This window comes from Tauraco erythrolophus, chromosome 13, assembly GCF_009769465.1.
Source record: "Tauraco erythrolophus isolate bTauEry1 chromosome 13, bTauEry1.pri, whole genome shotgun sequence".
Classification (NCBI taxonomy): Eukaryota; Metazoa; Chordata; class Aves; order Musophagiformes; family Musophagidae; genus Tauraco; species Tauraco erythrolophus.
In genome coordinates, this window is record NC_141477.1 from 20,748,059 (window position 1) to 20,890,425 (window position 142,367).

The 142,367-nt window shown below is 43.4% G+C and overlaps 2 protein-coding genes across 3 annotated transcripts; one reads left to right on the top strand and one right to left on the bottom strand.

The window, feature by feature from the left end:
* Positions 1-14,857: 14,857 nt before the first annotated feature.
* DCX (doublecortin) lies at positions 14,858-87,712 on the bottom strand. Of its 2 annotated transcripts, none has more exons than XM_086619609.1 (6): positions 87,346-87,712; positions 75,666-76,006; positions 31,918-32,020; positions 27,813-27,935; positions 17,545-17,639; positions 14,858-14,914 (listed from the first exon to the last, which is right to left on the bottom strand). In XM_086619609.1, exons 1-6 carry the CDS (start codon positions 87,707-87,709, stop codon positions 14,858-14,860), a joined length of 1,083 nt encoding a protein of 360 aa, XP_086475735.1. In that variant the 5' UTR covers positions 87,710-87,712. The 2 variants fall into 2 exon arrangements, with proteins under 2 accessions (XP_086475735.1, XP_086475734.1); XM_086619608.1 differs by having other exon boundaries at positions 27,798-27,935; positions 87,346-87,709.
* A 36,718-nt stretch (positions 87,713-124,430) lies between these two features.
* On the top strand, positions 124,431-124,709 carry SERTM2 (serine rich and transmembrane domain containing 2). The gene has a single exon (XM_086619837.1). The coding sequence runs from the start codon at positions 124,431-124,433 to the stop codon at positions 124,707-124,709; it is 279 nt and encodes a 92-aa protein (XP_086475963.1).
* The last annotated feature ends 17,658 nt before the right edge of the window (positions 124,710-142,367 follow it).

The window sequence follows — 142,367 nt, forward strand, 5'->3', positions numbered from 1 at the left end:
GCTGGTGGCCCAGGCACTGGAGTTTGGAGAGGAGCGGGGAGGAGATGTCACCTTTAGGCCAGCACTGTGTCTCCTTCGCTGAGATGCACTTCCCTGAAGGCTTTGCAGGCTCCGATTGTCCCACTGGTTTCAGGCTGTGAGCATGTCACTGGGACCGTGTTCCTGATCGCTGCTTGGACAGTCCAAGGATAAGCATGTTTTGCAAAATCTTTCCTGCTTTTCACCCCCAGACACATCAGTGGAGTCTGGGGCGCTCAGTGCCGTGCTGCCCTGCAGCATCACCCCAGAAAAGCAAGAGAAACTGAACCGAACTGTGCGTCGTTTCGTACACGCAGATTAGGGAGAAGCAGAGTCAGAGTCATTGTGAAGTGAAGTGTTTCTGGGATCTGGGGGCCAACAGATTTAAGCAAAACATGGATGGGAGTTTTTCAGTTCGGTAGACGTACTTGTGAATAAAAAGTAGAGATTAACAGGGAACGATGATTGTTGTTTGCAGTGGCAAAGGTGTGTATGTGGGAACTGAAGTCATAGTCCATAAAACACAAGTCCTGCTCCCTTGCATGCGCACAAACAGTTGATAATCCTATGGAGACTTCACACAAGGAGTCCAGTCGCTTGATGCACCATACAGAGCCCCCGGGAGCATTACTCATATTAACAAGACTGCAAATACGAGGCTGAGTGCCTACAACTTCAAGTCATTGGAGTTTTCGTTTGCTTTGGGGGCTGTAAAATTAAACCTTTTAGATTTAGTGCTTTATTTAAAAAAACCCAACCCAAACCACAAAACCAAACCATCTGTACTATGACTCTTTTTCCAGTGGACATCTGGGCAGTCACATCTGTTCGCAGGTGTGCAAGACCTGCATTGTGGTAAAGGTGATACTTGCACGGAAAACTATACCTTTGAAGTTCAGGTATGTTTGAGAGAGGCTGGGGAGGGGAAGCAGATGGCTGCAGTGGAGGACAAGGTACAGAGCTCAGACTGCAGGAGAAACCGTGTAAATGAGCTCGATTTGTTGACTTTTAAAGGTGTTTTATTTACAGGAAAGATTAGATTAAACCTCACTACGTAAACCCAGAGCCATAGAGTTGGTGCCACATCCGCGCTCAGCGTTTCACAGAGCTACGCTGCCAGAGCCCAGTAAACGTCCTGTTACACACGGATCTGGCTGCCACATTTTGGGCTGCAATTCAGCAGCAGCAACCACAGAAAACTTGGCTCATTTGCAGCTGACAAGCCTGACAGGCAAAAAGTACGTTTTCCTTGACTGGAACCAGATTGTACAGCGAGCAATGGCTGAGCATCAAGTAATGGTGTTCAGGTCAAGAGACCAGACAAAGGTTTTCCAACCGGGCCAAAACATTTATTTCAGTGCAAACAACTGACACAGCATGTGAACCAAGACCTTGAACGAAGACCTTTTGGAAGCAAATACTGTTTTGCTGCTCTAATGAAACAACATATTCAGAGATACCTGATGTACATTTCTGTATAGATCTGGGCTGATGCAGCAGGAAAACTGGACTTTGGAAACTTAATTTTGCTCTCATTTACATGACTTTCAATCTGGAGTAATTCCCAGTATCATCTCCACTGGTTTGCAGTGCTGGTTGTTGGTGCTGCGATATCACCATCTCGGTTTCCTCCTAACACTCTCGAGAGTCCCTGGAATAGCTGTGCTCCGTGTACACAGCGGGCTGAGGGTCTGACATCTGCCATTTCCAGAACATTTTGCATGGGCAGAAGCATCACCTCTTATGGTTTTTATTGACCTCATCTAATATGTAGCCCCTCGAAAAGGCACCAGTGTGCTTCGTTTGCTCTTGGGGTGCACAAAGACACAAGCGGCGTACTTTCTAAAGTACTTGTCCTGCTTTTCTGACAACACTTGCTGCAGTTTCTGTCCATGCACATTCAGACAAAGGCTGTTCTGAGGGTGTTTGTCTTCCACTGGTTTTATTCTGAGAACTGCAGTGGTTTTAGTGTGGTCTTTCACTGCAAACAGAACCGTCCTGTATGTGCTGCTCCTGGCCGGTCCAAGCATGGCATGATGGTCACAAGCGGGTGCCAGTAATGGACCAAGTGGGATGATGTGTTGGTAGCCCCGATGCTCTTTGCCAGTTGGTGTAATATCTCCTCTGGATCTAGAGGGCAAGGAGCACAGCCCTCTCTGACCACGGGGAAAAAAAGGATAAAGGACTCCATCCGGGCATGAAACATTGGGAAGAATCTGAGCTCTTTCACGGCAGCCCGGTCTACAGCAGGGATGGCCAGAGCTGACCCACCACGTTCACTTTTAATTCTGCAGATGTGAAGTAGAAACAAAGAGCAAAGTGGCTTGTACTGAATAATTAAATGAGGCGGTCTAAGCCTTATTAACATTTTTCAGGGCTTACAAGGAAGAATGTTATTGTCTTCACTGTGGTTCTGACAGGGTAGATGTGAAAGAAGAACTTGGACCTTTTTCAGGCCTGTGTGGGAAGGCAGGACAAACACAGCATGTCTCTCAAATCCCACCAAACTTCCCAAAGCTAATGTGAGACCAAGCAGCCTTGCCCAGGCCCTTCATGCCAAGGCAGGGTTCAGATGGGGGCCAGATCTTGCTGTTTCGAATCCACATTTTTGGCTGACGTGCTGCACGTGGGGAAAGAGCTGCCCTTACCTGCACCGTATCTCCTGTGGTGGGACCCACACCGAGCTCGTCTCTTTAGTCAAAAGGATGGGTCTTGTACAAGTTGGGTGGTTTTGATCAGGCAGATGTGGGTCTTAATTAATTCAGGGCCGTCAGATTTCCTCCCCGGTCTTTTTTCTGCCTTTGTGTCAGTGGGACTGATTTGGGACAGTTGATGAATCAAAACGACCGAGTACCGCTGTAATTCACAAGTCACAGCCAACAGGCACTTGCCAAATAAAAGCATCGGAAAGGTTTTGATCGGCCTAAATATTGAAACCAAATTTTATTTTTTGAAAATGACATTACACACATCTTGCAAATGTACATTTAGATGAGAAAACAATGAGTAACAAATATTGAGAGCAAAGCTATAAAGTGGACAGGTTCTCTGCTGCATGGCATTGCATTACAAGAATACTCAGACCTGGGATGGTTATTACAAGTAGTAAAAACAGTTCACAACACCTCACGAAAATGAAATTTTTTTCTAGAAAGTCAAATCTTCTAACAAAAGGAAATTCTGCTAAGGGAGAAGAGGCATGGGGGATAGATGTGTGGATCTAGGTACATTTTGTGGTTTTGTGGCGGGGTTTTGTGGGGTTTTTTTTAAGTCCATTTCTTACAAAAATCCATGTTTGTGAGTGACCCCCTCTTTTCCAAGACTTTGACAGTTTTCTGTCCTCCATTGCCAACAGAACCACAGCTATTAAACAACAAGCCCTGTGTACTCAACTCAGAGGTTGGGAGCGTGGAAAAGGAGTTGTCTACAGAACCCCTAGTGATACAATTCCTATATACCATCCCCCACCCCCTTCCGCTGTATATCCAGGAAAATCAAAAAAGTGTGTGCAAACTCCGCAAATCAGGGGCCGCGGGACTGGTCCCATGTAGAACCACCAGGTGTGGAAGCCACGGCCAATACACCACGTGCCACATGCCCCAGCTTCAATGGATCAGCAAGATCTCATCATTTACCGGCGACGCAAACTTCCAAACATTTAACTTGTCCCCCAGTTCAAGCAGAGGCAACAGGTGACTAATCTCCATCTGGTTTACCTTGGAAGTTAGAGTCTAATCGAAGGGCCAAGGCAAGGCGCTGTGAGAAATAAGTTCCCCAAGAGAACCTGTTGAGAACTGCTTTTCAAACCTCGTTGTATATCGTTTCATTTATGCCCAAATCTGTACTTTACAACCACGAGAGAGACAAAGACAGAATAAGAGAGAGGGAGAGAATCTTTCCAGGAGGAAAGGAAGAGCTAATTAAGAGAAGAGAGGTACAGGACCATGCATTTACTCTCAAAAGCTTGTTCACGAGCAAGCTAACATTTCTAACACTACGACCACTCATCTACATCTGTTTGCTAAGTAACTGAGTTCTACCTACAACTAGGGAGCAGAAGGGGTTTTTCTCCTTTTCTTCCCCCTCCCTTTAAAACGTCAATAAAAATGTTTTCTGTACAAGTTGAATGGCACAAAAGGTGGTTTAAATGCTAAATAACTCGCCACAAATGGAGAATGCAAAATTAGTTCAAAACATGCATGGACTGTGTACAGGTAAGCAAGGAATCATTGGCATAAAGCTGCAATATATTACAAGATGATACAGTTGAGATCTTTTGGAATAACCTCTGCTTGTTGTGTCCCTTTCAGAGAACTCCACATAAAAATTCGGCGTAAAGGGAACTCAAGGTATATAGCCAAGCAGAAAGTTAACTATGGGCAACGTTATCTGTCTGAAGAGAAAAGCATTTCCCCTCCCCTTCCACGCACTCCCCCAAGGTACAAGAGTCAACACGATGAGCATTGCTGCAGGCTTGCCAAAAAGAAAGGTGAGACAGATCTGGTCTAGGAGAACAAAAGCACCATTTAAATTAATAGCTCTTTGTACAGTGTCATTAATTAAATACCTTACTATTTAAACAAAAACAAACCGAAATTTACTGATCCCGACAAAATAACAACTGAACCCTTACCACCCACGTGTCCTCCAAGGTTATGTACACAGGGTTTAAAGTATACCAGCTAAACTTTAAACCCAGCTGCCCCTCCAGCCCCCACCCGCCCAACGGCAATAGAAAATACATCGTGGCCTCTCAGTTATATTATATTGCAGCTTTGTTATTAATGACGAAATCATACAAACTCAATGAATGACCTAAGACAGTAATCCATGATCAGGTTCCAGTTCAGCTGCACATCTCCCTCCCTCAACACGACTCGTCGGCAGAGCTGCAGCCGACGGAGAAGAGCGGCGTGAAGAACTCGGGCTTACGCGACGAGAGCCGCTCACCCTGGCTTGGGATTGTGTTTGTGATTAAAAAACCAGGCAAAGGCTGTAACAGCAAAGTCAGCAAGCTGACACTCCTTTCCCGTGCTCCTAGACTAGAAGGCGACATAAAATACAGAGTATCATGGAGGGGAACGTGTCGTCGTTTCAGAGACTAGAAGGAGATCTGGCTAGACAGGTTTCCTCTTTCTAAAAGACCCTGGGTGTCTTCTCAGTTGATAATCGCAGCTGTACTAGTACTGCCACGGTGAGAAAGCTGCTTGGATCACACGTCATTTAAATAAGAAGCAAACTGACAACAATTTTACATGTCAAAATTCAGCATGTAATTATAACTCACAGGCTTTCTTGTTCTTACATTCAATACTTCTGCTTCACCTTATCTATAAACACCAATTAGCAGTGCAATTAATTCCCTAGACATTCTTCTTTTTAAGGAGACGCATCATTAGACATCACACTAACTCTGGAAAATCTCTTCTGTTGTAAAGAGAGGCGGAAAAAAAAAAGGAAAAAAAGCTGTGTGTTCTGCAACCCCTCAGTGACTGAGTGGTCAGCATGAGAGGGGGCCGGAACATCGCTACATTTCAACTGCCACCTGCAAAGGGAAGCGAGTTAAAAACCCGTCCATATCTGCTGTGCAATGGTTGGAAGCAGATGGAGAAAAGCAGCCATGCTGGAATTTAAAGAAAAAACAAAAAAGAACCCAAACACAAACCTAAAAAACAAACAACAAAAAACCCCACTAAATGTTTCACAGGGATTCTCTAAAGGTAAAATTCTTAATTTCAAGAGCTGGGCCTGGACCCCAGTTCGGGGTCCGCTCGGTCCATTACAGTCATTTCCTAAGTTTGACTCTGCACACAGGTTTCTCGGAAACTCGGAGGTTCAGAACCAGGGATTGGTTCAGGTCCACCCTGACCAAGTGCTGCCAACGTGTTTTGTTCTGACTGCACGTGCCAGATGAATCACTTTGCTCCACAACAACCCCGCTGTTCAAACGTGACTCAAATTAATCTCGATTTCCTATAAATAACTGTTGCAAATAAAGATGGAAGAACCAGCTTGGACAAAAATCAAAAGCAGCCTTGAGTTTAGATGAGTCACCTAAAATGAACCGAACCTTCCTTTTTATGTTCAGAGACATTTGGTAATATTTTTCTCTAAAAACCAAGCCAACCATAAATCTCTATTCTGCTTGGTACTGGCTGGGACTAGAGTAGCAAAATACTGGAAGAAACAGAAATGCTATTTCTAGTTCCATAAACCTGCCAGGCTCAGGGCATATCTACTGGTAGACTGAAGTGAGAATGAAGTGAGATAAAGCCAACGCTCTTCAGAACCAGAGAATACAGAGGAGCCCCTGATTTGCTAAGGTTCCTTGTTTAATTTTCAATTCTGAACTTTTTAAGGTATTTCAACAAAGAAAACTATTTCAGCTTTATCATTAACTATGATAAAACTATACAAAATATCTCCCACACATCACTTGCTAACAGAGGTTCATACAAGAGATCACCTTATGACTGAGGTCAATGAGGTTTTCTCTGCAAAGTCCGCAGCTGTCACCCAGGAAACTGAATCTGCACTGAAGTAATCAATCACACAGGAATCACTGACAGCAATCAATCTTTGAAACAGGAGACCAACCTTGGACCAAATGGATTCAGTTCCCTTAATTACAGGGGAGCTTCTGCCTGTTTGAAGCAGCAGAGAATTAGGTGTATTGGGTTTCGCTTGTGCTCTATTGAGCGTCTGAGAATCTACAGAAACAAAGAGGTGCAATCTTTATGCAATTTAAAAAAAAATTGACACTAAACAACAAAATTGTGTTCAGATGACTTGTTTTGCCTTTTAGAATTAAATTCACAAGCATTGTAACTCAACTGAATTTAAAAAAAAAGATCTAATGAGAAAACCGGTGTTAAGCACGGATCCCCGTGTCCAGCACGGACTTGCCATCCATTTATTGAGTGCACGGCTCTCACGTACGTGGCTTTGCGTTTCATGGACAAGGTCATCACCAGCCCTTCTGCCTGCCCAGCAAATCGAGGCAGCCTCCTCCAGGAGCCCGTCTTGGCTTTTCACCCCGGTGCAAGCGGGTTGCTACTTTTCCCAGAGTTTGCCGAGCTCTGTGGGAAGGGACAGGAGGTTCAGAGGTGCCCTCGTTATTCTCTTGCACGTGCCTTGCAATTCCCCAGTGTGCCAGGCCTGGCCTTCTCCGAGCCAGGGCACGCTGATGAGTTTCTATTTCTGATCTGATAGGGAGGAATAAAAATAAAACCAAGCCACAGGTTGGTGCTGTCATTCAGCAAAGGGTTGGATCTTCCCTTCCCCCTTTCAGGGATGACACATGCTGGCAGGGGAGTAAAAGAGGAGCAGGGGAGGAACTTCAAACCAAGTTCTCCTGCCTGCGGCCAAGCGTGACCTCATTCCTGCCATGGGGAGTGGGACGCTCACTGCCGTGGCAGATAGCCTGCATCCTGGTTTTTAGATACCTCCAGGGGAGATAACTCTCTCAACACGCCGCGGCCAGGAACCCCTGCTGCTTTCCTGTCCAGACCCAAGCTGTAGATCGTCAGCTAGCCCCAGCCTCCTCTTTTGTTTGTCCCTGGAATTTTTTGGCTTTTGTCTTTTCTTATTCCCACATATCAATGGCACTGGCATTTCCAGTGCTCTGCCTCATGCTCTCCCTTCCATGTGATTTTCTGTGAAGATGAAGCTCATTTCATCGCTCAGTAAATATCTCCTAACAAATACCCCCTACCATTCCTCTTAGAAACAAGTCTTTTTTCTTTGTTTCCTGTGACACTGGCCATCATGGCATCTTTCCCTAATGATGCCAACTTTCCTTTTTTCTGCTGACAGACTCTAATTACTGCAAAGATTTGTTAATTCCCTTTGGGCATCTTCCTTCTTCAGTTGTTTGAAGGATAAACTCTCAGACCTAGGGAAGCCCTAGACTGGCTCAAGAGTCCTGAGTTACAGTTCATTGAGATATAAAGCAAAGAATAGGGTAGTTCAACTAAGTGCATTAAGCAATGAAACCAAAAGACAACTCTTTCCCATGAAGTCATCTGGCCACAAAGGCTTTCTAAACAAGAAAGCTTTCAACAACAGACCCGCTCTTTTCTTGGTAGAAGGCCACCAAAATCATTAGACGCATTCATCGGCATTTTGAACAGTAACACGAATTGCCCCCGATCTGTACACGTACACGTACCAAGAACTGGGAGCAGGGGTCTACTCAGGCCAGAGGTGGCAACTCCAGATGAGAGAATTGGATTGCTGGATGTGGGTACGGCATTGCTCTCAGAGGTGTTGCTGGCTCCTCCATGGGTTTTGGGGGAACTAAAAATGCTGTGTCTGTCTTTCATCATTAGTAAAAGAATCAATTTTTTTTTACAGCATAGTTTTAAGAGAGCCAGAGTTCCTGAAAAGATTTGCCAAAGACAATGGACCATAGGTTGCTTCTATAAGGTTTTCAGACTTTGCTAAATAATGAATAAATCTTGAGAGCAAGCTCTTCCATCGCTCTTTTATCAGCTTATCTCAGACCACTTCACAGATGGAAGTAAGTATCATGATCAGCCCTTTATGCATTGGGACACCATGGCACAAGGAGAACTGATCTGTCCACAGTTATGCCAAAGACTGCTGGCTATGAAATCCCACTGGCTCTGAAATCCCACTGGCTCTGAAATCCCACTGCTGAATCCACTAGGTTTGATTCTCATTTGCTCAGAAGCTCATCTATTGGCCGAAAATTGGTGTCAGTGTTTTTAACCTTCTCTGAACAGTCTCCTGGGGGACAGATAATGGTCTGTGACCCCAAAGCTCCACATTTTCACCTGCAGATGTAGCACTCATACCCTACCCTGCAACTGGGATTCTGCCAGAGAAACTATGAGATGGCATTGCTGAAAAAAAACCTTTCCATCCACACACTTACCATCTCTGAGCATCTCCCCTCTCCCTATTAACACACTATTTTTTTTTCCAGCTTGGCCCCAGACCTTCAGACAAACATCAAATGGCTAGATCTGTTCCAAAGAAACCAAAACAAAACCAAACCAGGGGTCTATACGCATTTCTGGCTCGAGCCTTTCACCTGGAGACACCCAGAATGAGAGACACCAGATCTCAAGCCAGGAGCAAAGAAGAAGGGTGAAGAATATCTGAACAACAGAATCGATAACCAATGCAGCAGAACCCAGCCCAGCTCACTCCACAATCAGTGCGGAGTGGCGGCACTGTGAGACACAAGACTCAGCTTTAACATTTCCTGAGATACCATGGAGAGCCCTGCTCAGATTCATATGGATGGGACAAAGGCATCAGCCAGAAGAAATCTGTGATTCTGGAGACAGTAATTTTCAAGAGCTGGTTGAATAAATGCGAGATGGGCTAAATATCTCAAGAATCAAAGTCTGTTCTGTCCCCTTCTGTCAAGGCCATTTTTACCTAGGCCTTGTTGGGCACATGCATAGTCCTGCTTCTGAAGCCCAAAGCATGTTGAAAGGCACTTAAAGTCTTAACTGTCTTGGTTTCATTACACCAAGGTGATGTTTCAGCTGGGTCTCTTCTAAGTATCTTGTGTAAAGCACTAATCCTGTTGCATGAACTGACCTCGCTCTTTATCTAGATAGACAGAAAAAGATCTTCATCTTGTGCCATCCGTTTGTTTCTACAGAGAACCTCACCAGTCCCAAATACTGTTCCAGCCTGCTTCCATCAGCAACCAGAAAAATAACTTTGAGCCTAAACCACCACTAGAAAAAAAGAAGCTGCTTTGTTCTGTCTTGGTCAAGATCAGCACCTCGTGCGTGGTAAACACACCTGTATATAGCTTTTCTCTGGTTGTGGATTGTCATAGCTTGAGGAGACACTTTCTGGACTAATTTCATGCATATTTTACTTGGCTATTTTTTCTTCCTTTCTCTAAAAATGATTCTGCCTCTACTATAGTAGAATAAAACTCTCCAATTGCCTTGGATGGATGTGGGGTACCACCGAAGTCAATGACAAAACACACCCATGTGCTCTCACTCCAACAAAGAAGTCCCACACTGTGAAGTCCATACCATGCCCCTGCAGAGAGGGTGCAACTTCCAGGGATGGCTGTCACTGGAACAGCATCTGTGTAGGGATTTGGCATGGCGTTACAGAGCAGTTTCACCAGGTGTTCTGTGAAGCAGCGAGAACACCAGCACTGACCTCAAAAGCATGAAAAAGCAGACGCAAGGCATCCTAGAAAATGTCATCAGTATCCATATCGATAAGGAGAAATGAACATTTTTATGCAATTATTGCCTATTAAAAATGCCTGGGTGTAACACTGTTTTGCAGTTTGCCACAATTTTTGGTCCTACCTCCCTTCTCTTCCCTTCGAAAGTACTGTTCAAGCAAGCGAGAGAGAAATAACAGCTGGACTGCGTGTGATTTTTTGCATGCGTGCGTGTCAGCTAAATACGAGAGAGAGATGTGGAAGCTGTTTTCTAAGCAGAATTCTTTTTCTGTTGTCTATGAAAAGAACACAATTAGTGTTTCTAGCTCCTGAGAAGATTGTAAATAATGCGCAGATATAGGAAACACAGGCAATGGTAGGCAGAAGCTACTTCCATCTCCCACTGCAGAGTGGACCAAGGTAAAATCCCATGACCAAACTCTTTCAACATGACTTCAAGGGGTAGAGTCTTGGCTGGCTGTTTTGCTGGTGGAACTGAACTAGCTCCAAGTCTTATAACAGCTGAGGCTTTAACCCTGAAACTTTGGGATTATAAACGCTTTACAAGTGATAAAAATCCTAAGGCTGAAGATTTTGCTGCATTGCCCTGGTCTTCTACAGTCAAGACCATCACTGGAATGTATGAATACTAAATACATCGGTCTGTGCTTGGACGATTGCTCCAATCCCTTCCTAATGATTGTGTGTCTGAAACAGGTATCTTTATATTCAAATCTGCTAAAATACACTGGATAAAGGCAGGTTTCAAAGAAACAAAGCCCCACTACTTTAAGAGTCTCTCCAATTTGTTTTTAAATACTGTATTGTTTTAAAACAATATCGTCTTAGTGATTCAATTAGTCTCTGAAAACACTAAAGCCAGCCTCATGAGGGAAATTAGACAGGGTTTTTATAGCAGAATTAATATGGCAAATCCTCATATCCTGTGGAGTTTTATGTGATTGTAAAAGTAGGAAAAAAATATAAAAGGTAAACTCTGGAGTATATAGTTGAATTACTATGATCTGCTCCAGGGTCTCATAGGGTCTGGAATTATTATTGTATATTGAAAGTAATTACTAATTCATTCCAGTTCAGGAAAGCTTTCTGACCAAACCCAAGCTTATATCTTGTGAAAAATCAACAGGAGTAAAGCACATGCTAAAATGTAAGCATGTTTTTGAGTTCTCTCCTGAGTCAGGGCTGTCCCTATATTCAAATGACTAAGGTACAATGCCTGTGCATCGTTTCTCGTTGTATTCCAATCTATGTTAGGGATCCTACAAAGCCAAAGATAACTAGTTTTGAATGTAGGTAACATTCCACATGCACTTCTGTACAAGAATTCATGCAATATTGGCATTAATACAGACTTAACTATATGTTACAGCTGAAATGCTCACTGACTTCTCCTACTGCCCAGGCATTTCTACCTAAAAAATTGCTTTTTTGGGGAGTTTGACCTCATACCCTGTTTTCTTTGTGGCTTCTACTGGTTTGAATGGCTATTTTTCCCACTGAACAATTTTTTTTTTCTTCTTCTTCTTTTAGGCCTTTTCAGGGTCCCCCTAATTCCCTGAAGGAATTGTTGGGCTCAGCCCCACCCCAGGATGATCCTCATGCAAACAAAACTCTGCTCCCAAGGGAGCACTTGCAGGATCAGGTTTCAGATGTGGCACTAGGTGCAGCTCAGGAAGAAGGCCTCAGTGATTCCTTAGCATGCTCCACCATTTGAAGATGCTCTTCAAATAACCAAACACTACTTGTGGCAGGACAGAAAAGATCAACAGCTACCTCGACAGCCATCCATCCATCCAAATATTCATTCAACCCTTGGGATCCTGTTTCATCTTTTACAAACTGAACTCACAGATACTGGATGAAAGCACATCTCGGACTCCTTTCCTACCACCATCGGCTCTAGAAGTTCAGTTTCCTTACGGATATCAAAGACTTAGGTTTTCCTGGTGGATCTGTGGCGAGTGTCCTGTACTAAACAGCAAGAGAACTTGCATGTGATTTCATGGCTGGTCTCTTGGTTTAGCAGAGACTCAGAGGAAAGGTGGCAGGACATGCTAACCCTGACTATGACAGGAACTGCGTCACTGAAGTGACAACGCCTTTAACTGGAGTCCAAGTCCATCATCTCCAACAGGCAGGGTCATGACTACTAGTCAGGGTCCCTGGAAAGGCAGAGACTTGGGGAGGGACTCTGAGGTTTCCACCAACAGAACAGACGAGATGGTAAAAGCATGTCAAACTATCTGTCCTGCTAAAGCTTTTACTAAGACAATAGCTCTGATGAATACTATTGTTAGCGTAACCGTGGCCTTGGACATCCTTATGCTTAAAAAGTCACATTTTCTCATGACCAGTGTCTACTGTAGCACCCACAGGATTAAACAGCCAAAAATTAGCACCCATAACCAAATCTGCACCCAGAATATGTCAGCACCTTCTGTTAGAGGATCTGAAAGCCCTTTACCAACGTTAACCAACATTTGGCCTCACAACTGCCAGTGAGGTAGAACAGTATTGTCCCTGCAGGGACAGACAGACAGATTGAGGCACAGGGTTACTAAGAGACCTGCTCCCGTTCAGACACTAAATTTAGCAATGCCAAGGGCTGAATGAAGGTGTCCTGACTACTGCATCTATGCTTTGTCCACACTGCCACCCTTTCCCCCACAAAGCTTCAACATGAGCCCTTAGCCTTTGAACTAAACCCAGGATTCTATACACAACAGGCGAAACGATCATTTAGCCGTCGCGTAGTCAGAGAGTTATTCAATTAAATGAAGTTATTTGTGGGAACAAATGATTTCTTGTGCAAAACTCTGGGTGTAAACGATCAAGCACTAAGACTACTGGGTGCAAATTTGGTGCATGATAACTCTGACCCCTTGATAATTCCCAATCCTGGCCCCTCTCAGATAAATCTCTTTTTTCAGTTGCATTATACGTATCATCACATGAACCTCTGAAGATGCAGCCTGCACAGATGGTTTCATACCAGCAACGCAAGCAAACAAAACACGGAGTGGCTTTGGGAACAACCCAGCATTCACGTAGCATCAGACATCACAACGTTGTAGTTCATTCTAATCACAAGGGGTTGCAAAGGAATAGGTGTACATGTTGACACAAAGGCAAACGGAGCAACAAAGGAAGATTTGATTGCATGGATTTCATTTAGGTAAAGTTCTGTAATAATCAGTTTCATGGAAAGCTTATTCCATGAGAAAGGGAGGCAATGCCAGCTAGCCTGTGACAAAGCTTCGGCGTAGTAAAAACCACCAGCCCTGCGTGAATAGATGAACTTTGCATTCTGTAGGAGTCGTTACTGATTAACAAAAGCAAAAGCTTTCTCTAAATACAGTAAGTTTGTTTTTGTCAGATAGAAGAGTTTCTTAAAATATGGGGTTTTTGAACACCACAACATTCCATTTGTTATATAAGTAGAGAATCTGGCCATAGTTAGGAATACTGACGTGTAAAAAACCAAATATGTAATCTTAAACATTACAAAAACTATCAAAACATTCAATATTTTGAATTGATTTTTTTTTTCCCTACATGTCTCTGTTTTGGCAGTGATGACAAGATTTCTAAACTGAGTTGTTATTACTGTTTTGCAGTTGTTGGTTGGTTTTTTTTTGTACATTTTTCTAAATGTGTTTTTTAAACAAAAGAAAATTACCAGCTTTTATAAAAAAGAAGGAGTTTGAATCCTTACTCCCAAAACACAGATACAAGGTTTTCCTTTATAAAAAGTGTATTGATTTTTTTGCTATAAAAAGTGACCTATAGGGTGTCAAACCTGAAAACAAATTTTCACAGTGTTTTCAGTGTTGGCTGTTCACAAGGCATTACTGTTACAAACAGAGATAGAGAGATACCATGGGGTAGGTATAAAAATTTCTTACCAGCTAGCAGCAGCTTTGGATCACATGTGAAAGGTGTTCCACTCCAGATAACTCAGCTGACTTACATTTTTTTGCTTAATCATTAAAAAAAAAAAAAAAAAAAATCCCAATATTTGAATCACTATTGTACTAACCTTACTTAGCATCTTACACAATCATTCCTAATCTCATCTAAGTTTCTGCTGGCATATTAAGCATCAAACTAGCAAGTCATTTCCCTTCCTGCCCTCCAACAATAAAACCAGTATTAGTTAGTGTGCAGGTGCTAAAATCAGGGCTGCAAATGAGGAGCAGGTGAGCTGGCAACCGTTGGCAGTTTGGACAGGTGGAGAATATCATTTGCTCTACTTGAGCTTGCAAACTGGTCAGCAAGTGATCCATTTGCACACTTTTCGGGGGAGCTACTTTTCTATCACTAGGCAAATTACGTAGTCGCAGCAGAAGAAGTAATAATAGAAGAAAATGGGAAACGCGCAGGATCATTGGCATATTGGCCCCAAATTGCTCGCAATGTCCATTTTGCATCCCTGTAACTTAGAAGAATGGTATCCCTCTATCTCTATAGACTGGTAGGTGTTGATTTGTGGCACAGAGGATAAATCACAGAAAAAAAAAAAGACATATAACTGTGTGTCCTTTGTCTGATTTGAAAGCACCAGTCACCTATCTGCTTATTTTGGCAGTACTCTACTGTATCTTAAACATAACTTGCAATATGGACATTTAGCTTCGTGTCGCTTTACATGGAATCTCCAAGGGAATCCGAGTCATCCAAAGACAGAGGCAGATACAAGTCCTGTAGGAAGAAAGAAGAAAATGTTAACTCACACAGTCAGTTTCCTGACCTTTGGTCATGCCTAAGGAAGCAGTTGAATGGTTTGGTTCCGTGCACTTCACAGGGACAGGGTGGAAGACTCGTGCACTGGTTACTGGATGGGCTGACCAGTTCCCAGGTAGTTCAAGGCTAATATCAAGGCAAGTTACCTTCACAGTGGAGCAAGAGAGTCTTGGTACCAGAAGAAAGATGACTGTTCAGTGATAAGTTTGAGAAGTACTTTTTATTGCTTCTGAATCAATGTGTCCATTATAGCACATGCATGAAAGAGCAGGACCTTTTCTTAAACAGGTCTCTTTGAAACTAAGTCCGTGATAAAGAGTCTTACCTTGATTTGACAGCTACCCTTAGGACAAATCTCTAGGAAAATCACGTGTTCCATGACTTATTCTTTATTTTAAGTCATTTCTGATTGATTAGAAGGGTTAAGAAAATAATCCCAGATTTATTATTTGGATTAAATGCTGAATGTAAAGCTTTTCCAAGGTCCCTTTCTTACCCTTTCCAGGGTATAACCATCTTATTCCCCTTCCTTAAAGTTCTGCATGGAATTAGGTACACAAACCTGCTCAAGGGCTAAAGCTCTCCTTGGACCTTTTTGAATCCTGATTCACACAGAGGTAATTACTGTGAGCAAAAGGAAGAAAAGCCCAAACATACAGAAGGGAAAATCACAACAATCTTGATATAAGAAGAGGTAAAATATGACTTTGTGGTGAACTCAACCTAAGCATTTATCATTTGAGCTTTAGGGTGGAAAAAAAAAAGATTTCATCATAAGCAGAAAATTGCTCCTGGGAGGAAGACAATGATCCATGAATATTCTGGTAACCTAAAATACTACGTTTGTGTCTGCTGATTGGCTTAAGTTAGTGGAGAAGATCGTAGATGGATTGGCTTTGCCCTCAGCTGTCACCATCTATTACAAGTCTTTTAGGAGCTTTGCTGGAAAGGTCATAAATCAGCCAGCTGAAAACACACTTAAAACATAAAAGAACATTGAGTTTTACTTGTTTTTACCAGGAAGCAAATACTCCTCTCCAAAGTCCTAACTGAGATAGTGTTTGGAAAGTATTTTAGGTCCAAAGGATGCAGTTTACAGCATTACTTTGGCTGAAATACACACAAGCAATTGTTGAATTCAGACTATGGGCTAGATCCTGTTCTCAATTATAAATCAATAATAAATGTGGACCTGTTGTGTTAAAATTGGTGTATTTCCTCAGACTTAGACTGAGCAGCTGAGATCAGAGTGAAGTCCTGAGGAAAACACAGATTTCATTTGGATTCAGCTATGCCTTTGTTAAAGAAAGTCAAATAAAGTCAAATAAAGCTGAGTAACTACAGCCTCTCCATGTGGTGGGAATATTTTAAAGATCTGATTTTTGAGAAGCCAAAATTCCACCACAGACTCCCTCAGTACCATTTAACCCCATGTTCAAAGGTCTGTGATCCAAGATCTTACATGGTAGAGGTGTACTCCAAAGGCCATTGGACTTTTGGGGATTCTTCCCATTGACTTCTCTGTGCTTTGTTCCACCATCGTAACAACTGTAGTCCTGCTGCTGCTACCACTCCTCACTTGGAGGAAAAACATAATCCTCAAACAGAATGAGTTTAACCCATGCAATCCAGCCCGCAGTGGATTACACGTAGCTGGCTGACTGCAAACCCTCACCACTATCAGAATTTTTTAATCACTCTTCCAGAATTTCAAGTTAATATTATCAAAGTCATACACGGGCTGAGAGGTACACTGTGATTACTGAAGTGAAATGTCACTGACCTCCTCTCACACATACATTTATGTCCAATTTCCAATTTCTGTATCAAGTAAAGACTGTTGGAAGCAACACTGTGGCTATCCCAGAAATGAGAAAGCCCATGGAAATGACAATCTGGACTCAGCACAGAATGGCACTGAAGGACAGAAACAGAAAAAGCTGTGACTGCTGCTATACCTCTTAAATAAATGAATTTATTATGAGCCAGCACAGGTTTACTGATCTCTACCAGGATGCCACGTTACCAGTTAGACACTCTGTTTGTTACCAGGAAAAGCAGCTACTATACCAGAACACAATGACTACACTAGCTGTAAAAAAAATCACTTATTTCCTGCAAAACAGAGCATGGCCGTAAATAATTAAAGAAAAAATCCTTGAGAAGCATCATTAAAGTGATGTCTGAGACCTTCAGTAACATTTGCATTTCTTCTGCTGTTTAATGGACCAGATTTGCCAACACTTAAGGCTTTTCAAGAGAGGAGGATTTAGATGAAGATCACATCCATCAATATCTTGTGAAATTTCTCAAACAGTGCTACAAGCTTAGGGTTAAGTCATCTCTGCTGATCCATATGGATGATGTTCAGCACACATCAATAACTCCAGCGGAAGAAACAGGCCAATGATTCGTCGTTCACCGTCTTGCTAGAGCCCAAAGTGACAACCCTTTTAGGTAACGGGCCAAATCCTCCACTGTTTCAACATAAGGAGTTGTGCTTCCAGACAATATGGCCATGACTTAAATGCCATACAAATCTGAGTAGACTGAGAAACAGATGTAGTAAGGTATAAGAAACGTAATACCTTGTGCTTACGGAGGCTCCCTGGGCTGGTGGGTGTGGAGATCGGGGACTGCTTTGATTTGGGTGTAGACAGCTGACTGCTTGAGGTCCCATTTGCTGTCAGAAAACAAGACAGAAGCTAGCAGTCAGGCAAGCAAGAGGAAGATCTTCTTTCTCCTTCGGGGAGATGGAAGGTGTCCAAACATTGAACACAGAAACACTATAGTTTATTCATGTTAGACAGGAGAAAAAAAAAAACAAGTGAACAGCATGGCTATTCACCCAACTTAAGGCTTTCAGCTGTTCAGGATAACAGACTGCAAAATACAGTGAAATACAAAATATACCGAAGGAGCAATATTTTACACTACAAATATTCACCAAATTGATCCAAGATATACATCGCCAGAAAAACAGAGAGACAGTTTCTACGTTCAGCACAATTGAAACCACCTGGCGTTAAGGGCAGGAGTGGAAACCAGAGGCTGCAGATATCCTGGATCCTACGCCAAAAATGTTAGATGTTAAATGTACACATTGCAAATTAGACAAACAGCTGCCTGGAATGCCCTGGATGTGCTTAGCCATGGCTGGGATTAAATGACCAGAAGAGCCCTTCTGAAGGCCTGGGGTAAGCGCAGGGTGGCACGTCCCTGTGCACCTCGCTGGGGAGAGGCCAGAGCTGCCTCTGCTGTTGCCCCACTGCCTGCCCCAGAGAAGTGAACACGGTCCATCACAGGCAGGAACAGCAGAGTCACGTCAAGCGACGATCCTCTTGCAAAGATCAAAATCTGGCCTTTTGGGTTGCTTTGTTTGTTCATATTGCTTTGAGGAAAACATAGTTATTCTCCATTTTTAAAAAATATTATTAACTTAAACCAAATGGCTTTTGGAAGGGTTGTTCTTTGAGGCCTTCCCAGACCTGGCTTTTACTTAAAGTGAAGGGCCACAGGCCTATGTCAGGGCAAGCTATTATGCGTTTATCGGACTACAAAGGAATTAAAGTAAATAGCATATCACGCAGAAAAATGAAGGGAAACAAAATAGAACGAGGATAAATTATTTTTTTCCTGCCACTGATGTTCTTTGAAGTGGCTAATGTCTTTGATAATTGCCAGGTGTCACAATATGTATTTCACAAGGACATACTTACATATAGTGAACTTGGGCACTCATAGGTTGTGCATCAACTCCAGGGATACAGACCCTCTTGTTACCAGGAGTTGTAAACACAGAGCTCCATCAGCACCAGCAGCATTACTCGAGGGAAGGAAATTCAAACTCATGCTGGCTGTGTCCAAGTAGATTATCTTTTCTGGCCTTTTCTTTTTGCAATCCAAGCTGCAGCAAGCTGGAGGCCTTATAAGCATTAAACTACATACCACAGTCAAGTCTACAGAAAGTGACATTTCCAAAACCTACTCCAGATGTTAACATATTCAGCACAAGCCACAAAACTAAACCCCAAATATTTTGATTGTCATTTCCTTAAATGGCAATAGTTTTGCCAGCCCTCCAGAAAACTATACAAACCCCTTTTAAAGAAAGCATTTTAAATTGTGTTGATGTTTCCCACAGAGAGAGAAAGACAAGCATACAATGATCCAGACTTCTTGTCTTGCTCCCTAAGAGCCCAATACCTCTGCATGCCATTACTGTAACTGTAAAGGCATGTGCACAGGGGGATGGACGACTTCAGCATACGAGACGCGTGCTTCCAACTGTAATAGCTGAATATGCTAATCAGTTACTTAAAATTAAGCAAGCAGTTGAGTGTCTGGAGGAGACCTAAGAAGTGTATAAAGTATCATACGGTAAGAAGAAGGTGTGCCAGTGAGGATTTTTAAGAGCAAAACCAGAGGAACTATTGTTTTAATGCCTAAGCCAGCCTCATTCCTCTTCTCTGTTATCTTCTTGTGAGAAAGAGGGGTGTCACTCACCAGCCTGGGCTGCGGCACCAAGGATGCTGTTGCATCCTCCGCAGCCAGGAGGAAATGGCCTGCCTCTTGTAGGCAGGATAGGTACCTTGAGTTGAGTAGAGTAATTAGTTCATTATCTTCAACTCAGTCCAGCTGGGTAAGAATGATTGGTGCCATAATTCCCCCTTTTTGTTTTACCATTTTTTGTTTTCACAAAGGCTTTATGGGTGAGCAGAGACCCGGCCCATTCATCCAACTCCAGCACGCTTCCCTCCCGCGAATACCACATCGGGGCTTGCGGCTTTACCTTCTTCTCCGAAGGACTCTCGCTCAAGCTCCCGGCTCCGGCTCTTTTGGCTCGGGCTCTCGGCTTGGCGAGGGAGTCGGGGCTTCCCAGGGTCTCATGGATGTATCACGTCGGGGTCACCAGCCTGGGCTGCGGCACCAAGGATGCTGTTGCATCCTCCACAGCCAGGAGGAAATGGCCTGCCTCTTGTGGGCAGGATAGGTACCTTGAGTTGAGTAGAGTAATTAGTTCATTATCTTCAACTCAGTCCAGCTGAGTAAGAATGATTGGTGCCAGAGAGGGGGACAGTGAAGGTTCGTAGTATCGCTGGCCCAAATGTAGAGGTCGTACATGTGAATCCCACCATAAGTGTGAGTGTAAAGAAACGTGTGCTCTAAGCCACGGGACAAAGGGGGCACTGCCAGCATGTTAAAGCAGCTCAAGCTCAACAGACTCACGGGGATGCAGGCCCTCTGTCTTCACATCCAACACTTCTGTGCAGAAGGCGCTGTTGGGAAGAGGAGGCGATTCATCACAGATGGCTTTTTTCCCATTACAAATGCACCTCACTGAGGAAATAGATATCTCTTAAAAGGTGGTAGAAATAATGATTTCTGTATAATTGGGGAACAGAGCGACCTTTCACCTCCCCATTCCACTCAGGCCATTCGTTATTGGTGGGGGGAAAAACCTAGTTATGGAAACCCAGAAACTGTTACACCCTGGTCCCCGCACTGCGACGTGCCGCTTTTCACTTTGCTCCAGTTCTACAAAGTGAGCTGCCCTCAAGGCTGGTGGGAAAAAAAGTAGAGTTCACTAACTACATGCCATATAATGAAGGCAAATCTTAAAAAAAAGAACTTGGGTCTCTTTTTTTTTCTTTCCCAGTGACTTTGGGTTTTCTATTAAAGAAAATGTGGGGTACAATAGTACTAGTATAATCTATATTAGCTAGAATTCATCTCTGATTTCTAAAATGCCTCTTTCTTTATTTATTTCCAATTGTCACTGATCCTAAGGCAGCAAGTAATCCTTCCTAAGATGAAAGATGCCTCTTAACAACTCTACAAAGAACCCAAATTTCCCTTCTACAAACAGGAAGAGTGAAAGAACGGCTGATAGTCGGTTGTGCAGCAAAGAGATGTAATTGCTGCAGGGAAGGACATAAATTCCCTAATACAATGAGACTTTTAAGTGCTACAGCAGGGATATTAATATTTTATGAGCACCAGTGAAACAACAGATGTGACATCCAAATCAGAAATCCAATGAGACGGATGTATATCGTTACAAATACTCACAAAGAGTTCTGCAGCAGGAGCAACAATTAAGAAGCCCAGTTTAATTTTCTTAGTGTCTGATAATGAAGAATAGTGTTCATAATCAAACTTGCACGCGTTTCTTTTGAACTCAAATGCAAGAAAATAACAAGAGGCAAAGAGCAGATCCCAGGTGGTACATAACGCTGCTGCTCCACTAAAATCTGCTGATGACTTATGGTAGCTAAGGATCTCACATAAGCTCAGCTATTGGAAACCATTCTTTACAACCAACTTTCATTTTAATTCATTTGTGTGGGTTTTTTTCCCCACTGCGTTATTGTTTGTGTATTAAGTCTTATTTATGTCACAGTATTTGCTTTGCAACCTCAATTTACCTTAAAGCCCCTCTGTGCGTATGACACATCCTTTAATTGCATGAACGTGTGCACTACTTGTTTTATAGGATCCGTACCCCCTCCAGTGCACAAGGCAATCTGTACTCAGGAGATAAATCAGCAAATGAGGGGGAGGATGGCGAATAAAGCATCATGTCATGCTTGAGATGGCTATGAGAGATCCAGGTAAACTGAATTCTCTGCCTGCTTCTCCCAGATATTTTAGCCAAACTTCTCATATGTGATTGTTCCTTGAGTGTTGCTCAGGTTTGCTTGGATGACTGGGGCTCTGGATCCGAATTCCCAGCAATGATAAGCACCGAGACTTGTAAATGAGGTTAGTGAGGTCCATCTTTTGAATTCACGTTTCTATCAATGAACAGAACTAGAAAAAGCAGAGCCCAAGGAGTACAGCAAGTGCTCAAAATGGAGATAATCTCTTTTTCTATCCATTTGTAAAATAAGGATAATACTCCTTGCTCCATTGTGGTTGCCAGGGTTCTGCAGATGAGTTCCTAGTTTGAGGAGTGCATGCTTGTACATCACAAGAGTGAGAGAAAAAAACATGAAACACATGGATAGTTTTGTCTCCAGGTCAGGGTTTGTAGTGTCACCAGGACAGTAAAGCGGGGCAACAACCAGAACAAGGACAGCATAAAGCAAATGTAGAAACAGCAGCTCATTCAGCGAGCACAAGCCATCCTGCCCTCCAGGGCAGAGGAGCCTGTGGGAAAAATAAAGGCTCTGTGGTCGTGTTAATTCAGGAGTGGAAGAATTCAGGCTGCACAGGCATCCTTTGCTCAGGCATCTCCTGACTTCCAAGCACTCAGCTCTGCAGCATTGGCACCCTTTTCTCCCCACGTTTGTGAGGGTGATCTCTGCGCTGGATGCGTACCGCCGATGGTCAGCTAGCAGAACGTAAGTGCAAGTGGGATAACGAGCTGCCCTGTCTTGTGTGCAATCCAAAGGACATCTGCTGCCTTTTAACACATTCATATATAATGACCCTGGGGAGCCAGATCTACAGGCAGGACAGACTGACGTTCTGTATCTGTTTTGCTAATTGCTGCTGCCTTGTGAGTGTGCTTTTGTCCCTCTATCCAAACCCTTCCATGAGAAGACAGAGAAATTCAAGTCCTGCAGCAGGGCCTGAGAGCCCTGCTCATGGGCTCCCTGAGCAAAATCGAGGCAAAGGTGGGGAAAGACGTTTTTGAATTTCAGCTCAGGTACCTGTGGCTCTGTACAGCAAAGTACTAAGATCATGCTGGTTTTAAAAATCATAAACTCTCCTGTTGCCACACACGTATTTATACAACTGAACCCTTGTTTGTTATGTGAGTTACTGTAAGATAAATTCATATTTTTATAACAAAGAAGTAATGGAAAATGACATCATTATTTTCTCTCCTGTATTTCTCCCTGGAGATTTAGCTCTGTCTTTTGTTTGGTTTGACTTCTCATTGGAGTGGTCTGTTAAAGACATTTTGCCAAACTTCATGCTGGCCCTACCCCATTAAAATTTCATGGACCACAGCAGCAGCACAGAGACTTCTGTCCTTACAATCAGTTTTCCTCTGTCATGTTAGGAGAAGGAATTTGATGGTATGCTGCAGGTGTAGTCTGTTTTTTATTGCTCCTAGCTATGTCATTTAGCAAAGCTGACTTCATAGAAAGAAAAACAGACACTAGAAAGAACCACAGAAGCTTTGTAACTCAAATTCTGTGCTCTGAATTGGGATTGGGTATATCTGGATCATCCCCAATAGAGATCTGTCTAATTTATTTTTTAAAATAATCAAACCTGACTGGGACTCACAAGCTCCCCAGTAGATGTGCTCCAGTGATTAAGATGCTTATAATTGAAAAGTGTTCCTAATATCTGATCCATACATCCCTTATTAAAGTTTAAACCGATGTCCTGTCCTATCCCCGATAGGCACACAGGAAAATTGATCCTTATCCTCTTTTTAATACTTCAAATGCATTTGAAGAGTGGCAAATTGTCCCCTTCTCAATCTTCCTTTTTCCTAAGCTGAATCAGTCCTTCAACATTCCCTTCAACCTTTCCTTCCAAAGCAGTTTCTTCTGTATTTTCTCTAGTTTGCCTGTGTATTTCTTAGCATGTTCAGTCCACACTAAAACACAACTCGAGCTCGACTGAGGCCAGATAGAGACACCAATCCCTTCCAGTCTCAATTCACACCTGATATATGAGACTCTAGTTCAGCTCTCCTAGCTAACATTTGGGAGACAGAATAGAGAAAGGCACTTGGATACATTCTTGTAGAGGGAGAAGTAAAATCCTGCTGTATTTTGCTAACCCCACCTTGCTGGAAGCAACATTTTGGAGGCATTAGGTGGAGGATATAGATGAAACACTGCATCTCAGCTCCAGCACCAAAAAGATGAGAAACTAAAGAATATGTTGGAAGCTCAGTGGAAACTGCTGGTAAAGTAGCCAGTGCCTTCTAGTCAAACTGAACCAAGAGGTGAAAACAGCTCCATGTTGGAATTATCAGCACAGAGTCTGGAGGAACAGCTGGATCAAAACAGAAATACACTGGCATTGCTGAGAAGGTGTATATATGGGTTGGGGGTTAATGAGAGAAGGAAGAAAGGATTCCCCTTGGGAATATAAGGACTGCAGTCTGTTACCATCTGCTTATAGCAAGACACTTCTTCATTCTTCATTCATTCATTTCATTTTCATTCATTCATTTAAACGACTGTATGGTAAATAAAGAGATAAAACTACCATGCCAAATAAACAGTGTTTAACATGTTCCTATGGATTAGCTACCTTTTAATTAAGCAATTAAATGGCTTAGAAGCTGCTTCCTTTTCAGTGCTAGATTCACAGACTTGCTCCATATATTTCCTTCTGTATTCTGCTTTTGTTTGGACTCAGAGGTGGCCCCAGAGACCACAGCCAGGAACCAAGCTTTGGGTGCCATCAGAGGAAACTGGACTCCAGCCGGCAGTATACTCTCTCTATGGCTCTCCCAGAAAGCTAGTTATACCTGGATCTATATTTCTCATTGAGAAGTAGATCACTAAATCCATAGCCAAAACCAGAAGGAGCAAAGGATATCAAAGATGAATGGAGATCACCTAGCACAGAAGGCAGATCTCTGCATAGAAAGCTTCCTGTCTGACAAATCAACTTAGACGGGGATCGACACGGTCTGTGACGATGGCTAACGCAGCACCAGGCCACACAGTTGTGTTCATTCACCTGCATAACCTGATGGTTTACTGCGGCAGGATTGAATGCGTGCAGGTTGCTGGAGCAGACTCTGACCCACTGGAGCGTAGACAGTGGCCTTACCAGAGGTGGCTTGCCTCTTTGGAAGGTCTGGAGCACATGCTGCAGCCACTCTGCTGCTGGAGATGTCTTTTGTCCCTTGCAATCTGTGAGACAATAGCTTTGTTTTTAGCAATGTTATTCTCCAAATGCTTTCAGAATACACAAAAAGTCCCAAATAAAGAGCCTCAAAGCTCTTTCCTGTGCGTGAGTCCATGGGTAGATTAGAGAGCTCTGTGTACAGAGTGGTTATCACTGTCTTGGATGATCCATTGGGAAAGAAGGCGTGAACAGCTTAAATGATGCACTCGAAGCCACAGAGTGAGGCAGTGGAGCAGACTGGAATAAAACACAAGTCCCCGAATACCCCAGCCTGCGTGGAGGATAGCTGCTGCTTGGGCTCAGAGCGTTTCCACAGCTTTGAATGAGAAGTGGTTTATTTATGTTGACACATAAAGATCAGAAGCATTCCCACAGGGAAAGGTAGAGAAAGTGGGTGCAACGTTTGCATGCTGCCAACGTGACATCCTCAGAATTAGCACGAGCAAGAGCTGCTGAAGCAGTTTTTTCTCTTCTCTCTGTGCTATAACAGTGACTTGTTACTTTTGTCCGCTGTCTGCTGGCAGCATGGAAGCTCTTGCCAAGGAGCGAGGCACAGCTGTGCATGCACAATCTGCTTTAAGCCTTAGCTGCCTCTGTGGGCAATGCACGCGGACCACCGTCCACGTGTAGCTCCACTGCATTCTCATTTTTGCTGCTGCTAAATAATGTACCATTTTCTTATCGGTTTTAACAGGGAAATGGAATAATTAGGATGGGAAATGGAAAAAAAAAGAACATCCTTTTCTGTAACTGCTGTGTGCTTGTAATGGGGAGGGTTCAGACTTCTTTCACTCAAGCAGCATGGAGATTTACTTCAGAATCTGCACTTACATCAGTGCTCAGATACGGCACAATGGCCTTAGAGACTACGCTGGAAAAAACAATACAGAAACCTACATGGAAAAGAACTGAAAAGATCAGAAACCAGTAACATAGAATCAAGGAAACTCCAAGTTCTGATATGACAACCACAGCAGAGTGAAAGACAGCACAGACAGAAGGTACAAATGGGTATGAAATCAAACACGTAGCAAAAAATACACAATATACTTGAAATAAAACTGCTTTTAAATCCTTTCACAAATGAAATAGGTGAGAATGCTGGAAAAAAAAAAATGGGTCAGATCATCTTTTATTAATCAGGCATCATTCAGCATTCCTTGCCTTTTTAATGTGATAACTTCAAAATCCAGCTACGCCTGTTGATATTTGATGTAAATATTGACTCTTAAGTAATGTGTAGACCTACTTTATTACAAATTCAAGGGACAAGAACACAAGATGGTATTCCTTTTTTCTCTCTGTCCTGAGGAAACAACTGTCTTTGATTACCTTTCCAGTGCTGAGAGAGTTCAGTCATTTTTTACTCTCATTAAGCAGGACAGGCTGCCATTTCTTTCTAAATTGAAATAACAGGAAAGTACGAAAGACCCTTGTCTAGATGGATTAAAGAAACCTGATTTGTCCTTCGTTACCGGCCTTAACTCCAGGAGCTGGCTATTGTTCAGCATTTCTGGTTATTTTAATCTCCTCCTGAAAGGCTTTACTAACTGTGTTCATTAAACTTCATCAGATGACTCACCATTTTGTTCCTGTGAGTCATTCACTCAGTTTTAAATCAGGAACACAATAGTTGCCATTTCACATTAGACTATATGTTCATGCAATAAAGCCTAGTTCTGATGGTAATTAGCACCTGATGCTTATGGAGAAGGTTTAAATGCTGTTTCACAACTCCTGCATGAATTGACTCCCAGAACACTGAATGGGAGTCGGGTTTTTTTAAATCAACAATGTATTTTCCATCATGCCTTCAATGTACCTACGCAACTTTACCATGCATGTGGGACTGTAAAAGCTTTTTAGATTATAGCAAGCCTGAGTTTAAGAACAGCCAACACTGGAATCTTGAAGGAAAACTCTATGAATGCAGAGTCACCTTACAGAGAAATAACTTTTTTAAAGTCACAGAGTCTTGGCATGTGCCAGGCAATTTCATGCTGTCTCTTTAAGTAGCTGAAGAACATCAAGAGACCCTAAACAAATTAACTGCTTCCTGGGGAAAATCTTTCTGAATACTGTAAGGAGAATTTGATATCCAGTAATCCAGTATCTACTGATGGTCAACTGTTGTGTGGTGTTCACATGCAATAGGCAATGTGTTACCATGAAGGTGAAAAGAAACTTCTGGTTCATATCACCTGTGTTACTACTGTGAGTCACTTGAACTATGAAGCTCTCCTGAAATCCTGGAGTGGTGATTTGGCTGTTTTAGTGAAAGGCCATGTCTGCTTCTCTGTTGGAAAAAAACAGGCAGACAGGTGGCACACCTAGAGATCCACCCTCTCCATCATGACTCTAAAAACTATCCATTACCAGAAGTGTGATATTCAGCCCAGCCTTTATAGGCTCTGCAGCTCTCCAGGTGTGCTGCCCCACCAATCCAGTTGCTCCTGAAGAGCGAGGGAGGCATTTCAAATGGTGCACACTGCTGCAGCAAATCAGCATTCCCATTTTCCTTCTCTTCTGTTACCGAATGAATGTCTCGGTATCACATCAATAAACCCATCACCAGTTCTCCAACTCTAAGGTCACTGGTCTTCTTTAAATAATGATCAGGAGGGGACACTTCTGACCTGTACCATAATTAACATTTGCATTGCACAGGAGATTATTCTAAATCAGTCGGTATCTATAGGGAACATATAGGAGCTCTGTGGGCCTTGATTTCCTGCTTGTGAAATGGAAATGTCTTAAAATTTGGTTAGGGCAGGAGGCTGTGAGACTGCGGGTGGTGTGACCTAAAGCCACAACTGCACTTCACCGATCAGAGAATTCCTCTCCAATATTTATTAAGTGCTCCTGCACACTGGCACCAGCTTCTTGTTATTAACAAATGCCAACGTTTCATGCGCAAACACTCGAGGTCAGTGTATCCAAAGACACAAAATATGTGGTTTTCTCTTAAGCACAGTTAATATTCAGACACCAGAAAACAATCACTCACCATCTTGATGGTTACCTGAATCGGCTGGAGACTTGCTCCGGCGCATGGGGGCAGGGCTCTTTGCTGAGCTCTTCTGAGGGGTGGGAGATGACTTACTGCCCGTGGCGGCTGCAGGGCTGCCCTTCATCACCCGGCACTCTAAGGGAACAGAGAGCAGCCGTGGTTATGTCCCTGCCTGCGCTGGCTGCCGATGGACACCAGGTATGAAACGCCCATGGGCAGCTTAGTGCTTTGTCTCCAAAGAGCTGTAGTAAACATCAACGACAAGGAAAAAGCTGGAGTCTCCACATTTTCTCCAGAGCAGAAAGGAGACTTTTTTTTTTGGGGGGGGTGGGCAAAGAACAGCTTTGCTCCTCTGGAGGAGGTGCTGAGAATGTATGTCAAGATCAGGATGGCTCCCTGAGCAGGGCCTGTCTCCATACCTGTGTCCTACCAAAGATTTTGTGCCCTTCCCCTTGCCTTGGTTCTCACCAACTAGTGAGCACAATGAAAATGGTCAACACTGACAGAGGGAAGAATCAGGCCAAAAAATCAGTTCATTTGCTCTAACTCTTCCGTGAAGACCTAGTAGTAGGAATGACGAGAGCAATTTATGCAGGTGCGGAGAGCCAGCTAACAGCTCCTGGCATGATATAAAGGTCTCTAAGTGGCAGATGGGACATCTGCCCCAGGAGGTTTTCACTCAGCCTCAATCAACCTTCTCTGTGGTTTCAACAAGCTGCAACTTTTCAGATGCAGAAAGCAAAGACGACAAAATGGTTTTACAAAACACGTCCTCTGTCCTGGCCCCTCATCCTTTTCAGAAAGGTTTGTATAAACAAGTCTAGTAGATTTATGTACTTAAAGACATGAGCAGATGAGAACCCCAACTATGTTTTCTTAAAAAATAAATAGGCCAGGAAGAGGGGAAAATGTAAACATGATCTACAGTGTCCTGCAGAAGAGAACCGAAATGCTAATAAACCTCTGTGTGTCCCAGGATTTCAGGCATGCCAGATCTTCAAACCCAGGGTTTATTTACATTGAGAGCTAACAGAAAAAGCACTTTCCACCCCTCGATTTATTAACTTAACCCAGTTAAGAAGGCGGCAATAAGAGGGGATTTCCTTTTTGTCAAACGCGAACTGGTCTCACCTCATCTCCTACAACAGATTGTCCTCACCATGATGTGAAAAACAGGTCTCTCTTACAGACGTGCATTAGGTGTTCCTCATAGAGACAGTTTTTTATGGAAAAGTTCAGCTTTTCATGCATGGGTTGGACTAAGGACTCCCTTGACTGAATTCTCTAATGGGAATCAACTAAGGCAGCACATAATGGGTAAATATTTGGTCAACCGAAAACAAGTTGTCTGACCTAAATATATGTGTTATTTATTTATATATCAGTATATCTATGAAAATGTAATTGCCTTAAATTTTTCCCCAGGCTTTCCTCATTCTCAGACAGTCAAGAGTCAGACTCTTCTCCTTCCAGACGGTTTGCGAGAGAGTTCGCTGTTGGGTCATGCAGTACAAGAACGTGAAGAGAGGATGCCCTGTGCTCCAGGGATCCTGCATGGCGATAATTAAACCTACAGTGAGTTTATCCTCTCTTCTGCTAAATGGATTTTTGAAACTGTAAATCAGGGATAGAAAAAGTTGTGTGGCTTCTTTTCAAAGGTAGTAGACTTCTCACAGATGATGCCACAGAAAGGTTTGTAGGGCTCCAGCACTGATATAGCCCCAATTTTTTGTACATGAAGAGCAGTAATGAATTGAGGGGGGGAGGTGGGGAAGGTAGACTATCCCTCCTCAATACTGAAGAATATAGTGTTTGATAAGATGCTGTGAGATAGCCACTAGGAAGAGTGTGTAAATCACTGCTCCTGGTGTTAACCAGCCAAGCCAAAACATGGGGAAAGATCATCTTCAGTCACTGTGGAAGTAGTATTTTTCAAGGCTCTTACATATAGCTGTTGAACGAAAACAGTGCAACATTTCGATCTCAGAGTGCGATTCGTTTGCCCAGCCATAGGCACCAAATGCTACGTGAGATACACTAGAGTACAGCCTCCCCAGAGCAGAGGGGATCTTCTGGTGCCCCTGTGTGATATCTGTCAATCATATATCACGTGGGAATCTCAGAAACCAAGAAGGTCTCAAAGGGTGTCAGATACCTATGTTTAATCGCCTGGATTACTCCCTAAAATATAAACCTAAAAAGTGAAAATACTTTATGTTGCGTCTTTTCAAAAGCTTTCAAATTTATTTTCTTTCCAGAGGATTAATTCCTTGAAAAGAAACTCAGCTTTGCATTTTCCAGCACAGAAAGGCTGACTCTGAGGAATTCCTCCAGCTCAGCCGTTGGCAAGTGTCAGTACACCAAAGGCAATCGCTGAGCATTTGCACGTCTTGAAACAAAGTTCTAAAGGTGGAAACCTGACTGTGCTTAAATTAGTGTAAACGGACCTCTGGACATCACAGGGGGCGTGACGTTTCCAGGGGCTGATGCTGAGACCAGTGGGCACGAATGAGATAGAGCAACGTCATCTGGAAGGTGCTCAGCAACAGGGATTACAGGGCGGAAGCTGTGGTGGGCGGTCAGGAGGAAAAAGATGACATCATTCTCTCTTGTGCTATTTCTCATTTTGTTTCCTGATGTCCTGCCAGAGTGAACATAATAACCAGCAATCCGAGTGCGTGTCATCCAAACAGGCAAGAAAAAGTAGCCCACGACAGAGGAGATTTTAATAAGTGACGTTCACCTGCAAGACCTCAGGACTCACAGTTCTCCTTGCGGCATCTGACTCCTAACCAGGAAGGATGATGGGTGTATAATGGGAAAACACTGCTGGCTAATAGCTCCTCATCTGCTTCTCGAGAGGTACAGGGCACCCCTGCTCCCCAAAAAATACCCCTGAGAGCTGCAGTTCCTTGGTGCTTTCCCAACAGCAGGCTTGGCTTGTTTTTGTTAGAGAAATCCAAGCTGGAAAAATCAGTAGTAACCAAGGAGTGCAGGCAGAGAGCTGGGCTTCCCATCAAGTTGTTCTGCTAGGATTGCATCCAAACTGTTTTACAGTGTGGAACTCCCCATGGAGCTGATTCAACTGCTGAGTGTTAAAAAAAATATGAAGCTCAGGTTACAGATCGCTTCCCCAGCCTGACACAGGCTTTATTCTCTGCCTGCAAAGTTTCAGCTGAATCTTGGAAACTTTCTTTGAATTACCCAAGAGCATCAAATGGGTTCATCTGGAGTACACAGGTCAGAAGTACCAGCATCAAATAAAATCAGGCTTGCAAAGGAGTCATAAAAATACAGTGTTTGAAGATTAGAGGCTGCTTGACTTCCTGACATACAGCAAAAGTCCTCTTTGGTCTCCAATGCCAAGCCAGCTTGTAGCATATAAGTCAGCAAGGGGCTCCTGTTCCTTGTGCAGGATACCTAGAGCTTTGGGAAATGAGCCTGGATGTTTGGAGACCACATTTTCTTCTGGTTTAAATGGTCACAGTTACGTTAATTTACTCTTGCTGCACTCACTGCCCCCAGCAGACAGCCTGTGCTGTTGGGGTGTACAGTTGCCAAGTGGGGTAGGTGGTAACTCCTACAAGGAAGCTCTGCATACTCTGTGAAATCAAAGATTTCACGGCTTAATTGATCACAGAGACTCACATTATTACAAATCTGTGCTTGCAGCTGTAACAGAGACAAATAATAGTGCTGTCCCATCTCCCCCAAACAAAGAATTAATGCTCTGCTTTTTGAATCAGCAGAAGAAAGCAGTGGAGGGAGTGATTTTTCTTTTAACTATGCTTGTTCCCACTTTTTAATATTCATGTGTGTATTCAAGGACAAGAGTCCTTCTGTTTCATTCTGAAGAAAAATGTATCTATCTGACTGCAACTGGATAAAATGGAAAGATTTTGCAGTAAACGTCAAACGGTGTAGGAGCCCATCTATTCTGACTTGGACTACCTCAGTCAGTATTTGCCTGATCGTAATATCTGTACAAGTAGCACAAAAAGATGTTAAATTCCATGTACAAAGTCTTAAAAACAGAACAGAAGCATGCAGCATTATTATCTGATACAAGCAACCAAATGGAAACGAAATAAAAACACAGACTGGAGAGCAGTGTTACCGCTTTCATCCAGAGAAAAGTCATCCTGTGCGTAGCGGAATTTTTCTGGACCGCAGGCGATAAACACATCATCATCCCCAAAGAAATCGTGGAGACAGGTCACCTACAGAGAGAGCAAAGTCATTCATTTTATTTTTAATTGGCAACATTCTGATGTGGCTTAGTTTTAATTTAAACAGGAGGGAGCTGCCTCTCCCCTGTTCCCCCTTCCCATGCTGACTCAGTCCCACTTCCCGTAAGCCTGGTGCACAACACACAACTGCTCTGGGCAAGTCAAGCGTAAAAGTGTAATTAAAAAAAGAGGAAAAAAAAAAAAATCCCAACTACCTTGCAAATTCTATGAGATATGGCACTTCCAATCCACTTAGGAGCTGACAGAATACATTAGTCACCCTAAAGAACGACACAGGTGTTCCTGAGCGACTTCTAAAATAAGAAGCAGGGGTGCCCCCGTGCCACGTCGGCGGGCAAGGCTGTGACACCACCACCCATCCTGGTCAGTGTCTTCATACCAACAGAGCCTGAACTCAAAGAACCATGAAGGAGGCAAAGAGCTGCTTTGGGGCACAGCACAGGTGCAGAAACATGACTCTTCCTGAGCAGGCAATCTCAGTGGTAGATTTTAAAGCCAAAAAGTTTATCTGCGCCATTTGGGAGAAGCCCAAAGTATCATTGGATGCCCTTCCCACCCAAACGTCATTTAGAGCCACAGATTTACTCCAGATGTTGTGTCTCCTTCTCCCGGCTTTTGCCACCCAGAGGTGGGATGATAAAGCACTGCTCCTCACTGCAGAGCTGCCCATCCCACAGAAGGCTGAGTGGTGGGGAAGGAGGATACCCAGCGGGAAAGGCACAAGCCAGGGGAGGGGAGGTGTGTGGCAGCCGGGCGTGGGAGCTCTGCCCTAGGGCAGCTCTGCGGGCAAAAGAAAAGCAATAGCTTTCAGTCATCTAAAACTAAGACCCCTGTCAGGGGACACCACAAAAGCAGGATATAGAAAGCTGTTTGAGATAAACAGAAGACGGGGTCACGCTGGCTAATGGCTCGGAATACCTTGCGTCTCTTTTTTTGCCACCCTAAATAGGGGGAAACTGTGTCTTGCAGCACCTGAAGCTCCAGACCCATGCCTTGCCTTGCAGTATCAAACAGAAGCAATGCACAAGATGTGGGAGCTCCAGATCCACTGATTTCATCAGAGACCTGGTATGTGACAGTTTGGGAATCTGAAAACGCTTGGCAGGTCGCTAGAGGCATGCTAGCAGGAGAAAAGTCTAAAACGCCATCGCACTGGGAGCTAGTGCCCGTGTTCAACAGGCAGAGATCTGGAACTCTCCCTGCTACTCCACAGATGATGAACTTGTTCTTTTAACAATATTTTTAACAAAATCTAGAGGTTAACAGCCAAGATTTATCACAAAAGACAAGCAAAATACCTGATTAGGTACAGGAACAAGGAAAATGAAGGAAGTTATAAAGATTTTGAAAAGCACGTCCTAGCAATAAATCTTATTCAAAGGGTGGGCTGACGTTTGGGACACAAGCGTGTATCAGTCCTTGTCTTCCGTCCTCCTGCTTCTCCATAATTAGCTGGGAGATGAAGTATAGGATGAAATTACCATTTGCCACTGTCCTCCCAGCTGGCTGAGGAATGTCATCTCACTGACTGGTTGACACCTTAGCTCTCTATACAGCTAGAGGGCCCTGTGTAATCTTTTTCCCATAGTGTCAGGAATTACAAACTCACTAGGAATATCCAAGTGACCTGGGACAATACTGATGCCCATGATTGGCTCCTACTCTTTTTCTGCAATATAATATACATGAAGGCATTGTTCCTGGGTTATTATATTTTAGTTTGTTTGAAATAAGACTCAGATTTCTTATGTCATGTTAGGAAACATGACATATCATGGGGGTCGGTCTCTTCTCCCACGTTATGAATGACAGGACGAGAGGGAATGGCCTCAAGTTACGCCAGGGGAAATTTAGGTTAGCTATCAGGAAGAATTTCTTTACAGAGAGGGTTGTGAAGTATTGGAACAGGCTGCCCAGGGAGGTGGTGGAGTCCCCATCCCTGGAGGTGTTTAAAAACCGTGTGGATTTGGTGTTGAGCAACATGGTTTAGGGACCCTGACAGCGCAGGGTGAATGGTTGGACTCGATGATCTTGAAGGTCTCTTCCAACCAGATGATTCTATGATTCTATGAAACGTTCTTGTGGAGCGCGCAGGTACATGGAATGGATATTCTCTAGGCCTCTTGGCTACAGACTTACACAGTTACAGTTTTGGAAATTTCCACAGTTACCAGTGAAATAGTTGATGTGATTAAACAGCAACAGCAAGGTTAACTCTGCCAATGGTAACTCTGCTGGAACCAGGGGTGATCACACAGTAACTCATGATAATGCTACTGTGTTATCTTCATGTACCTAATGTTAATCTGAATCATCTTAGTGCAACAGCTCATGGAAAATGTGCACATCATTGCTCTTTGGAGAGACCCATAAACACCCAGACTTGTCATCAGTATCGTGTAGAAAATTGCCTTTTATTCATGCTCCTGGCAAGCTGATAGGAGCTCTTCTGAGGCAAAGGAAGATGATGCTCTTCCACCTTCAGAAAATGCTTTGAAAAGTTGTATGAATTGGAAAGTAGCACTTTTATTTTGAAGAGGAGAAAAACACTACTGAGAAAGGAAGTTGGAAGGCCCAACTTCAAAACCTTTTCGTTGCTATTCAAGAGGCAAGCATTCAGCCCAGCGCTTGCCTCCAAGGGCTGGAGGGACAACAAAGTACCTCTATTCAATTGACTTTGTCTAGAACTTCAGCCTGAGCTCCTGACATCCCAGCCATAGACCAAGTACTGTGTCATGAGGAGAAGAAACGCTCACCTGCAAACACACCAGAGAGGAATGTCTCCAGCATCAGCCAGCCTGGTGCAGCCCACCAGCCACACATCTGAGCTGCTGGGTGAGCCCAGGGTAAACATGGTGTTTTTAAAGTTCTGTTATTTTTCAGGAGACCATTCCAAGCAACCGCAAGACTGGCACTGACGTTTATAATGGAGGTATCGGGCTGACAGCTGGTGCCCAGTGTTTTGGTGTGTCGGGGCACTGGGGTCTTTACAGAGAGTAGATACATTGTGAGGGATTGGAGAGAGCACTGGAGATAACCGTGGGGAAACTTACTGTAGACAGAGCTGAATTTCCGTATCTACTGATCTCTTTGAGCCGGACTGTGAAAAGTTAATTTCAAGCTCTAATAAATCAACTATAAAGAAGGCTTTTGGCTATCTTAATAAGGCTCAGTATTTCACACTGGTTAATATAATGTATAATTAAAGCACTGCCTGAGAGTGCCAGCGCTGGTTAAGATGCCAAACATTAGTGAAAAGCTTGCTTTTCACATCAGCATGACTTTCAAAACGAAGCAAGCAGAAATCTGCTGTGGCTTTGATCAAAGGTAGAATTTTCTTTGCAAATTTCAGTGAATTCCACTTTCTCTTTGCCTAAAATTAGGTTGAAAAATAGTTAACATGTTACCCATAGAGAATCCTCCTACAGAAAAGATGACATTTGTAGCCAGCACTTGGTACTACAGTCTTGCCCCTGAGGATGCACAGCACTGATTCATTTGCAAATAATTGGGTTTGGCTCAACACAAGTTCCCATTTGAATGCCAAGTACTACACTTATGCCATGGAAAAGATTCATGGCTTGCTTAGCTCGCCCTTCCGTACAGAAACCACTGCCCAGTTAAACGTAGAGCAAAGCTAGATCACAACATAAGGGTTCAAAAATTACCCAGCCTTTTAGATGAAATCAGAAAGGGCCCACAAATGCTTTTATTGTTTCCAGGTCATAAGTCAGAGTGTATGTTTTGTCCTTGACCTTGAACTCCCCACAACACCACAAGCAAAAAGAAAGTCCAGGCAACCAAGAAAGCCTCCAGATCAACGTGACGGAAAGCTACCAACACGCACAAAGATGGAAACCTGATGACATGTCCAAGAAGAGGACTTGCAACTCACTTTGCTGCATTCTTGTCCCTTCGGATAGCAGGTTATTGTGTGTATTTCATAACTGTGAGCAGCCGGCTGCATGAGTACTGGAGGCTGGTAAAGAAATTAGATAATCGACTTGTTGAGCTCCTAATATTCAGGAAACAATAACTTCTGGTTTTGGTTCATTTGTTCCCTTTTGTTTCCTGCTGTAACTTCCACTATTAAAAACTCACCACGACATGGTAGAAAAGACAGCCAAAACCCAACCCCACTCTCATAAAATAGCGCAAAACATTGCTCAATTCAGAAAATAACAGGTGTCACATATTATGCAGTCGTAGCTACACTGCTTATGTTCACCACGTGTGTGGTATTATCAGTTTACTTCCTGTTTATTAAACTTTAATCCTAGATCATTACTGTACGTCCCTGAAACATGCCCCATATGTTTTGCTGTCTACACAAAGTCGCTGGAGCAAACTTCCTTTGGGAAAACATGCGACTGAAGTGCTGGGTCCCACAGCACCAGAGCCAGCTTGCCTAAGTGGTGCATAGGGAAAAAACCACCAGGAGAAAGTCCTAGATATGCTCATCCCTGAAGGACGTGAAGCTAAAGAGGACACAAGGTGGGAAGCGGGACCGTGGGCTGCTCCGCTGGGATAGCTGGTTTGAGCCCTTACTAGCCAGTATGGAACCTTTCAGGGTTGTTTTGACATGCAAGGCCAAATCTCTACCCTGCATTAATTGTTTTTAGTGACTCCAGAATAACCTTATTAGTCTCCTTGTCTCTGTCTTTCAAAAGTCTTTTTTTCTCATGTTTTCTCAATTAAAAAAAAAAAAAAATAGTACGAGTCTCCCCTCAGGCAGTCTGGACTGTTTTGAAAGTGTATCTTCTGCTTTAGCTTACTCTAATCTACTATTCTAATTATATCCAATAATTAGTCTGGAACACCATGAAAACCCTGAAAGAAAGTTCGCATTAACAAAAATTTACCCTGGCTGATAACGTGAAAATCACTGTTTTTAAATGCTGCATTTTGCTCCTAGCTATAATTTTATTAAAGCCCAAGACAGAAACCAATAGTAGCCTGTCGGTAGTAGTGCAAGGACCTGTGCTGCTACCTGAAAATGGTGATTTTACTGGTGGTTGTTATCATGCATCCTTAGCATTGACACTGGAAATGATTGAATTAGTAGGATTTTGTCTTTTTCCATTTCTAAGTCTACAAGCTTTTTTATTTATAACAAAAATTAATCTCGTGTATATAATTACAGTAGACAGGATAAACAGCATTGATTTCCAAGATATATGTGCATGCCTTTGTTTAAAGGAGGATAATATTTAATTTGAAATTCAGGATTAAAAGGACAATATTGATTTTAAAAGGATCATACTGCATGAAATGTTCTCTCTCCAATTCCTGTAGCTTAAGCAATTCCTATTGAAGGAACTTAAATCTTCACACTCCAGTCGATAAGGCACAAATTTATTTCTTACACAGTAATTATTTCTAATAGATTTGATGGTAACATTTTTCTTTGTGTCAAGGTTTGATTTTTTAGAAACTTTATGATATATATTGTGGAAGAAACAGAAGCTGGTAGAGATTAACAGAGATTTTAGGGAGTACAAAACTGTTTGCAATTCCTCAGGTTTTCATTAAGCGTGGTTTCTTTTCTCGTTAAATGAAATCCTTCTCTGCTTATATTAGAAAAACCTTCCCTGAGAGGACAATATAGCCAGGATTTCCGAGAGGGGATTTCTGCAGTGGCAGTCCATCAGTGTCTGGGGCAGCAAGTTTAATTGCAGAAAGGAAAGATACAGCCTTCTGCGAGATGCTGTGCCTTCTTGTTCATTTTAATTCAGTAGTTGTAGAACTAAGCATTTTTCAGGATTTTGACAAAATGGAGCTTGCCTCAAGCATCTCTCGCAGTTTGCTGAAATACCTGTGGTTCTACAGATGTTCTGAGTTCACCTGGCAGAGGAGCAGTAAACATGCAGGATATACACCTGCACGGCGGTGAGTAACTGGCTATTTCTACCATCCTCCAGGAGGCAGCAGCAGTATTTAAAAATTGCAAATCATTAACAAATAAAATAATGAAAAATAATTAGAAATCAAAAGCCTGAAGACTTAAGCCTTAGTGTGACTCACCTACCAGCAGAGAACCTCCTGTGCTTGAAAAAGGTGTTACGATTAACCAGCCCCTCTTGTTCCCTTCCATAACCTGCAGAACGGAGTTTGCTGTGTCTGTGTGGCTAATGGTTGCCCTCACTGTCGCTCTCTACAGCGACAAACATGAACGTCATCACACCAATTACGCAGCCTCCAGCCACATTTCGGCTGCTTTCACTGCTGGATCGAGCTCTGCAGCTCCGGTGGCTGCAGGAGGCCTCCGGTAGCCTGGATTGGCCATCCCTGTTTGCCAAGAAGATGACAGCACGTCTCTGAAGAGGAATACATCACCAGGAGGGTTAACTGAAGTGTCTTCTTCACCTTTCTGAGAAATGTCTTTATCAGAGGTTCCTATTTTTAGCTGATGGAGCCAGGCGAGGCCGAATGATAAATGATCAGACACTGTAGCTAGTCATTATTCAGAACAGTGCTTTATGTACGCAGTCCCAGTTCTAGACTTTCCATCTCGTCCTTATGTCATGGAACAAGGAAGGACCTCCATCTAAATGGCCAGCAGAGGTCTGGCAAAGGAGATTTGGAGTAACACCACCATAGGTTCGACCCAGGGGCTGAACATCTTCCATCTTGGGGACTGCCATCTTTAACCAACTGCTTGACTCCATGCAAGTCTTGGCATAAGTGAAGGCCAGTGCAAGGCTTCTTCCTCTGCTCCTCTCTCCCTCGCTGTGTTAACTGTTCTCTCTGTAATATCCCTCTTCTTTAAGAATTTAGAGAGCAGAACAGAAAGTGATACCAGTACATAGGCAGCTTCAAACTGTTCCCTAAGTTTCTGCAGATCTAACAGTGATGCTTAAATAAAAGAGATGTCCCTCTGCTTTCTTCACATCATCCTACTTGTAGGCTTCCAGAGTTCAGAACGGGAAAAATTGCCTTCAGAAACAGATTCCTTTAAGGCTCAGAAGAGCATAGAAGACAATCTGCGTGCCATACACACACGAAGCCTACCAAGAACAGAACGGAATTAAGGCATACTCTTCTCTTCCAAGTTGCTTTGATAAATGCTATAAAATTGAACGCAGCTGACCATCTGCTAGCTAAAGACAACGAACGTATTTTAGATGCACTAGATGCTAGATGGAGCTAAGTCAGACTAGATGGGCACAGAGAGTCAACTGAGCTGAGAACGTAACTAAAATCTGTTTAAACTCTGTTTTAGCTCAAACCAGAAATCCGATGGACTTCTTTATACTCCAACACCTGTACCCCGTGTCAAATTGGCAGTGGCATGTTTATTTCAGGTCTGAGAAGCCAAAGTCTTACCTCAGAAAGGCAACGGTGCTTTACATTGGATCAGTTAGGTGTTTGCAGTCGATAAAGCACGGTGCGGAAACCAAACACAAACAGACTTGTCCACAGGAAGATTCGGTAAGGTCACGCACCAGAGTGAATATCGGGAATTAATGAACATATGGAGTAGACACTCAATGAACTGCTTTCTCTTCTCTGACAAGCTCTTCACCACATGTCCAGAAAGAAAAAGATTTCAGAAGACTTAAGGGGTTAAGAGGATATGATGGAAAATAAAGATGTTGATATTGGAATGCACAGCACTTAATACATTATTTTTTTTAACAGTCTGAAGACTGCAAGCCCCAAGCAGACACTGAATTGATTTCCATTTTATTAGATTCTGGTTTCCTGCATTTAAAAGGAAGAGATGTTTGGATTCAATTATTTCTTTAAAGTATGCACACACCCACTCAATATATTCCACATTTGCATTCACAGAAAGAGAATGACTTATCCACTTTTATGAAAAAATACTGCTTAAAATGGATGAGCAATAGAAAGAAGAGCAGAAAAAGCATGCGTGCTGACGTTCAAAAAATGGACCAGGAGGACTCCTGCATGCCCAGCCCATGCCATGGAACTATGTGCAATTACACTTTGGAGAGCCCCTCACTGAGCTACCCACCAGTAAGGGAAACTCAGAGATCTCAACTTTCTCTTGTATTCATGGGGAGCCATTGCTTACTTTTAAGCAGTTTGATTGAAACAATCAAATCTCACTCTTCTGTAGAGATTTTTTCTTCTTTTCTTATCTCCAGAAGAGAAAATTCTGGGCAAGTCAGCATGAGCAAGTGTTATCTTTGACGCAAGAGGGAATTTTTATGGATGAAAAAAAGCAGATCCTCTTAATTAGGCTCTATAACTACAGTAGGTTGATTATGAGTGCTTTATGTCCACTTGAACTACTTTGCTGTAATGCAGCTAAACCAGAGTAGGGACACCAGCTTCCAACCAACACGTGTTATTTCTATAACAAGCATTTGTGATGCTTATTTAAGTGGAATAAGAAATACACACGCACGTATGTGCATAGCAGCTTGTAAGACTTCATGCATGGAGAAACGCTGCGCTCCAAAGGGCTGCAGCACAAGGTGCCCGTTTGTTTAACGGATAAGCTTGAAATAGAAAAAAATAAAAAGTGAGGGGGGGAGGTCAATAGCCAAGCTACCCAGTAGGAATGTTAAAGCTGAATTTAACGTATCTGGTAAATTAGTGGTGCTTCCAAACTGTGTGAAATCCAATTAGCCCCTGGAAGAAAGGTTAGTTTGTTATCCCCGCTCCCTATACATATGGAGGGGACTATGAAAGAGAGATTCAGGCTGTTGATTCTTTTTACCTAGAAGAAAGGCTTGCTCTTGCATTCATGAGGGTATTAGGCTGAGGATAAATGTGCTGTGCAGTTCAGAGGCATAAGCAGCACAGCCATCAACACCAATATATACAAGATGATCCTTTCTCCAGTCAGAAAACCATAAAACCAGAAATTCTAGGTGATAGATTAAGACTATGAAAGGAAAGATTTCCGACATAAATTGCCCCAAAACAGGTAGCACTTAAGAATTCAGAGAACTGTCCAACCATTCTTCTTAACTGTCCCCCCCTCATCACTCTTGAGAGGAAACAGTAGTTCTGGACAACAAAAGAGCCTCACAGACTTTGGAAGCAGCATGACTGCACGGCCAAGGTCAAGCAACACTACTTGAAACGGGAGTCTTGAAAATAGGGGCACAGGGAACCTACCAACCTGCTGAGGGTCAGGCTGAAGAACCAATGGGTAGAATTTCCAGTTAATGAGATTTCCAGCATCAAGCTCCTAAAACCTATAGCTGTTGCTGATCCTATTGTGCATATCTTCATAAAAGACAAAGGCTCTTGTTCAACTTTGTGCGAGTTTCTAGCTGCAGTAATGGTACTGATGCTGATGGAGGGGCTTGGTAAAGAGACCCTCACCCTGGTTAAAACACAAATGAACAAACTACCCTGTACCAGGACTGAAGGGTTTGGTGCGTGCCTGCAAGCAACCTCCTCCATCTTTGGGGAGCACAGAAAGAACATTAGCATTAGCTGACCGACAGGCCCAGAAGGGTGAGAAGCTACACCAAGCATTTACTGCTTGTAAGCAAGCCCTGGACGAGACCGATAGCCACACGCTGACTTTGTCTTGCAGCCAGTCCCTGCTTCCCCCCAGGAGCCCTTATCTCTGTACCCCAGGCCACCGCACCTACCTGGTGCACAAGGAGGTTAGAACCAGTGTCCCCACAGCCACCCCTGCCTGCTGACTTTCAGTTGGGGAGGATGGTGGGGAAGGGAGGAAGTAAAACTGTAGCTGTGAGAACTACCCTCATCCTCAAACACAGTGTGTGTTGTCTGCTTAAAAGCCTAAGACGACATCTCTGCTTTCCTTACCCACTAGAAAGGTGCCTTGGGAGAGTCTTTCCCTCCTCAATATCTCATAAGTGTTCCTGGCTCCTGCTCCTTCTTTTCTCTTATCAGTCAGCATTATGTAAAAATACTTCCTCCAGTTAATTATTTCATACCCAGATGCATCAAGAACTTTATTCTCAGCCCAAACATTTTGAAGGACAGTACACTGGCCAGCCACCAGAGAGAGATGCCTTTGTACTTTCACCCACCTGGGTACGGTTATGGACTTCAGCCCAGCACAGCCAAAGACAAACTCTCACTGGGGGACAAAACTGATTTATTCATGCATTTCCATTTGCCAAGGATAAGATCACTGTCTTGCAACCCACCCATTCTGCCTGACTATTGCCCGGCATGTAGCTGTGGAAGCGGAGGGCAGCACGCCTGCACAGTGCTTTGGGGCAGAATAAAGTTGTGGCAAAATGAAGAGGATTACACAGGTGTACAGAATAGCAAGGATTTGTTCCTACAGCCTCTTGGTGATGTGCTGTAAAGAGAGGTAAGAGAGCAAATTCTATCTTCGATAATCATAGAATCATAGAATGGTTAGGGTTGGAAGGGACCTCAAAGATCATCTAGTTCCAACCCCCCTGCCATGGGCAGGGACACCCTCCACTACACCAGGTTGCCCAAAGCCTCATCCAACCTGGCCTTGAACACTTCCAGGGATGGGGCAGCCACAACTTCTCTGGGCAACCTGTGCCAGTGCCTCACCACCCTCAGAGTGAAAAATTTCTTCCTTAGATCTAATCTAAATCTCCCCTCTTTCAGTTTAAAGCCATTGCCCCTTGTTCTGTCACTACACGCCCTTGTAAAAAGTCCCTCTCCAGCTTTCCTGTAGCCCCTTTAGGTACTGGAACTTTAAGTACTGGCCCCCCTTTAAGTAGTTCGATAATCACCCAGAGTGACAAAGGAAATGATATCAAATATGAACAGACTTGGTTTCCATGTAACAAGTGGACGTGTTTTACTCACTGAGGCAGCCTCTCTAAGAAATGTAGTTATTCAACACTGTCACGAGTCCTGCTGACAACTGAGTCCTGTCAGCAACTTCCTTCCAAAATAAGCGCTAGGAAAAAACCAGTGTCAGCCTTGCCGTTGTTATTAATGCATCAGGAGAGCTGGAGGACACCTCGGTTGAAGACGGGCGTCAGCGCTGACTTTGGAAGCAGCACGTTTGGAACTGGCTGTGTCTGCCCCAGCACATTAACGCCCTTCACAACGATAACCTCGTCTTCCTCGGCGCGTGTGGTCGACAGCATGTGTTAATTGGGATTATGGCAATGTATTACCACAATTTTTCCCGGGGAAGACGTGCTCTAACTCAGTTGTAACTAAAAACCTTTTCTGACCAGACCAGACTCTTCTGTCAATTCAGCTTACACATGTATTTGTATCTCAGCCTGCTCTGGTTTTATTCAGGGTCTAGGTCTCCAGCTACACAGTCTTTCAAACATCTCTGCTGTTTTTATCATATCTAAAGATACATCTTCTGTTAATTAATTCTTGGATGTGTCACTGAGCTCATATTTTGTACAGGTCCCCTTCTGTTTTGTTCAACATCTGCAAAATCCAATTTTACTTCACACTATCAGCTTTAATGGAAAAAAGACATGAGTATGAAGCATTCAACCTTCAAGTAATCCTTCCTAATACACATCTCCAAACCTGACAATGAACAAACCATCCTGTCCTCCAACAGTGCCTCTGGATCCAAGGCAGCCTCATTCCTGAAGAGGATCAGAAAATCCAACTGATTCTGGATCTAATTAACACTGGCTTTGCGTTTCGCCCCACTCATAGCATCAAAGCTGTTGCTCAGTTGCTCAAATACTCTGTAAAGGCTCCTAAAGGCATTTTGACTAGTTAAATTTCAACGTTTTCCAGGATGTTTATTACACTGTTAATTCTGGAGATTGATGGGAATTAAAAATGGTGTCCTTTAAAAATCAAATTGTAACAGATGCTACATTGAAATCTAAAGGAAAGTAACAATTGCCATCAAGCTGTTCTTTCAGGGAGGTACAATTTCTTCCTTAATTATAATTTTGAAAATGTTCTTTGTGTTTTGGGAGATTTCCTGAATTTAGAGCAGATGCCTATGCCCTCCCTATCGGAACAATTCTGTTTTCCCCCTAATTTCTGTTAATCTTTGAACAAAGCTATTAATTTTTTTCTAATTAACAGGTCTTTTCAATTCAGCTGACATCTAACGGAGTCACGGAAAATTCAACATTATGTCCTGAGCTCAACCATATTAGGGCAGAAATTAACAATGTTAAGCAGGCTGTGAAATAAAAATACTTTGTACAGAACATGCAGTGAAGCTGCTGAAATGAATGTCCCAAAGCCTCGCACATGAAAATGCCTTTTTTCTTTACTTTTTCTTTTTCTTTTTTTTTTAATTTGAAATCTATCCCATCCCTTCCATGTCTACGGGATCAATGACAAGTTCTAGCTTAGCATGCAGTAATGTTAATGGAATAATTGATGCAGGAATACTGACATAGATGATGTGTAAAATGGCAGGCTGCATAATTGTCTGGAGTGAGTTCAAGCATTTCTGCAGTGAAAAATAGTCCTGATTTATAATCCTGTCACATCTCCTTGCTGCTGTGTAGCAAGCAAATTTCATTTGGAGATGATCCCAAGATGCAGTTGATTTGCTAGGAGGATTCCGAAAGGCAGAAGGTTAAAGCCTTCTTGCCCCAACTAAATAGCACCTGGGAGAGGTATTAAAGGGTCCACACTAATTTGGGGAGTATCGTTCAAATTACAGCATTATAATAAATGTATAGCACATCAGGGTGAATCTTTGCCATTGAGCAGTGGCAGAAGAGTACCTGACACAGAAAAAAAAGAAAAAACCACAACAAAACATTCCTTTTTAATATTTTACCTTCTTTTAAAGTATTATGGGATGGAAGAAGGAGGAACGGGAAGAAGAGTTTTAAAAATTATGACGCAATTAATTTCTGCTTCTGTGAAACACGCAGGAACCATTACATTTGGATGGCATTTCTCATAAAACGAGCTGTAGACTACCGAAGCAATTAGAAACTAATTGCTATGAGATTCTCCCAAGAGATATACAATAAGAGAAACAGGAGTCAGCCAGAGACTTACAGGCAGAATTGTATCTGTTCCTTTCCCAATCCCTACGAAACAGCAAATTCCACTTCTACAGGTGCAGAGGTGACTATATGAGCTCACAGATCAGCCAGCTGCAGATGCCCGTACACGTTTGCATTCCCTTTATGCACTGTCTCCTGGATAAATGGGTACTGCTGTTCTTATTTGAACCACAGAAATAACACATCTGGATTTTTTCCTCCTTTCTCCATTGCTGCAATGAATTCTTCAGTCTCCAACTCCTCCCCAGCCCTCACCCCTCTGGATTGACTGTCATCTCCATGATAAACGGATCCTTTCTGCCGGTGTGAAGAACACGAGCCTGGCATCTGATCTACAGATATTGTAGATTCTTTCCTACCCTAGCCCTTCCTGCTGATCCTCACCTCTGCAGAAAAGAAAGTGGTTCTTGTTCCTTGCAGATTTTGAGTCAGCTTCTGATCTCACTTATGCACCCAACAGCCCTGGGTCAAAGCACCAGTTCTGAGTCCTCCCTGTGACTGTGGAGATCAGTCACTTTGCAGCTACAGTTAAAACAAAAGGATGTTAAATAACCCTTCGTTAGGTTCAGCAAAGCTGATGCTTTAATATCAGTTAAAAGACGCAGGTGGTTTGTTTCTTTCGTTGTTGTGGGTTTTTTTTCAAATTTTCTTGTGGATGCCAAGAAAGAAACATGACTTGCTGTCTGTTCAGGGTCGAAATGCTGCTCATACATAAACTCAACTGCATAAAGACTGAACATACAGTTATGAAATGCAAGCAAAAGGGCTAAATCTGTATTTAGACACATTAAATCTGTATTTAGAGGCATACAAGCCTCTTGGCACCAATCTACTGAAGTCAAAAGAATGATACAGAGCATCAATCTGACTTTACTCCCTGATTGTACTGACAGCACTTCCAAAACTTTGTGTTTTTATATTTTTTCCCCTCAAATGTTTTAGAGCTTCACTTTGCTCCCTTTCACTTGCATCTCAGATCATTTTTGACAGGTAATCCAGCGATACCAGCCTCTCCTGTGGAGATCTTCTCTGTACCCACAGTGCCACGCTTTCAGTTTGCTCCAGCACTCTAATAAACATCTAGTGCAAACAGTGCGGGCTGAGCTTTTTTAAGAAACATCCAATGTCTGCAGTCCCAGTTGGGTTCAATAAGAACTACAGAAACACACCATCTCTGAAGCATGGGATAGCAGGAGTAAATGGAGAGAGGTAATTGTAACAAGACCAGTGCTGTATTTTCATTGGTGTCTCTGAAGAAATACTGTTCAGCCCAGAGTATGCATTTCCATAGGGAACGTGGTGGTAGAGTTCACTAAAATGTCACTGTACTGAACCAACTGCCCTTTTTCTTTCCCATATTTTTTCCCTCCATACAACATCTGTGACCAAACAAGGCAACACATGTACATCCTTTAAAAAAAAAATAAAATAATCATATCTGACAATTAGCACGCTGGTGCAGTCAATTCTTGGAACGTCAAACCTACCGAGATACTTGCACGCTAGAATGGTGTAACACACATTTTGCTTTTGCTGTGCTGTCGGACTCAAACATGCCGAAGTAATTTTAAAAACTTGATGCTGTTTTCCGTTCCTAGTCCAGGCTAAATATTTTGTTTCTTTTCTCAAAAGAATACATAATCCACACCATTGTATTGGTTTTGTTCCAAGGTAGCTTTCTGGGATAAAAGAAAAAATTAGCTCTGGCTGCCTAGAAGAAAATTAGCCTTAGGTAATGAATAGTAGATTTTTCTCTGCAACTGCTTTTCACTTTTTTGTAACACCAAGGCAAGTAATAAATTCTCTTCTCCAAACTGACTTACATGTAAAAAGTTTTACTATGCTGTCCATTTTCCCTCGTTACCTGATCTGGTTCTGCAGATCCAGCCACTGTCCCTCTAGCGTGCTGCACTACGTCCCAGCTTTTCTTCGGCTGAGTTCTGACCCTGGAAACCACGGCTTTGGAACACGCGACGTGTCTTGCACGGGGCTCCTGCCGAGCACAGGACCGTGCTGCTCAGGAGCCACGCGTCACTGGGCGAGCAGTGGGCAGCTCTCCACTGCACAGCCTTCCTGGTAGTCGTATGCAAACCAAACTCTTGTTTAGTAAGATGCTATTTTGCACCCGAACTTCCTTCACTGGAAGCAAACTCAGACTGCATCAGTATACAATGACTGAAGGACCACCAGGTGGCCACATAACTAAGCTTTATATCACAATAAGACATTGACTTGTAAGAAAAACTGGATTTTTATGTTATTCTGGCTACTAGAAGTAAAACGTAGGCCAGTGGTTAGCAGATAAATTTTCCAGTCTTTTCCTGAACAGATTTTTCGTCTCTTCAGGATACAAATGGAAATCTAGGAAGTCTTGTCTTAAGGGCTGAGCCTTTGTTTTTGTGATCTTCTTTAAGGAGCCCAGCTTACCTATATTGAATTTCAAAAAAAGCATCAATATTGTGAGCCTTTGCACTGTGCTCCAGCGGTACACTCCAACTGCCTTAAACGGACGTCTGAAGAGACCCTGGAGGTGCTTGGTCAGTCCTTCGCATCTCCTCTAACACTGACGAGGGATGTCTCATCCACTGTAACGCCAGAATTTGGCCTTTGAAGCCTGTTAGTCCTACACCCAATGAGACACAGGGGCAAGTTTGCATCCTAGATATGCTATTAATGCTTGATAGCTGCTCTAATAACTGTACGTGGCACAGAATTTAAACCATGTGACGTATGTACTTTTAAATATGACAACGAGATACAAAGAGCAGTAGCATTACAGATTGTGGTGCTTGAGGTATAGTAGCAAGCCACGTGAAAAATAATGCCATTCAATACAGAAATTCCTTGTACTAGATCTAATTTTGCACGTGCTGATGAGAACCTGGCCCCTTTTTTTAGCAGATAGCATCATTCCAACACACAAGAAAAGGCATTCTATTTAAATTGCACATGTATTCATTTTATTGTCGTTTCCCACTCACGCTTATAGCCACTAATAAGATGACTGTTGTTCTCTTGTTTGTGTATACAGCCCAGATTGCCATTTGGGGGTTAATGAATGACAGCAAGTGGAAGCATGAAAAAAAAAAATTAGCAATGCCCAGAGCAACCCACTTTACCAAACTCCCCAGTTTATAGGATTAGCAATGGATTCAGTGCAAATCTCTGCTATGGGTATTATGAGCAAGATTTATGCCAATTAGCAGTAACAGTGCAGATTATTTGGGAAGAGCATTGACAACAGTTAAAAGCTCCTTCTACTTTTAAACTCTGTTGTTAGGACATCCATTTCAAGCATTCATGTCCACTTATAAGACTATTTTTACTCGTCTCCCAAGTGCTATTTAATTTCTTCTTTGCATTCATGGCATTGTTTCCTGAGGCAGTGGAGAAGACTAAATCTTTCCTTTTCTAAGCTAAGTCTTGCAGGAGCTACTCTCAAGCTCTCTGGATTCAGGTCAGGTTGCTCTCAGCAGAATCCAACATGTATTACATTCTTCCACTCCTTTATACCAGATATGATTCTGATGACACAGAGCTCAGCGGGAAAATTCCCTATTGACTTCGACATGCATTGGATCAGGCCCTAAATCCCCAAAACAATCAAGAGACCTGAAGGAAAGAATTACAGTAAACTGTTGGTAGCTAACACTTGACCAGTAGAAGACTTTGGCCTGTCTCCACCAGAGGAAAGCTGCTGATGCTCCTACAACGAGCAGTTCTCCAGTGGGCATCAGGACAGCAAAGTCCATGTATTTCATTGATAATCTGATTAGAAAATGACAACTTAATGGAAGGTAGACTTTTCCTATATACTCTCATGCCTACAAGACAGGGACAAGGCTGAAGCCAGTGCCAACTAAAACACTCTGTGGTAAACCAAGTTTGATCCGTTTTTTGGGACACACCCGCATCCCTTTTGTTCTGCTTCTCTACAACCAGGTTCTAATAAATTACTGAACTTCCAAGACGGTATCTTCTCATCTCTGCACAACAGGTCTTTTGGAGCCATGGGGGATGTGTGAGCTGGTGCCACTCTGCAGCACCTGCAGGGGCCAGGATGGTGAGGTGGACCTGATTCCGCACGTGCACGTGTCACAGGTACACTAATAGACACCCTCTGCTTTTCCTCTAAAACAGTGGATAATCTCTTAGCCAGTTCATCCTGAAGAAAAGCTGGTTAATATAACTAGCTATTTACAACTGTGACAATTACACTGAAGCAATTTGTGTGCAGACATAATTAGGTTCTAATGAAGATTAACAAAAATTAAATGTTTTTAATTACAATTTACATAGCCTTTGGCTATTGCGTAGAGAGTATTCTGACATTTATGCTTTACCAAAAATGAGATTTATTCTCTGCTGTGTCAAATCTGACCATAATTATTTGCTGGATATTTGATGTCAGATGCTGCTGACATCGCAAAAGGTTTCAGTGCTGCAAATCACAGGGCGGAAGGATCAGAGGTTGAAATTTTGTCAGGCACTTTCAAGAACCATTTGGTCAAACACCTCTGATAACACTCTGATAACACATCCGCCTTCATGATTGCAAGTACTCCTACCTGTCTGCTCCAGCTTTCTCCAAAAGCAGAGAGAATGTTGCTTTTTATTTCAGTAGGAGCACGTGGAAGCCTGCATAGCTGTACAATTTGCCAAAGTCCGTTCTTCTCAATGTTAAATCAGGAGAAAAAAAAACCTACGTGAACCCAGCTTACATATTAGATCCAAATTTGAAAAATTAATTCCAAAGGATCCTTAGAGGCAGCATCTTCATTATTCAGAAAAATCTTGGCATGTAAACTCCACCTACCAGCATTCAAAAGGAATGAGTGATCAAAGCCAGATTACAAATTCATTAGTGATTAATCTGTCTGGAAAATCTTCCCCGATGCTTTGCAGGAATACGATAGTAATATGATTAATAGTAGTAGTTACAATAGGATTATGGCCAAAACTATAAACAGCTAATAAGAAACATGACCACGGGAGCCTTGGAGTTCCATTCCCAAAGAGATCTTGTTTGGTGGAGATGTATTCAGAGCTTTGTGTCCTCTGAATCACTATGGCCACTGCGCTAGAGACCTTTGCAAGCCGTAACATCACGCTGAAGAGTTAGTAAAAAGAGGCCTTAGCACTGGAGTTGCATTGCACTCCCAGAATTGCAATGTCTTACAGGATCCTAAGTTACTGCCTGTTATGCCCCGTGCAAATCTAATGCCTTTAGTAAAACTGAAGATGATGTAAGTCAGGGTAAAACTGCACCCAGGGCTTTTCCTTTTGGGGTCTGCCACATTCTTTCTACAGTGTTGTCTCAACGTGTCGGAATGGGAATGAGTTACAGAAAATATTTCATCCCTCCTCCCTTCTTTCTGTTAGAGACTGTCATAGAAACAACTATCACTGTGTGCACCCATGCAACACACTTCACTGCCAGGCTGGACATCCCTGTGGCCTGAAGCCTGCATCAGCACTTTGTCCTTCCCCACGAGGCTGTGACAGCTCCCTGCCTGCCCTCCTTTTGAAGGGGAAATCAAAAGGTGCTAAATTCCCCTTTAAAGCATAGTCTTAACACAGAGAAGGAGTGTTTTGTGCAATACGACACGGCGTGGAAGCTCTCCAACATCTGCACTGGGCTGACATGCAATGGGGCTTCTCCATAAGCCAGTTACAGCCTGCCAGATTTGTTTCAGTCGAGAGTCGTGCTTATCCCACTCAGTATTCATTCCAATACATATTTCATCATGTTAATACATATTTTATTGCACTTTTTGTACCAATTCCTCTAGCATTTTGCTTTTGCAATGGTGCCTAATAACCTATGATTGCATATAGCCCTGTGTGCATGTTTGTGACCTGTGCGATTCCCTCCTGCCCCTAGAAGGGACTGGTATTTCCAGACTCCTGTTCTTGCTATGCACTGCTTCCAGTTTAGTTCCCTCTTCTTGGGTTTCTCAGCCCACATGTTCTCTATTATAACAAGAGTGACTCCATACCACGTCTTCCCAGCTCCACGCAAGCCATTCCTACAAACTTACACCACTCAGCTTTTCTAGAGAGAATCTACGGCCACTTTACTCATATAAACCAAGTCTTGGGACTTTTAATTTCACCCACGGTCCTCCTGGGTGGAATAAGTTTTATTCATAGAAATGCAGATTATTATTTGGTCAAATATTAAGAAAACCACGTATTTGCACAAAAGGTAAATGAAAACTCACAACCAATCTTTTTCTGAGCTGCTATTTGTGACATAAGTGACTGGCTGATGGGTTGGCTGCTGCTAGCAATATACCATACTGTGAAAAATCAGGCAATGGAAACCCTGAACGTTTGTGAGCTATGTTATTTCCAATATGTTATTTGACCCGCTAATGAAGTCTCCTAGATTTTCAGAGCTCTGCAAGAAGAATATATAATTTAATCTGATGATTCAGCTCTCTCATTCCACAGTCCAAGCTAATCCTATAAAGAGCTATCTGAAAATACATCAAAGTGCACGTCTGCAGAGCTGTACATGTGCATATATGTTTATACACTTATGTACATGCACACAGAGATAATTTCACATCTTGAAAGAACACACAATATAATATTTTACAATATTACAGAGGAAATGATGAAATGGTTTCACCACCAGATCTTCAAGGACAAGAGGTTAAAGAAGCTTTTTAAGCTGCTACGCTGTCAAACTAGTTCCTATAAGGAAGCGCTTCATGTCTACAGAAATCATCAGTTGTTTTAATGACTCGTGTTAGGATCTAAAGCATTTGAAAAAAGCTCCATGAATGTATCAAAATCATTAAAAACAGCATACTTGCAGAGTTAGGGGGCTTTTAATTAAATGCCATTTATCTTTTTGCACTCAAATTTAACACACGAATTTTCGCCTGTTTCCCTAAGAGGAATCTAATATACAAATTTCGTATGTATTTATTTATAGCAACACAAAATGCATCCTCTTCCCAACACACTTCAGGGCAGATTTACATAAACTAATTAAAAATCTGCACACATATGCACATCTATATATCTGCTTCTATGTAAGGGGAAACGTTACCATCTCTGTGGTCACCCAACCCTGCCCAGGGAAACACAAGAGAGAACAGCACTACTGACATTTCTTCAACGTTGAGTGATTCAGGCTTGACTGGGCCACTGGAGAAGGCAGATTCCAAATGGTGAGGGCCCTCCATGTAAAGTTATCACTGAGGTATTGGATCTAGGAAGCGTTTGGGCCCCTGGCTGATCCTAGCTGGTGCCTCAGCACTGGAGGTAAAAGGGGTCCCCTTAGGAACTCGTGCCCCAAACTATCTGCAGATTTACAAATCCAAGTTGATATCTGAGTTTGCACTCCAAATGTATCAGGAAGGAAAAAAAAACAAAAAAAAGAATAAGAAAGGAAGAAAGAGAGGGAAAAAAAAAGGTGTGCAATGTGCTGCTGCTCATACTAATGAGCGACAACAACCTTGCACTTTTTTTTTTTTTTCTCTTGATGTTCTCTAAGCAGAACACAAGACAACAAAGACCAGATTCACAGGTTACAAAGGGTTGGATTAGCATACTCAGACCCAGTTCGGCAGAAGCAGATGGCCACAGCAGTCCCTTGGGACTGCGTATCACAGACACTGGACCTCTTGGGCAAAGCAAGGAACAAAGCCCTTGCTGCTGTGACAAGCGCGCACCAAGAACAGGTTGAGATCCCTCCCACGACCCTACTACAGCACAGGATCTCGTCTGGACATACCTCAGCCAGTTTGCTCTTTGGCCAGCAAAGCACAGATACTAAACTGACTGAATTTAGCTAAAATAAAGCGTTTCACACTCTCACTGAAGGTAACAATCCCCCTTGTTCCCCACTATCCACTGCTGCATCCTAATCTACGCAGCACTAAAGACGACTGACATGAACGACGTTCCAGACACCTGTCATAAAAATCCCAGGATGGAGACACGGAGCAGCGGATCCCTCTCCCTGCACCTCGTGGGTGGGCAGGCAGTGCCTCAGGGGCAGGTGGGGTGCAGTCATCCAGCCATTCCCACTGCCAGCAGACTTGACCAGGAGAGTCAAGATATTCCCTACGCATCCAAGTGCTCCCAGTAACAGGCAAGGCCATTTCTCTAATCACTAAAAATGCTTGAAAAGCATCTTCTAGTACTCTTCTGTAATAAATAGTAAGCATCGATGTTTGCAAAGGATGCTGAAAAAGCACTACTGACTCAATTTTAGTTAATTCCCTTCTTTCTCCTGCTCTTTCAAATTGTTGTATTCCCAGTGTTACATGAAACTGTACATGTTATGTGTTCCCCTGTTATGTGATAGACCAATGATTTAGGAAGGAGGCTCTCCTACCTAGCCACACTTGGGGCAAGTAATGACCCCAAGCCATAGGTGACCAGCCTGCTTGCTGCCCTCTTCTTTCATCTCATATTACTCTCCATGCACACTTCTCCCACAAGGAATTCTTTGTTCATTTTGAGGCTGCGAAAAAAATCAAGTTATTTCAGCTGTTCACACCTACAGACCCGTTTCCACCTCACAGTTCTCCAGGGATAAGTGAAGATTAATTGAGCTCTCCCCAAAGCCCTTACTTTGATAAATGAAGTTTGCCTGCGTGCTTTGTCCAGGAAGGGCAATTTTGAACAGGCATGGAGCACACGGTGTAGCAGTTAAGCACAATGCAGTTGGGAGTTTAGTTTAATTGACAAGGAAAAATAGAAATAAACCTTCCGAGTTCTGTGGGGAACAAGGCTACGTTAGTGGGGGAAGTGAGAAAGGAGTGGGAAAGCATCACTCAACTGGGGAGGGGGAATGCTGAAGTCACCTCTTAGCTGTCACACCAGCTGGGTGACCTCAACGAGCCAAAGCAGACCGAGGGGGCAACACAAAGAGAGTCAACGAGGGAAGGGCACTCGGCCACTTTGAGGATCAGGGTGAGCATTTCGTATCTGTAAAACGAGGACAATAACACACGCTTCTTTTGGAACGTATCTGAGCTGTGCTGGTAACACGCTTCCTGAGGATGCAGCGTTATCTCCCGCATCCGACACCAAGATCTCTTTGATGCTCTTCTCCAAACGTGCTTGATTTCCCTGGGTTTTGGTCTCACTTGCCCTTGAATAACTTAACCAAGCGTGAGGTGTCTAAAGAGTTCTTACGCTTGAATAATTGCTTGTTTTGGAAGGTGCTCTTTTTCCCCCCAAATTAAAAAGTACGCTTAGCCAAAGTAATCCTCTTTTGTTGAGGTGTAAATCCATTTATGAAAATTACCACCCAGCTTTCGAGGGCTGGAAAACTTAAAGAGTGTCCTATATTGGACTGAATTGCAAGTACTTCTCCATTTCATTGACATTTCCTAAACTTCCCACTCTAAATTCCTGCAGCACAGTCTGTCTTTCTCTGTCAGTGTTCCTACATTAAAATTTTTAATCTTTTATGCCGCCTGCTGGGACAATCTGAAAAAGGAACCCAGAATAACCACAGTAATCACAACAATTCTAAACTTTGAACTTAAATTCATCCATTTGGCACCTGTGATTACTGAATTTGAGCCCAATTTGACACCACCCTTATTTTGACGCAGATTTGCCATAACACTTCTTGTGCCATGTGCCAGTTCAATTACAAATACTCTTTCTCTGCACTGCTGCCTTCCAGATGCACTGAACTTCCCTCCTGCAGACTACAAGAAAATGACTTGGCTCCTTTTCCACTGCGTTCTATTTACTCCATTGCATAGGCAAATACACAAGACTAATTTGCATTATGTTAATATATTGTTTACAACACACAACCCCTTTCTTTCTTCTGGGCAAATACAAAAATAATTTTAAAAAAGTGTCCAAACCTCATGCACTGGTAACTTATATACTTAAATATCCATATCCTTTCTTATTCTAGGGGAGAAAGAAATGGATAGAAAGCAAGAAGAGTTATTATAACATCTCCCCACAAGGCAAATGTTGGTTGTCTTATATAACTGAATTAAATTACTGGTGTTCAAGGGCCAAATCCCGTTTGAATTTACTTTTCAGTCCACCAATTTTACATAATTTTGTATTTGTTTATTTATAACTTTATATAAATGCTGGAGTAAGGAGGAGGAAAATCTGGCCAAATACACTAAACCAGGCGAGTAAGACACTGGATATTTGCCTCCTACAGAGTTTTTTGGTAACTTCCAAGATCCGTTATCTTTGTTACGATTCATCCTGTGATAATTCTCAGAGCAGCACAGATCCATAGACACAGAAGAAAGAAATTTGCAAGAAGGAAGCAACGTATCCCCCAGGCACCCTCTCACTAACCTGTGCTGATATGTTTTATTTTTAAGAGACAGACCTCTGCTCATCAGAGTATGCAAAATTGTATCCTTCCTTACCAGTCTCCCTCCATAGCTGCATGCAGAAGCTGTTGTTCATCACCCATCAGCCAACCATACAAATGTGAACTGGTGAAGCATCTTGGCAACGGTCTGTGCAAACCAAGGCCCTCTCCAGAGCGATGCTACCTCAGCAAGGCAGAAAAGCCCTGTTTTCACTTCGCTTCTGATGTGCTGCAGGTCTGGGGAACCCACAACACCAAAGCTGCTCTTAGACCACATTGCCTGCAGCCCCAGGCTTTGTTCAGTCATTTACACCAACATAAAGTGAGGGCAGACTGCAAAGGAAGACAGAAAATCAGGGTCTTTATGGCCAGCTGAGCAATAAACAAGCACCTCTGCTAATAAGCCTAAATCTCTTGCTAGATTACAAGTGTGTCAAGTTTACAAACAATCAGACTGGGGCCAAGCCCTCAAATTGCAGCACTTGATGCTACAGGTGACAGCCAGCTCTGGGGTAAGCACACTGAGCCTTTTGCTGCATGCATATTCACATTGGGAAGTTCAAGCTAGCACCCTCATCCTCTCTAGTCAACCATTTTCCTATTTTCCTTTCAGCATATTAAGTGGATTTCTACCTCATCCCCCTCTGACCAGGATCAGTTCACTTGTCACTTGCTATCACGCTGATGACACGTGCTCGCTAATGGCCTCGACACAGCAGACACGCCGAGCGCAACCTGAAGCAGATGTCTTCTCAGTAAGTGGAAGAAAATATCTGTAAATTACCTCCATAGGAATGGAGGAAACCTGGAATCAGAAGTCTAATTTGTCTTCTCCACTGTAAACAGACAAATGATTGGACCAATAAAGTCCAGTTCTGCTTACTGGATTCTGTGATGAGATTTGGACACCTCGGTATTGCCTCACTGGTCCAGTCTGTCTACTACATTTCTGTAAATACCCTGTAAATTCCTGAGCCAAAGCAGAATCTTTAAAGCTATTTCTCTTACCCCTCGTTGCTGTAGCAGAGGAGAAGGGGTTGTATCCTGAGCTAGGGAAAGCTTTGAGCAGCGGGAGCTTGGAAGGCTAACAGTCCACCTCTGACATGTGCAAACAGCACAAACAGAACAAACCCTGGATAATTAGGAAAGCACCTCTAAGAAAATTTCCCTTCTAAGGCGAACAGAATACTTCTCGGAGCTCCTTTCTTCCCTGTTAAATGCAGCTCATTTGCCCCAGCCCAGGCTGCTCAGCTTTTCCGCTGAGCTGAAGCAATTGCTTAAACAAAGGATTTGCTGGGAGCTCGGTTACATCATTGCTGCTGGCTCTGGCAGGCTGCTGAGGAGGAGGATGTGGGATTTACATCAACAGCGATGCTGACCGGTCCGTACGAGGCAGGCCGACTGCTCCAAGATCCCGTTCTGCTGAGAGGTGTGCCACGAGGATGCAGTTACATAGAAATTATTCTGACCTGCTCAGGTCAGATAAATTAGGAGATATTTTCCTTCTGCATATTTTTTCTCTTTCCTCCGCAGCAATGAAGAGGACAAACGCCAAACCTCCTGCTTGGAGCTGCCTTGGATGTTGGGTGTTATTTGGCAGGGAGAAAATAGTAAAGGTTGTTTCACAAGGTGGTAATCTGGTGCCTAAATGGATAAAATGGCAGATTTGCCCTAAGAGGAAATTGGGCAATTGCTGAGACTGGTGGAACAATGCTCCTATTAACAGTATCATGTTCAAAATCCTCTGAACATCCTTTCCGAATACATTTTTAAACTGTCAGCATTTAAGTAAGGGACAGAAGTAACACTGTTAAGGAGAACAAGGGCAAGCAATAAGAACTACATTACTTTGATTTTAAAAGCAGCTTTAGGAACAGATTATCAGCTAGTGTAAATCAATAAATCTGCACTGGTTTTATTAGAGCTTTCCAGGCTTATATCAGTTCTTACTCTGCAAATAGCACCTCAGACCTTCCCATTTACAGCATCTCAAAGTCTTGCTTTGGGGATATTCTATAGTCAAGAAGGATCTATTTTTCTAACAGGTTTCTTGCAAACATAACCCAAAACACGACAGCCAGGCAACTTCCATACCAGGCCTGTTAATGGATTTCTGCAAGTTCAAGACCTGCGTGGATTGTGCTTTGGGAATATGTTTGGCTTTAGTGCTGTCAGAAATAGCATCTCTACCACTGTGCCAGCTCAGGAAGAATTACATGGGTGCTACCCACAAGTAATTCTTTTACAGCTCTCCACTGAGAGTTCAGCATCTTCCTCCCAACCACCCAGCTAAAAGGAGGAAAGGGGATAAAAATGTAGAGTATCATGCCCAGTTGTTGCAAATCCACTTAGGTGGTAATTGGTGGTAGCTCAGGATGCACATGAAGTCTAGCCCTGTTAGCAGCACAGAAATAGCTAGTCTTCTCAAGAAGGTGTTTAAATACTGAGGCATGGTGTCCAAATGACACCAGTCAGAGCCAGCGTGACCTAACGTCAGCATTACTGACATGCAAGGACCAGGGGAATCCAGCATCCCCAGGCTAGCAGGAGACAGCTGAATCAGATGAGAGAATGGTGAGGGTCAAGGTGAGGACCCACTTCTGCACCATCAGGCAGGGATGAGAAGAGATGCACTTTGGATCCCACAAAACGCTGCAGCAGTGGCTTTTGGAACATCTGCTGCTCCAGTGATCCCAGAGACATGGTGCATGCCTGGGGCAAAACACACTTGGAGCTGCTGTTGGGGCACACGCCACTATCGATCCCCTGGTCAGGATGGTGCCTGAAACTGCTTTATACTGAGCGTGAGGCCAAGGGGCATACGCTGAGAATCTGGCTCACCACCTCCCCATGCCCTCTTTACTCTTACTACTGCAGCTTAGCCTGATGGAAACAATAAAAACCTCGAGGCTATTCATGTTTATTGTGTTTGTTTTCCACATTTCTGTCCAGAGTGTTCAGACACTACGCCCGTGAACAGAACAGCTGTTACAACTGCGGCAGTGGGGATGTTCCCAGTCCGGGGCCACGCTCTCAGTTTGCGGAGTGTCACGGAGCTCAGTCTCTCCCTAAGCTTGCAGGCCCAGTGGGATATTTTCTCTCTTGCAGATACCATTGAAAACCTGGTACGATGACATAAGGAAGAGAGAAGAGCATGTGCTTTTCTGCAGTCAACAAGATACACTATTTTTCTGGGAGAACAAGCAGAAAGTGCTGAGACAGCACAGAGCAACGCAGAACAACACTGATGAGGAGCTCAGTGGGGAATCGGAGCTGGAAAGGCAGGGAGAGAGTGAATGCTGCTCCTCTCTCTCTCCCTCCGTGTGCCGGCTGACGAGGCAGGTTGGACATAAGAACTGAAGCTTTGTTCAAGATGTGATCCAGTGAAGCTGGAAGAAACCTCTGGGTTTTGTCATTTCTGCCTGAAATGCAATAAGATGCTTTTCTTTTCCTTATAATTTTTATAATAAATTGTTTCAAACTCTTGGCTTAGGTATGTGGCAAAGGTATAAAAAGATGAGTGTGGAGATAAACACAGTGTGCTTAGGCACCTTTAGTACAAGAAAATGCTGACGCAGGGAATCCAAACCAGGAAATATCAGAACTGCTTTAGGAAGGCTGCAAAAATGACATGCAATTATCAAAACCGTTTGAAAAACCCAGAAAAGGCTGCATTTGCAAGTCTCTCTCTGCACAGAGACTTGACTATTGCCGCAGCTTCCTCTAGACTTCTCAGGGCTTCCTCAATGTCACAAACTGGACCCAGCCAGGACAAGGACATCTGCATGAGAGGACAGCCCTTCTGTGGGGCCAAATGCACACAAGTCACTAACCCCATGCTAGAGATGAGTAAAAAAATTTTTTAAAAAAAGTAGCTCTTGGGGTGCTGTGACCTTTGCTGTTACAGATGGATTTATTCTAAATGACAAAAGGATTTAAATAATTGAGTAACAGTTTCCCCTCCAAAACTGCATTTCTTGCTGCATCAGCCATTGCTGACTCTTAAATTATAGTTTGTCATAAAGCAGATTTTCCAGTCCTTGCTCCACAGGAGCTAGCTGGGACAGTGATATCATTCCTAAGGAAAAGCCACAAGTGCCTAAGCGAGCTACAGTCAAATTTGATTAAAAACAACACAAGCATTTAGAGTTACAAAGAACCAAACTTTCCACAGCCAGCTGGCCTGGGAAAAAGAGAACTCAAGGCTCAGTTTGTGCAGACTCTCTTGTGTAGTAGCAGATTTGACTCAGTGCGCTGGCATTTTGGATGCAAATGCTCAAAGGGTCGCACTGGTAGAATGGACTTTGCAGAGAATAGACATAAAGGCCTGACTGTTGAAAAGCCCCATTGGTGCAGTGGTGAGAAGCAAGTCCAAGTGAAGCGTCCAGTAACAACGAGGCAAACAAAGAGCAGCCAAGAGGGACTGGAGCTGCAACCAGGGAGCAGGGCAGGGAATAACAAGTTTCTGCAGTGAGAAATAAACTAAAACAAAAGGCTGGTTTGGAAAAGCTTTGGCAGTGGAAACAACAGGACACATGTACACAGATTTCTTCCAAATGGCCAGCTAACCACTGCTGCTCATAAAGCTGTGCACACATTGTGTTCCGTGTTAGCGGTTAATCCGCAGCTGATTAGGACCCACCCTGCCCGTGCGTGCACGAAGAGGCATCCAGCAAGCAGGCTGGGGGAATGACACTTAATAACAGCACGTGCAGGCGCGTGATTTGCACTCACAATCACCTCCACAACCAGGAGCACAAGAAATGCAAACATCATCCTTCTGAGTCTGAGAAAAGGAGCCTCGGTGTGTGCAATTACTGCTCAGCTGCGATGTGAAACACACTGATGCATCTTTCTTTTCAGAGGTGGCAAGTGAGGAACAGTGCCCGTCTGCCCCTTTGTCACGGAAGGCCCTGAAGACACTGGAACATCGGACTGAGGTCACGGCCTGAGGAAGCCTTCCGTAGACTTCAGTGAGCTTTGGATGAGGCTCTGCAGCTGGGTAAGAAATAAGTATCCATGACTGAGAGATTCACACATATCTATATAGAAAAGGAGGAGTTCAAGGCACTGCCCAGGTCCTCTCATGTGCTATACTTCAGCCTTCGTAATACTCCTTTCAGGTTACATAATAATGTAAATTCCAGGTTTATTCAGAGTGACACCACACGCACTGATTGACACTTCTTCCAACTCGAGCAGTGGAAGCCCAGCACACAACGAGCGATGCCAAGCTGCGTGGCATAACCTGGATCGCTGCAGGGCTCAGGAGGGAATCCTCTTCCTCCTGCTCCTATAGACTCAACTGTATCGCCCAGGGAGCACTTCCAGCTAAAGCAATAAAAGCTGGCCAGGGGCAAAACGAAGGACTTGGTAGGCTAACGGTCTCATTTGGTGTGGCAAATCCTCTGAAATCCACTGGCAATTTAGGAACATAATCCCCTCACTTTTATTAGTGACATGCGTCAGTCTTCCGTACAAATCGGAGACTACAGTTTCACTATTACCACAAACTTAAATACAGCGATTTTTCTCAGAATAGGATGCATTCATCCAACTGCCTAGTAGGAACGTCTTTGCCCCTGAACATGGCGAGGATTAAGGTGTGAAATTCCTATTAGGCCAAGGGGATTAGGCTGTTGCATTTACATAAGGATTTGACACAGAGGATCAGTTCATCGGTCGGCGCACGCAGGCTGATGCACAGCCTCTGTCAAGGGCTAATAGCTGCTGTTTCAGGAGAAAGGGAAGCTCCTCCTTCACAAATGTACTTACATCTTTTTGCGTGATGCTGCTTGGAGAGGCCAATTCCTTCTTGATCCATTCAGTGATCATTCTAAACCCTAAAGCACGAGCTACGGGATTGCCCTGGTTATTGTCTTGGTATATTTATATCTGAAGTGGTAAATCGGAAAGTAATTGATGAGAAAAACTGATAGATTTGGAATCAACAAAATCTATGTAAATACCATGCACGCAAAAGAACCTGGGAAGCACCAGCTCAGGGATAAAAACTGTGCCATAAGTACCTGGATTAGAGTGAAAAAATGGTTTCTGATCAAAAAAGAGACTATAGCTCAAGCATGTTTTTCAACAAAGAAATACCATAGCCCTAGGAACAGAGTGGCCCAAACTCTCAATACATAGTTCTGTTTCTTGGAACCTCAGGGTTCTTGATCAGCGAAGAAAATTCACAAACCAATATCACCTTCTGGTCTTGAGTTTAACAGCAGATCCTTTAGTACAGTCATATGTCAGTTTATCCACATTAGTGTGCATTATCATCAGTGAACTGTAAATACTCAGGGTTTACTTGTTTGGTTACTGCATAGCACCTTGCATAACTAAACACTCGAAAGCATAAAATTAACAACTGACTGGAATCAATATATTATGATTTATACCTGAAATAAGAAAAAAGTCCTGCAAAAGCAGAGCTTACAGCTTCAGTAATTTAGGATTGTAGGTCTAGGACTAGTAATTTAGGATTGTAGGACTACGATTGTAGTCACTGGTCACTATTAAATATAATAGCATTAACAAGAAGAGATCAGCTTCAGGCATGGCCTTTCCCTCTGTTAGTGCTTAACACTGCTCCTCACACTCCGCAAAGCACCTCACACAAGCTAACTTGCAGAGAGCTATTCATGTCCTTAAATTCTTTGATGCACCTGAGTCGACGTGCTCAGCACGTGGTAGCGCTGAGACCCAACACGTGACTGATGCTGGCACTGCCTTGAGAAGTCCTGCTACTCCAGCAGCACAAGCTGAGCAGCACTGGTGTCCCCTGTCATCTTCTTCCCTGTACCTTCTTGTGCCCAGGTCCGGCCAGTCTGAACCTAAGTAGAAATCAGCTGAAAGACCAAATAACTTAGGATGACACAGCTGACGTAGGAGCAGAAATGAGAAACCAGGAGTCCATAAAACCAAGGCCTCTGCCCAGATCGTCAAACCACAACGCTTTCACCTCTGGAACATCTTCATTGTTTTATCTTGCACAAAATCTGGGCAGTGGTGTATCCTTCTGAGGTAGAGGAAGAGTCATTAACAGCTATTTCAGAAACATGACTGGTGCAGCATATGATTAGTACAAAGAATGAACAGGTAAGGCAGTCACACACTGGATTAAAGGACAACGATTCATAAATCCAAAATCTTAGTCTCACATGTTGCTTTTATATAGGACCTGGTAAGAGCCTGCCCAAACTAGAAGTGGAAATCATGCCTCTCAATTTTATTCCTGCATTTCTGAAATAACAGGCCACTTCTGGTGCATGCTGTCACTTCCCTGACTTACGGAGGAAAATGTGGATGTTAAAGAAGCCATAAATAGTATCTGCTGGTGCTCCCTTTTCTTTTACGTTAACTTTGATTCAGGTCCCTGCAATTAACAGGAACAAGAGAAAGACAAACAAAATTACCCCAGCTGTTTGTGGCCGACAGACCTGGCCTCCCAGCTGAGAGCTCTTTGTGCTGCTGAGAGCGTCACCAAGCAACCAGCCCTTGCAGCCGCCAGACTGCAAAAAAGAAGTGAAAGCGTGACTTATGGAAAGGAAGCACATGTGAAGGTTGGGACTGAATCAATCTCCGCTTTGTCTCCTGCCTAAATATGGCACCAGATACAAGAAGAGATCACCCTCAACGGATCTCACCCGCTGAGGGGGCAGAACCCGGATACTTATTTTGGTTTAGAAGCCAGACCCTTAGAAAACCCAGGTATCCTGTACACGATATCTGGATGTAATGAAAAGAAGAGGGATTGAGTCCGTTACGATGCTATTGAGACTTTGTGTTCTTCATCAATCTTAGCTGGTGGTCCAAAAAGCAGCAGAAGGTGGCCCACAATACAGCTGCCAGAATGACTGCATTGTCCCAGTTGTAAGTCAAACCCACATATAAGTCAAGTGGAGGTGAAAAAAGATTGTCGGATAATTGGAACAATATGGCAAGGAAAGTAAATCCCCATGCACACAAGCAGGGAATGAATAAAATGGGAGGGGAAAAATAGGGAGATAAATGAACATTCAAGCTGTGCTCTATGTTTTACTGATTGGTAAAGCAACATTAGCTGTTAGAAAATTGTTAGAAAGGGGTAAATGACATTCTTTCTACAGAACCTGGGCAGTCCTTTGGAAAAAAAAAAAGAGTTGAGAACCCTGACTGATATCATCCCTGACCTATATCATCCCTTCAGTACAAGTAAGTCATCTTCTGTTTTACCAAAATGTAGCTAAGATAAAGATGTGTGAAAACTGTTCAGACTTGAACATTGAAGACAAATCGACAAACTCATTTCAGCCTCCCTGTGAGTTTAAACATCAAGACACACCTGTCTGAAAACACCAAATTAATTGCCTTAACCTGGGTCACACACTGCAGCTGAATCTAGGAGTCACGCCAGGAGCCCTGAGACCCTCTCTTGCTGCTTGAATACCTGGAGCACACTGCCTCTCATCCGTGACCGAAGATATTTCCTGTAGCAGCTACCTTCTTCTGGTTTTGAAGTCAGTCTTTGGTGAGCTATGCTTAGAAGAAAAAAAAAAACACCTTGTTTTTCACCAGTATTAAATATTACGAGATCTGTAAATTAGTGGTCAGTGTATCTACTTTCAGCCCAACTTTATTTTCTTTATTTACTGTCCGTTTTACACTAAATTGAACACTTCGCGCATGCAACTGGACACAACCCAAAGAACAAATGTCAGGATCAGATGGCATGTTTTCCAGTTTTCCAGCATCTATTTTCTGGAAGAAAAAGCATTCTGCAGAAACAGTGCAAAATGGAGCAGTTCTGCACTGTTTGGCACTAAATCACTACCTGCTGCCATGAGCGGTGCAAAGGCTTTATGAAGAAGCTCATGATATGAATAAAAATTCAAGGGAAAGCAGACATTTCAAAAAGCTGTTCTCCATTTTAAAACCGCAAGAAATGCCAACATTGTAAAGATCTCTGTTGCTTTACAGTGCTAAAAATACCAACAACTCTATCGAGACTCTTATACAAAATTCAGCCAGCCTTATGGCTTTCATTTTGGTGGTGAAACGTACCCATCGTTTTGCAGCCCTCTGTAACTAGGGTTGTCTAAAATGAAGGAAATCCCCAGCACCATTTACTCTCAAAGTATTAAAATTCACTAGAAGCAAAAAGATGCCTGAATTTTCAGCTGGTATTAAGAGATGTAAGTTCTTGTTTCTAATCCATTATGAAGGGCTTTCAAGTAGGCAAGAATAACATTCTTAGCTCCTAATGTTGGCTATCTAACTTGAGTCTTTGATACACTTAATTTACATGTAATCCTGCAGCCTGCCAGCAGTTGATAAGGTTCCTGATATGTGCACATTTGAGAAAGAGAAGTTTAGTCCTCTTACTGCCTTGCTGGAGAGCTGAGCTCCATCAGGGAAGGCTGCTCAGATTTAAGGTTTCAAACAGATTTTTGCTTCTCAGCATTTGTCCCCAAATGATTTATCTGCTAAGTTTAAAATTCTTGAGAAAGTTGAAACAGTTGCCCTGCTTTTTTGCTTGTTTCTGCTATTAAAAATACTTCACAGGCTCTTGTAGATTCTAGGTGGTATGGGAGAAGGGTGAAGGGTGTAATTTTTCTCTTCAATGATACTGTTTGATTTAAAGACAATGAAAAAGTTAGACATATCAAAGAAGTGGCTGCCAGAAGTTATAAATCCTGAGTTAACTGCAATACAACACACCTGGCTGAAGAATAGACAAGCACATACACATTAACAGCAAGACTTGTACAAGTGCTGTATTTTATGCCCCTAATGTAGAGCGTAGTTTTGACCAACCCTTTCAAATGTTCCACCACGCAGTGCAATGACATGTGTCACCTGCCCATAGAAAGTTAGAGTATTCCCCACCTGTAGAGCTATAACCATAGCTTTTCTCAACACCTTTGCATAACTAGACACCTTGGACCCCAAAAGAAGTTAACTTACCGGGTGCCAGATCGTCCCAATACTCCAGCCCCAGGCAAACCTCTAGTTTCATACTTGCAGGCACAAAACCACACCAAGACTTAGCAGCCATGTACGCCCGAGTCATTTAGCACTAAACACTCCCTAAGATACACACTCGGACCATTTGTAACCTACTCTGTGTTTCACTGACGTCCCAGTTAAAACATACTGCATTCACAAAAGGGTCACCAAGCACCTGCATGAGCTACCTCACCCCTTCCAGCTGCTTCAAGAGAAGATGGGAGAGTTGCAAAGGGCTGCAGTGCAGCACAGTCACTGGAGAAACTTGGTTCCATATTCTGAAACACGTTTGTGAATGTGGAGGAGTGAAGTGGAAGGGTAGATGGAATACAGCAATATTTTATAAAGCTGTTCCTTTCTGCCTGAATTTTGAATGCATACCAGATGCTTTAGCATCTTGTTTTGATTCTGTGCTAAGATATTCTTTACTAGCCTGCCTCATCAAGACCAATCCTCTTTCCAGAATAGTTATTCTTAATTTAAAAGATAAGTATAAGAGTCATTTCTGCCAGTGTGTGCTGCTTTGCACTTATGATCGTCCATTACACTGCCTATTCATCTCGGGAAGTCTCTCACTTGTCTCCCAACTTTAATACAATAATCCCTTCATTGTCTTCACCAAGTACTTCCACATCCAGGTCACTCAAGACGACAGTAAACACCACTTGTACCTTGATACTTAAATTTCACTCTCATAAAAAGTTATTTCTACCCTGGTTTCTTCTTCTAAACCTGTTTCCCATATGTGATAGTGTTTTCCCTACTTCAGGTTTGTTAATAGATTCTTGAAAGAATCTTTCTTCATGTTTTTTTTTTTTTGAAGTCCAGACATCCACTGGTGCTCCCCTATCCATGATTTTATTTGTTCTATCATCCTCCACTAATAGATCACCAAGATGAAAGTTTTTCTTGCAGAAGTTATGTTTATTCCTACCTTGTTATGCCATGTTGTGTATTTAACAATTTTGACTTGAATTTCAATGGATATACCCAGTGCAGAAGCTGAGTTCCCTAGTGTGCTCTCACCACCAGACATACAGGGGCAAACAGGTACATACATCAGTCGCCATTCCTGACCTCTCTGTTCCTCTTGCAGCAATATTATGGGCATGAGGGAGTGAGGAAGTGACCAAGAGATTATGTTAAGAGCACAAGGGTACACCAACAGCTTGAAGAAATGCTTCTTTCACAGAAACACACAAGATGCTTTCCTAAACCAATTTTCTTTCCTGTTCAGAGTACCCAAATAAAAGACAGACATCTGTAGCCAGAAGCTCTTCTCCCAGTAGCTCAGTTAACAGAGCTAGGTGTTTCATGTGGGGGCTTGAACTGGTCCATCGCAACCAGGGAGCCATGTCCACAGCAGAGCTGTGGGCCCTGGCAGCCGCAGGGGACCCAGTACCAGATAAGCAGCACAGAGCAGATGGTGAGGGCAGGGGAGCGCGAGGAAGGAGCCCGGAGTCCTGCTCTCCCCTGCTGCCCTCCAGGCTCACTGGCTGCATAATTATTCCTGTGGAGCCAATAGAGCTCCTTGTGTCCATTGTCCTCCAGATAAGAGCTCAGACCTGGAGGACTGGAAGGACTGACCTCTCACGCCAGTTCTGACTGAAGTAAAATCCCCTGGAAAAATTCTTCTAACAAATGGTGCATATTATCTCATTTCCCCAAGTCTGTTTTTTGTCGATTTTGTTCGTAACTAAGTTCACTATTTGGGGAAAAAAAAAAAAAGAAAAAAGAAAAAAGAATTAGTAAAAAGCAGGCTATATCTTACACCCACGCTAGTTGAAAAATCCTTGATCTATTTTTCAAGATGGAAAGTGAGAGAAAAGCATCAGGGGCCAATACATAAAAACTTACTCTATTTTATGTGGATCATTTAAAAACTGCTCATGACAACGAGATTTGCATTTTTCTCAAAGAATAATTCAGAAGACAGCAAGCATTTTCAAAGTGCAGTTAAAGACTTCAGCAAAACGCCTTTGGCTTAGTAAAGTAAGGGAATTCAAACCAACGACACAACTCGAGGATATCGCTCTCAGAGCACGATAGTCCCTGGCATCCTTTAACTGGAAGGAGAGTTAAGATTGTTTGGAGAGCAAGTTGAGCTGCAGAGTTGTGTTCTGCAACACTTAGTAAAATGTATTTACACAGATAGATACACACACACGCACTCATACACACCCTGCTTGTGTTAACCAGGAAAGCAGAACCATGTCCATTAATTCGGAAAGGACTGGCTGCGTGTTCCCAAGGGAGAGGGTGTGCCGTACGGCTTGGAGCAGAAACGCTCTGGTCATTAGCCTTGCTTATTTTTCCCTATTCAGTTTGAACTCGGAGCTAAGCAAATCTCCAGGAGCAGGCCTGCAGTTCCAGCTCCGCATGCGAATCGATTCGCTGCAGCCCGAGGAGCCCTGAAGACAAGCTGGAACAGCCCTCAGCTTTCCCGGCTCGTCTTTGCATTTCCCCACACATGCAGGCCTACCTTAGCCAATTTGGAAAATCTGGATGGATTGGATCCAACTTTTTTTTTTCTCCTCGACTCCTTTAGACATACTTTTATTACATATATTTCTGTGCCAGTATCCATTGTCACCTTTGGCAGACCTGAGGGTGGATGGAAGCTGTTATCCCCTGCATGTGAGCAAAGCTATCGCTCCTTCCCTTTCTGCTCCACACAGAGACCTTTGCATGACACGGCCACCACGTTCCAAGGACAAGATGAAGAGGTCTTTGACAATCTCCCCCTCTCAGCCTGGGCCCTTTGCAACACAGATTCATTTTCTTAACACTTAAGCTCCATCAAGATGCACGTGCTACATACAAAAAAATAATAATCACTTGTGCAGTTCTGTGTGCAGTTTCAGGGAAAAGAAAGAAGGAAATGTCGTCGTGCTGGATGATAGCTCTGTCCCAATGTTTCTTACCAGCCTCTGCTGTAAGGCTGTATATGTCTTAACCAACATCTAGCACAGGCTCTTCCTACAGAAAAACGTTAAGTATGAGCTGTGTGATAATTTACCTGCTGGGTGAAAACAGCCCTTTGATCAAAGGCCCGTAGGAGTTGAGAAGGGAAGAAGTGGTTCCAGGCAGACAAGGAAGTGGAACTTGCAACAAGATGTAGAATCTGGCACCAACCACCACCAGATTCTTGAGGCGTCTCACACTGGGTGAATTCGGGGGAGTATTCACACACTCGGTGGGCTACTGCAGGTAGGAAGATGTGAGTAAACATGCTACACATGATGCCACTCACAGGCTAAGACTACAGACCCTGGTGCACCAAAATAAGACATTTCCCCGCTACAAACAGGGAAACTACATGTATTTGAATATTGAACATGATCAAAATACGACATTTACTAGAGCCCATGCACTGAGGTAGACACTTGCTCAGAACACATTCAGCACAACCTGCTCCCTCTCAGAGCAGGAGATAATCCCATTCACACCAGTGGGTGGGATTTCTACTTGAGCACCAAAAAGGAACAGAAACTTAGTTTCGTGTGATGATACAAATTATCAATGGAAAAAAAAAACCACAAGGCTTTCTTGGCCTGCCTCAGCTCCTGATATTCAACCTAATTTCCCTTGCTCATTTTCAGCCCATTTATTCCTAGATAGACCCTCTGGCACTACAGTGAATAATCCTCTTCTCTCCTGGGATTCAGCGTGAAAAGGGAACACGTCACTCTGCATGACAGAAAGAACTGCCAAAATAAAGATGCTAGTGAGGACTGAATTTTTAGCATACGTCTCTTTCGGGGTGTGAATAGCACCAGGATTCAGTAATAGGGGCCATGTACTTCTAGGTCACCAGGTCAGAACTGACTGCATCTTTCAATAATTTTGACAGCCTGCCATCTGTGATACGGGTAGCAGGTGTTCGTGTGGATCTTGGTCAGTACGTGTCTACTAGCAAGGCCTGTAAGATCAACAATTTTCAGCAAGCAGCAGTGCAACTCTGGAGTTTGCTTCTGGTCTTGGAGCAATAGGACAACAGACTCACCACAGCTTTAGCTAATATTTGCAGGACAACAAAATGCCAATGAATAAATACACCGCGCCAAAGCCCTGCTGTATGCCAGCTGGGGGCATGACACCTCCTGCAGAACCCGAGACAAAGCAATGACAAAACATCTGCCAAAGCTTGCAAGACGGTGGTCTTTGGTGTCTCCCCTTGCTCTGCACATGGCCTGGGGAGCTGACTGGAGACTGCACTGATGGCAACCAGATCAAGTCTCAATGCTCACAGGAGAACGGACTTGATCAAGATGTTAGCTGCTGAGATCAGACTGCTTCTGCTTTAATAAATACAGGAATTACGATTCCAAGTGTTCCAGATAGGCCCCTTTTCACCCAGATTCTGTGGCCCACAGACCTAAGTAAAGAGAAATTAATAAGCATAAGGTTTCTGAATAACATCTCAAAGTCTTCTGAATATTTTATCATGACTACTTAGATACACATTCATGGAAGCTTGGCTTATTCATTCTAGCGAATGATAAAATCCTTGAGGGATACCTGCGGACTAATTGGTTTTGTCTGTGTTGGTGTCTAGTCAGTGCATGAATCAGGCAACGCTGAATTTCCAGCTTAGACTAAAAGCTCCCTAAAGATAGGGAACGAGTCTGTGTTGTCTGGCGGCGTAAGTGGCTTGGGTTCAGAAGTTCTTCAGCCCATACATTATTACTACCCTTCCTCGCACGCCACGCGGCTGCCAGAGAGGAATAATCTCATGCAAACACCCTGAGTCAGAGCAGCCTGCAAAAGCAACGAGGAGTGAAGCTGGGAGCTAATCCTCACCCCGAGCGATCCATCAGGGAGGCAGCTACAGGCAAAGATGCTGCCTGCACAATTCCTCTGCTAGTGCTTGCAGTCCAGGCCTGTCTTCTTGGTATCAAAATGGGAGATTTATGCAAGGCCTGCCAAATCTCAGCAGTTAACAAGAAGCACTGAGAAAAAGATGCAAAACAGATGCAGTTTTATTGTTACAGCTTTATGCAGCAGGGAGGGAAGATGGGAGTCGTCTCTGCCTATGAGGTGCTGCAGAGCCTTTTGCAGGAGGCAGGATACAAAACACACTCGCACCCACCTCCTGCTCTTCCTTTCCCATTTGCTCTGGGGCTAGATCCCAGCTTTACACGAGTGCATGAAACTGCTTTGTTCCGGGGTTACTTCAACGCAGTTTTTCAGTATCCAAAAGCACAGTCAATCACAAAATCTCAGAAGGACAAGGAGTTTCTGACATCCTACCCCTCAACACGTGTAATAACACAAACCAATTTGCTTTCTTTGTAACCTTGAAACTCCTGCCTCAGGGTGTAATTTAACTATCTCCAGGGCTCTAGAGGGAATATTTTCCCTCTGATCTTTCAGCAATGCAGATGTTAGTAGGTACGTCATGGAGGTATTCACATCCTTCTTGAGCATCAATTACAGATTACAGCAGTTGGAGGCATTTGTGTATTTTGGTACAAATCTTGTTCTATGTCACATTGATACAATTTCAGTAATATAATCAACAGAGCCACACTATTGTGGCAGAGTTTTAGTCCACTGCTCGCATTGACACTTGAGCAATGAAAATTTTACTAGTTTCCAAATCCCAGCTTAAAAATCAGTGCAGCAGCGCTGAAGTTTTGTTGGTTTCTCCAGTGCAACTTGTAGGCATGAGGCAGCTTTTTACTAGTAGTGCAGTACTAGGAGCTGCTTTATTGACTACTTTGTTGGCTCTGATCCCGAAGTCCCAACCTTTAACCTGCTTTGGGCTTAGTCATCCTACTTCTTCTGTGGCTGCTGCCCTTCCTCAATGAAAGTTATCTAAAATGAAGCAGCAACTTCTTCTCTGGACAAGAAAGGTGGGCTGGCCTCCTAGGCATTTGCATCAGCTTTGCAAACAGAAAGATGAACTTCACTCATCACCTGCCACATGAAATCCTTATCAAAGCAAAGACTGCTAGAGGGGACCATTTTATTAAGACTAGAAAGTCTTTGGGGAGCACAGTCACAAATGCCCTGACGTATGAAAAGGCATGTAATTTCATCTGATGAGACAGCTAACACTCAGATGGACCAGAAGCACTTTGTCTGGGCTAGGTAAAAGCCTAATGAATAGCACGTGTGACTTCTCCCTGTGGCTGAAGATTTCAAAGTCCAGAAGAGATCACTGCACATTATTATGGCTAAGAACATATTCAGATCCCTGCTTGTTGACCAGAATATCTATATTGATGTGGAACTGAAGCATAGAAACTCTCCCCCCTCTGAACAGCACCTTATTCTGCTTCTTTGGTGATGCTAATCGATGAGTCATAGAATGGGGTATTTAGTTAATTAAGACATGGCCATATAACAACTGGAGAAAAAGCAGAAGGAATTTCATACCACAAAAAATATCTTAATGCTAAAGTACAACTAAACATGCCTGACAGATGAATTTCTGGTCACTCAGCCAATCATAAAAAAAAAGGATGGATTTTTATTACTACATCTCTTCATATACTTGCTGAAGAACTCAGACTTTGGAATATAAAACAGGGCAGGAAAAGAGACATTCAGTATGTACAGAAGACATGAGCTTTGACAGGTCACTTCTTAAAAGCAGGAAGGAATGCAAAGCAAGGTGCAGAAAGCAGAAGATGGGTACTGGGCTGTCAGTGATGAAATAGTCTTGTTTTTCCAGAAAAATATCTACTTACTGTACACCATGGTGAGAAGGAAGCTCAAGCACAAAGAGAACAGTAAAGCTATACGACATTTGCAAAGTCTAGTTCAGACTGTTGTATCAAAATATCTGAATGCAACTTCATCCGCAGTCTCAAGTTCTGTTTTCTAATTTGGTTTATTAACAACATAAGGCAGAAACTGTCATCACATGTTTATAAAGTAGCCAGTGCTCCCAGGAATCTAGACTTATTTGGGACACTGGATATAACTAAGAGTTTAAAAAAAGAGAAAGAATCTAGCAAAACAACTGTTTTCCAACATGATCCACAGATCAGACCAAACCCAGGATTCTTTGACCTATGCCATTTCCTATGTGACCATGACAGTTCAAGTTAAATCTCTATTGTGATTCTCTGTCACGACTCACTCTTGATCAACAATTTGAAACCCCTTTTGAGTTCTGGGGTCTCCATCAGGATGTGATGATGTGCTCCAAGGAGGGAAGGAGCTTGATTACAGACAAGGCACAAAGCATTAGAAATATGTGCAAGACCAAGTTAAATAAACTACTTAAACACGAGACACTAACTTAGCAGTTTCAAAAGGACCATATTTTTAAGACAATGCAAGACAGATAAAGAAACAAAATTTCCTTAAAAAACCTAACCTCACTGTTGTTTTGAGTGTTACACATATACGAACACACCACATCCAGCTCTCAATTAACTGCTTTCTCACTCCAAATGCAGGTCTGCAATGCATAGAAATGTAATTATTTACACACCACTATCATTGCCACTACTGTCTGTACTTCTAAAGCATCTTGATTACTCTACTGATGAGCACCATGGAAATGCCTATTAAAAAAAAATAATCACCACTCCTCATTAAGTTACAGCTCACGGACTGAGAAAGGATGATTTTCCTTTGTACGTTCCTTTTGTAAATTTTATCATTTCACAACAGAGGGAGTAACGTGCCTCTGATGACACTCAAAGAGACAGACTGTCAGGATTCTTGACAGTATCTCAGCTTTGAGCAGCTTGCATTTTTGCATGAATATTTTCTCCTGAAAATAAAGTACTGTTTGTCAGAATTAGGCATTCAAGAGCCTTTTCCTAATGTCAGAATCAGACATGCAAAAACCTCTAATATCATGTCAGAAGGTCAGATTTTATGGAGAAGTATGTCACAGAAACCCTAACAGCAAACACTGCACCCACAGCAGGAGCTTCTAGGTCTCGCTTCAACACCAAGAACACACATAGGTGGACAATTTCAAATAAATTTAGATAAAAAGAGAAACAAGCAAACATTGAAGGAAACCTTCCAATAAAAACAAAGCCTTGGTGAACCATGATTGCTCTTCAGGAGGCTCTAACAGTAATTGATGCCGCAAACAAGTATCAAACATTCCATTACTGCCACATCTCACAACCTCACACCCTTCAATAACTGCGACACTGCAGGTACATTTGCACACAGTGAAACTCCCAGCGGGGTCTCCAACACACAATGAAATATCACATTTCATAAAATGGTGAATTATAAAGCCAGCAAAACAAGTTAAATGTGGTATCTTTACTCAGACCGTACTGAAATCACATTTCTGCAACAAAAACTGATGGTGAGGTTGTCAGGTTGCCCCAGTCAGGACAGTGCTGAATTAAGGCACCAGTCAGGGTACAGCTATCGGAGCCTGACATGAGGAAAACAAGGTTGCCTTTTATTTTTGGACTCAAGAAGAGTCATGTATGGTGCAGTGTCTGCTGTGGACAAGAGCTTGCAGTAGGAATTGCTATATTACATGGATCTTTGCGCCCCTTGCTCAGCTGTAGCCCCATGCAAGGCAGTCACTCCAACAACAGATTGCAGCCTGCCCCACAGCAGCTCCACTCTAGGCAATCTGTAGATTGAGAGCAAGCAGCATTTCCCAAATCCCAGCTTAGGACCACAATCCCCACAATTCCACAGGCTGGTCCAGTCACCAGGCCACAAGCTCACTTCAGTTTATGGGCTGATTCAGTCTTGCTCTCCAGAGGTGGACACGAAAACACCATTGACTCCTGTAAGTAGCTTAAAGGTAGAGAACAGAACAGTTTGATGGAAGCTCATGGGACATCCCTATTTCTGCACACCGTTCAAAGCAACGTCTCACCTCCAAAATGCTGGCTGTTCCCAAAGAACAGAGGCATTTTACAGGTTCAGATTAAGATCCTCGTTCACAGCTGTGAGAGCAACAGGACACTGTGCCAGCATGAGTAGGCAACTGCTTTCAGGCCAGATCCATCTATTAAATCCTTTGTAAAGCTGCTGTGAATCAAAACACATGGTCCTATGCCTATATAGGACTTCCTCAGTGAGGATGGATCATTTGACTCTCTCCTTCCTCTTCCCCCAGCCACTTCCAAGGTTTCCAGTATACCACTCCCTGTATCACTGCTTATTTACAGCATGCTACTGCATCTATGGACAGTGTAGCTGGAAAGTCACTCACTCCTGTATAAACTATACATATTATCAAGAAAAAGCGCTGGGTTGAGACAAGTGGAAAGAAAAGCACTGACAGGTAGATGAGATTTTTGTATATCTGAAGCCAGAAGCAGCCACTAACTAATGTGTGGGATACAGAGGTAGGGAGAAAGTAAGGATATCAGACAGGAAAGTAGCATGTCACTCTGACATGCTACTTTCAGCTCCCAGACACTGCACGGGACACTTTATGGGCCTGTATTTGGGGTTGGAAGGATGAACATTTTCATATGTAAAGTCTGCATGTTAGTTGGACACATTGCCTAGGGTTAGCGTGATATTTCAAGAGCCAGTATTTGAGTAATTTTCTCCAGAGATAGAAAGGAGTTAACTTAAAGCAATAACATCAATCCCTAGGATAGTCAGCGTCCACTCAAGAGCTGTGCTGCCTCACTCCAGAATTTGGAGCAAGAAAAATAGTGACAAAAATAAGATCATCCCTCAGCTACAGAAGACACAGAACTGTTAATTCAAACTCAGAATTTTCCTTGAAGAATCTAGCTCTTCCCAGTCCCCAAAGTTACCCTCTGCATTCCTTTAAGTGTTTTCATAGATACAGCAATATGAAATGGCTTATTGCTGTGTAGCTGCTAACAAGAGACAGATGTTTCCTTCAGTTCCAGGAAAATGTAGACATGAAGCACATTATGATGACCCACTAAATATTTTTGACCCAAATCCCTTTCTGCGTGTTACCTTTCCACGCATCTAGTCTCAAAAATGCAGCACAATTCCACGCTTTTCCTGCTAATTACTGGGCTAGACAGAAGAGCACGCTTAGATCAATTACTTTATCTTAGCAAGCAAGGAAAGTCAAGCAACACGTTTTCACTCAGTGAATCCAAAGCTCAGGAGTTCTGGCAGTTAATTTGGAGTCAAATCAGCTGGTGGCTGTGAGCCGAACTCCCCACGTTATTTATTTCGTCCGGAAGACACGCAACGCGCGCTGGCGTGCAGGACGGAGCATCTGTCCCGCTCAGACGGCTGGCTACATTCTTTATGTGATATTAATACCAGCGAAAATTTAGTAACTTCACCACTGGCATGAGAAGTCTGACTTCTACCAGAACAGATGGCGGTGATCATCTCAGGTTAATTTTAGGCTTCAAAAATTGTTCTGAGTCAGCAGAGCCTCAAGATAAGAGAAAGAAAAAGACATAACATCTGTAAAATCTCCTACCTGTTTCCCATCCAAGGTATACAGCTTTTTGACGACTCCTGTCTCCAGTTTTATAGCTTCAGTGATATCGGTGAGAACTTGCTCGAACGAATGGGCAGTCTTCTTGTTCAAGAGCACACGGACTGCCTTCCGGGGCTTCACCCCACTGCGGATGATGGTTACCAGCTTGGGACGCACAAAATCTTTGTTCTCCTTTGCCTGGGCACTGTTGCTGCTGGCCAGAGACTGAGGTGCTTTCTGGTTGGCAGATGTCTTCACATTGACAGACCAGTTGGGATTGACGTTCTTGGTGTATTCTACCTTCTTGAAGAAGTTGTCGGATGAGCAGACGTAGCTCTCCCCTTTTGAAAAAAATGAACACAAGTCTAATTCTACAGTTACTACCATAAAAAACAGACATCATACATTTCCCCGTTAATCATGTAAATCATTAATCATTGTTTTCATTAGCACTTCCCTGACAGCTTGTTATTAAAACATTTTGTCTTATTATAATTTTATATTTATGCTTATTTAAAAGATGACTAGTATTTCCCCAAAGTAAGCAAGTCAGCCATAGCTCGCATCTGCAAACACATACTACCACTCAGTCACATGAACCAATGGCTGAAAAAGGTTGGGAGTTACAAAAGGTATTTGGGTACCTGAAGACGCAACTAAGCTGTCTAAAAGCTCCTAAACAGCAAATTCATTTATCACCTAAATAATTTTGTCAATTTGCCAGCTTCCTCTCCATCCTTACTTAGCAACTACTTCAGTCTGTCATCCCCTGCCAAGAAGATATCAACATTCATCCACAAAGTATCTTTTGCGTCATGCCCGAAAAATAATGAAAACCTGGTACTGAATAGTCTCGACTAAAAGCAGCTTTGACAAATCCAGCAGGCATAACAAACATGCTTCGTTATAGTGTCAGTGGTCTATTAGGAGGATAGACCTAGTGGCAGCTGAGATAAAAAAATACACCAAATACCACTGCTTGCCTTTATATGACTGGTACCAACCAAAAATATATTAAATCCAAATTTAGACATGGTAGAGAAGAGTTACACAGTCTTGTTAGTAGTTCACAAAAAAAAAACCCTTCCCCATCCCATCCAAAATTAGTTTCAAGCTTTGACTGTAATTTACAGGATCCTATCTACCTAAGGTTTTAAGAGCACCTTAAAGGATTTATAGGATGATCTTCTGGGCCTGCAAATCTGACGGATGCTAGGAGAGTTATTACTAGAGTGACACTGTAAAACAGTATCCCTAAGGGAATGTAGCTGTCTGGTCTGAAATGACTCAGGCTGCTGAGCATTTGAGGATGCACTGAAAAAAAGTCAGTCATTGCTAGAGGAAGAAGCTTTTGTCTCGCCACTAGATAAAATTTTAATAGGAACTGAAGGCATAACATGGGTACCTGTAGGATTTTATGAAGTTTCTTTCAGTGTTTTATTGGGCTGATCTTACAAAACTAAGTTCTTCAAATATTACGATAGGTTTGAAATCAAAATACAGATTTAACTGTTTTGAATAGTTAAATCCTTCTTCATATAAACAGACTGGCTGCATTTCCTTATCTGTCCCCTACTGCAAACTCCAGGGCCTGGACATCTTTGAAAAGCCTACCCAATATCTGAGTCTGGCTTTCCATTAGAGGATCTCTAGGGCAGGATTTGACATCCAATCGGCAAAGGTGTAAACATGGATTTCCAAACAGCCCACAACAGAATTTTATGGTCAAAGCAAGTGATGTATCCAGTGTCATGTTCATATAGTCATCCTTCTGCTGACTAAATTGCAGTTTTGATGGAGGCACTGAGATGACCCCTTCATAGAGCACACAGTGAGACCACTAGCAGGTACACAACAAACAGAATGTTTTAATAGGATTAAAACATCGGTCTCTCTAGTATTTATGTCCTTATTACTGCTAAGTGTTTGATGTCACAAGCAGTCATGGAAAAGATGCAGGATGCTAACTTTTTTTTAACCCTGACTTTGTACCCAGTTTGCCAGAAAGTGGTGCATGCTCATGGTGCTTACATCACCAACTGCAGCTTTTCTCCATCTCCCCAGTTGCATAAAACAACCAAAATCATTTATCAACAGGAAGAAGATACTTTGTTTTCCCTTCTGAAGATGGAACAGGAATACAGAAGGCAGAAGAGAGCTAACAAGGTTCATGACGAACACCGTCAGTTGGGCATTGTAGCAACTAGTGTACCCCAAACTGATGCAACAATCCCACCAGGAGGTTCTGTTGGCTTTAACAAACAACACCAATCTGTATTTGAGGCACATATACTGTCAACGAAACCCCTCAACAAACTGATCATGTAGTATCCATAGTTGAAGCTCCTTAATTCCTTACGTATCTTGAATCTGACTCAATAGAAGCATAAAGATACCCCACAGAGTACCATACATTATAAAGAATTCCCATTGGAGATACCGATTGTTTTCCAGAAGCATTGAACACTTTAAATCTTTCTGATTAATAAGTGATGAGTAGTGGTTTATTCATCTGCTTCAGCCAAGCAACATCTGGTGTGGAAGGGGCCCACTTGCCTCCAGTTTCACAATTGGGTGTGAAGTGCAGCAAAGGGGGTTTGAAATGCTCACAGGGAATTAGCCCTAAGAACCTGAGCCCTCCCGAGCCTGTGATCCCTGAGCAGCAGAGCCTTTACAAGCATGCTCAACAGAACTGTAGCATCATCCTTCAAGAAAAGGGATTTCCATGTTCAAATTCAATACTAGGAGTAAGTGTTTTGAATACTATTCTCACCCCCACCCCAGGCCTCTCTGTGGAAGATCCAGACATCACCTGCACCTCTGCTTCCCTACCTGAAAAACAGACGGAACAATATCTGCTCCTGAAGCATTGCAAGGCTTGACATCCATCTGTGTTCACGTAATACTTTGGAATAGAAGATGCCACAGTGAAAGTGCGTGCATGTTTGCACTGTGTTCTATAAACACGTGAGGAGTTGGAGCATATTTTCCATTAATAAGTTCCATGTTTTAAAGTAAGCGGAAGAGATTATTGGTCTGTTTGGGAAAGCGTTATTACTCTTCGTTCCAGCTGAATCGTTTGAAATTCTTCCCTGCACACCATAGCTGTCCGGTGTATTTACAACGGTGTACACTGATGGCAACAGTGGCACGAAGGCAATACTCTTCTAGGCTCAGTTTCCACAAATATGGCATTAGGTAGTTGTGTGGCATTAGGCCACACACTGGCCTTTCAAATTATAGAATCATAGAATGGTTTGGGTTGGAAGGGACCTCAAAGATCATCTAGTTCCAACCCCCCTGCCATGGGCAGGGACACCCTCCACTACACCAGGTTGCCCAAAGCCTCATCCAACCTGGCCTTGAACACTTCCAGGGATGGGGCATCTACAACTTCTCTGGGCAAGGCTCACAGTTACAAGTGGAAAATGTAACCTGCCCTTTCTCACTTTGTTTCATTTAACCCAAACCCCAGCAAATATTTTATTGACTTCTGAAACTGGACAAAAATTTGCTTGGAGCGACACTTCAGAAGAGCAGTTCAGAATAGGAGCTCTTCTCAGCACCATTTCTGCAGTTACACCACTATAGCTCTAGGGAAGAGGAGCTTTCCTTTCCTACTTCCTTGACCTGAAGCTTTACTTAAATTAAAAAAATCACTTCCACTGATGTCTTCCCAAAAATTATGGCCCTCAAATAATGGCAAGATTATCATTCAAGTTTCTCAGTGAGGCCCATCCCTTTTACCATTTGCCAGCCAGGAACACGTGCTATTTCACTTCCCACAGTTGAGTTTCACCCAAACCTTACCATCAGGTGGTAGCAGCATCAGGCAAGCATGGGCTGAAGACCTGTGAACTTTCCAGCTTTGAGCATGCGTATTGTGGCCAGAAGATCACAAAAGAGAAATCTTATGAGGAATAGTGCTACCACAGAAAGGGGAGTGGTTTCTTGGTTTCTCTGCTACGTCTATCTGCACTAAGCCTATAATGAGAAGTCAAGGTGTACAGCTGTGCCAGTCAAAGAAACAGAACTGACAGACACAGCATGGTTGCAGAAAACGTGCACAGCATAACAGGAGGGAAGGGGAGGAAGTGGATATGAGATTTTGTCAAAAGCAGAAGAAACAACTCCAAGTATATTGTTCCCAGCTCTATGCATAAAAATCCGTGCACAAATACTTTCAGGAACACGCCTTTAGACAGCAAGCAGCTGTGTACATGTGCAGAAATCCAACTATAAGCCATGAGAACGTACGGCAAGCAGCCATGTCATTACTTCCAAGCAAAACCCCAAAGAGACACGCTCACACATAGGGGATGGGAAGCTTTTGTAAGAGGGAGAAGCATCATCCTGACAAGATCCAATCTGCTGAACACCACGCTATGGCATGACACCAGTGGTGCCAAGGACAGCAATTTTTCTAGAGCAGCACCAGGTCAGTGCATGATGCGAAGCCAAAGCCCTGCAGGACAACGTGCACTTGTCATCGTGCCAGCGTGCTCCAGAGGTGTCACAATTTCTATCGTGCCACCAAACCAGTCAAGGCATTTATTTATTCCTTCCGTTCTGCCCTCAGCAATAGATGGGCTGACTGTAGACCTTTGACCGTAAGTGGTGATCAGCGTATTTGCCATTTGAAGCCACGGCTTGTATCGCACTGAATTACGCCGGCTGCGAGCGCGTTGCACGTTACTGTGCTGCCAATTTGAGAGAGGCACAAGGCGATTATTCAGCTTCTAAAGAAGGGATGATCTCAGCAAAGATAAAGTTTGCCTTAGAGAAGGTTTCTTAGAGAAACTCTAAGCTCTGGATGAGCGCTAATCCTTCAACCCTCTTACAGCAGCTCCCTGTGACAATACTAAAAACGACAGGCTGCACTTTCAGAAGAAGTTATCCTTTCTCAGCAAGTTTTCAAGTATAATGAACCATGGGCAGAAGCCTTGCGAGAAAAATCAGGACAGCTGGATTGAGGCCATTTTGGAAGTACAAATGCAAACAGTTATTCCAAAAACAGTCTCTGTGGGCTGCAGTCAATTATTTTGGTTGTTAGCTCTGCTGTCGCAAAGTTGAGATTGTGCTACTGTGCCCAGCTTTCATGTTCCATGGGATTTACTATGCCTTCAATGGGAATTAAGCAGACTTAACACCTTGCAGAGTTCATTACATATGGTGTTAAAATAGGCCTTTAGTTCCAAATGCATGAACTTCCTGCTCCTTTGTGCATTAAAAAGGATCTTCCTCTGCCTCAAGACCTACTCCACCATGGCAAAATGAACTCTGAAAGAGCTTCCTTCCTTTGGCTCTTCCAGAGGGAGCTCTCCCATGACAGAGAAGCACCTCTCGTTCTGTTGAAAAAGTGAAAGAAATGAGCGATTAACAAATCGCCTTCAAAACCACACGATCCCCATAAAGAACTTATGGGACCACACCAGTCCTAGTGTGACAGCCAACAGTACTGCGTCCAGTTTTGGGCCCCTCACTTCAAGAAGGACGTTGAGGTGCTGGAGCAGGTTCAGAGAAGAGCAACGAAACTAGTGAAGGGTTTAGAGAACTTGTCCTATGAGGAGCGGCTGAGGGAGCTGGGACTGTTTAGTCTGGAGAAGAGGAGGCTCAGGAGGGACCTTATCCCTCTCTACAATTACCTGAAAGGAAGTTGTAGGGAGATGGGGGTCGGTCTCTTCTCCCATGTCATGAATGACAGGACAAGAGGGAATGGCCTCAAGTTACAGCAGGGGAAATTTAGGTTGGATATCAGGAAGAATTTCTTTACAGAGAGGGTTGTGAAGTATTGGAACAGGCTGCCCAGGGAGGTGGTGGAGTCCCCATCCCTGGAGGTGTTTAAAAACCATCTGGATTTGGTGTTGAGCAACATGGTTTAGGGACTCTGACAGTGCAGGGTGAATGGTTGGACTCGATAATCTTGAAGGTCTCTTCCAACCAGATGATTCTTTGATTCTATGATTCTCTAAGATGTAATTAGCCAAGCTGCCAGGACAATAACCATAGAAAACAATGCCACGGGTTATTGAGACTTTGGTATTGAACTACATGAATTTCAGTTTTCCAGGCAAACTGGAACATGCACACATTGGGTGGAGATTCTAATACACTTCTTGTAAACCTCCCAGTCCCAGCACACGCCAGGCTCTGTGCAGCTCCAGGGTGGAGCCCCTCCTGTGACTACTTTAAACACTCCTGGACAAGATTTTGGAAAAGATTCCCCAGGGCATGACAGGATACAAAAAGCTTGGAAACACTTTCTGGAATATCTCACACAGCCCAAGAACATTTGCAATGAAATCCCACTGATGAAAACAAAATCCTGTTCAGCTTTTTCTAGCATTTAAACTGAGGCGAGAACAAATTTCAGACAAGTAGCCCAGCACAGGACGAGGGCATAAACCCACCCTCGGATGAGCCCTCTGACCACAACGCAAGTCAGGCTGTGCCCTGCCTAACAGCCAGAGGGTACCAAGAGCTCAGAAGGCAGAAACTCTACAGCTTCAACTAAACATTGAGTCTCTCAAGTGCTAATTTTAATCTATGTCTGCATTTCTGCCTTTACTGACCATGTCTAATCCATGATATATTTCTATTTGAAGGGTTTATTTCCACATGTACTTCTGACCACAACCATACACAGCAAAGGACACTGAACTCACATGAAATCAGTCATTGACTAGAAGCAGGTCCAAAACCCACTTATAACTAAAAACTTGAAAGACTGAAGTACCTCCAAACCACTGACTAAACCTTAAAAAAGGCTCTGGAAGGGAATGAAAGCACTTGAACAAGAAAGCTCAGAGCCCTGACTTCCATCTTTATTTCGTCTACCGACTTTAGACAAACAAGTTGGACTGCTTTTCTGCATCTCACACCTTCTTCCACCTTGACATGTTCAGACCATAGTCTCCCTGGGCAGGAGCTCTCTCTTCTTAGACTTTTAAATAGTGCCTTGCACAGTAAGATGCCCCATTTGGTCTTCACCTCTAAATACATTGCAACAAATGTCTAAACTTTACAAGTGGGGAATTTGCCTTCTGAGGAAGTGTCAAGTCCCTCCCTCCAGCAGAAACAAACCAGTCTCCACCAGCACTGAGGTTAACTCAGAGCTGCAACATCTTCAGCAGCCAGGATTCTACCTTGTGCCTTTCTCTCACTCTCAAGTTGCACCTCATTGATCTTTTCATTATGTCAAGAAACTATTAGTGGGCCACATGGGAAAGCAGCAAAGTTATGGAGTGAACTAAAAAACCATTTTGTCCCACAAAGAGTTCATTAGTGGGACAACGGGGACAGCAAGTTGTACCCTGAGTTTGGAATGTGTGGCCAAGAACAGCATTTCTTAAGCCATCTTTGCTGCTGAAGTCAATGCATAACATCAACTTGTACCTTTATCCAGCTCTCCATTCCAAGAAAAGGAGAGAGAATTTGCCATCTCATCACAACGAGTCTATAAGAAAGTAGAGGCTCAAGATGAACCAAGATACAAGCTACCCTACCCAGACGTCAAAGACACCTAGCTTTTAGCAGAAACTTGGATGACAATGTGAGCTGCTCTACTATCACCTTGAGCAAGGCTGGAAAAGATGTTCAAGGCCAGGTTGGATGAGGCTTTGGGCAACCTGGTGTAGTGGAGGATTTCCCTGCCCATGGCAGGGGGGTTGGAACTAGATGATCTTTGAGGTCCCTTCCAACCCTAACCATTCTATGATTCTAAGATGGCACATGATTTTTTTTAGTATCTTTCATATTCAAGTTTTCTCACAGCACAGACACAGAATTATCTGTTACAACAGTGGCTCACCAATAATCTACAGAGGCAGCTTCATCTATTGACTTCCTAAAGATTTGGTCACTAGAACCAACTATAATATGAAAGAGAATAAAGATCACCTGATGTTCTTTTCCAAAAGATTCACTTATTGACCAAAACAACCATGACAGCCAGTAGCACTCGGGCCCAATATCCACTCCTGGCTCAGCCAAGAGAGTACGCAAGTGGGAGATGCTGTCAGCAATCTGCCTGTGGTCAGGATCGGCTGTAACAGCGCAGCAACACGATGCTGCATTAAACCAACGTATAGACTAAGGAAGAATATAGTCCTCATTGGCAGCACGTGCATTAGTTACAAGTGCATTAAGACTGAATGCTGAAAACAGGGAGTCAAGAAAGACAATGACTGCAGTGATGGAAGATGGCCATTATGAGTGAAAGGAGGGAGAAAAAACGATCAGACAGGTAGATTTTGAGAGAAGGTCATTGGAAGACATGGACATAGACAGCTCTCTGGTACAGGAGGCAGCATGGAAAAAGCAGTCAGTGACAAGTGAGGGAGAACTCAGCAGGCAGCAAAAAGCACCTGTGTGAGAGTCCTGGTGGGCTTCCAAAACGTGAGGCATTAGAGTTCAGTACAGGAAAGGACCAAGAGGCACATCCCAACTAGCAGCTAGGAACGATGTGATTAAAGAGTGAGAGAGACTTCACTTGTTCCGTCTTGGACAGATTGGGAAGTAAAACATCCATCCAGAACTTTATGATAACAACCCTGAATGCCAGGGAAGAAAAGACTTCTAAGTCTGGGTCTGGAGACCAAAAGGTTATTTCCAAGTCCCATTTAATTAGCAGCATGCCAAGTGGTTTTTGTTCACCTGAAGCATCTGTCTCAAGGATATTGGTATCGTGCAATATCATTCTCTACCCTCCAGAAGTACCTTCAGACTACACCATAAAAAGCATATTTTTAAATCAAGTACTTAGAATGTGATGTGAAATATTATCAGTAATTCACCAGCTTTTGCAATCAAGCTACTGAGACGAGCCTCTCTGATGACTTCTTTTCCTAGGTTTTACTTGCTTATTGGAAATGACAATAATAAATTAGTTACATTATAACAACTAGAACTGGTTTAGTTATCCACAGTCTCCAGTCAGAAAACTAATTTATATGGCAAACTCATACTGTTTGTGTATGTACTGTTCTTCTATGTCACAGCACAATTACTCTGAAGTTCTGTTTTGCCATGCATGTACCTAGTGCACAGTTACACAAACACCCAAGCTAATAGCATAGTTTACCACAAGGTTGGTTGCAGCCATGATTTTATAAATCAAAAGTCTTTCCCAGATTGTTTTTCTACAACAGCGTAGGTCATCCCTACAAATATGGGAATATTGTCATCATCAAACTGTCAATAACGGCATGCAGAGCCACTCTTGGATTTTCAAACAGTGGATTCCTTTGTTTCTACTCTGCTCAGATTGTATTTGCCTAGCTGATGCTCTGCTGAGGACACAGCGACACAGACAATCCTATTTTCCTTTTAGTGCCACTTCTTCAGTGCTGTTTCCAGATACCGTTTTGGCAGAACAAAGCCAGGATCCAAATGCCAGCATCTCCTGCCTGTACCTTACCCTGGAAAAAGTATTTTCAAGAACTAGGCACCTCCTTACCTGCAGCAAAACCCAGTGTGAAGCAGTATAACAACTAAAGGTTTCTTAACTTCACTGGCAAAAAGCAGGAGTATAAAAAGAGAATCGTGGAATAAAGAACTGCATTTTCTCCTGTAGAGCTATTCCTGAAGATTTTCATAAAACCTAGGACAAGCAGGACTGAGAGCTGCCATTAGAGAAAGGCTGTGGCCATATTAAGAGATGAGAATGAAACATGGCAGAATCTCTAAAATTAAGGGAGGCCACACCTCCGTTTGACAGCTGTAACTGGGCTGAGAATAACTCCACTAGGACTGCACCAGCTCTCTGAAAGGCAGCAATTTCTTCCCAGGAAAACTCCCCTATGGAAACCAATATTTATTCTGTGTGCATCTCCCCACCAAGTATTTTGGTGAAATGAGCATCCCACCTGACAGATAAGGAATTCTAGGGAGAGATGCTTTAGTCAAGGTCACACAATGACTCACTGCTGAGGCTGCCACTGCAGTTCAGCAGCTCACACACTCACATCCATTGTCTTTTATCAAAGGCAAAAGCCTTGTGGATTTTCTGTAGTCATCAAATCAGCCAGGTCATATGCTTGGAGGAAAACCTCCAGGAACAGGGACCAGCAACTCCCCTTACTTGCAACAGAGTAATCAGGATATTCCAGGTCCAAACAAAGAATGGAATATCTGAATTGTTCAGGGAAGAGAAAAGCAGGGTGGCTGTGGGTGTCCTCTGTGCACCCCACTTCAGCTGTCCTGCCAGAGCTCGCCCATGGCCATGCCTTGGGCGAGGAGGCAGGACTGGCCACACAGCAACTCATCCTGGGGGTCCTCCTGACACTCCCCAAGAAAGGCAGCAGCCATGGCAGCAGCCCGCTGCTGCAGAGGGAGCTCCCCAGGCAGACAGGGCTGGCAGCTGAGCTCCACAGGAGAGAGTCTGCCCCAGGTCACCCGCTGCGGGCAGAAGGATTGATTTTTGACTCATCCTTCATCCCACAGTTCAAGTGACACTCAGAGGACCAGGCACACTGACCCTCTCTATGGGTGCAGAGATACATGATGCACTCAGACCTGCCCTGAGCATCCCCTGCACGCTCAGACCTGCCACAGCAACCCACCCCACCCCACAGTCTCTGCCGAAACAGTCCCAAATGCACCCCCTTACACCTCCCCATCCGAACATCTCAATACACCTCCCTCCCATACAGACCCTGCATGAGCCATATTCAGACGCAGCACATGAAGCCCCAACGCCCTCTCCACACACATCACTATGCACGAACCCCCCGGCACTCCCCCTTACACACACACAGCCCAACACACCCCCACACACTCCCTGAGCACAAACCCCAGCACATATCCTGCGCATGAACCCCCTCAAGGAATCCCAACACCTCCTCCGCAATTAACCCTCCTTACACCTTCCTCCACACACACACACACGTATCAAACCCCAAACATCACCAAGTGCAACCCCCCCCGAACACCCTTCTCCACACACACACCTTGTTCATTAGCTCCCCCCTCCAAACGTGAACTCCCAACACACCCCTCCACACACTCCCCAAACCCTGTAAAAACCCCTAACACCCCACCTTTCACACATCCACCACACACACTGCGTGCACCCCCAGCACCCCACTCCATGCACAGAGCCCCTGCACGGCCCTCACCACACCCCTACACACACATCGTGCACGAACCCCTCCAAACACCCCCATACACAGCACGTAAATCCCTCCCACCCCCCTTACACACACTACACGAACCCCCAGCACCCTTCGTTTTTCCATTCACACCCATCCACCCCAGTGGGAAACCCACATCACTCCTCAGCCACCCCCCTTGCACCCATGTGGGATCCCCACCTCAACCCAGACAGACGTGGAGATGCCCTCAGACAGCTCCCTGCACCCATCTGGGACCTCCACCTCAACCCAGACAGATGTGGGGACACCCTCAGACAGCCCCAGAGTGATGGACACAGCCATGTCTAGCCAAGAGTGAGACACACCCCTCTGGCTCCACATCTGCCCCCGAACGAGCGAGACAGGGGACACCCGGGGGGTGTCAGGCCCCGCGCTGCCACCCTCTCCCGCACCCCTCCGGAGGGGAAGGTGAAGGGGCAGAAGCATCCCCACTCCCCCACCGAAACGTGACCTTAATGGCAGCCCCAAGTGGTGCAGCCCCCTTCCTACCCCGCCTCCTCACTGCACCAGACAGCGATGCTAATTACCTTCCTCCAGCTCATCCATGCTCCCGATCTTCCGCGACCCATCGATGGTGTAGATGTAACGGACTCCCTGAGGCAGATTAATGTTGTCGGACAGGGACCGGGTCAGGTCGGCCAGGAGAGCATCAAAACTTCGGAAGCGGTCGGAGGACACGGCATATACAATCCCTTTGAAGTAGCGGTCCCCGTTGCGATAGAAACGCACCTTCTTGGCTTTCTTCTCGTTACTCAGTGCCTGTAAGGTCCTGGTTCTGTAGAAGCTACAGTGAGCGCTGTGCGTGGGGCTGGGCAGCCCGTTCATACGTGAGCCTCGCATGTTTCTGGACGCCTTGTCTCTTTCGTCAAAGTGTCCAAAATCAAGTTCCATAGTTTGGTGAACCCTAAAGATCTGAAGCTGAAGCAGGAAGGATATGAAGAAAGAAGGGGTGCAAAGGGACGGGTTAGAGCCAAGCAGAGCCACAATCCAGACAGAAAAACGACACTACTGCAAGAGCTGTGTCTGGAGCAGGACAGATAGATTTGGGAAGTGCCCCCTCCCCTGACCCAGATTTGTATCGATTTTGGGGCTGAGGGAAGGAGGGGTCCTCACATTTTGAAAGGGATCCAACTAGTGGGGGCAGGGAGCGCGTTTCTAGAGAGCTTAGAGAGCTGTCAGCTCCTGCACCTGGGAGTTTTCAAAGTGCAGTGAATTGGGACTCGGGGCCAAAGGGATACATGGCAATCACAACTCAGCCTCAAAAAAACTCGTCCAAACACCAGTTGGCAATGAATTAAACCTCTGAGCCCTGTGAGGTTTCCTTTGGCAACAGAAAACAAGGAGATCCCAGTAAGTCAGCCCTTCAATCTGTCGAATCACGGAAGGAACCAGCGCATCTGAATGTTTAACATCAGAATAAACTGGCGTTTATGAAAGAATGGTCACAGGGGAATAAGCAGTTTCTTTGTGACAGCCTGTTCAATAAGGGTTAGCAATGAGATCCAGCCCACCCTTCCCCCTATCCGCAGCCCCCTCCCAGCCCATCAATCAATTCCCAGGACCAGCCTACATCTCTAAGAAGAAATGACTGGAAAGAAAAATCTGTCATTGAAACGAGGCTTCGATAAGCTCTTTTCAGCCTGCGTCTCCTCTGAATTGCATTTCTGCTCCCATTTAATGAGGAGGAGAAAATAAAGGGGGTATTTCCACTTCACTTCCAGCCTTAAGTGATTTAATAGCTGGAAGTGCCCCTGCCGGCTCACCTTTCATTGTTCTGAGCACGGGGGGGTGGGGGCTCCCAGCACAAGCGACTAGCACAGAAAAGCCGAGACTTGAGCTGACACCCAGCAAGCAGAAATTTCTGCACAGTCTCTAGTTTATGCTCAAGAACAACCTTCCTTCCCCACCAAACTCCCAACACAAAAGGAGGAGGAACCCCCAAGCCTGCAATAGAAAGACCCTTCTACTCCCCCAGCACAACCAGGAACATGCGACTCACGTATGTTGCTCACATGTTAACACAGAGCAGAAAAGGGATTTACACCAGCACTTGGCAGCCAGGTATAAATCTGGGAAAAGCTGTTGCTATCTCTTCCCCACCCCTTGCGTTTGCCAGAACTAAGCTCTTTCCCTGTATTTTACAATGTCAACGTGACCTGTGCAAGAAAAATCATTGTCTCCGGTCTGCAATAAAGCGGAAGGTGACAATGCAGGAGATCTGCACAGAAACCCCAAGTTGGAAACGCTTTCCCCACGCTGCTAGATGGGGTAGATTCAGTCTCGTGTCATGCACTGAACAATGAAACATCCAAGCAACTTCGGGAATGAATGAGAGGATGCAGAGGGTTTTGATTTTAAAATGAACTGCAGATGCTGTAAGGTACTAAGAGAAAAATTCCTCCTTTCTATCTGACATCTGTTACTTTTCTGCATGCAAGGCACTCAAAAAAGCTCTACTCACCGGTTTTCAGCGCGCAGGGTGGAGATGCTGAGAGAAAGAAAACCAGGCTCACTCTGCCTTTGTTGTCTGAGCTCCAAGCAAGAAATTCCTGCCAGGGTGGATGAGACGCCTCCTAGGTCCTAGTGCCTTGTTCAATCCCTTCACGGTAACTTTGCCTCAGTGGCTTTCACTCTCATCATCAGTCGTCTGCTCATAGTCTTCTCTGTATTTGAGAAAAAGAAAAAAGACCAAAAAAAGGGTGTGTTTATTCCAGCTCTAGATATGTTCACAGACGGGTAAACAAAAAGTTCAAAGGGGCAAGTTTTGGGGTGATGTTCTGAAGGATGCAAATTTCCCCTTGGCTCCAGCTTCACCAGGAAAGCATCTGGCCCCACTGAAAAAAAGAGCATAATCGGACTGATGCACCAGTATCAGAGGCTTACCAGTACAGGGAGGTCATGGCTACAGTCCTACAGCTGCAATGCTGGCACAAGATCCTGTGCATTAGGAAAGCAACTAAGAAAAAAGTCGACCAGTGGAACTGGGCACAGTCCTGCTCCTGTACTGGTTTTACACAGCATTCACGGTTTACACTGGCAAGCAGAAAGGGAGAATTGACTTGGTGGTTCTGCATGCAGTGCCCCGGAATTATTTTTTTCCGTTAACACTGGACACAAGCCAACGCCAGAGCTCTGAATCCCAGTTCATTCAAATCCCCAAGGGGTTCAGGATGGAGTCATTCGACAGGCTTAACCCAACAGATTCAGCCTGGCTCACATCCCAAACTAAGAGAAGTTTATTTTCTGATTCCACTGCAGGAGACTCAGCTGTTACGGAACAGTACTGGGCTATTTCACTTTGACGGCAAAATCTTTCACCTGCTTTCTGGGTGGAGATATCTGTCCTGCAGTTAGAAGAGCAGCACCACTAAGCCTGCTGGTCCCTTCTTTATTTTTGAAAAAAAAAAAAAAAAAAACCACAACAAAACAGAATTTGGAAATGAGAGAGTCTCCCCATCTGTAAAAGGAAATCTTTCCTAACAACACTGTGTCTGTTTTGAATGAAAACATCCGATTTTGTCGTGTTGGCACATCACAGCAGTATCACATCTACACAGGAAAAGTTAGTATTTATTCCAGCTTTGTCTGCCCTGTACATGATAGTCCACGCAACCCTGACACAAACCCACTGAAAGCTCATCTTTGCTTGCCAGAACACTTTCACACATGACGTTTGTAAAACCTTTCTTCTTGCCTGAAATCATCCTTCTATTCATCCCAGGCTCCGGTGCATCCTCTGCTAAAGCTGTTGGCTGCTTCCTTATGTGCTTGGTGGGATCACTACAGAGGAGACCACAGATCTCCTCTCCTTCCTCAGGAATTAGCTCTTGAGAGGACCACAGGAAAGAGCAGGGTTTGTGCTCTCCAGGGCATGAAACATGGAAACCTACTGAAACAGTAGGTCTCTGGATGCAGATGTAAGAGGTAGGTGGGACATTAAGCCTTCTCCTTCCCATTAGATCCCATTCCAAATTGCATAATACCTTGGCCATTCATCACCATCCATGTGCTTAATCTGTCCAGCACTGACAATTCTTCCCTATACCACCATATGCTATAAATATAAATTTATTCATACTTTAGAAATGCACCAGACACTATACTTAGCGCATGGATAATGATTTGTAACAACAAAAATAGAGAAGAGGAAACCAAATTCAATCTTCAGTGGTGCACAGAGCTTCGATAGAGAAGAGGCAGACTCCTTGGGGTGATGTCTAAGGCTCTGGACACTACCCCAGGGTAACCTGGCAGGATGATGTAAACCCATGCAGTCATGGAACTGTACAACAACTTATTCATCTCCCATGTTTGACTTGTGTGGAGAGTTCTGAGGACAGCAAAGGGTCTCAAACAGCATTAACAGATGGCTCTTGACTTCTTTCCACATCTGAGACCACACCCACTGGTGAGAAGATGAAGCATGTCTATATGGACATGTCTGCTCAGGACACTGCCAGAAGCTTTTCAGAGCATAGGCACTTCCTTTTAAAAGCAGAATTACTCCAAGAGATCTGGTATTTGTTCTTGACTGAAGGATAAGGTTTCTATAGCCAATGATAGTAATGTTCATCTTGAGTAAAACCTCTAGTTATTCCTAAAAGGTGCCCAAATCCCCTTCAGTACAGTTGCTCTCCTTTAATCCTGCCACGAGGCAAAAAGGATCTCAGCAGCCAGAGCATTGTCAGAGGTGAAGAGCCCTGGAGCCAGATTGATTTCACATGTTCTCAGAGGAATCACACCATATTTGTGTCTCTTCAAACAAGGACAGGATCACCTCATACTACAGACATGGGCTGGGCTATGCAACAAGGCATAGAAATAAACAGCTCTTGAATGCCAGGGCCTGCTCCTGACTTCATTTCTGTCAGGCACAAAAGCTTCTTCACTGGCCTTGAGGAGTTAATGCTAGTCAAAACCTATTTACATCAGCAGAGAATCACCCCCTGAAACACCATAAACTAAACCATTTTAGGCAGCATGAGAGATTGAGATTCGGAAAAAAAAAAAAAAAAAATCTTCCCATCAATAATTTTATCAAGCTAAAAAGGAAAGATAAATTTAGCTCTTCAGAGTAAATTATCTGTTTTAAATCAGGTGAATCATCTTTCCTCCAGGAAGCTAAAATTTAGACTTTTGTCTGTGTAACTAAATCTGTATAAAGACATGTTTGTTGACATTGCTGAGCAACTGTGATACTTTGGAAAGGGACAGACTGCAGATAAAAGGGATTTTGACTCCTTTGTGCTAACTTCTTCACACACACCTAGAAAAGCCAGTTTCTAGCACCATTAGGAGTTCGCTCTTAAGTACTCTGTATGTCAACACCAGTGGCTTTGCTATACATCATCCTGACTTCTATAAAGAGATTGCATCTGATAGCACAGCATGTTCTCCGACCAGGATGTAAGTTAGGGTGATAAGTAGCTGAGATCTGGCTGCACCACAGATGAGAATTCTGGAAAAATTTACATCAAGTGATGACTGCTTTTGAAGGAAATCTTACATCGACGTTTTCAAGTCAGCCTATTTAGATGCACATGTTTAATTACATTTCTTAATTTAACCTCTGTTCTTCTGGACTGCTTTGAAAGTGTCAGCCATGATCTCAGCTTTCAAAGCTTTGCTTGGTGTGAACTTGCACACCAAAACCCTCTGAAACAACAAATTACTACTTCAGGGCTCTGCCAAACGTGTCAAAGTACTCAAAACAGGAAGCCCATAAAGCCAATGGCTCAGTCTTGACCCTACAGAGCGACGGGCTTTAAACCCGAATCTTCAAAAGAGCTGACGGTTCACTGAAGAATTATTTGATATCAGACTATAGAGTTAAGTCTCTACTGTGTAATACTACGAGCTAATAAGCAACAGGGACTTGGCAGACTTTCACCACATAACATTTGTTTCCTTTGGAGATTTACTTTTACAGGGACCACACACATCTGAAAGTCTTTTAAATACCAATCCTACTGAGCCAAAGTCAGCTCAGCCGCTGGGGAGGGAAGGGTGGAGGAATACCTCCATAGCATAGTTTCACCACTCCAAGCCTCGTAACCATCTGCAGAGGCTGTTCAGACCCTGAACTCAGTGGGCTGGACCCTTCTACAGCCTGAATCACAGGAAACCCCAAGGAGCAGAAGGGACAAGGTTTTCAGTATGGGGAAGGAGGAGAGGGTGGAAGCAGAAGCTGGGCTCCAAGGCCATCTCCAGCAGCTGGTCAATGCAGAGCTCCACAGCACCAGTACCTCTTGGGTGGGACTTGTCACTCCTCCAGAGGCTGTGCTGAGTCAGTGCATTTGTGCTGCAGCCCCACACCCTTGGCAGATACCCTCAATCTCAGCAGATAACTTTGGCTTCAGATAAGCTCCTGCTGAAATTTGGGAAAAAGAGGCCTTTACATCCTCTGAGGGCTCAACAGGAAGCAGGGTGCAAGTGAAAAGGCCATTTCCTGTGCTCATAACCTTTCTAAGTATCTGGAAATTATGCAGCTTATAATGAGTTATTTGATTAACTCACTCAAGACATTCCCAACACATCCAGACACCAAAAAGATACAAACACACAATGGTCATCCAAAAGAAAAATACCTTTTGCACTAGATGGCTTCTGGCTCCATCCCCTCCCTACTACAAGCAAATCACCACAATCAGTAAATCTTTCCCAGCTGAAAACAAATCCCCTGATAGCAGAAAATGAAGCACCTCCACCCCAGTACACACCCCATGACATTTTGGGTAAATCCTGCCAGAACCAGTGATTTCCACAAGCCAAATTCTGGTGGCAGTTCAGTGGCAGCATTTTCCCTTAACAGCAGTTTGCAAAAAGCCATGGAAATGTCTGCCACATGCATTGCCTGTACCCTGGGAGACACGCAGAACCTCACAGAGGTTGTCAGTACGTTTTTGCTGACCAAATTATGTATGATATATGGTCTGCAAGTCCCAGCCAAGGTCAAGACAAATGGAATCACAAGAAATCCAGATGTCCCCTTTCTCTGAGGTTGTCCATGGACTACATCGTAGTACTTCAGAGACTCATGACCAAGAATTTAATAACTTCTTGATAATTTCATTTTATACAGTAACTAACTGAATACATGATTGCCAGCCTCTTTCAAAATGCCTGCTGAATGTAACATTGGTTTGAAGGACTTTCCTGATGGAATATTAAATGTTGGAAAGGAAAATCCCATTCAAAGCCATCATGGGGGATCATGTCACATTCAAGCTGGAAATGCAAGATATTTCTTTCAAACACAGACCCTCTCTGTCACTCTGAAGGCAGTGACAATGAGGTCAGGTGACACTGGATAAGCGTTCGTAAAAGATACCAAAACAGTCCATTGTGTAAACTTCGAAATCACAATAGACCGTTTCAGAAGTTGTTTTCCACAAGAGACTGCCACTCAGTACACAATGTCACCCCAGACCGAGCCCAACAGAGGCTGCAGGATCAGTCATGTTTAATATCCTAGGGAAATACCTTCTTATTATCAAATAGTGAGTGCATGTGAACTACAAAACTAGCATTTTAGACAGAAAACAAAAAGATGCCTTCGATGGCCTTGGGAGAGATTAAGACCTTTTGATCTCATGCCATAGGACAAAGACTAGAGATCACAAGAGGGCGAACTACACTAACCTGGAGTTCTCATAGCCTATCTCGGTCTCATCTTGAACTTTAATTTTCCAAGCATTTGTCAGGTCCATGCACCCCAACACACTGCCCATAGGTAGTCTCGATTCAGGTCCACGCTGTCTTCAGAGCACACACTCCCCTTACTGATAGAAGGCTCACACTCCAGCACAGCTGGTGCTTGTGCCAACACATCTGGCCCTTGGCAGCAGAGCACGGATGCTGGAAACTCCCAGGGCAGCTATAAGGCTCTAAGGAAACCTGTCTCTTGGCAGGAGATGAGTAATCAGTATTTAGAGCATGGATTCTGGCTGAGCTCAGCTGTTGTGGAGAAGCTTTGAGCTGTCAGCTACATAGTAGGAGTAATTGTCGTTCAGCTTGCTCACCTCCTTCTACCAGCAGTAACAGCTGAGAGGCAGAGGCAGCTCAAAGGTTTTTACACTTTCCAGGAAAGAGAGCAGAGTGGGGAAAGAGTGCTTTTGTGCTAGGTTTTTTTCAGGGGATGATTCCGATGTCTTTCATGCTAAAAATTTACAGAGAACAGTAATAAATGGTGATTTTTTTTCACGGCTGCAGATACTGCTTAGCTATTTTGCTAATGTTCTTCAGGCACATGTATCATTTATCTATAACAAACTATTGATAATCATTGCTCTGCATCTGTATTGAAAATTAAAGGTAGATATAGCAATGGAAAAATTCTTTTAGCCACATTGAAAGAAAAACTTACCTGCTCAAAGTCTCATGCAAATTAGAACACCCGAGCACATGGAAAGCCCATTGTTTAAACATCAGTGATCTGAGATTTCTCGTTTGCATAGCTGCAGTCTCTCCCTCTGGAAAGACACAGACTCACGGCAGTCAGGCAGAACAGAAAAAAAACAGGAAAACACACTAGAATATACAAAGTCGGCACGACATCTTCAGTCCCCTTTCTCCAGCCACCAGACTCCACACTGCAAACTCTATCCTAAACAAACCCAAATCTGATTCTTCTCCCAGAATTACTACCAGGCTTTGAAAAGCTGGGTCTTGCATGCAGCAGCCAGCAATACCCTGTTTGTTTCTAGCACAAGGCACCTTCAATCACTGCGAGCATGGGAAGGAAGCAGCTTCCAAACGTGCTGACATGCAAAGCCCTGTCCTTAGCAGCTATTGATGTGTCCAGGGATTTTAGATACCCCCTGAGAACCTACAGAGAGCTACGTGTATGTTTTCTCTTTAAAGCAAAGGTTACAGTATGGAAACACTGTAAGACACACTGGCTTCTAAATAGCCTTATTTCAAGTACTGAAACTCTCATCTGAACTTCTGCAGCTCTTCCCCTGTTCCCTCCACTTGTGCTGACAAGTGAGAGACGGCTTCAGGCAGAAGTTCTCCTCCTTGTCTACAGTGTGACCATCAAGAGACAAGCACAGGGCATCCTCCTGCCCCATGAATGTCCCTGAACAGATCCACTGGAGAGAAGCAACTCACCCAGCAGGAACACAACATCTATCAGTGCTTTGGTGCTGAACATTTTTAGAAAAAAAAAGGTAGTACCCTTTTTCTTTCTTTTGAACATCTGCAGCTTGCTGAAAACTAGGTCATTGTTTAACATCACAGGGAGATATTGGGCTAAAAACTGACACCAGAAATGCCACAGTACTGATTCTGATGCTGTTTTATCTTCTGATTATTCAGTTCTGTTCATTAGGAAGCCCTCCCAATGTTAGATAAAAAGTTATTACACACTGCTCATAGATTATTTGTTCTTCCTCATTAGATGAGATTCCCAGCCTGGAAAATTTTGTGAACCAAAGTATAATTTTACAGGGGAATAAGAACCATACCAGAACATCAAGACTAGTATCCTGAAGTTGGATCAAGAACCAGATCAGAAAAAAACTCCTGGTCTCATCTGAAGGTGCTGTCAAGTACACTTCTGATTCAATGAGCTACCAAATACCAGCTATGTAAACACTCAAATTGAGCAAGGATAGTAGGAGCCCAGGCACCAGATAAAGCTGGTTTCCATTTTAGACTCAATTCTAAGCAGTTATTGGTCACCACAGAGCTAGAGCCAAAAAGCAACTACTTGCAAGCCACAAGGAAACATGGATGTTTCCTGTGACCTCAGACTCCAAAGAAACAAGCCCTAGAGCCACTTGGTGCTGAGTGTGTAAACAGGACCTGCTCACCCTTCATTGTGAATTTGAGAGTGGCCTTTACAAGGGAAGTATGAGGGCAGGTGGCTCAAGTCTGAAAATCAACTGACAAAATGCTGAGGTAGTGGCAGAAAAAAAAAAAAAGAAAACCAAGTTCAATCCTGGCTAGATGCAAGAAAATGATGTCAGTAGTAGACTGGCTTTACCAAGGGCCCTGTGGGCTATAGCCACAGTCCTCTCCTGCATTAGCATCAGCTAAATTACGAACGCGAGGGCTCTACTGCAGCAATGGGCTTCAGCCCCCAGTGCAGCGTGGACATTGCTAAGTCCCAGCAGAATGTCCCCATCCCACTCTCACACCATGGGATAATAGTATATTATTACGTAATTGCTACAGCCACTACTGTTGTCCATCTCCTGCTTTATCTAACCACCAGGGGAAGGCAGATCAGCTGACTGCAGCCCCACCACAGAAACAGAGTTACAGCCATAAATACGAGCAGGCTATTATTTTGTTCTTTGTACCCATGAAGTGCTTTGCTGCTCCGGGTTAAAGTTTTATTCTGTTCCCAATTAGAAATCCAAACTGCTTGTTGGATGAGGTGACCTCCACTCACTAAGCAACCTGACAAATATTTTCAGTTTGATCCTTACAGTTATTAACCCTGAAAGCACACAGAGCGCTCTGCTCAAGTATCTGTTACTCAAGATTAATCCAAGGCCCACACCACAATGTGAATAGTCTCTGCATCTCTCCTGAGCATGGCCATGACTTGTGTCATTGTGGTCACCCTGCAACGGTCCAGTCCTCAGCACTGCTGACCGGCCCACATCTCCAGTTTGTGGGCTAAGTCTGTAGGCATAACCCTGAGAGAGAATTATGAAAGGCAGTGCTTGTCTCACTTTCAGCCCACAGAAGCCCAGTCATCTCCAGGCTGGTCATGCCAGAGATCCTCACATTCTCTTCTTTATGGCACTCTTCCCTCACTTCACTTTGGGATATCAATTTTAGGCCTCTTTCCTTGCCTCTTCCATAGACGTGTGAAAGGGAGACCTGCAGAGAGGGGTCTGGTTGTACATCCTGCAGCGCTAACCACAACCCACATCGCACACACACCGCTCTCATAGACACAGTAACACCAGTGCATGTTGGCCCCCTGCAACATTCGCAGACGTGACAGGCAATATTTGCGCGGCACGGATGATGTGTGAGCGCAGTGCACAAAGGGTACCTCCACTGTGCCTTGCAAAGCAGCACGGACCTGCAGAGTGCCCGTGCCAGCTCATGTCCTGGCCAGCAATCACACTGTAAGGACCTACCTGCAACCGTCGTCCATGCTGTGTGCCACTTTCTCGTGCCAAAGGTGTCTGCAAGACAACAGTGATGCCACCCTGTGGTAAAACTGAGCATCAGGAGTGGAAACTGATCCCTGTTCAGGTGCTGATCAGTTCGCAGTGACTGCTGCTCACGATCGTGCTGTTGGGTCCCTAGAAAGGAGAAGGAGGACACATGGGGACAACAAGTAGTCGCCAGGCTCTTAGTAGCTGTGCTGCTGTAGCCATGGGTCAGGAAATCCCAAGGAAGGACTTGCAGGAACAAGTCCAGCTTTTTTATGGATAGCTATGGCAAGAAAGGAGTCACCTCTCCTTCCGCCCCCCTGGCTTGGCAGCAAGAAGCTAGGAAAGGAAAGATCCTGGTTTTTTGGCTTAGCGATACGCATGGCCACTGTCCCCCAACCCAGGGAGCAGTGGCGTAGGCCTGATCCTTACCCAGCCACAGAACTGACAACTGTGTAATGGCTGTTCGTGAGCAGAACGTGCAGTGTCTGCTCAGCTTCACACTGTAAACCCTGCTAGAAGTAAAGTGATCACCTGTGGTCAGAAATTCAGGCAAAGCTGAATAAGACATCTAGTATTTAATTCAAAGGAACTGATAGAAGTTTGTGGAGGACTCTGTCCCATTGTAGGGACTTCATGCTGGAGTAGAGGAAGAGTGTGAGGAGGAAGGAGAGGCAGAGACAGTGTGTGATGAACAGACTGCAACTCCCTTTCCTTGTCCTCCTGTACTGCTCAGGGAGCGGAGGCAGAGAAATCAAGAGTGAAGTCGAGCCTGGGAATAAAGGAGGGGTGTTGGGGAGAGCATGTTTTAAGATTTGGTTTTATTTCTCATTACCCTACTCTAATTTGATTGGTAATAAACTAATTTCAAGTCAAGTCTGTTTTGCCTATGATGGCAATTGCTGAGTGATCTCCCTGTCCTTATCTCAACCCACAAGTCTCTTGTCATATTTTTCTCCCACTATCCAGTTGAAGAGGGGCAGTGACAGAGCGGTTGATGAGTACCTGGTGTCCAGACAAGGTTAACCCACCACGATAGGCTGAGCACACGCTTCCAAGAGCCTAACAATAACGCAAACTCAATCTCAGCAAGCTCACATGAGCTTTAAGCTTCTGTCAGATCATTTTGAATGGTTAGTCAGGCCTGGACCAAAGCTTCTTGGCAACAATGCAGATAGATTTATACACAACTTCCAGTTCATACACTGGGATTTACCATTCCTAAAGTGGAAAAAGAACACAGACATACTCTGGTCTTTGCCTTACAGGATCATCAAAAGCAGAATAGCTCTTGCTTAAACTATAGTAGCTTCTAAGGAAAACAAGCTCCAGAGACAGAATTTTAGCTTAGCCAATATTGCATTGAAACATTAGCTGTGATGTGACTTCTTTGATTCAAGTCAGACCAAACAAAGGCTTTGCAGAAGCTAATTATTGTTTTGTTTCATGTGGCCCATTGGGTGATGACAGTAAGAAACCATTCCAAATCAGAACAGACAGTAGGAACAGGCTCCCTGTGCAACAATGCGGCTTTCTCCCCTTTAATGCAAGGTCTGCTAAGCCAGTGTAGACAATTGGTTGAAGGACTTAAAAAACACTTGAAGAAAATAAGTTCTCTCTTTCTCTTCAGGCTTGCCTGACCCTCTTTTGTAGGTGTCCTTCTCTTTGCTACCCCCAGTAGGAAGCAGTTAAATGCAGTGCCAGCAGATGGCAACCCAATAAGAGTTTCTAACAGCTGTTGGAGCCATGCAGGGCACCAGCGTGGGCAGCCAAAAGGGTCTGCTCTCCCGCCCTGGCAAAGCAGCAAGAGCATCACAGAAGTTCTGCGTCATTGCAATGAAATCTTTGAAGGAGCTCAGAGACTAAACAGGATATCTTGGTGGTTTAGACTCCAGCCGACCATTCTTCAGTAGAGACGCCTCTGAGGTATTCCCTGAACAAGCCATTTTGATAGCCTTTAACTCATTCCATAAAATTCTTGCTTCTCAATGCTGACACATGGGAAGTTCACACCATATGCATGTGGTCACGGATTGCTGTGACTTAGCAGTGTCTGAGTTCCACACCCTTGCTGAAGACTAGATACAAGTGGTTTCCTCCAAGCAGCACTGTCCAAAGTGCAGCTTTGAATTCACACATATTGGCATTTCAGGCAGCATAAAGCCACACGCACACAGCCCATTTTCTGCAAGTCACCATGCCCAGGATTTCCTTTTGGCTAGCTCCAGCAGAACTCCTACTTCATGCTGCCAATTGCTGTTCAGGCACATTTCCCTCTTCCTTCAACAACTCGTGGTATTAGGCAGTTCGGGTTTAAATGCAGAAAACATTTTCAGTGTTGCTTCAAGCATTCCAAGTCTGCCTGGATTTTCGAAGGCTGTAAGGTAGCAGGTCTGATGTTCCCTGCAGAGTTAACGTACTGCTTCTTTTGAAGGAGCAATGCTTGCTCACAGTTGCAGGACCTGGGTGCCCAGAATGCCAAGGACTGAAGGCAGAGCACAAATTCAGACAAGCCACGACCTGTGATCCACACGCTGTTCATCCATGCTTCTGTCAATAGCCCAGCTCAAGATGCCTGCTTGCTGACCGTGGCCTACACGGAGCACATGAGGAATAGCTATTCAAGATTCTGGTCTATTCTCAAGCCTGTGCTTCCACATTAACAAAGGGGAGAGTTTAGATCTGAAACTGTGAAGACTGATCAGTCTTCCCAGCATGTGAACAAACCCTAAGTCCAGGCACATGCTTCATCAACATGAGTTTTCTTGAGATGGGATGAAAAATTGAAAAATATCCCTACACAGGGTGATAATTAGGAGAACAAATACATATGGAAAAACTACTTGAAGTGACCATTTTGGAGTCATTAAAGGGGATATGAGTGAGCTGTCTAATGAGGGAGGAGATTACAGCGACATCTAGCTAATTAGTAGGGTAGGAGATAGGAGGGTCCATTCATTGAACTACTGATGGAGCTGGTGCTTTTAATTAGGATCTGGAGTTGCTGTGTTGGAGGGCATCTTTCCATCCCTTCACCCAGGATAGAAATTAGCAGTAGTTTTACGTTAATTTATGTTGGCTGAAAAGCTAGTTATTTTAGGAGACATTTAAATTTCAGAGAGTGATTGCTTATTAATATTCATCACTCTTATAAATATATTTCTAATCCAGTTCAGGATTTAGTAGGTTGTGGATGTCGCTGTACAAGCTGGATTTGTTAGGGGTTGTGTTAGGTCATGGGGGTCTGGAGCAGGAGTGAGCCCACGCTGTGACAGGGATGGATGCTAGCTCACTAGCTTTGTGATGGGGAAGGTGGCTTATCTGTGTTGCTGCTACAGAGACAGGAGCTGGACAAGCCTCAAGACAAACACACATGATGCCTTATAAGCAGCTGCTACAAGCAGCAGTCCTTTTCTCAATTTCTTGGGCTTCCCATATTTCTGGCTTCTCATACTAACTTCAAGTTACTGCTTCTTAACAGAGAAGGCAGATCTCAGCTTTTTCTTATGCTTCTTCAGGGGCTCTCACAGCAACACTGTTTCTGAGCCTCTCATTCGCATAACAACTCCTATCTCTGTCTTGTGTTTCCAAAACACCTTTGTACATCCCTTCCCCCCAAAAGGATGTAGATAGCTCTAACCCAGACTATACTGGTTAATACAGAGCAATTATCCATCGCAGTTTCGACTTTGCTACTCCCTACCAAAACTTTGCTCTCCAGTTTAGCCACAACTCAGCTGAATATAGACATGCCAGAAGCGGTACAATTTTCTAGACTCTCCCCACACACTGACCTTTCCACATGCTTCCACTCGCTTTCCCATTAATAAGAGCTGGTTCCAGGATAAGAAAACTTTTTTCTCCCCTGTGACTGACCCAAACCAGTTTCAGCCACAGCAGAAGCAACGTATTCATTGGTTTGGGTGCCCTGTTTAAAGCCTCCGGTGTTTGCAAAGTGTCCAGAGGGTATACAGTGGGATCCATGAGCAAAATCATGACATACAAGACCTAAAGCCCTGAATCTGAGGAAATAAGATTTCTAGAGCACTGAAACACAGAATACGAGATGAGTAAAGAATTACCATCCCAAACAAACACCAGTAAGTTACTCAGAAGTTGGGAGAGGCTGCATCACACAGGCTGGCAAAAGAGCTTTTGGTTCCTTTGTGTTCTGCACACCAGCTGGAAAAAACAGCCATGGAGTGGATAAAACTAAGGGTAAGCAGTCCTGAAGTGACAGTCATCATCAGACTAACACCACCAAGGAGGAGAGGTGCTACTACATCTTTGTTAGGAAACGGTCTGCTCCACGCCTCAGTCAGGAAGTCCTGGAGTAGATTCAGAGTGATGTTAAAGAAGGATGTCTTAACTAGCAGCAAACACATCCTTCAGAAATGAAGCAGGCAATAACTCATTCAAGTATAAATATTCCCTGAAGTAAATAGCCTTGGATTTGTTTCTGGAATAACTAGCTCATTACTTCAGCCTGTGGCAGAAGCAGCAAGTGCCAGCCATCTGGAGTGCTAAATGGCCTGTTGCCAGCACAGCTCTGATGCTGCAGAAGAGGTGGAGAGCAGGGGTGAGCGAGAGCAATGAGCACACATACAGCACAGACAGAAGGGAAAGCAAGAGAAGGAACATGTAAGAAAAAACTAGGGAAGAGAGAACTACTCTTAAAGAGCCTGTAATTGATGTCTAACTAAGAGCAAGCAGATGTTGGAAACAGGATTACTTCCAGTCTAGTTGCTAGCATGAAGATAAGGAAAAAGGTGAGATAACCAGAAAACAAGATCAGAAAAAAAAAAAAAAAAGAGAGCACCATTCAGGAAGTGCTTAATTTACTGCACTAAGTCAGGAAATCCCAGAACAGGGAAAACACTATGACTGGAATGCCAAAACCAAAGCAGAGCCATCACAACACAGTTCTCTGCCATGCTTGCAGACACAAAGGTTGCCTCCCTTACCAAGGGAGCCCAGGGTCTGTAACACTTAGTACACAGACTGGTACTTGTGCCAAAGACACACACTGCTTGGTATCTTTGGCACACACCATCACACAGGCTTTCCATGTCTTATTCTGACTCCACAGCACAAAAAGCACTCAGGTCAAACCCAGTCTTTTTTTTCTTTTCAGATTAAAATCCAGTATTATGACTAATTTATCAGCATTAAAACAGCCACTGCCCAACTATGCACAGATGCTTTATAGGAACACTGATACAAAAAAAAAAAAAACCACAAAACACTACACACACAAAAAAACCCAGCCCACAAACCAAAAACCTCCGCTCACACCTCCAAGAAAACCCAACACAAAAGAAATACTACTTACTACATACAGAAAGAGGCCTCAAAGTTTCAAATCCTAGTGACTTTAACAGAATAAGGAAGAAAAAAAAAAACCCACCAGAACTTACCAAACAACCCATCCTATAGTAAGGCTTTACGTATCTTTTAAATAGAGGCTTGCTGGCAAGGACTGGTTCAGAGCAAAGGCCAGCTGTGGCCATTCAGAGTAGTTAGAGGAACTGGGCCAGGATGGTTTCCTGGTTCTTAGTACTTACTGATGCTGGTCAGGCAAGCTATGGTAGAAAAATTGTAACACTTTAAGAGTATATAAGCTTTGTATTTATCTACTGTACAAGAAGCCTATTTTTCTCTTCTGTTATTACAGGCTCTTAAAGTCCAAGCTCTTTGTGCTACAAGGGCTTACAGCCAAAATCTGAATATAGAAGTCAGGGCAGCTGTGTTTGCCTTCTGTTGATGTGAGGACATCAATCAGCCTGTGGCACTCTCCTCTTCAAGTCAAGGTCTCTATGAGTGTCTCCCACTACTTTGCCTCCCCTGTTTTGCCCTCCTTGTTCCCTCAGGCTCCTTAAAGAAAATTGTTCTACTGTTTAGGAAACTGCATGTGAGAGTCATGCCTGTGGAGAGCTAATGTGATACTGCTGTGCTGCAGAGCTGGGATCCCTTCCTCTGGAAGTGGGGGAGAACAAAGCTTTCCCTGTAAAGGACAGGCAAGCTGTCTTTTAAGTGAAACGTGACAAAGAGTTGTGCCCTTTTCCTCCAAATTAAAACGTGCTACTTTGGGCTGATTCTAGGGAGGAAATGTTATATCACCAGATGATCAGGAGGCCAGCATCTAACACTGAGTTAGGCAGCCATAAATTAGGAAGCTAGGTCAGATCAGGGTTCATCCAGTTTTGTTTGTCACAGGCACAGCAAGACAGCTCCTTCTGAAGCTGCTGTAAAACCTGAGTAGTAACACTTGGGCAATAACCCACCTCCAGCTTTTCTGTCAGCTCCAAGTGGTTGGTGGCTGCTCCATGCTGTCAAGTTTTGGTAGTTGCTGATGCTGCAGTAGGACCCTTTTATGTCAGCTACCGGTTTTTTGGGTCTTGGTTTTTAGCTACACTTTTTGCCCAAGCATCTCAGAATCTGTGCTGGCAGGTACAAAAAATATTTTTTTTTACTCTTTTGTAAATACTTCTTGTATAGTATTTATTGTCTAAATAACTTGCTAAGTGTTCCGGGCCCCTGAGATCCTTGATAGTATCCAGAAACAACGACTTGTAGAGGTTATTTAGAAACTTTCACCTAACATCCACTAGACAAAGTGGTTGTCACTGGATGCTCCTGTTTGTTGCTGCCTGTTGATGCCTATTGCTCTTCACAAATGACTATTGACACCAAATAAAACAATGTAATGAGACACGTAGTTAAGATGAGGTTGATATTTTTGGCTTCTAGCATGCCAATCCATTCCTTTTCAGTGACAGAAATCTCAAAGGTAATGAAATTGTAATTGCTGTGAGTTTAAATATTGACCAGATCCTGTACTCTGTGAGAGCTGAACAAATCCTTTATCACTACAGGAATTTCACAGATGTAAATGGAAACTCATTGTTGTTCTACTCTGCACCCCAGAAACTGCCCTGGACAAAAAAAATGGGTGGCAAGGAAATAAAAGAGCCTTGGCATTCGAGTGTCTCACTCACGAACCTGATCACATGGTTGAAGAAGCTGGGGAGCTTCTACAGCAAAGGGAAACTTTCAGTGAAAACTCACAGATATTTCTATGATGAATTCAAATTTACTTAGAGCTCAGAGGCAAGGAAAACTGAGGATTAGGAGTGTTTCAAAGGAACAAGGGCAGGCTGAGGACTTTGCTTTGCACTTTTTATCTCACATTTGCTCTCCCCACCAACTTTGGTTCTTCATCCCCTGGGCAAAGCATGACTACAGGTGGTAAATTTGAGGATCAGTCCAATCTCAAAGCAAAAAGCAAAGCCCTCAGAGAAACAATGATCCCAACTAGAGATAGAATTTCAGGACTGGCCAGGACAGAATACATTTCTAGCCACTTCTCTCCTCCTGCTGATCTAAATAACTTGTTAGTAATCGCTGATACTGCAGGGGGGGCCCTTTTAGGGCAGCTACCACCTTTTGGGGCCTTGGTTTTCAGTTGCACTTTCTGCAGAAGAGTGTCAGTGAATCTGCACTGTCAGCTACAAGCAGCTGCTATCCCAGCCTCCTTCCCTGCTTGGCTCTTGTTCTCCCCACTCTCTCACTGTCATCCTCAGCTAGTTCTGCCACTGCTTGCATCTCATGGGTTTTAGCTTGTTGGCCATTACTCATCGAACATATTAATTACCAAGATGATTGTTTTTAGCTGCTGCAGTTCCAGAGAGATTGGGAGATTCATGGTTGGATAACGCAGTTTGATATCGCCTGCATCTGACAAAGGGAGAGCAGTGGCTGGAAGTAAGCTGGTTTGCAGGGAATGTTACTAAGGGGCATCAGGATGATCTCCAGCCCTTACAGATGGGAAAGTAAAATCTCCAGAAAGTTGTTTTAGTCCATTGTAGAGGTCATTAGGGCAACTCAGCAGAGATTTCTCCAGTTGTTCCCAAAGGGGGCCTGGCAAAGAAACGTCTATTCTAGTAAGCAAAGGGTAGAGCATCTGGATGCTCTTCTTGTCCAAGAAGACTTTTACTAAAACTTCATCCTGTTCTTTCAGGCAAAACTTGCTAAAGCAAAAGGAAGCATAGGTGAGTGATGGGAAAAAAAGTAAGAAGCCAGGATAAGGAGTCCCCAGCGTAACAACTGAGCCCCTTTCGCCTTTCCCTGCCACCCCTGTCTGAGAACAGAAGATGTTGCCTACAGTAAGTGACCAAGGAGTTCTTATAGCTTTATGTCTTCTTCCAGAAATGAATATATCTCTGTTCTTTATGGCAGAGCCTCCAGGACCTCTCTAATGAAAAGCACCTTTTTTATATCCCTAAGGTCATCTGTGCTGGGAAGAAGGCCACGATTTGCTGGTTTCAGCCATCTAATTAAGAAGGGGGTTGTGTGAGCAAGCAGACAGCTGAGGAGCTGATCTTTTGTGAACAGAGCAAATTTCATTTGTGCAAAGAGAAACGTGGGGCTTCAGCCGAATTATCAAATGAATTATAACAACAGATCACTTGCCTTTGCGGTGATTTAATTATCAAAGATTTTCCAAATGAAGGGAGAAGGAAACCAGAAGAGGGACGGAGCATTTCCTGAGGGAAATGTCAGCTTGCCAGTTGCATCCCTTACCTGGAGATGTCAGGCCAAGGTCATTAAGAAGTGACATGTTGCGATCATTTGCGATGGTTTCTGTTGCCAAGCACTAGCTTTTCCATGACATGGCATATATATTGTCATGTAGAAATAAATGTGTAAATCAAAAGTATTCAAGTGAAAACAGAACACTGAAGGTCTCTTTTGTCCCCAGAACAAAGACAGTCAGCCACCATCATGTGTATTAAAGCCACATCAGACAGAAAGATGGGAGAGCAAAGAATTAAGCCAGTTTCACAAGTAGTTAACTACTTCAGAGAAAACTAAGTGCTAGGAGAGAAACCTAGGACAACGCTCAGAGCTGCATCCAGAAACAGGCCTGATATTCAACCTACCACCAAGTATAGGAACCATTTCTAGAAAAAAATGTTACTAGTGTATATCTGCAAGATTTGGACTTGCACTTGAAAGCATCATGGGAAGATGAAGGATGTACTTTAATTTAATCCCGGTTTATCTCCATTTTACCCCAATGAGTTGAGGGTTGTTGCATCATTTTAAACAACCCCTTCTTCTGAAAAGGCTTTGGCTTGGTCTTGCACCACTTTGTGCTGCTAAAGCTTTGCAGGTGCAAGTCAGGAGTGGAGTAAGCCATATAACTGCTAAGTTAAACCCTGTAACTTTAGACATAGACAAACAGAAAGGCACTTAAATGGAATTCTGTTCTTACTGCCAAGTACTGTCAGTAGGGATACGATTTTAACTGCCTCATTCTCTCTGGCACACTGGTTTACTTCAGGATTGCAGCAGAAGGCAAGGAAGCTTCAGCAGCACGTCAGGAAATGAAAATGGTGCTCAGGACAGTAGGAATATTGGGAGGTATTTCAATGTATTGAGCCCTGAGCAAGATCAGGCTGGGGCAACTGAAATGCTGCTCTTGCTGCTTGGATGAGCGGCACCAGAATTCTTCTGTACATGTGCACCCTCTTCAGTTGCTTCTCTGTAGTTCTCTCTGGCAGGCTAGCATGTTTCCTGTGCAAGGAACTTACCCTCTTTCTCAGATGAATTATCCAAAGCATCTCAGACACTTGAACATTTCTTGTCAGACTCATAAAACAAGTCTTACCTCAGCTGGCAATGAATGTGATGCGCTGTGACAGTCACAAGCAGGGCAACGAAGAGAATCATTAAACATCAGCAGATGTGAGAAAGACCTCAATGTCCCACTATCAGAAAGAACAGGATTTGTCCCCAAAAGTGACAGTCCTGATTTCTGCACCCAGGAATGAGTGAATGTAGAGGCTGATGTGCCAAGTTTTATTAACACAGGTTTCTTTGAAAAGAGTTACTCATTTGTGGATCTTGTCTTACCATTAGGTGTGAGATTGTGCTTTTCTGGGACAGAGCAGGAAAGAAATCTCTATTGTCTTAATTTCTTTAAAAAAATGTTTTCTTGCCTATAGGAAATATTTGATGGGAGAAGACAGGTCATGTATTGCAAACTGTGTGTACATTTTACACAACGTGAAGGTAGCTTGTGGAATTATAGCCGCTGAAAATGAAGTATCTCAAAACATGAAAGGGCAAGAGAAATTCTTGCTAGGAAGAAGGGCTAGAAAAAGTAGTGGTACAAATCTTCCTGCTACTTTAAAGGAGATCAGCTGGTTCAGGAAGATTTAGAGATTTAAATTCCTTTCAGAAAACTTATATCTAAATTAGCAGAGTTGATTACACTGCAGGGTGTTCAGATGCTCTTCTTTGGTGGCTGGACTTTACTCAACTCCACTGGAATTTCAGCTACATCACTGAAATGAACAGAAAGACTGATCGACGGAAGCTTTCAAGGCAAAATCTCTGCCAGAATAGAAAATACACTTCACCTTTGCTATTTCCTCTTAACTGGTGGCTAGTGCATTATTTAAAAGTAGACTGGGTAAAGTACTTGTAAATATGTTCCAGGGAAGAGCCTTCACTGTGACAGGAAGAAGAGATATTTCCTTTCCTAACAATTGTGCTTTTGGTGAGAAGGGAATATGTTCACCCAAGTCACTGCTGGTGCAGAGAGAAGGTGACAGTTTAATTATGGGACTTGTAAGATGGCATTTTTCCCCTCTGTTTTTTCCCACCTGCTTTTCCTTAGTGCTAGCTGAACTCTTGGAATACCCTTTGCTCACTAGAACATACAGCAGGTGAGAGAGCTGGGAATGAACTGACTGCTGTGAGGAAGCTTCCAGGAGCTGCAGCCCACCACAAATGGTGACCTCTTGGGATGTCCTTGGGGTTTTGCCTGGAATACAAACATGAATGCCTGGATGTCACCTTGGGCCAGCAAGAGTGAATCAGCCAGTAAATTTCTGTACTGCCCTCAATTCTGTACTGCGATTTAAAACCTAGCAGAGAGTTAAACTAAATATCTTCTTTTTTCCTCACCAGAGAAAAGGCACATCCATTTTCCTAAGAGTGACCAGCTCTTTTCAGTCACAGTCTGGAGCTTTCCTACAGTCTCTGTGAAACAGAGGACAGCCCATGCTGTGCCTTGGCAAGAGAAGTCACCAGAATCAAAGACTTGCAGACAACAATTATGTTCTGCAAAGGAGCTAAGAGCTGCTGAGGTTTTGCTGTGGCAGTGAGTGATAAAGATTAGCTACCCCTGCTAATGAGATACACAGACACTTAGTCAATCTCAGAGTTCAGGAGCAGTTGGCTGATACCCAACCAACCAAAAAAGCAGATGCTAAAACCTTGTTTAATATTCTGCTGACAGCACTGTGGAGGTTACACGTGAATAAATGGGAAACAGCTGCCCACTGCTGCTTTTCCACTGCAGCCCCATCCAATATGACCCATTCACTGGAATATGAACATTGCAATGAATTGGCTTTGCTCCCGCAAGCTTTGTGGGAGCCTGAGGTGGGCTGGGGGTGGGGGAGGACAGCTGGGGAAGGACAAGGTTGGGCAGTGTACAGAAAGAGCTATACGGAATAGGAAAGAAATTGAAGTGGGTGGGAGGAAACACTGTATTTGCAGAAACAAATACTGCTAAAGCAGAGAGGGGTAGCTCACGCTTGAGGAGCTAACCAAATTCTAGACCTTGTAAAAGGTCTCTGCATTCTTGTAAGAGCATTTATCTTGACTGCCAGCAGGTTTTGAACAGGCTTCTCCCGTGTCACAAGCATGACCTGCTATATTTTAAGCTACAAAGCCAGGTCCCGTGAAACAGGCCCTCTCTGCTCAGTGCTGAGCAACAAGAACTTGTCAGTGGGTTACACCAGCCCACTCCTGGCTGCAGGCTCAGAGCTTTAGCAGTGGTAACATCTAATGCTGATATGGTGAATTCCAGAGGGTCTGCACCTACATGACATTAGGTAGGCTAATTCAGCCCCCAAGGGAACACAGCACCTTTAGGTGCTGCAAGCCATCTGTTAGCCTCCAGCAACTGAGCAATTCAGATTTGCAAACCACCAAGGGACTAGGAGTACATTGAACGTTGGTTAGTACTCAAAGAACCAGTCCCTATACTAACATCAGCCCAAATGTGCAGGGGATGCTGAAAAGGGTAGCTATAGCCCCCATCGGTGATGTTACTGTGCAGCAAAGTCTGCTTCTGGACTCACTCAGACTGCAGTCTCAGTACACAGATTGGGTACGGAGCCAGCTGCAATGTCAGTGATGAAGTTGCCAGCACCACACTCACAAACTGCTCCTCCGAGGTGCCCAGCTCTGGGAAGTGGGCACACAAATGGTGGGAAAGTGTCTGGGGAAAGCTGGGCTCCACCAAGGAGTGATGGTAGCACAGCACAGCAGAGTATTGCCATCACAAGCTTCGATCATCAATACAGAGGCTTTGCATCTGGGCACTATGTGAATGATCCCTTCGGTTACCTGTACGATTAACTCACCTGTTTGTATTAAACTAGGCAGAGCACTCACTGCAGTCTGGTGGTGCCCACATACAGAAATTTCTACAGAGCAGTGTAGCTGATGATTTTTGGTCTGCTCCAATCTCATGGAAATGGAGATTTCCTCACTTTAAAGCAGTGGCCCTTACAGGTCTAATCTCTTACACTATCATCCTATTTAAATGCAGACATTTATTCCCAGGATAATCTTTGCAGGACCGACCCCTGCTGAGAGTCCCAGAACATCACACACGTGTGGTACATGCTCCTTTTACAGCTTAAGAGACCAGCAGCTCATTGTGTTATTCCCACATTTGCTACTCTTTTTCTTGATTATTTCAAGCCTGTCATTAGAAGTTGAGCTGAAGCAGGAAGAAATGTTGATAACAAATTGTATGCAGAGGCAGATAATGGGCCTTCTCCTCCCTGTCGCACAGGACTAAAATCCTAGGAAATGGAAACAGGAATTTTGTTGGCATTAGTGGGTAAGATACAAAATTACTATCTCTTCCAGAAACGGAAATAGAGTATTTGAAAGCTTTACAGAGAGCAGCACTAGCACTGAACAGACGCTGACACAGACTTAACATTTTCTAAAGCCGTTGCCAAGGAAGAATTAAATGCCTTTGCATCTGCAGTGGGAGTCCCATGTGTGGATGGAGAGTAGACCTGGCCCAGAATGTTTAACTGTCCTTTAAGGTGGGTACCTGGAATTGTTGTTTAAATAGCAATAGAGACCTGCCAGAGAAAAGGCTAGTCTTCAGGCTGAGAGAGTTGGGGCTGTTCAGCCTGGAGAAGAGAAGGCTCCAGGGTGATCTTATTGCAGCTTTCCAGTACTTCAAGGGGGCCCACAGGAAAGCTGGAGAGGGACTTTTTACAAGGGCATGTAGTGACAGGACAAGGGGAAATGGATTTAAACTGAAAGAGAGCAAATCTAGATTAGATATAAGGAAGAAAGTTTTCACTCAGAGGGTGATGAGGCAGTGGAACAGGTTGCCCAGAGGAGTGGTAGATGCCCCATCCCTGGAAGTGTTCAAGGCCAGGTTGGATGAGGCTTTGGGCAACCTGGTGTAGTGGAGGGTGTCCCTGCCCATGGCAGGGGGGTTGGAACTAGATGATCTTTGAGGTCCCTTCCAACCCAAACCATTCTATGATTCTATGATTCAGCAATAGCATGGCATCTGTAAGGTGTCTCTCTTCAGCATCCTCCCCTGTAGCAATGCACATTTAGCCACTGCTACCCAGCAAGGAGGCTTCCTACTGCTTCACAGAGCAAGATGCCTCTCTCTCTTCAAAAGAGCATCACCTGATTTCAGTACAAGATCTATGTGGCAAAATGGACAGTGTTGGAGCTGATGCCTAGGCACGAGAGAAGTCTGGGCTTTAAGAAGCTGGGAGAAGCTGGCAAAGTTGATCTGGGGCATGGATAAAACCTCCTGCTTTCAGTGAGAACTAAGCAAGGCAGGGTGTGGTGTGCATTTGAAGCCTGAGGAGAAAACGATGACCAGGCAACCAAGCAGTGGTGTTCATGTGTTCTCATGCAGGAGAACCATGTGGTGAATTTTTCTGGGTAGACCTCTTTGTCTGTATCGAAAACATGTCTTCATCTATGCAAAGTGAAGCAATAAAGAAACTTTTGTTGATGCCATGCTAAAAATAAAAAGAGAGATCAGTCTTCTGATAAAAAGGAAGGGACTTTCAATAAGCTTTTTGTCCCGTCTCTTCACAGAACAGTGACTTCCCAGACAACTTGATCCTGGAGACAGAAGGGAAATGTATTTTGTGGCACATAGGCTGGAGGGGGACCAAAACTGCTATTAATAACCAGACACATTAGTTAAGCCCAGTCACACAGTGACATTTACTCTTTGCTTCACCAAAAATGAACAATAATTAAGTGGAACTGGCCAGTCAGCTTGTTCTGCTACTGACCCAGAGGCTGGGGAAGAGGGAACTTGTGACTGTTATTAGGCAAACAAAGGCATCAAATGGAAACACCCCTGACTTTACCATAAATGTGTAGCAACTGCTGTCACGACTCAGACTGAGAGTCTGTCTAGGCTGACATCTTGTCTCCACTGCTGGTGGAAAGCAGCAGATGCTAAAAGTAGTTGTATAAAGAAGCCTCCAGTGAAATAGTGGGAACTCAGACACTATGCAGTTGTTCTTTGTCTTCATACTCTCTGTTCTCCTCCTCTTCAGGACTCTGCAAGTGTCAATTGGGGATTAAAGTTTGGAACGAGGGCTCAAGACCCATGTCTACTCAGAATTCACTGATAATGTTGGTTCCTATTATTGTACCTAAGTGAGTGACAATAGTGTAGCATCTTTTCAGCCAATGAATCTCAAAAGATTTCAAAAATGTTTGTGTGACATAACTCTTTTCCCACTCCCCCACTGCAGTAGCATGAAGTGGGACACCACTGCACAGGGTCAGGGCAATGCGTGGGATCTACATCACATCACAGAGCTACGGGGCTCTTTGGCAGTAAATGGCAGATGTTAAGGAATAAATGCTTTGGGGTAGAAGCAAGAGCAGTGCTGAGGGAGTTGTGGCAAGATTGGGATCCCTGCTATTGGGAAGGGTCACTCCTGGGAAGTGGATTAAAGAGAAATACCGGAATGTCTGGTTTATGATGCAAAGGAAGAAAGTGCAGCTGTTTTTCCCACTCTGACGTCCCTGACTATTTCAGTGATAAGCACCAATGAATTCTCAGGCCTACTCACAGGTTAAACACAAATGAGGGCTTATTCCCAGACACATCTGTGATGTTGATATTTGTCCCAGGAGGCATTATGTCCCTCTGCATCAGAATCCCCACGCAGACAGAGGCCATCAGGCACATTTTAGCTGTAAAATGAATTTTCCTGTGTTGTACAGGTAGCCACAGACAGCCACCCAAAGCAAATGCAGCTGAGCAGCACTGATTCAGCACACTCTTTCAGACCCATGGTATATCAAGTACCTTGCTTGAGCAAGGCCATGTTGAGGAAGGCGTCAGAAGTTCTGCAGCAGACAGATGCGGGATAATCTGAACCCTTGGAAGATTTAATCCGGTGCCATGCTAGTCAGGTACAGCAGCATGGGCTTTTGTATCACTTGAAGAATTTTTTTAGCTTAAACTATGATAACTCTTTTAGTACAATTGCAGCAGCTCAGGATTCCCATGCTGTGCTCCCAGGTATAGAACAAACACATCCAAAGGGAAGGTTTCTTCAAAATTGCAGTGAAAACTGGTGGCAGAGCAGAGATGGTAGTGTTTGTGTCTATGACTGCTTTTCACTCTTCTGCTGTAAAGATTTCAACCATGTTTCCTCCAAACCATTTTAGAAAGAGTTCATCCAACCCTGGATGGAAATGCTGATATCTGAAATGTCGAAGTGTGTGTGGGCAGAGTTCTCTCAGCTGCATATTTTGTAAATGAGAACTGAGAAAAGGGATTTTCTACTTTATGACTGGAATTAAAACAAACAAACCAAAGAAATAAAGTGTGATGTAATGGGGTCATCACAAAATTGTTTTCCTCTCAGTATAAACTGTCATAATTATTATTTAATGATAGCAATTGAACAACTGGTCCCCCCTCAATATAAGCACGAGTCCATCTGTTAACTGTGAATCATGCAAATAATGTGATATTGGAGACTTCAGAAAAGGGTTTAACTGTTTTGCAGCTGGCGCTCCCCATACTCTATCCACTGTGCATTCATCTTTATGGCTTGGCTGGGAGGATTTGATCAGAATTTACAGAATATCTGATCATATTTTAAAGACTCTGGAAGTTATATGTCATGGTTGCCCATGGTGAGTTAGTGCATACTTGGGTCTATGAGCTCTAGGCTCAGACCAAAATACCATCCTGCATAACACTGAACTCCAGCTTTAGGACAGTTCTGCTCAGGATTTGAAGTCTGAAGAAAGCCTTTTACTAATCAGCGTGGTAATCACAGTGCTGCCTGGCAAGTTCAGGTGGTACCTTTGACTGTAACAGGAGGAGAGACACATGTTTTAACATGTATGATCGTATCTGAGACCTTCCTCCCATCATCTGTGCTGTGAAAAGCACCTTTCAGGGAATGACATCTAAGCCTTAACTCTACCAGCTGTTCTTGCAGGCAGAAATCTGCGTGAAGCCTACAGGAGTCAAAGAGCTCTTGGCACAGAGACAGGCCCAGCTCTGGGTGGGCTGAGATGGGCTTTGTGGTGACAGCATGTCCAGTGGCTCGAGAGTGACTCACGCATGTGCCCATGGACCAGTATTAAGTAACACTGAAGGCAATGCTGTCCACAGCCAGAGCATGGAGGCAGGCAGTGGAGAAAGGAGGTGGGAATAAAAAATGAGCAAGTCGATCTTCAGGCTCCATCAACAATGTCCAGAGTTTCAGAAAAAAACAGAGCACCAAAGAATAAAATACGCCCATTTCACGCATATATACATTTCAGGTGTTTGTTTTGGTACTGAGATCCATGCCAAGTCTCCCCTGGGACACTAGCCCTGCCATGCAGACAGGAAGAAAAAAATTCCATGAGTGACTCAATTCCCAACAAATGCAGTGACCACATGGATTATTTGTCCATCACACAGAGAAACAACCTAGTCTTCTGGAAGCCAGTCTTGCTATCTTGTTGCTAAAATAAGGCCTGGTTGTTAGTATCTATGGTGCATTGTCATCAGTCAGGGTAAGATCACCTGGTAAGCAGTGCAGATGGACTGTCAGACAAGCTCGACTGGGAGTGCTAAAAACAAGCGCTCCCCTATTTTAAGTGACTAAACCAGAGTGGCTCACTGGCATGTGAGCACCTCTCAGGTTGTATCTTAGCAACTGGCCAGCCAAAAACAGACAATCAGCACATCTGAAAGCTTCTCCAGACTTACCTGAAGCTCTTGGGTCTGGAAATTGTGCTGAACTCCCTAAAAATAGGCAGTGCTGCAAGAACTGCCCTACTTTAGAGGAAATACTAATATTCCAGACCACAGGCTGGAGAACACGGGATGTATTTTAAGTTCTATCCCTGACTCATTTTTCAATTAACTTTTGCAAAGGCCCACAAGGACTTGTGTGGGACCTTGAGGGAGGGAGGCTGACATGTACTTGCAGTTTGGATTGACATCCCTTGCTCCCAGGGGTGTCCATAAAACCCTGCTCCCTGCCAGCTGGTCCTACCTGAGCTCGCTCTCATCGACTTACCTAGAGCACTGGAAATCTCTTCTGTGAGTGGTGTTAACACTATTTGGGGGACCTCCAATGCCTTCCTCACAAGCTCACTCAAGAAAATGAAGCCCAGGACTGTTTGAGACAGAATTCTGTGCAGGACAATGTAGCCCTTCACTGACAACAGTAACTCACATTAGAAACGTTCCTAAAAATTAGCAGTAGCATCAGACTAGGCTGAATTTCTTCAGTTATCCGTGGGAGAACAAGTTTCTATAAATAAACTGAAGCATTGCAGTATTTTTGATGAAGGCAGTTCAAAACAAAGCCAAATCATCAAAATAGCCTGAAGCTTTTCAAAGCAACAAAACTCTTTTAGTCCAAACACATGAACATTTTCAGACATGCTGTACTGGACAAAACAAGATAGTGTGGGAATGCTCAGAGGAAAAGGCCCTCGGTGCTGCTGGAGCAGACAGCACATGACCACATGCATTTGCGTAGCTCTTAGCATTGACAGATTGTTGGGTGTTTTTGGGGGGAGAGGTGGTGTACTATATAATTTTTTCCTTTTCATGAAAAAGAAATGAGACAGATAGAAGTCAGTACATTTTGGGGGGGGGCCTTAGTAGCCTAGGCAAGAAACAAGCTCCAGACAACTTACTTTGCTTTCAAGGTTGCCATTCCATGGACTGTGGTATTTCTCTCCTAAAGTTGGTGGCAGCTAGACCTATTTCACAGAAATCTGAATGAGCAATAAATACTTGAAAGTTCAAACATTCATTAGAGACTCCTGATTCAAAACCTACGGAAACATGATTTTTCATGTGTTCCACAAGTCTACTTGATATAGATCATCTGCCACTCAGTGTCATGGCTATAAAGACAAAATATATTAAAATAAAAACCTGTTTACAACTGATTTCACTCTGCCAAGACAAACAGTGCTAAATGCTGTCACTTGCTTCTGTATCTCTTCTGTAGAGACCTACCCTCTTCATAGCACTTGTGCAATTCTAGGTGGACACTAGGAACCATCCTGATCTTTGGAAGAACGAATGCCCAAGCAATCACTTCAGGCAGTTCCAGTTATCTAACTCTCCCCATGGCAGCAAGGGCCCTCCTAGCACCTCTGTGGATGGCCAGGACACGGGTGGAGAAGGCAGGAAACAAAGAACAGGACTTTTTCCATCTAACACATATAATACCAGCTGGACACCTCGGGAGTGGGACCTTGTGGCCTCTAAGGCTAGAGAGGGGCTGGGCACCACTTCAAGGAGGTGTCCCATGGGTAGCTGCACTGCTCAGCTATGAAGCCTGTAACAGCCACAAAAGCTGTTTCACATCGGATGCTTGGCAGTCCTCTTCAACGCTGTCTGACCATAACCCACTGGGGGACTGTGTAACTGGGAAGTGTCTTGAAAATACAGAAGTGCTAAGCATGATTATTATTGCCATATGTAATGAATACTACTAGAAGTTCACAGTGCTGAGCTGATTTCTAAGCCATCTGGTGCAGGTTTCTAGCAGAGCTCTCAGGGGAGAAGTGGGTGATCTCCCCCTAAGCCCTTGGAAAGCCAGTGAAACTCCCGGCGAGCCGAGCACAACAGCTCAGTCCACCAAGCTCTCATCCAGGCAGGGATTAACCACGTCGGCGAAGGAGAGAAATTGCTTTAACAGGAGGAAAGGGAAGGACGGTAATGGAGAAAAGGTGAGTTGGTATTAACTGTAACCTCTAAACAACAGGTGGAAAATATGTCCAGACGCAGAATACACTTCAGACGTAACAGCTCTGAGTTAAAAGTCTGTTCTAATTTAACACATTTTCTGCCCTTGACATTGAAAACGCAGCCACTGCTTCTGTCTTCTCTGACATCTTTGACACGTGCTCAGGTGTGTAGAGTTGTGGCTCTTTCCTGAGCTCAATATACAGCATTGACATTAGCGAAAGGGACCTCTGCTTGGCCCTGGCCGTCCCACACACCAACAGCCCCAAATGATGGCAGGTCTTTACAGCTTGAATAAACCATTCTGGGATGTGTCTGCTACAAAGCAACTTGGGGGAGAGATGTGCACAGCTCTGCTCCATTCACTGCGGCTGCACCGAAAGTTATTTTTAAAGACCCAAAGAATGCATTTCCTATGTTCATAGGATTCATGAATTTGGATAACAGAAGTATCCCTATAGGAACATACAGATTACACTCACTAACAATCATTCAGATCATATTTGCTCTTTGTTAAATCCAAATTTCACTCTAAGACTGGTGTGGGACCATTTTGAGAAAGATGTGTAAAATGACCTGATAAAAAGCTTGAGACACAGGTCAAATAATGCAAAAGAAAGAACCTAACAGGCTCCCTGGTCTTTTGCCTCCAAATTCTTAATGGCTGCTTGAAAAATTACTTTCATGGGTTCAAATCTGTGTATTTCCAAGGGAATTTGTACACCTTCATTTTATTTAGCACAAATTTGTCATTGATTGGCCCAAAAATTTACATAGAGAGGAAGACTTACATACTTCTCAACAATTCAGGAATTCAGCAATCAGTCAGTCAAGCATTCATCAGCCTCAGCTGGTATAAATTGTGGCATTATCTAAAATTCATCTGTCTTTATTATACCCTGCTACAAAGGAAACAAGAAATCTAAGTATACCCATCCAGCAAACAGCAGTTTGGTCCTACAAAAGGGAGAGATAATTTACTGCAAAATCAACAAAAGGAAAAAAAGCTGAGCAGGGAAGCTGGATTGCATGGACAGGGAGAGAGCCTTTCATTTCAGCACTGCTCATTAGCATCATATAGAAAGCAAGGTCGCAGAATTTCAACACGTCTGTCTCTTCTGGGTCTCATAACTGAATCAGGAACATAATTCCTGGTTAAACAGAGCTCTCACTTGTTTCTTCTTAAACTAGAGGATATGTACCTAGGGTTTGGAGGTGCTCTCAGATAGTTTGTTGGTAAAGCAGTAATTGTACAGATTCCAGGGAAAAATACACATAAGCTTCCTTCTGGTTTATCGTTGTACTTTCATTTCTATGCACTTAGTAGGGAATTGTGGCACAGACTGTAATGCAGGGCACTGCACATGGTGTGACAACAAAGGAAACGTGTAATAAAATCAGCAAAGCCACCTTGTAGGTCTTGATTTTCAGAGAGTTCATCCCACCACAGAGGCATGGAGGAATTGTATTTTTTTCAGGGACTGTGTTTTATTTATCTAAATAGTGCTGCATTGCAATAATACACTCTGCTTGTGAGCTCCAGAGATTGAAGAGCCCTTAGAGAGATGGATTTATAATACAGCCCTCCGCCCCAGGAGGAGGAAGGAGTTGTGTAGCTCTGGGTTTCATTACCCTTTGGCTCCTCGGCTCAGGCTGTGGCCATGGGGGACCAGAGAGGGAGAGCTATTCTGAGGAGACAGTTTTGAGGTTAAATACCTCTATTTTGTCACACAGAAAGCTGCAGGCAGAGAATGAACTCGTCTTTCCCAAACCCCTGTGTGGGACCCACTTTTCAGAGAGGAACCTTGCTCCCAGTGCCCCAAACATAGGCTATGAAAGACAACCTGTAGGCACGGAGAACTACCACAAGCCAACTGGCCAGTGTGGGCCTGTGGGTCAGGTTCAACCCATGAGGTGCCTCCAGCCGACCCACCTGCTGAGGCACAAGGGACACGGACATGTGAAATATGCTGCATGCAGCTGTACACAGCTCAGTGCTTAGAGCTGCAAATTGTGGCTACTCTGGCGATGTGCTGGTCACCTCCAGCTGTGCTCCACTGCTGGTGAAACCCTGGGGCTCACTGCAATGCATCTCAAACTGACATCTGTCCCCAACAGACTAAGCCACCCTGTGTGGGGAGGTAAGAAATGCAAGTCAAAAGATGTGGGAATCAGAGGGATTGGGATGGTTGGGTTCTCGCCCCAACCTTGGCTCCTTTTGCCTCATTCCTGTGGTGCCTTGTAGGTAGATCTGTGCTTCACACACACGTAAATTGATGAAAATAATTTTTACCTACAACATGGCAAAGTTGGGGTTATGATTATTCATGCAGAGTTTCAAACTGCTCAGGGGAGAGAGGACCTGTAACCTAAACCAGCCACATAGCCCTTCCCAAACCACCAAACTGTAAGCACAGGGCCAAAAATACATCAAAAGCTCCAATACCAAAGAGCAATGCTTGGGGACTAACCTGAGGGTCTCAGCTGAAAAGTGACACCTGTCCATGGTTCCAGACAGGAACCCAGCTGGGAGCTCTCACCAGGTAACCCTTCCCAAGAGGCACAAAAAAACCCTTTGCACCTTCCAGAAAATTAGAGAGAAAACATGATAACCTGCCCTCCTGGCTCTTGTCTTACTCCACAATCAGCAGGCAGCTCAGTCCCGTTCACCACTTGCAAGTACGAAAGGGTTAAGACGAACCTTGCACAAACTTTGCTGCGAGCTGAGCTCACAGCCTCCCTCCCTTCCCTCCTTGCCTGCTGCCAAGACGCCGCAGAACGGAGCACTAGCGATCCTCTCCGCTCCAACTGTTGCCTTCCGCTGCTGACGGAGGGGACTGGCTGCTTCCATCCAAGCAGTGAAGCTCCGTGCCCCCTTCTCCTACTGCCTGCGCGGGAAGGGCATCAGCAGTGATGCTCTTCAGTTAGACTGCTGGTTGACATCTCACCACCCGGAGTAAGAGCGAACCATGTGAATTCAAGAGCAGAGGAGAAGAAAGTGCGCTTGGCACGTCTGTTGCTGAAAAGACGATATCCTCACTCCAGCAATAAGACAGCAAATCTTTTCTGCACAAATCCTACTACCTGCGAGGAGATGTTCCTAGATAAATCACCGGCAAGCTCACGGTCTGAACCAGCTGCTCTAGTGCCTAGTCCCAACATCCCTGCCTGCTCTGAAAGGTAACTATGCTTTATTCCGTTCTCTTTCTGTGCACTGCCACAGCTCAGACACTGACACACAATCTTGCGCTTCAGCATGAGAACAAAAAATACCGTCTGCCCCTGAAAGAAGAGACACCGTCCCCTTCCTCTCCCTCGGGTCCTCCCGGGGAAAACGCAAGCCATGCACAGAATTGATACTTTAATGCTTTGTTTGCATTTCTTCAATGCTGATTTTTTTCTCTAAAGGTCACCTACACAGAATAGACCTGGTACTGTCTGTGTTCAAAACCAAGCAAGCCAGTTCAGTGCAGTTTAAATTAAGAGCCTTGGAGAAGCTACACAAGTAATCATTGTGTTTTGTCCCACTTACCTCTTTGTAGCAGTTATTGGGTGGAAAAAGTTGTAGCAGAGTATTGGGGGGAAAAGCAAAAGAGAACTCAGAAAAGTTGCTTGCACTTTCAGAGATGCCTTGCTGGCAAGCACCACTTAAACTGAACATGGGAGCGAAAGGAAGCAAGTAGGCAAGACAGGACACTTGCTGCAGTTGCAAGATCAATTTGTACTGTCTGTCTGCATGCACTGTTTTGGGGAAAATCCTTCTTTCTCTCTGCTCCTCTGTGACCTACGAAGGTGCAGAGCAGGGCCACGCAGGCTTCATAAAAACTCCCCAAACCTGAAGCTCCCCAAACTCTGATGGCTGCAGTGGGAGGATGATAATTTCATCACCCATTAAGTTTTGGCTCATTAATTTCCTGTCTCAGTGACACATTCTGAGAAGAAATCTTTCTGTGGCTTGGTATGAGGCTTCTATTTTCATTACCAATTTTTATTAAATTAAATATGTTGGGTTTGTTGTTTTTTTTTTTTAAATTCTTGCTTTAAGCAACCACAAACTGACAAAAATGGACATGTCTGCTTGCAATCAACCTGTGCCCACTGAGCATCAGCGAACACTAATGGCGCTTGGTACCTCTCAGAAATGGGAGTATTGTCCAGCCAGAGAATCACACAATCATTTAGGTTCGAAAAGACCTTTAAGATCACCAAGTCCAACGACTAAGCCTTGATCAACAACTTAGATGACAGTGAATGTGGGCTCTAATTACACTGCTCTGCTCTATAACAAACTTCCACTTACTATCTCTGTCCGTGGACTTGAGGGCTTCTCAGGGTAACCAGTGAGGTTTTGTCTCCTGTAATCTGAGTCACACAGTCATAGTGCTGACCTGCTTTATACAGTTATTTCAGAATCTTTGTTTACCACTTATTTTCACATGACCTTGGTCTTTAGAGTCTCCAAACTTCTATTCCTTAAAGTGGAGTGTGCAAAGCTAAATCTACTAATATCCAAAAAGATGTACTCAATGAGATAATTGGTAGATTGAAAAGCAAAAATCTTTGGAGTTGCCTGGAGCTACTGAATGATTTCTGGCTCATTTCTGGAAAAGATGTAGTTAATTTCACAGTTTTCAATAGTCTGAATAGTTGATTGCTCCTGACAATTCTACAGTTGAAATTAAAAAAAAAAAAAAAAAAAAAAAAAGGGGAAGCTGTGCCAACTCCCCATTGCTAATACTTTTTACTATTAATCTGCTCCTTTTATCAATAAATGCCCATCTGAGCTTTGTTAATTCAGTGTCTTGGTTTGTAGCTAATTATGGAACTTCAGATCAATGTCCTTCACATTCTGCAGTCTAATTTTATGAAGTATGTAAAGCCACCAGGCTGTCTGCTCCCTAAGGAGACAAACTAGCTCTGGCTTTTGCTCTCAGTAAGACAAGCAGACAAGATGGGCAAGATACTGCTCTGTACTTGAACTCACACAGGCATCAGGTTCCAGACTGATTGCATTTCATTATCGACGGAGAAATCATATTGTAAAAACAGGTTTAATATGGCCAGTAACTTTCACACCCTCTATTTCCCACCTGCTGCGAAAGTAAGAATATTCTTCATGGGAGAAGAATCTCCATTTATAGGTTCGAAGTGTGCAAATCACAGAACGATTGCCCTATAACTGAGAGCAAAAGTGCCTGGCTGCAACACAGCCTTCGCTTCCCTGTCCCATGCTTCTGCCTCAGCACCAAACCTGCTGCCAGAGTAACCGGCTTCAAAGGGGTCGGGTCAGCCCCTGGAAAAACACTGAGCAGCCCTTTTCTACCACGCTTGCCCACACCCTCCTACCTGAAGCACAGCACAGAATCCACTACCCGCACAGGCATTGCAGAAGTCAAATCCCCAGGCAATTTTTTCAATGAGCAATTTAGCCCAGCTTAGCCAGCCTATTACTAAGCAGGATCTGGCCCAACATCCCCTAAACTGGATCGCCGTTATCTCAAATGCTTTCACATCGAAGAAGTACTGCAGGAGCTGAGAAGTAAAATGTAGACAATCCCCACTGTCCCTTCTCCAAAAACTCAGCATATCAGATGTTTCCCCATCGTGTGAGCCAAAGTACATCTGTCTTGCTTGTAATGAAAGCCTGAAAATCAGCTCTTTGATGACTAAGGCCTCCAGATTTCAACCACCTCTCTCTGAAGAACAGCAAGGGGGTGTTCCCATTGGTGCAAGGGGAGAACATAACCAAACATTGTCAATAAACCAGCTACGTTTTAGGAACTGAAGGCCCATGAAAGTAAAAATGTTTTGCAGGAATATATCTTTCAGGTGAAATTTTTCTAAAAGCATCAGAGATTTTATCGTTTTTACTTAATGTTTCATTTTAATCTGACTACCATAGTATATTACCATACTAACATTACTCTATTTACATCTCATGTAGGTGTAGTGAACACTATAAATGACTGCATCACTTTGTTTTAGTGCTATCATTTTTGCTTCAGCTAAAACCAAAATTCTGGTCTTATCGAAGCAGAAAACGATGCTTTTGGATGTGCTATTTACAGTGAAATTTTGGCATTTACATTTTCTGCTTCCAGCTGGAAGAATTGAAAATGCTAAAACGTTACAATTCCCCCATTTCTAGTAAGTTCTGCTCCCAGGAGGTGAGCAAAGTGTCACGTTCCGCAGCGGAGTTGCCCCTGTGGAACAAGCAGGGCTCTGGACACCTGCCACGTGCATCTTGCCTGAAAAAAGAGTGTCCTGATAAACAATGAGACACATGGTGGAAGACACTGGCTGGACTCCGTATCTACCCTTCCTCTGTGTCATCTAATTCCATGGACCGTGGGGCGTTCTCTTACCCATAAGTAAGCAGTGAATGTTACCAGAGGAGACCTTAGTAATTAGATTTGCGTGGTCTTTCTCTATAGTTACTCAGTGCTTCTGATGTATCACAGGAATGTGACAAGGGTTTTCTTATCTATTTGTTCCAAAGATACCACATACAGGCTAGGCAATTTTGATACCTGCTTTCATTTCTTTCTCTCTCTCTCATTTTTTTTCCTTTTAGAAAACTGACTTTTTGACTATTCCTAACGAGAAACTCAAAACTGCATACTCTTTAACCAAGTATCGATAGTCCTGGATTAGTAGAGATATTCCAGCAGTCTGGCAAAGCAGAAAACAACCTTCCCCAGCTCACACAAGGATAAACCACCCACTGTGGGAGAAGCTGGCAGAAAGCTGACTCAGTTTGTTTGGAAAACAACACTTGCAAAGACCAAAGCTGTGCAAACCTTTGCAGCTCAATTTGAGAGAAGGACCAAAGCTTTTCACCTTCCAAGGGAGGTGACCTACCAAAAAGAGGACTAAACCATTTTCAGGACAAAATAAAAGCCAGATGGCAGTGTAAAACACCAGTCTAATGCTTGTTGTCATTGTAACAGCAACTTGCAAAATGATTTGCAAAGGTCTGTCTCATGCAGTCTGCTTAACTGTGTGAACCAGCAGCCTTGAGACCAAGAGGGTGGAGCGTTTCTTGCTGAAGCTATTGTGTCATCTGTCCTAAGTTTCCTCTCTTGACCTCCTTTGTGAGTCTGGTGAGGGAAGACAGGAAATCTGGAGGTAAATAGGGAAAATGGACCAAAGTTGACAGAGAGCAATGACTGAGATTTATTTCAAATTCCGTGGAAACCTGACTGGCCGTGTCCACTTTCCAACTCTGGCTACAGAAGTAGACACAACAGCAGATAAATACTCCGGCCTCTACGTGTATGTAGGATTGTTCCTAACACTTCTGGCTATCCTTCTCATATTGCTTTTCTCCATGCTCTTGCGCCTGAAGCACGTTATTTCCCCAATCACCACATCTCCAGAGAGCACTGAGAATGTCCAGCAGTTCACAGATGTGGAAATGCACAGCACAATTCCTACCACTTAGAGACCTCAAAGCAAAGAGGACTCTGTGCTTGTGAAACACGTTTTGCTCGGCAAAATGGTGGTGGAAAGAATCTCTGCCTGCTTGTTGAGCCCTACAACTCATTGCACGACCATCCACAGCAGCATGGAGCATCTGGAGAGTGTCACACAACTCAGGCTGACTGCCTGGGACCCACTGGCTGTTGACACTACAGGCAACATGCTGCAACATCTTCAATAAAATTTACATTACAGAAGCCTGCTGCTGTCAGAAAAGACTCACACCCCTCTAAAAGCCCTTGCAGAAAATGGTAAAAGCCACAATAATGACAGCCAAAAACCCAAAGAGACACAATACAGAATGTGTCCTGGAGCCTGTTTGCTGACCTATCTCTCTGCCCTGAAATTCCTCGATTGTGAAAAGAGTTGAATCAACAAAGTTAAGTGGCGTAAGAACAAAGAGCCCATGGGGCACATATAGAAATTATCGGTGGTTTGGAAATTCTCTGGCGTTTCTCCCATTCAAGAAGGAAAACCTTAAACTGCTTTTTTCCCCACTTGAATAGCAGATTTACAGAATGGAGTTTCGGAAGCATGAAAAAGTTTCATTACCTGCTGGAACTATTGGTTTCTGACATTAAAAATCATACAGTGGATAGTTGCATTCCAGATATCAGAAAGAGACAAAACTTTTAAAAGAGGAAAGAAAATAAAGATACAATTTAACAAAGGTTTAAAATAAAAAGAAAGCATCAGCAGGAGAGAAAAAATATTACAAGACACTCTACCTCTCTTCTTTTTTTTCTCCTTTACATTAACTGAGCTGAATACAAACATGTTCACACGTTTCAGTCTTCCAAGTATCACTCAGTAATTAAAATGCAGTCTAAAGTTCATGAGTCAAATGGACATTATTCTCCTAACAGGCTCAAATTCATAACAACATTTCCTCTCATATTCATGTTGAATTTTCTTTCTCAAAAGACAGACCAATTCTTCCACAGCTTTTTAATTTGCTTTCCTCCAAAGTAAGCTGAAGAAATGCCAGGGCCTGGCACTGCAATAATGAATAGTGTGAACAGCTTTGGACATAGACTAGTAGGGAACGTGCAGATGGAAATTAAACTCACTAGCACTGAAAGATAGGACTGCATGCAAATATCCTGGCGGATCATTTGGAACAGCAAGGAAAAAAATGTTTACTTAAATTTATGAAACAACAGTCTGACCCAATCCTCTTATCTATGAATGATGTACAGAGACAAACTTTGCTTCTGTGGATGGGAAGGATGGAATAAAATATGGCATATCACTTCTGGGAGAGCCACTGCCTCTTACAGAAAAACCTTGCGTGAGATTGTTTCAGCTACATCTCTAAAGGGCACGAATTTTACCCAGCTTATCTTCTGTATTACAGCGTAATTCTAGCTTAGCGATAAAATGCCCTGGTGCTTTCCATGTTTATATACACTTATTTGCCAATTCTCCTCTCTCCAAGGGCTTGGAAAGTGTGAACTCCCTGTACAAAAGCAGTGCTAAAATTAGAGATGACACTGACTCCACGGACTTGTGATAGTAACAAGAAACTGTTTCTCAGTGCTTTGTGTACAACAGGTTCTTCATTTACCTTTAAAGGCCCGCATATGGGTGAGCTGTTTGGATTAGGAATATGGCTTTTCCTGCTGATTGTGTGGGGAGGGGAGCAGAATGACAAGTAACATCCATCCTGGATACAGGTGGTCCACAGGCAGGACTAGTGTTTTTCTCACTGATGTATTTAAAAATTGTTTCCTTACATTGAATAGCACCTTTTATACTCCAGTGACCCCCACGTAAGCAGGTTTAATGTGTGAAATAGCATGGTGACTGTGTGAGGGAACACAGCAAACAAGACACTCTCAGCAATACCTCCCCATGCCATGCTCGGCTGTGTTTACCTGGAAAAGAAGGCAGGAGGCAGGTTGCCCTCAAGCTTTCTGCCAGGGGGACAACACACAGATATCACCAGGCAGGATGGTGGCTTCACACCCCATCTACAGATTGGCTCCTCAAGGAGTGCTCAGTACTGCACAAGAGCCCAAATTCTGTGTGAAAATCTGGACATTAATCCAACTAAGATAGACAGCTACTGAGTGAGTCAATGACATTTGAATTTAACAAAAATCAGTGCAGATCATGCTGGCTTGGTACGTGTCATTCATTCAGCCATCACCAGGCAGACTAGCCCAGCCTCAACATCTGGCTTGCCCTGTACAGCCTCGAAATTTTCTTGATGTGCCATCCAAAAGCTGCAACTTACTTCGACCATAAATATTCTAACATACTAAATCAGCAACTAAACCACATTAGCCTTCCAGCACAACTATCTATGGAAAAGCCTTATTTCCAAGAAGCTGCAGGACAGATTCTAATATTGACATAAAACATCAGATCTACTAATGGAAAATGACAGTATCAGAATCTGAGTTGAGACCCAAATTCTGATTGCTCTGATCTCAGCTGAAAAGCCTCCCCAAGGTAGGTGTCAAGAATGCGTTTCTTTCCTTCATACTAAAGCATGCTAATTCCAAGAAGCCTTACAACCCTTTAAAACTTACTCAGTAAACACACTGTGAATAAAAGAGCAATCACTTTATATATAATTACATTATATCACATCATATCTTTGGGCAGACTGTGTATTTCTATAGGACACAGTTAAGGAAGGCAGCCCTATATTCTAACACAAAAATGAAGTTTTCCTTTCTAAAGCTTCATTTCACACAAAGTATCTGTCCCAGTTGATACATCTACAGCCCCAGAGGCACTCAGAGTGCATAACTTGTCTGTACAATGCCAGCAAATTTTAAAGCCTTTCCCACTGAGAAATAGAAGAATGCCTTTTCCCCCTTTTCTTTCTCATTTGTAATGTCCAAGACCTGATATCTCTGAGAAAAGAGACTGTAGGGATGCGTTAACCCATGTTTGCTAAGTGGGCTTAAGTGGGCTTTGGCATTCTTTGGCTATAAGTAGTGGTAATTGGAACTTTTGCATGGATTTACTGGAACGTGGAGAACTGCAGGTGTCACATCCATACACTTTCCCTCCAACAGTCTGTTTCTTTCCCACTTGTCCATCTGCTACAGAAAATCGGGGTTTTTTACAAAAATAAAGAGACATACTACTATCAGTGATGAGTCATTGACTGCTCTGTACAATTCCCAGGTCTGGATCTGAGAGATCACGCAGCAATAGGCTCAAGTGGTGCTGCACATTCCAAATTAATTGTTGGCCTCAGGGGGCATCTGGGTAAGAAGACCCCCTAGCAGTCTGTGTAAGTATTACTTGAATCAGGACAGTTTGCTTCCATCTTTACTCCCACCTTAGACATTAGAAACATATATGACTATTTAGTAAATTCATCACCTCCTCCCTTCCCTACTTGCGGGGGAAGACGGCCACCTGTTCTTCTGGAGGAGCAGCAAAACGACTCTGTGTTGCAGTTCCTTGTGGGTGCGACTGTGAGGTTGGAGTAAGCCTACTCTAAAAACCACCATCCCTCCCAAATCTCCCAGGGTATTTAGTCTAGGAGGCGTCAGGACCTGAGTATGGTGTAATTCCCCAAACCATATATATTCTACAGGATTTATCTGTGGGTAATCTCATCCACATGATTTCCACCCACGTCCATGAGTTTTCTGCACTAACAAACCCCTAAGTATTGAGCAGAAAGGGTTGATATGTAGAATACATAGAATCATAGAATCATAGAATCATAGAATGGTTAGGGCTGGAAGGGACCTTCAAAGGTCATCTAGTCCAACCCCCCTGCAAGGAACAGGGATATCTCCAACTAGATCAGGTTGCTCAGAGCCTCATCCAACCTGGCCTTGAACGTCTCCAGGGATGGAGCATCTTTGTGTCAGACTATATAAACATATTTTCATATCCTCACAGGGCTGCAGAGAAGAACATAATTTTGCAAACAGTGTAACTCAGCAGAGGATCAACCTTATCTCCACTAGGAAAAGAAATATGTCCTTACCCTGCAGTCACTAATGTGGTAACTACTTAGGAGGTAACATCCCAGTGTGGATAGACAGCTATAGCTTTACAGCAGGTTAGCAGACCAGGAAAGGTGCAGACAGCTCCTCCTGCTACTTACCCTCTGCTGACAGTAAATGCTAGAAGTCAAATTTTTTGCTACAGATTAGGTAGCAAGTTAGGCGAGATTGTGGAATGGCTGACTACTTTGTGTTTTTTTTTTCAGTAAGAGATATCTTTGTTCATAGTCCTGTTTATTCATGTGCCCTGCAAAAAATGTGCAGTCTTACAACGACATGCATGACTAAAAATTCACATGGAGATATATCTGAAAAGGGGAAATATCCCAAATGGTATTTTCTTGGTGTATGAGCTGTTAACTTAATTGTTGCCATTTTTATGGAAAAATAAAGCTAAAGATGGTGAAGTCTCTTGATAGATGCAGTGGGCTTAAAAAACACTACCCAGAATGTTAAGTAAAAAGCATTCAAAAACGTAATTCTGTAAACAAATGCTAAAACTACAAGAGAAGGTTTAAGACTACATCTTTGTGGATTGGGGAAGATATTATTTCCAGATACTGTTCCTGACACAGATGTCACATTTGTTCACAAAAAGGAACTGCATGTTACACATTCCATCCACCAAAAGCCTAACACCATGAAGCCCTCTGAGATCCTCACCATTCTCAGGCTTTAAAGAAGGTTGTAAAAGTTTCAGCACAAATCAGAGCAGTCTTCAATTCCTGATGTTCATTCTGTGGGTACAGATATCAAAATGAAGCCTGAAAACTCACAATGATAAGTTAGTTCCTTGCTCACTTGCTCTCTAGAATGCAGTATATGAAAATTTCCTCCTCAGTCCTTTCATAGGAGAGAACAGTTGAAGTATCATCTAGGACAGTTGATGTTATGTGTGAAAAATAATCCTAATCTGAATTTGAATTTAGATGGATTGGATTTTTCAGAAGTACTCTAGAATTTCTTCAGCTGAAGGCAAAAAGAAGTTGTCCAGCTGTAGGCAACGCTACGTTGTGAAAGCAGACCTGGACACTAGATAGAAAGGTCTGACCAGTTCATATGTAATTAATAAATAACTCATTCCCTGTTCTCCTACCTGAATTTCATGTCTATACAAACTTGTCAACTGGGAAACAAATGATGAATAATTCAGAAGACCTTCCCCTCCCTTCCTTCTCCTCTAGATTTATTAACCCATTTTCAAAGTATAATTTGATCACGCTAATAGCCACAGACTTCCTAAACTGACTCCCTCTGCATTGATTCTGTCTTCATGGCCGTAGTCCTACTCTTACAGTTCCCTTTAATAGCAATCGATGGAGATACAACAGGAACCTGCAAGCCAAATGAGAGCTCAGCAACACTCTTTGATACTTAAAATCTGTTCTTCTCCACAAGCAAGAAATTTCTGTTATTTAATCTGGGCTGTTGTCCTGAACCTAGTTCCTCATCAACTTCTGAAACAATCGCACCACAATAGCTACTGGCTGATGTTTATTCATGTAGTTTTATGAAAAAGCACAGACCTACCAGCAATACTGAAGGATCAAGTAGCACCTGTGTGGGATACTTGTATGTACCCCACACACGGGAGCAAACACTAGGCAGACAAGCTCTTCCTTAAAACACAGGGAAGATTCAGAAGCAAACTGGGCTTGGGCTACCTGTTGAACTGTGTGGGCAAGCAGGTGCTGAATTGGGGCACTCTTTACAAGACAGCACAAACCCATGAGCTGGATTTGGGTGTGTCACCAGCTTTGGCATCCTCCAGCATCTTCCCACTATTCTTTCTATGTCCCTTAAACATCTTCCCATATTAGAATCCTGGTTTTCTAGTGCAGAATTAGAATCCACCACAAGTGGGTGTTTCCAGTGCTGTAGTGCACAGAGCAGCTGAGAGTGGATTTTTTAAGGCTGTGTGAGCCTGGATTATTAGCTTGAAAGACACAAACTTGGATGCCACCTGCTGAAGCAAAATTTACAAGGAAGATCTCCCCTTTCCTCCTTATGCCTTAGCAGTCCTAATTCAAACAAATCCATGTTCATAGCTGTTAACGTGCAGCAGTTTTTATGTTACCCCATAATCTTTAGGTTCCTAGGAACCTGTCCAAACAGCTGTGGCACGACTAGCACATAATGCCCCAGGAAGCTCACATCTGGGCCAGTGTGAGGTTGTTGCAATAAACTCACTGGCAAATCTTACAGCTTGTCACAACAGAATCAAACTGATGCGGGTTTGCTGTTGTTCACAAATTTTTCATGCTTCCACAGCTTGGAAAAAGCTCTCAACAGCCCTTTCGGCACTGACTTTGTTGGGATGTGGAGTCCAGGTGATAACACCACACGGGTTTGCATTTACTTCATGTTGGCACCTAATAGGGAAGAAATATGACTTGCTATTGTTGAATGCATTCAACAAAATAGAGAAAGAGAGGAGCATTCTGAATGCACTTGATTTTGGCTAATGTCATGGTGAATTTCAAAGCTGTTTACTGTTTTGGAGCATAACCAACACTGAAAGGGACAGCTGATACATCACTACAGCACTGCAACATTCTCCATATGCACATCTTCAAGCTACTCAGGAAGAAAGAAACCACTGGGATCAGAATGCTGAGGCTGCTTTTCCTTTGTTCGACTTTTGCTTGTAACAATCCATCAGTTCACTACCAGACACACCATTGCCCCACTGTCCTGCTTACCTCCGCACTCGGACTGCTCAGCACCAACTTAGCTGGCATGAGGCTGAATAAAAATCTGCTGCAAAGCAATTTGGGAAAGATACGCTGCCAGACTGAGTATATACTTAGCCTGGGTAAGATTTTGTTCTACTTCAACTTTTCCAAATAATTTTGCCTGGCTTAGAATTCTTAAAACATCTCCAAATGGACACTACTTTAGCGGAAATTCCCTGTCTTCAGTGCCCATGCTGGACAACAGCAATAACAAAGAGATTAGGAAGAATTTATCATGCTTGGAGATAGTGGGATGGACCAGATGCTGTCTCGGAGGCCTTTCTCTGAAAAGCTGCCTTCCATATCCATGAGCAAGTCACTCAGACACAATGCTTGTAGACAACACCTTTAAATTTGGTATCACTCCTGCCACTTAAAGGCTCGAATAAGCCTTTACATTTTAAGAATACTCATTAATTCATCATCATTGTCTCTTTTTTCCTGCTGCTGCGGAAACTTGAGATCACAGGAATTACTCAGTAAGGGACTGAGTAAGATACTTACAATTAAAATTTTAGGTCAGATTGTCCAGTGTATGTAGGCACACCAGTACCCATGACACAGAGAATAGTAATCCATACAACAGGCATGCAAGGCAAAGGAAGGTCTGTTGTGGGTAGATGAGTGACTGTAGCTTTCTCCTACTGTTTGTTTTACCCATGATCCAGCTCTGAATCCCAGAGCAGGCAGAAGAGCCACACAATAAATCACAGGAACGAATCACAGCAGAGTGCTAGAGATGTTCATATCAAGTAAAAAGACAAATCTGGAGATCAGTAGCACATCAGACAAAAAGGTAAAGAAAAATAGGAGGACCAAATCAGAGCTGTTTTGAACTTCATTTACCTTTGCATATCACTGTGTCAACCACTTAAGAAAGAACACAGGAAACTGAACAGCAAGAAACTATCTAAATAAAATCTTTACATCCTTAAACTTATATTCTCTTTAAATGTAATTTAAAGGTAAAATGAGAAGCCAACCAGCTTTCCCTAGACTGTTATCACACGGCTTGACTTCAGTGTTATTGAGGCAGCAAGACCTGTGAGTTGCTAGGTTTTGTCTGTTTTCTGGAGATTTTGTCTTTGTCAGTGTATGAATTCTCTCAGTTGTTTCCCTCAAGGAAAGACACACACGGCAAATAAACACCTCCATGGCCAGGAAGCAGTGAGAGCTGTTGTCTGTCTCTCAGGTGATTAGATCCAGCTATACCAGGTTTTCACTTCCCAAGGTGTCACCTCTCAGCAGTAATCATCATTTGTTCTTGTTTTTTTTTTAGCAGACCAATCTGTACATAAATGCAACATGTAGCCATGCTCTTGGGAAGGCTTTTTATTCTTCACTGTAAGTGAGTCTGAAACGGCTTCCATTCAGTGTTATAAAGTATGTGAGACCATTCCATTGAATGAAAATAAGAGTTTGGACTCAATTTCACCAGACAGCTGCAGAAGGCATGTTTTAGGTAATTTCAATGTTAAACACTCCCTCTTTATTTAATATTACAGGTTTAAAACTCGTAATAGAACAGTCAAAACAAACTAATGCCTAGTGATATGTGCACTGTGGTTATCTCACCCCCAAGTGACCACAGCCTGTTCTTTGTCAGTCTCATCTACAACCATCCTCTGTAGTGCTGAAGAAGCATCTCTTCTCTCTGCTGACTTTTTTGCCATTCAGCAGTCTTTTGAACAACCCTCAGTAGAGCTTTGCAGCTTAATAAACTCTGTCAGGTTTGAAGAAATCTAATCAAATCGATATTGGAACTTTGTCTCAAGAATAGGACTGGGAGTGAGGAAAATAGAGGTTTTCCCTTTTCAATCACAAGAAACCCATTTCATGAAATAACACGCCTGCTGACAGAAACTACAATACACAAAGCTAACTGCTTGCCTGAGTAGTCTGGGTACCCATGCTACTATGGAGTCTCAGAACATCTTAGGAGAATAGCAGAACTTGTTTTCAGTCATTTTCTTCCCAAGTCCCTCTAGTCCAATATTATTCCTTGAGTATATGTCAATAAATCTATTAACTCTCAATTGTCAGTAATGCTTTTAGGCATAGATCAGTCATTATATTTAGTACAAGCCCAGAGGAAGGTTGAGAAGAGTTCATACAAACTACTTCACATTCCTTCTTTGTCTCTCAGGATTGTCCTTAATCTTTTTCTGTTTTGTTTTTTTTGTTTGGTTGGGTTTTTTTGTTTGTTTTGGTTTGGTTTTTTCCTGTGGTAAGTGGATGGCATAGGCTCTTTCTGGCTGTCTTTATCTATTGAGAAATGTATTATAATTAGAATTCTTTAAGATTTTTAGCATTTCTAGAGGGAATTAGTTCTTTACAGAATAAGGGTTTTCTCCATTGTGGGATTCATACCATAATTAGACAAAATGATGGGCTAAGTCCCAGTGGAAAAAACGCAGGGTAATTGGTGTTCATTTTTGTTACATAAGCCCATGGAGATCATGCTGATTCCTCCTATTGCAGCCACTTCTGAAGCACAGTGTTCAATTTAAAACTGATGTATCATTACTATTTAGTACCCACAAGTATGCTCAAGATTTTATCCATCTAAAAAGTCTGATGTGGACATTCTTCCTCTGAGAAAAACAAAATGCCCCAAAGAAAATTTAAGATCAGTGGTATCTGCATTGCCCAGTCTCAGAAACAACAGATCACAGCCAGCCATGCTTTGCCTCATGTTCCTTGTTTAAGTGTCCTTGAACTCAAGTCAGAAAAAAAACACTTGACACGGCACAAATCATATCTGTATGTCAAAGTAAGATGCACAAAATAATTTCTTCCAGCCTACGCAGTACACAGGCCAAGAAAACAGCTGATTACAATCATAGAATAGAGGTACCAGCCACCAAAGACAGATCTTATTAAGTACAAGCAATATGTGGTCAGACTTTGTGGAAAGTAAATACAAATATTTAAATGAGTTTATTGCATTAACAAATCATTAATGAAGATGGGTGTTATTAAGAATTAACCAAATGGTTGTAATTAGTTTTTAGGTGAAAAATACCAGTCACACAAATTTTTGCTATTATCTTGCTGATTTTAGAAATCCAGGATGCTTACAGTTAAGCCAAGCAGTCAAATTCACCTCAACTACAAATGTATTTTTATGCAGGAACAAAACAGTACTCTGTGTATATGAAGTTCTTCCAGCTAATTAGCACCTTGGGGTAAGTTATTCATAAACAGAAAACAGTAAGAGACCTGCAACACATCCCAGCAGTGCCTTATGTAATACCGGTCTCAGAATCAATGAAGATTTCACTTGAATCCTCACCAAGTCACTGCCTCACAAAATAAAAAACAAAATTCCTGGTTTGGAGAAACCAAAGGGAATTATTTTGCCTATCATGACAGAAGTCTAAAGCCCTGGAGGGAAACAGGACACTGTCTGCTTCAGCAGACGTTTCCTTTTGATCTTAGACATGAATCATTTCTTCAATATCAAAGCTCACTACATTCAGAAAAATTAACTTATTCTACTAGTTATGCCAGAAATGTCATCGTATCAACTGTGGGTGCTGCGAGGCAACTACATCCCTTTGATAAGGGACAGAAAAGGAGTATTATTAGCTTCCTGGCAAAGGCATTGGGTCAAGTTCAACACTGCCTGTTGGCAACCTGATGCCGTTCTATACAATGGTTGCCCAGCAGCCTGCAAGTGTCCTCAGTCCAATTCCAGGTGGCCCACTGCCCATATCTCTACTGCAAGCTCAGAGCCATTATCAAAAGGATTAGAAATGGACCTCCTCAGCCTTCGTAGTTCCACCTCCCAAGCAAGGCAAAGGAAAGCTGACCTGTCTGTATACCTGCGAAGCACGTTCCACCTCACTTTTGGATGGATTAAAGACCTCAGTCTACCCTCAGCTGCCAGCCTAATCTGTGATACACTTAGAAATCAGACAAACCAAAAACCAAGGCCCTTCATTTGGACTGATTTAACCATGAATCACCACTTCAATATGGCACAGTGACAAGAACAGAGCTCTGTAGTGTGCCACTAACAGGAAACACCAGTACAGAGTCTTATGTAAATGAACAGTCACATTTAGTATCTGAACCTCTCTTAGTTTCACCAGGGGAAGGGCAAGGCAGCGTCACTGTAGATGGAAGCACAGGTGGCCACACACAAGTATGCTACAGGGTGAAGCAAAGAAGAATATCATGAGTTCAGCAAAGTTTTCTCTAGGGACAAGATAATGTAAAACAGTCTTGTTTTGACGTTATTACGTGCAGCAGTAATGACTCTCCCGAATGTAAAACTGAGCTCTGTTTTAGATTTAAGCCAGTTAAATTACACCTTGGATGAATCTGGTCCAATATTTCTGAGCAAGTTCTAGCAAGATTATTTATTTTAAACAGCTGAATGTTATCTTGGAATTATGACACAAGAAATCCTGAGAGAAAATTCACCATCCTATGTTGATACCTAAATAAGAGTATGTATTTGTAAAGTGGACAGGCACACACACTCAAAACAATTTTCCAGTTGTAAACGTGACTACATATCTCTCTTATACATCTCTCTGCACACATCCTTAGGACGTTAAAAAATAAAAGCCGTAATTTTTTATCTTCATAACTCTATGAAATTCACTGCATCATATTAACCTTCTGGTTTGCCTCTGCGTAAAATACTTCCAGCATTTCTGGTGGTAAAAAGAAGGCCATAAATAGGAATTGCATGCAAACAAAGATGTTTCTAGTACTGATTCTTCTCCACATGATTCACTGCTATATAAACATGCAAATAAAAAATAAAAAAAACAACAGTGGTCCAGACAGAGCTGTTAAAGAATCTCCAAGTTGAGCTCAGTGGTTTTGGCAAGTATCTAGTGGCTGTTTTGATCCCTAATCTCTAATGGAAACTGGACTGCCTGTAAATAATGAGCTGACTATCATCTTATCAGTACAAACAAAAAGGAGCGATAAATGAATCGCAACTCTGTCACTGCCATCAGCACCTCTCCTGCTATTGCAAAGTCTGAGAACGATGCAGAGAGTACAGCTCCTCTGAACAAGACTTGCTGGAAACAGGCAGGCTCTGCACATGAAACACCAGTCAATGTTTCAGGCTTTGTGCAGATCTGCGTCCGCTACCGCTGTTGATCGGCTGGGAAGCGAATCTCTCACGCTAACACTGTTTCACTTCGGTTTTGAGAGCCAGCTTGAGAAGAAAAAACAGGCATTGCAAACGTAGAGATGTCAATACTTTGCTGAAAAGCCCGAGCAAAAAGGAGGCTGCATGCTTGATGCCCTCTGATGCCCTGGATGCAGTGTATGCGGGCAGATGTCTGTTGGTGTGAACGTCACTGAGCACGTTTGCCCAACACCTGCACTCTTCTCTTTTCTTTTCAGGCAGAATGAGAATCGTAGGGTATATTCAGCTAGTCTACTTACTTCCAAAATCTATTTAGTCAGTCCACTGATTAGGTGTCCCTGAAGACTTCTGAAGAGCAATTCAAAATGCCTACATAAACTACTGCTGCCAAGATCCAGCAACTGGAAAACAGTAGGCAAATGGACAGAGGTGAAATTTAGACTGGGTTCACAGGTCACCTCCTTACCTATTTTTATGCTGCATAGCAAAGAGAGAGATTTGTGTGTGACTGGATTTGATATGGACTGGCAGGGAAAAGGGAGGAACTCTGCTCACTTGGAGCTCCTTCCTAAAGATCTAAAACTGTTGGTTTACTTGAACATAATATTCTAATTTCCTTCAAAAATGCACATCAAAAAGAATAATTGAAACATGTAGTCTATCTCAGTGCTTGCGAAAATGCATACAAGGCACCTCAGGATTTGATTACATGTGCACCAGCACAAGCTGCCTTCGGAGAACAAAGCTCCATTGATTTCAGGCAGTCTGATTTGCCTGGATGAAAATGAATTTTTAATAGATTTCATTGTCAGAGGGATTATGCAGGAATATGAAATGGCAGGGCGTTCACACACTGCATTGCTGTGGAGGTGTTTGGTGGTGGCTAGTAGGCAGGAGCAGTGGCATGTGTTTTCCACAGACAGCAAGAAGTAGTGCCAGGCTGTCACAGGCAGAGGTTCCCCGGGGAGCTGAAGGGACCAGCTGCCAAGAGACATCACCATATCGAGCCTTCACAGCCAGGATAAAGTTCCTCGCAATAGACCTCAGACTCCCTCCTTGCAACCATTCTTCAAATTATTTCCTTTACAATCTCCCAAATATCCCCAACACTTGCTGGAAATTACCAGCTTTGAGAAATTTTATTTGACATGAAGCCTATTTTCTAGTTCTTTGAAGCAAGCATTTTACCCTTGACAGAAACCCAGCAGAGGCATCAAGCATCAGTAAAGACCCAGTTCAGCAGCTGGTACAAACCAGTTGAGCCACACTCCTTGTAACAAGGACTGAAACTTAGTACGTGCTGTAATACCTACAGTGTAGAGGTGACCTCCTGCTTCACGGGCAGGGCAAAGACCAGCAGCACTTTACTTTCACAAATTAGTAACCGCTGAGCTTCCACAAGTCAAGTCTCAAAGAATCAGGATATTGTCTAGATACAAAGCAAAACAGGAGGAAAAAAAAAAGATACATAGTTACAGATGTATAATAAATATTATTTATGTGTAGGTCTTCAGGGCCTTAAGATTCAGTGAGTCATTTTCTCGGTCTCCTCTTCAGAAGAATAAGGCCTTCAAAATTATGAATACCTAATTCCAGAACCTGGAGCTTCAAATATTGCAAAATTCAGAAAAATCCATGAGACCTGTCAGATCGTGGACCGATAATAACACTCACTCTAGCTAAGCCACAGCCTCCCCTTCCACTTCAACTGTGAAATACTTAGTCAGTGGACATAGCTCCTCCGTGCTGCTTCAAGACCTGTCTTCTGCTAGTCAGCCCTGAGGAAGAGGTGATCTAACATCCCCTTCACTGTCTCCCGTCAGTCTGAGCCTTTGTGTATCCGTAGGCTCCCTGACAATCCCCACTGCCAAATAACAATCCCACAAAGAAACAATTCAAAAGATGTAGAAATGTTGTGATGAAGTATCTCAGAGTATACTATTTAAATTTGCCTGACAATTGTTCCTTCGTTATTCTCCCAGACCAAGCATCTCTGAATCACAGTAATATGACAGAATCATTCCCCAAAATATTCTCCATCAAATTTTCACAGTTCCCTACGCTAACAGAAACATCATCCCTCATAGGTACAGCACTATGTTTAACGAGACAGGAAAAGGAAGTGGACATTTTTTCAGTTCAAATTTATATAAAGTCAACTAGAAGTAAGACTATCTTTACTCATTTTGCACATTCATAAACATATAAAAAGTACTGAAACATAACGTAAATTTAGAGTGGAGAAATCTAATTGCTCTCCTGTGCCTCACATCATCCACTGCACCATCATACCACAAGCCAAATGGAGAATCAATCTGTGCACAAAATACAAGGTAAAGGAAAGTCAGGGTTGCATTTTTAACTAGCTAGTCATTGGCTTTTTTTTTCTTCTTCAAAGAAAATCAAACTTTGTAGGCTTATTAGTTTACCTGCCTTGCTGTTGGTGTATATTTTTAAGTGGCTGCTTCAGTATTTCATACATTGTCTGCAGCCCATGCGTTTCAGGGCTGGTCAGAGTTTTATTGCCACAGCTGAGAGTTAGTCTTTAGATTTCAAGGGCAAACTGAGGGCAGTGTGTAGTTTTCAGAAACCAAGATGTGAACCGACTAGTTTATTTTCATGCATTTTCTTACTCCTGAATAACATAACTACGGAGCTTTCAGGGCAAACTGTGGCAAGCTGAGCTGAACAGAAAGAGACAGTGCTCAAAATGGAGCCATCCAGAAACACTTCGAGTAAAGGCTCAGGAGAAGGGAGGAGGCATACATCATTTCTCACTTACAAAAACCAGCTTGCACTCATGCCATCTTCAGTTTCTTACCCAGATGTTATCATGGGTAGAAAATACCTGAATATAAATTATGTCATACAAAGCAGAGATGGGAGCAAGCTCTCACAGGAAAGTATCTTCCATTTTGGCCTTTCCTAGCCTCTCTCCAGGGTCTTGGACTACAAGACTACTGTCAGATTGAGTGTCCCTGATAATATCCCACATGTGTATCTTGGAGAGAAACAATTGGCACTTCAGAGAGACACTCTCCAGCCCAAGCAGGACAGGTTCACACAAGGTTTGCTCCAAAGGCAACGGGAACTCGACTGCCTGAGCCTCATGGCTCAGAAAATGTGACTGCGGCTACTAGTGGCAATGAAGAGGCAGACATCGGTGCAATTCCACAGCATTTCAGCCAACCTGAATCCAAGGTGCTGCAATTCTGTCTCCTTCCTTGTGCTAGTAGTGATGTTTGTGCAACTGGGAGAACTGATCTAACCGCAGAAAAATCACTTTCCTGTCAGATTGGTTCTCTGAATCTGACCAGTATGTGGTTGTATGGGTATCTGTCGAAATGCAGAGCAGGGGTAGCAAAGAATGGCCAGAAATAAGGCATAGCACCAAGTTTGGATTACATGATCCTTAACTGCCTTAGAACTGCAAAGGATCAGCTCCAAGTATCTCATTCTGCAAATGATCTGCAGTTCTCACGGAGCAGAGCACAAGCCTCATTGACAAAATTCTACTTATGCCCTACACAACTTCTCATTGAAATAGCAGGTACAAATCAGCAGGAGACTGAGTACCATAATGGATGGCTTGCTTTTCTCTTTAGTTTAAAATCACCCTAACAAGCCTGATTCAATGTGCAAGTGGAATGTACCCTCCAGTGAAAACTCCAATGCAAATTTAAGCCACTGCAATGCTACTTGTGAGTATTTTTTCTTTTAGTCTCTATGCAGCATGACTGACGCTGGGAGGACAAACTGCAGAGGACACTGACTTTCAGTGACACATCGAAAATATCAAGCTGGAGCCACACAGACCTGCTCCATACCACAGAAATCATTCCAGTGATTTCTGAATTCTCTTCATTCTACAAAGCAAATGAGCAAAACAGGGTTCCTGTAGAAGTGAAATTTCAGCACTCATACAATAAAAAGCAAAAGAATCAAAAGCAAAACCTGATATACCATGATCCTGAACATACTGTATTTTAAAAATAGCTGGTTTAACCCTTATTTCAAACAAAACTGTATGCAACATTTTCCACAAGGAGTATTAAAAGAGACTCTCAGTAAGAAGGACTCTCTGTTGACAGGTACTCACTCACTATTGGACATTTTTAATTAAGAAAACTGATAGATTCCATTTGATATGCTAGTAACATTAGGTCTGGTTTTGCAAACTGCTGAGTTTGGTCAGCTGTCCTTGAAGCTTGAAGTACTGTATTCTTATGCAATTAGGCCTTCTGCACTTTGGAAGAAGAACAGTATGCTTTTCTCCCTTTGCGCAGTCCTTTGATCACACAGAAATCAGTTCAAACCTCTTCTAAAGACTAAGAAGAGGTCAGTGAATCTTTTTTTTATTGAGCTGCATGGGTTTATTGTTACCTAACATGTCATTCTCCTAAAACGCCGGATGTTTAATTTAACTTGTGAATACCGTATAGCACTGACAAAAATAATTGAGCAGTTTGGAATATACCACCAAATGGGCATCCATTGACAAGAACAATAAGTTTTTCTGTATCCAAACATTAATAGTCAGAGCAAACATAGACATAGGAATTTAACTCACAGTACAATGCAGACTGTAGTCCAGTTTATCTCTCACTTGAGGGTTAGGAAGACTAGTATTATTCCAACCGTGTTCATTTTTCTAAATGCATGTTTTACTTTGCTGAAATTTGAGGAAGCAAAGTGAGACTATGATCAAGTTGCTGCTCATGCATGGAATATTTTCTTGAGTACCTTAATTCATAGGAACTTTAAGCTATGAGTGGATGGCTGAAAGCAAGGTCACAGCTGAGGTACAACGACAACCACTGCAAACCCGTTCTAACTGCAGACTGAATGTGCAGACTCACCTCATCACGATGGCGAGTTTATTTTTCAATTTCGGCAGAGTAAGAGCGTGCATGTGGTGAGTTATAGCGCTTTAGTTGCAAATGAGCAGTGATTTCCTAAACTACTGTAATTAACCTAATATAAAATAATGACATAAACAGGAAAACACTCCAATATATTTAAATTCTATCCTCATTAAAAAAATATATATATACAATAATTTAATTATCCTGTCCTTACCTTTCCTCTGAAAGATTTATACATGTGCTGACCCTCATCTCTGACACACCTGAAAAAATTAGCATCCTTTCTTTCATCCCAAACTCTGACTGCCTATCCATCAGTTGTCAGGGCCTTGACTGCACTAATAGATCTTAATTGCCCTGACCAGCCTCAGCTGGGGCTTCTACCCACACCCTCTAATGGGGACTTCATCTAAGCTCAGGCTTTAAGTAGAATCATAGAATGGTTTGATTTGGAAGGGATTTTAGGTGTCATTTGGTTTTGGACTCCTGCCATGGGCAGGGGCACCTTCTACTACATCAGGTTGCTCAAAGCCCCACACAGCCTGGCCTTGAACACTTCCATGGATGGGGCATACACAGCTTCTCTGTTCAGTGCCTTACTACTCTCACAGTAAAGAATTTCTTCCTAATACCTAATCTAAATCTACACTCTTTTAGTTTAAAACTGTTACCCCTTGTCCTATCACTATTAATAAAAAATTCCTCCACATCTTTCCTGTAGGCCCCTGTAAGTACTGGAAGGCTGCTATAAGGTCTCCCTGAAGCCTTTTCTTCTCCAGGCTGAATGACCCCAACTCTTTCTGCCTGTCCTCACAGGGCAGGTGCTTCAGCCCTCTGATCATCTTCATGGCCCTCCTCTAGACCCACCCATTCGAACAGGCCCACGTCTTTCCTCTGCTGGGGTGACAGAGGTGAGTT

Excerpts from the sequence above, each read along its gene's own strand:
- SERTM2 (XM_086619837.1), top strand. The coding sequence starts at position 124,431 with ATGACTGAGATTTATTTCAAATTCCGTGGAAACCTGACTGGCCGTGTC.
- DCX (XM_086619608.1), bottom strand. The coding sequence starts at position 87,709 with ATGGAACTTGATTTTGGACACTTTGACGAAAGAGACAAGGCGTCCAGA. Across the intron at positions 76,007-87,345 it reads CATGGATGAGCTGGAGGAAG|GGGAGAGCTACGTCTGCTCA; the intron begins GTAATTAGCATC and ends TTTTTTCAAAAG. Across the intron at positions 14,915-17,544 it reads GGAGCCTCCGTAAGCACAAG|GACTTGTATCTGCCTCTGTC; the intron begins GTATTACGTTTC and ends TTCTTCCTACAG.